Consider the following 144,179-nt stretch of genomic DNA (forward strand, 5'->3'; position numbering starts at 1 on the left):
ATTGTAAAGTAATTAGCCTCCAACTAATAAAAAAAAAATAAACTTTTTATATCTGAACCCCTGAAAAATACTGTATGTTTGAGAAATTAAACCATTCAATAAGTAGTCAGCCTTGATCAAGAAAAAAAAAAAAAAAGAATCAGCCTTGGATATACATGTATTCCCCATCCCGATCCCCCCTCCCACCTCCCTCTCTACCCAATCCCTCTGGGTCTTCCCAGTGCACCAGGTCCGAGCACTTGTCTCATGCATCCAACCTGGGCTGGTGATCTGTTTCACCCTAGATAATATACATGTTTCGATGCTATTCTCTCGAAACATCCCACCCTCGCCTTCTCCCACAGAGTCCAAAAGTCTGTTCTATATATCTGTGTCTTTTTTTCTGTTTTGCATATAGGGTTATCATTACTATCTTTCTAAATTCCATATACATGTGTTAGTATACCGTAATGGTCTTTATCTTTCTGGCTTACTTCACTCTATATAATGGGCTCCAGTTTCATCCATCTCATTAGAACTGATTCAAATGAATTCTTTTTAATGGCTGAGTAATATTCCATGGTGTATATGTACCACAGCTTCCTTATCCATTCGTCTGCTGATGGGCATCTAGGTTGCTTCCATGTCCTGGCTATTATAAACAGTGCTGCGATGAACATTGGGGTGCACGTGTCTCTTTCAGATCTGGTTTCCTCGGTGTGTATGCCCAGAAGTGGGATTGCTGGGTCATATGGCAGTTCTATTTCCAGTTTTTTAAGAAATCTCCACACTGTTTTCCATAGTGGCTGTACTAGTTTGCTTTCCCACCAACAGTGTAAGAGGGTTCCCTTTTCTCCACACCCTCTCCAGCATTTATTGCTTGTAGACTTTTGGATAGCAGCCATCCTGACTGGCGTGTAATGGTACCTCATTGTGGTTTTGATTTGCATTTCTCTGATAATGAGTGATGTTGAGCATCTTTTCATGTGTATTTTAGCCATCTGTATGTCTTCCTTGGAGAAATGTCTGTTGAGTTCTTTGGCCCATTTTTTGATTGGGTCATTTATTTTTCTGGAGTTGAGCTGGAGGACTTGCTTGTATATTTTTGAGATTAATCCTTTGTCTGTTGCTTCGTTTGCTATTATTTTCTCCCAATCTGAGGGCTGTCTTTTCACCTTGCTTATAGTTTCCTTTGTTGTGCAAAAGCTTTTAAGTTTCATTAGGTCCCATTTGTTTATTTTTGCTTTTATTTCTAAAATTCTGGGATGTGGGTCATAGAGGATCCTGCTGTGATTTATGTCGGAGAGGGTTTTGCCTATGTTCTCCTCTAGGAGTTTTATAGTTTCTGGTCTTACATTTAGATCTTTAATTCATTTTGAGTTTATTTTTGTGTATGGTGTTAGAAAGTGTTCTAGTTTCATTCTTTTACAGGTGGTTGACCAGTTTTCCCAGCACCACTTGTTAAAGAGGTTGTCTTTTTTCCATTGTATATCCTTGCCTCCTTTGTCGAAGATAAGGTGACCATAGGTTCGTGGATTTATCTCTGGGCTTTCTATTCTGTTCCATTGATCTATATTTCTGTCTTTGTGCCAATACCATACTGTCTTGATGACTGTGGCTTTGTAGTATAGTCTGAAGTCAGGCAGCTTGATTCCTCCAGTTCCATTCTTCTTTCTCAAGATTACTTTGGCTATTCGAGGTTTTTTGTATTTCCATACAAATTGTGAAATTATTTGTTCTAGTTCTGTGAAAAATACCGTTAGTAGCTTGATAGGGATTGTGTTGAATCTATAGATTGCTTTGGGTTGTATAGCCATTTTGACAATATTGACTCTTCCAATCCATGAACATGGTATATTTCTCCATCTGTTTGTGTCCTCTTTGATTTCTTTCATCGGTGTTTTATAGTTTTCTATGTATAGGTCTTTTGTTTCTTCAGGTAGATATACTCCTAAGTATTTTATTCTTTTTGTTGCAATGGTGAATGGTATTGTTTCCTTAATTTCTCTTTCTGTTTTCTCATTGTTAGTGTATAGGAATGCAAGAGATTTCTGTGTGTTAATTTTATATCCTGCAACTTTACTGTATTTGTTGATTAGCTCTAGTAATTTTCTGGTAGAGTCTTTAGGGTTTTCTATGTAGAGGATCATGTCATCTGCAAACAGAGAGAGTTTCACTTCTTATCTGGATTCCTTTTACTTCTTTTTCTGCCCTGATTGCTGTGGCCAACACTTCCAAAACTATGTTGAATAGTAGTGGTGAGAGTGGGCACCCTTGTCTTGTTCCTGATTTTAGGGGAAATGCTTTCAATTTTTCACCATTGAGGGTGATGCTTGCTGTGGGTTTGTCATATATAGCTTTTATTATGTTGAGGTATGTTCCTTCTATTCCTGCTTTCTGGAGAGTTTTAATCATAAATGGATGTTGAATTTTGTCAAAGGCTTTTTCTGCATCTATTGAGATAATCATATGGTTTTTATCTTTCAATTTGTTAATGTGGTGTATCACATTGATTGATTTGTGAATATTAAAGAATCCTTGCATTCCTGGGATAAAGCCCACTTGGTCATGGTGTATGATTTTTTTAATATGTTGTTGGATTCTGTTTGCTAGAATTTTGTTAAGGATTTTTGCATCTATGTTCATCAGTGATATTGGCCTGTAGTTTTCTTTTTTTGTGGCATCTTTGTCTGGTATTGGAATTAGGGTGATGGTGGCCTCATAGAATGAGTTTGGAAGTTTACCTTCTTCTGCAATTTTCTGGAAGAGTTTGAGTAAGATAGGTGTTAGCTCTTCTCTAAATTTTTGGTAGAATTCAGCTGTGAAGCCATCTGGTCCTGGGCTTTTGTTTGCTGGAAGATTTCTGATCACAGTTTTGATTTCCTTGCTTGTGATGGGTTTGTTAAGATCTTCTATTTCTTCCTGGTTCAGTTTTGGAAAGTTATACTTCTCTAAGAACTTGTCCATTTCTTCCAAGTTGTCCATTTTATTGGCATAGAGCTGCTGGTAGTAGTCTCTTATGATCCTTTGTATTTCAGTGTTGTCTGTTGTGATCTCTCCATTTTCATTTCTAATTTTGTTAATTTGGTTCTTCTCCCTTTGTTTCTTAATGAGCCTTGCTAACGGTTTGTCAATTTTGATTACTTTTTCAAAAAAACAGCTTTTAGCTTTGTTGATTTTTGCTATGGTCTCTTTAGTTTCTTTTTCATTTATTTCTGCCCTAATTTTTAAGATTTCTTTCCTTCTACTAACCCTGGGGTTCTTCATTTCTTCCTTCTCTAGTTGCTTTAGGTGTAGAGTTAGGTTATCTATTTGACTTTTTTCTTGTTTCTTGAGGTAGGCCTGTAATGCTATCAATCTTCCCCTTAGCACTGCTTTTACAGTGTCCCATAGGTTTTGGGTTGTTGTGTTTTCATTTTCATTCATTTCTATGCATATTTTGATTTCTTTTTTTATTTCTTCTATGATTTGTTGGTTATTCAGAAGCATGTTGTTTAGCCTCCATATGTTTGAATTTTTAATAATTTTTTTCCTGTAATTGAGATCTAATCTTACTGCACTGTGGTCAGAAAAGATGACTGGAATGATTTCAATTTTTTTGAATTTACCAAGACTAGATTTATGGCCCAGGATGTGATCTATTCTGGAGAAGGTTCCGTGTGCACTTGAGAAAAAGGTGAAGTTGATTGTTTGGGGGTGAAACGTCCTATAGATGTCAATTAGGTCTAGCTGGTCCATTGTGTCCTTTAAAGTTTGTGTTTCCTTGTTAATTTCCTGTTTAGTTGATCTATCCATAGTTGTGAGTGGGGTATTAAAGTCTCCTACTATTATTGTGTTACTATTAATTTCCTCTTTCATACTCATTAGCATTTGCCTTACATATTGCGGTGCTCCTATGTTGGGTGCATATATATTTATAATTGTTATATCTTCTTCTTGGATTGATCCTTTGATCATTATGTAGTGTCCTTCTTTGTCTCTTTTCACAGCCTTTATTTGAAAGTCTATTTTATCTGATATGAGTATTGCGACTCCTGCTTTCTTTTGGTCTCCGTTTGCGTGGAATATTTTTTTCCAGCCCTTCACTTTTAGTCTGTATGTGTCCCTTGCTTTGAGGTGGGTCTCTTGTAGACAGCATATATAGGGGTCTTGCTTTTGTATCCATTCAGCCAGCCTTTGTCTTTTGGTTGGGGCATTCAACCCATTTACATTTAAGGTAATTATTGATAGGTATGGTCCCGTTGCCATTTACTTTGTTGTTTGGGGTTCACGTTTATACAACCTTTCTGTGTTTCCTGTCTAGAGAAGATCCTTTAGCATTTGTTGAAGAGCTGGTTTGGTGGTGCTGAATTCTCTCAGCTTTTGCTTCTCTGTAAAGCTTTTGAGTTCTCCTTCATATCTGAATGAGATCCTTGCTGGGTAGAGTAATCTAGGTTGTAGGTTATTCTCTTCCATTACTCTAAGTATGTCCTGCCATTCCCTTCTGGCCTGAAGGGTTTCTATTGATAGATCAGCTGTTATCCTTGTGGGAATCCCTTTGTGTGTTATTTGTTGTTTCTCCCTTGCTGCTTTTAATATTTGTTCTTTGTGTTTGATCTTTGTTAATTTGATTAATATGTGTCTTGGGGTGTTTCGCCTTGGGTTTATCCTGTTTGGGACTCTCCGGGTTTCTTGGACTTGGGTGGCTACTTCCTTCCCCATTTTAGGGAAGTTTTCAGCTATTATCTCCTCGAGTAACTTCTCATGGCCTTTCTTTTTGTCTTCTTCTTCTGGGACTCCTATGATTCGAATGTTGGGGCGTTTCACATTGTCCCAGAGGTCCCTGAGGTTGTCCTCATTTCTTTTGGTTCTTTTTTCTTTTTTCCTCTCTGCTTCATTTATTTCCACCATTTTATCTTCTACCTCACTTATTCTCCATTATTCTACTCATGGTTCCCTCCAAAGTGTTTTTGATCTCATTTATTGCATTATTCATTTTTAATTGACTCTTTTTTTATTTCTTCTAGGTCTTTGTTGAACAGTTCTTGTATCTTCTCAATCTTTGTCTCCAGGCTATTTATTTGTAACTCCATTTTGTTTTCAAGATTTTGGATCATTTTTATTATCATTATTCTAAATTCTTTTTCAGGTAGATTCCCTATCTCCTCCTCTTTTGTTTGACTTGGTGGGCATTTTTCATGTTCCTTTACCTGTTGGGTATTTCTCTGCCTTTTCATCTTGTTTAGATTGCTGTGTCTGGAGTGGGCTTTCTGTATTCTGGTGGTCTGTGGTTCCTTTTTATTGTGGAGATTTTACCCAATGGGTGGGGTTGGACGATTGGTTTGTCAAGGTTTCTTGGCTAGGGACGCTTGTGTCAGTGTTCTGGTGTGTGGAAATGGATTTCTTCTCTCTGGAGTGCAATGGAGTGTTCAGTAATGAGTTTTGCGATGGGTCTATGTGTTAGGTGTGACTTTGGGCAGCCTGTATGTTGATGCTTAGGTCTATGTTCCTGCGTTGCTAAAGAGTTTGAGTGGTATGTCTTGTTCTGGAGCTTATTGGCTCTTGGGTGGTGGTTGGTTTTAGTGTAGGTATGGAGGCTTTTGGATGGTCTCTTATTCCTTAATGTTCCGTGTAGTCAGGAGTTTTCTGGTTTTCTCAGGTTTGGGGCTTAAGTCTCCTGCCTCTGGATTTCAGTTTTATTCTTCCAATAGTCTCAAGGCTTCTCCAGCTATACAGCACTGATAATGAAACTTCTAGGTTAATGGTGAAAAGATTCTCCACCGTGAGGGACAACCAAAGAGGTTCACAGAGTTACATGAAGAATAGGAGAGGGAGGAAGGAGATAGAGGTGAGCAGGAGGAAAGAAAGGGAGACTCAAGAGGAGAGAGACAGATCTACGCAGTTATCTGTTCCCAAAGTGTTCTCCATAGCCCAGACACCCACAAAGATTCACAGAATTGGACTGGGAAGAGAAGGGGAAAGGAGGAAATAGAGGTGTTCTGAGGTAGAAAACAGAGAGTCAAAAGTGGGAGAAAGTAATCACCACACTCCTGAATAGAAATGGGAACTGAATATTGGATTCTTAAATGTCCAAAATTTATATCACATACTGAAAAACAAAGATTAAAAATCTAGTGTAGAGGTTAGACTCTTTGAAATACAATATTTAAAAACAAAAACACAAAAAAAAATTCAGAAATATATATGAAGTTCAGTTTAAAAATAGGGCTTCACTCTCTTTTTTTTTTTGCAAGGTTATAGTGAAATGAAAATGAAAATTAAGGAATAATAGAGGAGTATTATAGGACTTTAAAAGGAAATAGGAGAGAAAAACAAGAAAAAGAAAAAAAAAGAAAGAAGAAAGAAAAAAAAGAAAAAAAATTTTCCCTAATTAAAAAAAATCATAAAAATATATGAAAATGAAAGTTGAGGAGTAATGGGGGAGTAATAGGGAATTTTAAAAGAAAAGAAAAAAGAAAAAATTTTAAAAAAGGAAAGGAAAAAAATTTTTTTAATTTAACAAAAAATATATATCTAGGAATTTCTTCGGAGCTGTTGCGGTCAGTGTAGATTCAGTTCAATTTCAGATAACTCCTCTTTCCAGCTTACACTTCTCGATATCTATAGGCCCCTTCCGGTGTAGTTGACGTTACCTTCAGGGATTTTAATCTGTTGCACTGGTCCTTTCTGAAGCAGTTCCCTTTGTTGATTTGGCTTCTGTTTGCCGTCTCTTCGGTGTCTAATTTCCACCCTGACACAGGCGGGTGGAGGTGATCTCTTATTTAGGTTCGCTAGTTCAGTTCAGTCCTGCTACGGGGAGGGCAGGGCGCTGCAGACAGACACCGCTCTGTGTGGATAGCACTCACCGTGTTCCGGCCACACTGGGTTTGCCCCGTACAGGGGTGTCTGTGCTTTCTCCGTCTACACTGCACAGGCTCCCGGCTGCTCTATATGGAGCGGGCCCTGCGTTGAGTGCAGTTCCAGTTTTCGGGTACTCCACAAAAGCGCGGATTCGGTTGCGCCTGCATTTTGTGCCTTCCCCGGCCTGAGCGGCTTCAGGCAGCCAGGGGCTTGGGCGCACTCTCCCCGGATGTGGAGCGCCTTTTCCCTCTGCGGCCCCAGCGCGCACCGCTGGTTGGGTGCCTGCGGCTTGGTTTATTCTCAGGAGCTGGCCTCTAGCGCGACCCTCCCGGCAGCTGATGTCGACCATCCAGAATCTCAGGAATTCTTTAGACAGAAACTGGAGGCCTGTTTGCAGTGTGGGAGGGGGCGGCTTCTCTGGGGCTGAGTTTGCCCCTTTCCCCTCCCCCCTGCCTCCTACCTCCAGCGGGGATGGGCCGGCTCTTCTCTGGAGTTTCTCAGTCCTTTGTTTTGCGAACCACCGGCAGTGTGTTCGGGCCGGTTAATTTTCTCCCTTGCTATCCCACAGTTTAAAAGAGCTCCCTCCGATTGCTCTCAGGGCCTTCAGGCCGGTCCTTACCCTAAGCAATGCCGCCCGCTCCTCTCCGTTCTGCCCCTACTTGTTGGTGGCGGGTGCGGGCATCTGGGGTACTTTTCTGCTGGGAGTTGCTTTTAGGCACATAATCTGTGGGCCTTATTTAATTTTTCCTCCCAGTTAGGTTGCCCTCCAAGATTTGAAAACTTCCCCCAGACCCGCCAGTGCAAGGGTTTCCTGGTAATTGGAAACTTCCTCTATTAAGACTCCCTTCCCGGGACGGGTCTCCATCCCTAGCTCTTTTGTCTCCCTTTTTATCTTTTATATTTTGTCCTACCTCCCTTCGAAGACAATGGGTTGCTTTTCTGGGCGCCTGATGTCCTCTGCTAGCGATCAGAAGTTGTTTTGTGAAATTTGTTCAGCGTTCAATTGTTCTTTCGATGAATTTGTAGGAGAGAAAGTGGTCTCCCCATCCTAGTCCTCTGCCATCTTGGCTCCTCCCTGTCTCTGCTTTTTAATATGCTTTTTAATAGGTTGTTTAGAGCTTTTCTTCCAAGGAGAAGCGTCTTTTTATTTCATGACTTCAGTCACCATCTGCAGTGATTTTGGAGCCCAGAAAAATAGTCTCTCACTGTTTCCATTGTTTTTCCATCTATTTGCCATGAAGTGATGGGACCGGATGCCACAATCTTAGTTTTCTGAATGTTGAGTTTTAATCCAACTTTTTCACTCTCCTCTTTCACTTTCATCAGGACGCTCTTTAGTTCACTTTCTGCCATAAGTGTGGTGTCATCTGCATATCTGAGGTTATTGATATTTCTCCCAGCAATCTCGATTCCAGTTTGTGCTTCATCCAGCCTGGCACTTCACATGATGTACTCTGCATACAAGTTAAATTAGCAGGGTGACAATATACAGCCTTTACGTATTCCTTTCCCAATTTGAAACCAGTCTGTAGTTCAATGTCCAGTTCTAATTGTTGCTTCTTGACCTGCATACAGATTTCTCAGGAGGCAGGTAAGGTGGTCTGGTATTCCCATCTCTTGAAGAATTTTCCATAGTTTGTTGTGATCCACACAATCAAAGGCTTTGGAGTAGTCAATAAAGCAGAAGTAGATGTTTCTCTGGGACTCTCTTGCTTTTTCGGTGATCCAACAGATGTTGGCAATTTGATCTCTGGCTGCTCTGCCTTTTCTAAATCCAGCTTGAACATCTGGTTCACATACTGTGAATCCTGGCCTGGAGGATTTTGAGCATTACTTCACTAGCATGTGAGATGAGTGCAATTGTGCAGTAGTTTGAGCATTCTTTGGCATTGCCTTTCTTTGGGATTGGAATAAAGACTGAACTTTTTCAGTCCTGTGGCCACTGCTGAGTTTTCCAAATTTGCTGGCATATTGAGTGTAGCACTTTCACAGCATCATCTTTTAGGATCTGAAATAGCTCAGCTGGAATTCCATCACCTCCACTAGCTTTGTTCATAGTGATGCTTCCTAAGGCCCACTTGACTTCACATTCCAGGATGTCAGACTCTAGATGAGTGATCACACCATCGTGATTATCTGGGTCATGAAGATCTTTTTTGTATAGTTCTTCTGTGTCTTCTTGCTACCTCTTCTTAATATCTTCTGCTTCTGTTAGGCCCATACCACTTCTGTCCCTTATTGTGCCCATCTTTGCATGAAATATTCCCTTGGTATCTCTAATTTTCTTGAAGAGATCTCTAGTCTTTCCCATTCTATTGTTTTCCTCTGTTTCTTTGCATTGATTACTGAGAAAGGCTTTCTTATCTCTCCTTGCTATTCTTTGAACTCTGCATTCAAATGGGAGTATCTTTCCTTTTCTCCTTTACCTTTCACTTTTCTTCTTTTCTCAGTTATTGTAAGGCCTCTTCAGACAACCATTTTGCCTTTTTGCATTTCTTTTTCTTGGGGATGGTCTTGATCACTGCCTCCTGTATAATGTCACAAACTTCCATTCATAGTTCTTCAAGCACTCTGTCTATCAGATCTAATCCCTTGAATCTATTTCTCACTTCCACTGTATAATTAAATGATTTAGGTCAAACCTGAATGGTCTAGTCATTTTCCCTATTTTCTTCAATTTAAGTTTGAATCTGGCTATAAGGAGTTCATGATCTGAGCCACAGTCAGCTCCCAGTCTTGTTTTTGCTGACTGTATAGAACTTCTCCATCTTTGGCTGCAAAGAATATAATCAATCTGACATTGGTATTGACCATCTTGTAATGTCCATGTGTAGAGTCGTCTGTTGTTGGAAGAGGGTGTTTGCAATGTCCAGTGTGTTCTCTTGGCAAACCTCTATTAGCCTTTGCCCTGCTTCATTTTGTACTCCAAGGCCAAATTTGCCTGTTACTCCAGGTATCTCTTGACTTCCTACTTTTGCATTCCAGTCCCCGATAATGAAAAGGACATCTTGTTTGGGTGTTAGTTCTAGAAGGTCTTGTAAGTCTTCATAGAACCATTCAACTTCAGCTTCTTCAGCATTACTGGTTTGGGGGCATAGACTTGGATTACTGTGATATTGAATGGTTTGCCTTGGAAATGAACAGAGATCATTCTGTCGTTTTTGAGATTGCATCCAAGCACTGCATTTCGGACTCTTTTGTTGACTATGATGGCTACTCCACTTCTTCTAAGGGATTCCTGCCCACAGTAGCAGATATAATGGTCATCTGAGTTAAAATTGCCCATTCCACATCCTTGTCTAACTCAATGAAACTATGAACCATGATGTGCAGGGCCACCCAAGATGGACAAGTCATGGTGGAGGGTTCTGATAAAACATTGTGCACTGGAGAAGGGAATGCAAACCACTTCAGTATTCTTGCCTTAGAATCCCATGAACAGCATGAAAAGGCAAAAAGATAGGACACTGAAAGATGAACTCCCTGAGTTGGAAGATACCCAATATGCTACTGCAGAAGAGTGGAGAAATAACTCCAGAAAGAATGAAGAGACGGACCCAAAGCAAAAACAATGCCCAGCTGAGGATGTGACTGGTGATGGAAGTCAAGCCCAATGCTATAAAGAACAATATTGCATAGGAACCTGGAATGTTAGGTCCATGAATCAAGGTAAATTGGAAGTGGTCAAACAGGAGATGACAAGAGTGAACATCGACATTTTAGGAATCAGTGAACTAAAATGGACTGGAATGGGCTAATTTAACTCAGATGGTGTAACACTTTCCCCCAAAAGCCCTCCCATGCTCTTAAAACTAAGCATTAAATACACAGGAATCAGCACACACATATTTGCAACACTATCTGCAACACTAACATAAACGAGCTACAGCCTCGCAGCATTCCTTTTCTGCAGGGACCTTCTAGTCCTCCACGCTCCCTGTGTTTCTCATCAGTTGGGCTGCAGCTGCAATATAATTCCCTCTGCAGCTGTGCCTGGTAGCCTGCTTTCCTACCAGCAGATCGGGGTTGGTGGTTAAGGGTAAAGTCCTCAGCACCGGGCTAAGTCATCCTTCCCAAGTAATCTGCTTCTGGAGATATCTGGAAATACATTCAGAAGCCCAGGCAGTCAAGTAAAGCGAATACTCCATGGGATAAATGACAGGCACCTCCATCAAAAGGGGAGAGGGAGGCGGAGGCCATGCTGCCTGTTCACCGCGCACGAATGAACTCAAAGGTGCAGGGAGCCTTTGGGCACCTCCCAGCTCCCACTAGGTGAGGGTCACCTTTCCACAGTGACAGCTATAGACTTGGGGGAAGTTCAGCCTCTGCCTAGGCCAGTCTGGCTGTGACAGGGGTCCCTGGTAAGCTCCCAGGTCAGAACAGAAGGATGTTTTACCAGCTTCTGGCCTCCTAGGTGTACGGGAACACCTCCAGTTAGCTCTGAGAGCGAGCTCGTTCCTTCCCATCCGCCCAGCCCACCTCCCCCACCCCACCTACATCCCAGTCTTGACCACCAGCGCCGTCTCCTGGCAGTGTGCTTGCATGGCCAGTGAGTAGTTGAGCGCCTTTTCCACCAGCTCCTTCTACCCAGGGCCTGTGGGACATGCACAGATGTGGGGGAGCGACTGACTGAGCTGAAGCACAGGACGCCCCAGGAGGGGCCTGCTTTCTGTCGCCAGAGCCAGGGTTAGCCGAGGCTCCAGCCTTCCCTGGAGGAACAGGCACTTCAAGTACTGAGTCCTTCCCAAGGGCCCAGAATAGCACCTGAGTGCACCCAGATCCCGCCCAATCAGGGAGCAGGTCCCGGCTGCCCCAAGACTAGCCCGGAGGAGTGGGACGGCCAACCCGGAAGTGGAAAACTGGAGAAACGTGGACCGCAGGCCGTGAGGTTCTGCTCCGGGCCAGGAGAGGGCGCCTTCCTGGGAAGCGGCGGCTGTTCTCTGCGCAAAAGGCCCTTCTGCTCCGGACCTGCACATCTCAGGCTGCAGTCGCCCATTTTCAATGTGATGACCAACCAGGAAGAGACACTTTCTCCCAAAATTCCCACACAGAGACCGGACGGGCCCGGCTCTGTCCTCCCCACAGGCCGCGTGGCTTGGCGACCTCATTCTGAACACAGCACCAGCTGTCCCTTGCAGGCAGTGCAGGCTAAGAGGGTGGCTCCCCACCCTTCCTGCAAAGACAGGGCAAGGGCCTCGGGGGACAGTGCCTGGTGCAGAACTCTGACCTGGGGAAGCGCTACAGCCCCCAGGGCCTCCCCCAGTGGGCCACGTCATCACCTGCTGCCGTGAGGTTTGACTGTCTTGCTCTCAGACTTCAATACATGGGACGGAGCCCAGGGGAGGGAAATGCAGGTGGTCATAGAGGACTTGAACTCAAGGTTTTTACTTCTACGTTTTCCATCCTCTGCTCCTCCAACAGGACTTCCTGCCGTGGTGCAATGTCCCCTGGAGGACTGTGAGATCTGCTTTGCTCACAGGAGGTGGTTGGACATGCAGAGCGAGATGGAGATCTCTGGCCTGGCTCCCCCACAGTCTGTTGATGGTAACTCTCAAGTTCATGCACCTCCACTGCCCTGGCCAAAGCTACCAACATCTCTTGCTTGGAAAACTGCAGCAGCCTCTTTGGAAGTCAAATAATAAATAAAAACATGTGTTCTGTTTACCTCACAGAGTCACAGTGAAGATGAAATGAAGTAGTACTTGTGAAAATATGTATTCCCATACCTGGCACATTCTAGATGCTCAAAAATGTGGTTTTTATTTAAAAGAGAAGTAATACCAAAGATTTGTTAAGCTGCAATATTAATAAATGCAACACAAATTTTCAAAAGGAAACCTGCAGCTGTCTCCCAACTAGTCCATCCATGTACTCTGGTCCCCAGTTCCTTCCACATACAGCAGCTGGAACCAGATTTTCTAAAGCACAAATCTGACCATGTCCAACCTTCGTATTCAACAGAAGTGGATTCGCTGCAGTACAAATGCCACCTGCTGCCTGAACCAGTTGAGGGTCTCCACTGGCCCTTTGTCTTTGGGAATGGTACGTGAGGCTTGTTCCATGAATGGTCCTATATCCAGCCACTGAGAAGACTCTATTTGCATGATGCATATAAAGTTAGCCGAATCCGTCCTCCCTGCTATTACTGCATCTGTGCCTCCCAACCCTGACTTAGAGAGCTGGGACTTCACTGAGTACATGGCTATATTGACTTGAGCTGCTTTCTAATCAACGAGTGTTTAATACACTCAATGTTGGGCAGAATTTGATCTGAGTCCATAGAATAGTATCCACCTCCACCTACTGTTGCCTACCATAATCTACCAAAAAATAATCTAATCCCCGTGCATGACCACATAAAAGGTCATGTTTTCAACATAAGAAGAAAGATACAGGTGGAGGCTGAGGGGAGGTGGAACATCCCCAAGGAAACCCTGGTGCTCAGACACCTACAGTTCCTGGAGAGAAGTTCTACCTGGCAAGAAGTATCCACTATTTGAAGTTTCCAGGACTCCAGAAAAAATTCACAGAGTTGAGGGGCAGCGAAGATGCTCAAGCACATGGACGAAGGGCAAATCGACGGCCGGCGTATCACGGCCACAGCCGTGCTGGCCCCCCAGCCTCAGCCACCCCCCAGGCGACTGAGCCCTCCCCGGCGAATGCAGCATTCCCCGGTCATGGTGGAAGTGCTCCTAGAGGTATTCTCCTGGGGCAACACAGGTTCTTACCACAGGGCTGGGACATGTCCAGTCTGCATTCATCTCTGAGATCTCTCTCATCTGCCTCAGCTATAGAAAATCTGACTGAAGCAACCCAGTCTGATGGAGAAAACCGAGAAATCCGTTGCTTTGAAGAGGCAAAAGAGAGAAGCCGAACAAATTAATAAACTCTTTATTGGTGTTTTGAACTTTGAAACTGCAGAAGAAAGTCGGAGGAACTGTTACCAGCAGTGGGGAGAACTTACAGACTGTGTGGTCCTGAGGGATCCTTCCAGCCAAAGATCAAGGCAGTGCGGTTTTCTCACCTTTTCATCCATGACCGAGGTGGATGAAATGTCCACTGGATCCCATTCCGTTGACGGCAGAGTGCTTGAACCCAAACATGTGTCCCAAGAGCAGCATCTGGACAGTGGGGTGTCCTTTGGACACTGAAGAAGCTGTTTGTTTGTATTCAACAAGATACTGAGGAACATCATCTTAGAGATTACTTCGAGAAATATGGAAAAATGGTACCATTGAGATCATTACTGATAGGCAGTCTGGCAAGAAAAGAGGCTCTGGATTTGTGACTTTTGATGACCTTGATTCTGTGGACAAGACTGTGTTGCCGAAAAACCATGCCATCAGTGGTCATCATGTAGAAGTCGCAAAGGCTTTGTTAACATGGGAACTGCAGCAAGTTTAAGGTTCTAGAAGTGGAGGAGAAGGTCCCTTTGGTTTGGGGGTTTATCCTGGTGGTGGTAGCGATTTGGGACTAGCATCAGGATGAGAAAGTAACTTCTGGGGAGGACCTGATGCATATGGAAATGGTCCTAGATTTAGGGGTGCTTATCACGGGGCTGGAGAAGGGAGAGACAGAGGGTCTGTCTGGCAGATGTGCTGAAAGCCCCACATCTGGCAACCATGATTGGGGCTGCAGAGGTGGTCATGGCAACTATGGAGGAGGAAATTGTAGAAGTGGAATTAACAATGACTTTGGAAATTATCAGCAGCAATCTAATTACAGTCGATGAGGAATGGAAACTTTGGTAGCAGGAACTTGAGGGCTCAATATGGTGAAGGAAATTCTGCTCCAGGAGGCAGTGGGGGATGTGGGGGTTGGGAGGGTGAAGCCAAAACTGAGCTTCTTCCTCTTTGCCCTGGGCTTCGCTGTCTAAATAGCAGAGGATGAGAGCCCAGAGGTAACTGGGCAGCTTCAGGTTATGAGTAAACATGCAGGGATGTGGCAGAAAACAGAGAGCAGGTGCAGAGAGCCATTTGTGAATGAATTGAATTATTTAAGAACATTGCCTTCCTGCAGAGGAAAAACTATGGAAAATGCCTTTGAGGCAGTTTCTTAGCTTAATTGTTTTTTTCTAGTGATCTTTGTCAGAGTGTAGAAGCATCACATCTTTGATAATGTTAAATTTTGTTTAACATTAAACATTTTGTTAAATGTTTGTAAATTGTTAATGTTTCTTTGTAAAATGTTACATTTTAAAAAGTCTTTTGCAAGATTTTTCTGTTTTTGAAAAGCTTTTAGAAGTATGCTGTAATGAAACATATTAATAACATTATTCCTTAAATTTTAGCATGTAGAATTATCATATGAAGCAGTTGTACATTTATGATTTAATAAAATAATTCTAAAGGAAAAAAAATCCACAGTTTTACCCATGCTTTTTGAACTCTTAAAAACTCTCCTGGATGTGTTTCATGTGAAAATGATGCTGTCTCCCTATGTCTCTAGTTCATTCATCCAACATACACATATGGAGTCCCTACAATGTGCCAGGCACATGTCTAAGACCTGAGGATTCAAAAAAGCAGACCAACTTCTGCCCTCAAGAAGCTTATAATCTGAAGAATTCTGCAGGTTTGGTCCCAGTTATAGTCTCCTAATTGCACTGCTGGACAATTCTGATTAAAGCACAGGGTGGTCAGATGAATGATGGACAATATTGGTGCCCCTCCCAGACCCCTTAGGGCCCTCTGTTAATAAATCCGACACAATGACATGATGCAGAACCTTCCCTCCCCCAGTCCTCAACTCTTTATGCCTTCTACTCTCTCCCAATGAAATGTTTTAACCTGCTTATCTGTGTCCCTTCCAGCCCATCCATCCTCCTTGGCCCTTCTTCCTCTGTCATCCAGGAGAACTAAATCCCTGCTTCTAAAGTACACCCAGCATCCTGATCCATTCCCAGGAAGGATGTATTAATATTTCTCCCAAAGTGGAGAAAGCAAGAAGCCTTCATGTAGGAAGACACATCCAGCATAGATTTCTATATAGACTCACAGGGAAAAGGCCGTCCCGGTGAGGAGAAGCCAGAAGCAGGAAAGGAAAGGGGAGCAGAGGCAGGGATTTCATCTCAGAGGACACAGGGGGTGAGGGGAGGAGGAATGGGGAGGACTGAGAGCAGGAGTGGGGCCACAGTGTGTCAGACCTGGAGTGCCAGGATCAGAAAGATGACTCCGTCAGGGGTGATGAGGGGTGGGCAGTCTGCTTTACACTTCCTATTAAGATATTAATCTCAATTTGAATTGAGTGAGGCCATCTGAATTTGTACTCCAGGCCTATCATTTATAAGGCTTGGCCTTTGGCAACCCAACCTCACTAAGCCTTCATTTCCTTATCTTTAAAGTGGGGATGATAACAGTAGTTATTACTCATTGGGCAACTACCCAATTAAGTAACAGTTAAATGGTACACTAAGGTTAAAGCCCTTAGTTCCGTGTTGGTGTGTTCGACAGTCCTCAGTGATCAGCGAATATTATACTGAGTTTCCCATCATAGTCACACAGAAAGCCATGCATGAAACAGGACTCTCTACATTTTTCAGAGCTGTAAGTTTCATTGCCGACACCATGAAAGAGAAAACAGTGTCTTTAAATAAAGGATTTCCTCTTTAATTCTTCAAGTGGATTTCATTTTGGATAAGGGGAAAAAAAAAATGCTCCGTGGGAGTTCTCCAGTGTTTTCCACATCACAAGCTCTGCTTAGACAAATGATAAACCTCCCTGTAAGATGAAGTTTCCTCATCTGTAAAGCAGAGGTTTAACCAATGCTTTCCAAGGACCACGTCAGAATACTAATGCTGCAGTCCAGCCTGGCTTAGGATGACTTTTTTCCTCCTCTTACCCCAGTCTCCCTGAGATGCTCCAGCTAAAACAGTCTTCCCAATAACAAAATTAAAAACAAAATTTCATAAGATGATATTCTATCTTGAGTCTTACTGCAGTGATTCTCAGCCAAGGGATTTTGCCTCTAAGGAGACATTTGGCAATGTCTGGCAACATTTCTGGTTGTCTCAAGGTGGGGCAGCGGAGGTGCCACTGCCATCCAGAGGAGAGAGGCCAGGGATGCTGCCAGCGTTCTCCAAGGCACAGGATGGACCCCACACCGCAGAATTATCCAGCCCGAGAGTCACTAGTGCTGGGGTTGAGAAAGTCTGGTTTCTCTTAAAGCACAGTTCCTGTGGCTGACTGAATTGCCTTGGTGTTGAGACCCAGGGATGTGGGCATAAAGGGACTACCTGCTTTGCGTCGTGTCCTGCTCTCGATCTGGGATTTCCTGCCAACTCTGAGAGCCCTGTGATCCGTGACATTATTGGCTACTTGAAACCCTCACAAAGCTTAACCTATGCTCCAGCTGCGTAAATTTTTTCTTATGTAAGATCTGATTAAGCTATTTCTAAAACCTAAAACCAGAAACACTTTGTGGATTTGGTTAAGTCATACCAAATCCACAGACCTTCAACCTCAGTGGAACTTTTTACGTGGGACAACTTTATCTGATAAATAATTAGCAGCTGCTGGGGGTTGGCAGCTGGAACAACTTTAAACTGTGATTAACAGATTCTCACTCCATCACACTTACACTTTCTGACTTTGGAGAAAGCATAACAAACACACCTAATGAGGCTTTTAAAGTCCAGAGTTCTTTTCGGCTGACTGCCTCTTTTCTGCTCCCTAATCCCGCTGTTCTCAGGACCTTACCAGAATCACAAGTGCTCTAAAACTCTTTCCTGAACTGTTTTTTTAACCAGCTTCCAAGCAACACTGTCCCTTTCGCCCCACACTGAGCAACAACAAAGGACAGAGTTTATTCTCTCGGACATTATTCTGTCCGACATTTATTCTCTCGGACATTACTCGCTTCTTCAGCGACGCACTTAAACCCATCAGGGAATCCTTCATGAAGAAGACATCTGACACCCAGGGTGTGTGAAATAATCTCGCCCTCATATGAGCTCTTCCAGTCCAGGCAGAGAGAACAGAGAGAATCTTGTGTATTTAGAAGGAGGAAGAGATTCCTGTGTCCCTCCACATGGTACAACACTGTCAATTCCCTGGGAAGATGTGATAACAGAGTGCCCACTAGAGGATGCCAGAAGGATTCTCTAATTCCCCTCCTCTGACCGACCTCTGGAGAAGGAAATGGCAACCAAAAACAAATCACAATTTTGAATCATGCTTTCCACTTTTTATTTGTACTGATCATCTCATCAATCGCAGCTGCATAGAGCACTGCCCTTGCCTTACAGAAAAGGGAAGTTTCAGGGCCTTGCCCCGAGGTCACGTGGCCGTGTGGCAGGAGAGCGGGGGCCCTCTTCTCCTGGCTGGCTGGGACGGACAGAATTCCAGGAATGTAAACTAAGAGAATCTCAGACATGCCAGAAAGAATTGTACCACCTTTTCACCAACAAAAACATTTTTTCTGGTATCTAACAAGCCGGTAAACATTTTTGCTGGTATCTAACATTTTTGCTTGCAATCTGATAAGCTGGTATCTAACATTTTTGCTTGGTATCTAATAAGCTGGTACCTAACAAGCACAAGGGGATGATAGAGGATGAGGTAGTTGGATGGTGTCACTGACTCAGTGGACGTGAGTTTGGGCACCTCCGGGAGTTGGTGATGGACAGGGAAGCCTGTCATGCTGCAGTTCATGGGGTCGCAAAGAGCCGGACATGACTGAGCAACTGAACTGAACTAAACCGCACAAGTGTTCCTGATAAAATGTATTCTTGTCTTGTCTTCAGTGATAATATAGGCAAAGAATTAGTTCTTTTACAAGTTATTAAATTCTTAAATTTAAGATTTGCTAAGCCGTATACTCTTGCCTGGAAAATCCCATGGACGGAGGAGCCTGGTGGGCTGCAGTCCATGGGGTCGCTAAGAGTCGGACACGACTGAGCGACTTCACTTTCACTTTTCACTTTCAAGCATTGGAGAAGGAAATGGAAACCCACTCCAGTGTTCTCGCCTGGAGAATCCCAGGGACGGGGGAGCCTGGCGGGCTGCCGTCTATGGGGTCGCAGAGTCGGACACGACTGAAGCAACTTAGCAGCAGCAGCAGCAAGCCTTATACATATGACCAAGGGCTTCCCAGGTGGTGCTAGTGGTAAAGAAAGTCACTCAGTAGTGTCAGACTCTTTGTGACCCCATGAACTGTAGCTTGCCAGGCTCCTTTGTCCATGGAATTCTCCAGGTCAGAATACCGGAATGGGTAGCTTTTCCCTTCTCCAGGGGATGTTCCCAACCCAATAATCGAACCCAGGTGTCCCACGTTGCAGGCAGATTATTTACCGTCTGAGCCCAGTGGTAAAGAACCTGCCTGTTAATAAAGGAGACTTAAGAGATGAAGGTTCGATCCTTGGGTGGGGAAGATCCCCTGGAGAAGGGCATGGCAATCCACTCCAGTATTCTTGCCTGCGGAGTCCCATGGACAGAGGGGCCTGGCGGGCTACAGTCCATGTGGTTGCAAAGAATCGTACGTGCTTGAAGCGACTTAACACACACACGCATTTAACCATGAAGGTAGAAGGTATAATACCCCTTTTACAAGTAAGGAAACTAAGGTCTAGAGACAGTGACCTGTCTAAGTCAAGAGCTAAGGATTCAGACCCAGATTTACCTGAGCCCAGAGCCCGGTCTCTTAACCTGTACACTGTACTGCCCTTTATTAATTTTATAATTGCAACATAACATCCATACAGCACACACATTTTTACACGTCACCACCACCCGGATGAAGAAACAGAACATTTCCATGATTCCAAAGCCCCTTAAGCTTCCTCCCTGGGCAGGCACTCTCCCGACTCTCTGCTGTATTATCTCTTCAGGAGAGCTGGAAGTGCGTGAGCGGACACACAGTCTGCATTAAGACCACACACTCCTTCAAGAAACCACTACAAAGACGGAAGCCGTGACTGATCTTTTTGCCACAGTTATAGCTGTGCCCAAGTGCGGTCAAAGCCATGAACAACATACCCAGCATATCATACTTGAGCAACTGGACATCCACCCACTAAAAAAGGAATCTAGACATAAAGGTTCACCAAAATTAATTCAAAGCAGATCCCAGACCTAAATGTAAAACACAACACTACAAAACTCCTGCAAGATGACCTTGGGTTTGGCAATGACTTTTTAGGTATGACACCAAAGGTATGATCCATGAAAGAAAGAATTGATAAGCTGGACTTCATTAAAATTAAATTTTCCTGCACTATGGCAGACTCTGTAAAAAAAAAAATGAAAAGATAAGCCACAGACTGGGAGGTAATATTTTCAAAAGACATATCTGATAAAGGAATATTATCTAAAATATTCAAAGAACTCTTGAAACTCAAAAATAAGAAGACAAATAACTGGTTTAAAAAAACCGACCAAAGACCTTAGCAGACACCTCACCTAAAAGGATCTATAGATGGCAAATAAGCACATGAAATGATGCTCTATATCACAGGTCATAGAGAAATGCATATGAAAATAATGAGATACCTCTAGACAACTATTAAATGGTAAAATTTCAGAACACTGAAAGCATCAAATATTGGTCAGATGTAGAGCAAGAGGAAATGCAAAATGATACAGCCACTTTGGCAATTTCTTACAAAACTGAACGTATTCATACCAAATGATCAAGTAATCACATTCCTTGGTATTGACTCAAAGGGGTTTAAAAACACGTCGACATAAAAACCTGCACAGGGATGTTTACTGCAGCTTTATTCTTAATTGCCAAAACGTGGATGTGGCCAAGATGCACTTTACTCAGTGAATGAATAAATAAATTTTAGTCCATTCAGAAAATGGAATATTATTCAGCATTTTAAAAAATTGAGATATCAAGCCACGAAAAGACTTTAAATGCACAGTAAAAGCCATGAAAGAACCTTAAATGCATATTACTAAGTGAAAGAGAGCTCCCCAGGTGGTTCAGTGGGTAAAGAATCTGCCTGCAATGCAGGAGACACAAGTTCGATCCCTGGGTCGGGAAGATCCCCTGGAGGAGGGCTTGGCAACTCCCTCCAGTATTCTTGCCTGGAGAATTTGATGGTCAGAGGCGCCTAGTGGGCTACAGTCCACTGGGTCTCAAAGAGTCCAACATGACTAAAGCGACTGAGCAAGTGAAAGAAGCCAATCTGAAAAGATTACATACTGCATGAATACAATTATATGAATTCTAGAAAAGGCAAAACTATGGAGACAGAAAAGATCAGTGGTTGCCAGGGGTGGGCAGGGAGGAAGGAATGAACAGACAGAGCACAGAGGAATTTTAGGGCCATGAAACTGCTCTGTACGATACTATAATGGTGGATACATGTTAATATACATCTGTCCAAGCTCATAGAATGTGAGTAGTTTACACTACTGTAATTTACACTACTGTAAACTGTGGACTCTTGGTGATAATGATGTGCCAATGTAGGTTCATCCGTTGTAACAGATGCACCACTCTGTCGGGAAAGGTTGATAATGGGGAAGGCTGTGCATATGTTGGGACACAAAGGAATGTATGGGAAATCTCCGTACTTCCACTCAGTTTTGATATGAATGTAATACTGTTCTAAAAATTAAAATCTGTTTTTTTAAAAAGCCACCTCCTCCCCCAGAAACTGTTGCCCTGGGGGTTCCCTCATCCCTCAACAATTACTCCTCTGAAAACCTTATTTGAAAACCACTGGCTTCTTGTGAACAAGCATTTGCCATTTAATGGCTCTGTGACCCTGTAATCTTGGGCAAATTATTTCACCTCTGGTTTCAGTGTATTACCCATAAAATGGGGATAATCACTTCCTTATGGAATTCTGGGAGGGATTAAATGAGGAATCAATGTAGAAAACCTGTACTTGCAATTCCTTTCCGGTTCCCTAAGGAGTTTGGGCTTTGATCTGAAGACAATTAGGGTCTCACCTAAGAATTTTAAGGAGGGGAGTGATGTGATTAGCTTTGTTTAGAAGTATCACTGATCTAAAATATCATTTAGTCAGCAATGTGATTAGGGATGGAGGAGGAAGAGGGCAGGCTTGAGGCCCCAGGGAAGTGATCAGACTGTGTCCGGTAGCCGCTCAAGGTGAGAGATAGGAGCAGAGACAGTGGAGGAGGGCCCTAGCCTGGATTCTTACCTTCCCTTCACTGTCCACGTCTGCTCCAATAGCGGGTCCTACCTTCTCCACCAGGGTAACCAGACCCTTCGCCTCTCTCACCTCTGCGGTTCCTACTGCCATCTTGGCTTCTTGGTCCCTAGTCCTGGACTCCTTACGATGGGCTCCCAGCATATTTCCTGCCTGCAACCCCAATTCATTCTCTGATTTAAATCAAATCTTATCCACTCCCCACCTTAAAATCCTCTAGTAGTTTCTCTGTCACATTGAATAAGATAAAATTCCTTAGGCCAGCATTAGGATCTGGCTGATTTCCTTTCCCACTTCACTGCCAATCTCCCCTCCCCCTCTAAAGCATCACTGACTCAATGGATATGAACTTGGGCAAACTCCAGGAGATAGTGAGGGACAGGGAGGCCTGGCCTGCTGCAGGCCATGGGGTCGCAAAGAGTACAACATTACTTAGCAACTAAACAGCAGCTATAGTTGATTTACGTTATGTTAGTTTCAACAAAGTTATTTGGCTATACATGTATGTATATCTATTCATCTTCAGATTCTTTTCCCATATAAATTATTACAGAATATTGCATAGCATTCCCTGTGCCACCATAGTACTTTTAACTGCTGTTATAGCATATGGTAAACCTTATTGGGTTACCTCTTTGTGAATCAGCCTTTCCCATTCTTTTTTGGCATAGGAATAATTTTTATTTTCTTTGCATGCCCAACATCTTGTTCAGTACCTAAACCAGTATGTGTTCAACACATATTTGTACAATGAATGAATATAATGCTTCTCAGTTAAGGTTCTTATTGAGCCAACTTTTATTTCTCACATAATCACTTCCTGAATAATCCTTTCTGGCATTGATTTACAACCTTTCCCTTCTCATACTTGTAATCAAGACTTGCTCACGTTCAACATTCAATTGTCCTCTTATTAGACTGGAAAGGAGATGCTCTCTAACCATAGCTCCCCAAACTTCTCTTTTTCACTGCATAATTTCTCTGAATTAGCTCATCTCCTCCTCTTCCACTCTTGCACAGTGAAAAACTCCCCAGGTGTCCCCTACCCCCTATACCCCTCTGAGACAACACCTCTCCAGGGATAACCAATCTTAAGTTGATCAATTGTTCGAAATACACATTGCTGTGTCCCACCTCAACCTGATAGACTCTCCAGAGTTGAGGCCTGGGAATATGCATTTTTAACCTTCCAGATGGGACTGAAGAAATCAGAATATGTCACCCTAAATATGTCACCCTCTTTAAAAAAAATTATTTTGAACTGATAGCAATTAAGCATCAGTAAATTCAGAAAGGCATGCCCTTTCCTGCCTAAAGGCAAGAAATAAATTCTCCTTTGACTAGAGACAAACACTTATCAGCCCAGACAGCAACCAGAAGGATCTGCAACAATCCTTGCTAACTTTTATCTTCCTAGTTAAGGAAGAGAAGGACTAACTAGCACTAGCTGGATTAGTCCCTAGCCCAAACCCATTTGCTTGTCAATTCTTCACAGATTTATTGTTCCCTTGTCTAAAAGACATAAAACTTTCCTGCTCTGGTCATTTCTTCACATCTTCATTCTTTAATGAACTTATAAAAATCCAATAAAATGTGTTTTCTCCTGTTAATCTGTCTTTGTCAGTTTAATTTTCAGACCCAGCAAGGAACCCTAAGAAGGCTGAGGAAAACTTTTTCCTCCCTCATAATTCTCAAGCACATCAATGTTTAAAACTGCTAGTAAGCTATTTTTGGTTATTTTAATAGTTAATATTCTTACAATGCAAAAAGTTCAAAAAGTGCAATAAGATTTTGGCAGCTGGCTACACCTAATATAGAATTCCTACTATTAATAAAATGCTAGCAACCCAACAGAAAAAGGGGTAAGAGTCGTGAACAGACATTTTTCAGAATTGCCAACAAGCATATGAAGTGAAAGTCACCCAGTCGTGTCTGATTCTTTGCAACCCCATGGACTATACAGTCCATGAAATTCTCTAGGCCAGAATACTGAAATAGTCAGCCTTTCCCTTCTCCAGGGGATCTTCCCAACCCAGGGATCAAACCCAAGTCTCCTGCATGGCAGGCGGGTTCTTTACCAGCTGAGATACAAGGGAAGCTAGTAAGCATATAAAAAAGATGCACTATCTTGACAAATTGAGCACACATCAGGCTGTTTCTTAAATACATATACCCTAAGCATTCTTGCACTTGGGCACCAAAACATACTCAAGTTCCCAGACCAGAGATCGAACTTGGGGTCCCTGCATTGGGAGCACTGAATCACCAAGGAAGTCCCAGTAACTGATGATTGTTGAAAAACAAAATTCGACTGAGTAAATTTTAAAGATCTTATTGGCTTTATTCACTGGTTCATGAATCAGCAGCATCTCACCTAGCAAATAGAAAGGAGCTTTGAATAGCTTAGAAAATAAAAGTTTTGTAGGCAGAAGGGGGCAGGACAAGGAAGCTACTAGCAAAGAGGGGATTGTTTCAGGCAAGGTTATGTGTTTATCCAGCACTATGCCCTAAATAAACCAAATTTTCCCCATTGATTGGATGATACGCCATCTTTTTTGTATAATAAATTCCTATTTGTATCCGGCTTTGATGAATCCGTTCTTTCTCATTTGTGGTCAAAGATAACCTGTAGCTTTGGAAGACAAAGCAAAAAATAAAAAAATAAATAATCTGCCCACTTTATTCAACATTAGCTCTTTAATGGCTTTGCTAAGACAACTGGTTTTGACTAGCTAAGACAGCTAGTTAGAAGTGTTTGGAATGTAAATGCAAAATCCACCTAAAGATGGTCAATGAAGATCAGAAAGCCCTTCCCAGTTGCGTTTCAATAATGCCCAGCACAGTGTTGGAGCCCAGGGCAGACCACCCCCAAATATGCCTCATGGCATATTCCTTGTTTTGAAGGAGGAGAAGGGGACAACAGAAGACGAGATGGTTGAATGGCATCATCGACTTGATGGACATGAGTTTCGGCAAGGTACAGGAGTTGGTGATGGACAGGGAAGCCTGGCCTGCTGCAGTCCATAGGGTCACAAAGAATCAGACACGACTAAATGACTGAACTGAACTGAAAGTTACTTAAAAGATGTTATATATATATATATATATATAAAATACTGCTCAATCATAAAAAAAGAATGAAAGTTTGCCATTCACAGCAACATGGATGGACTTGGAGAGTGCTATGCTAAGTGAAGGTCTTCCCTGGTGGGAATCTGCCTGCAGTGCAGGAAATCCGGGTTCTGATCTCTGGGTAGGGAAGATACCTTGAAGAAAGGAATGGCTACCCACTCCAGTATTCTTGCCTGAAGAATCCCATGGACAGGGGTCTGGTGGACTACAGTTCATGGGGTCGCACAGAGTTGGACACAACTGAGTGACTATCACACACGGCGCACACATACACTCTAAGTGAAATAAACCAGACAGAGAAAGACCCATACTATATGATATCACTTATATGTAGAATCAAAAAAACACGACAAACTAGTAAACATAACAAAAAAGCAGACTCACAGATATAGAGAACAAACTAGTGGTAACCAGTGGAGAAGGAGAGAGGGGCAACAAGCGGTGAGCAGAGTGGGGGGTACACAGTATTGAGTATAAGACAGGCTCAAGGACGTACTGTACAACACAGGAAACACAGCCAATGGTTTGTAATAACTGTAAATGGAAAGTAGCCTTTTAAAACTTCATTAAAAAATAGCTACCTAACAAACAGCTGATGCAAGAAAGACACTTTGACCGTCCTCTCTGTTCCCTGAAAGCAGAAAATAAACCTCCATGTGAAAGATGCCCTCCCTACATCTAGAAGTAGAGGACACCCTTATCTTCAGAGATGGGGAATTTGAACTGGGAGGCTTTTTCAAACAAACCTGGCTACATCTTTAATTTACTACCTCAAGCCCAAACTCTGTTTCATTTCTTCACTAAGAACCCAAAGCCAAAATGTCTTGTTCCATCAATTCCTCACAAATGTATTGGTTCTTTGCCTAAAAAGTACAAAAGTTGCCTGCCCTGACCACTTCTTAGGTTCATTTTCCACCAGAACACCACACAAATTAATTAAAATAAGTTTTCCTCCTGTTACTCTGTCTTGTGCCAGTTTTATTAGTTCAGCCACGAGAAGACCAGAAAAAGGTGGAGAGAGATGTTTCCCCCTCCAGGACAACAGCTTGATGCTGAATTAACAAAGCACATCCTCTCTAGGCAGTCAATTTGCTTCAGTTTGCCAGCATGAGCAACAATTTAATCTATAAATGGGGTTTTTGTCTCAACCCCGTGAAAACAGGACTTCATGGAGCAAAGCACTTGGCTTTGAACCCAATGTGAGAGGATGCCTTTTTTAGGCACCTCCACCCACAGGAGCGTTTCCTGCTTCCTTGACCTCAAGAGCTAATCTGAAAAAAAAAAAAAAAACACCTTTTTCAGATTTCCTTGGCAAATTTTGCTTTCAGTTCACTTCTTCCACAAATCTTATTAAAATGCTCTTCTCCTCTATTGAAGGATGTGAAAAACCTTGAGAATTCTAAGTGTGAAGGTTAGGCTTTCTAAGTACTGTTCCATCACCCAGTTAGTGCACCCCTGCTGTGTAAAAGGGGCTGTGCCAGGAATTATAAAGAATATAAAGACAAATGCGATATTATCCCATTCCTGAAGATTACAGCCCACTGGATAAACAAACAGCCACAGTACAAGTCATAACATGATCAGAACCATTCTGCCAAAGGGCAAGGGGCTTGGCTGGAGTGTATTTCTATATCAACTTAAGCATGTAACTCAGTTTTTCTGGGTTTCCCTTTTCTCATCTGGAAAACAGAGGAAAATCCATACCAACCTCATGTAAGTATGAGAGCATTTCTCCTAATGAGGGAAATAAATGAAACATGCACACAGAGAGTATGCTACGGTGCCTGGTAGACAGAGGGTACCAGATACAGGAACCATTCCTATTTCGAAGAGCTCCAGGAGTCTGCTTAATGGGCCATTCTTAATATCTTGGGCCTTTGAGAACAAATAGTTTTCACAAAATTGGACACTTAGAATCCAGATAAAGGCTACAATTTGGGGACCAGACTGAGGCCAGTTAGGGTAATGCCAAGGTACCTGAAGGGTGTGCTCTGTTTTCTGAGGACTGTCTGCAGAGGCAGCAGAGATCAAGAGGAGACCAAGAAGGATGAAATTAGTATTGGGAAAAATAAAAAGTTACCTGCCTTTCCAGTCTTACCTGCCTTTCCAGTCTAAAAGGATCAAGCTGTTAGCTACTGCGGTTGCCCAGAACAGTGTACCCTGAGGGGAACTCAGGATGGGAAGAAAAAAAAAAAAATCAGGAAGCAATCTGTGCTTTAAATATACTGGCCCCTAGATAGTTAAGATGCATACCTAAGGGAAATTTTCAAATGACTCCAATTTCTTGCATCTTCCCATACATAGAAAAGCACAAGAATGATTAACCTGAGATGTCTGGGTTTTGTAATTAGCAGTAATCATTTGATGCTTGACTATATGCTTTTTCTAGCTACTAGCCACCTGTGCTTTATTGACCCTTAAAGTACGGTTAACCTGACCAAGGAAGTGAATTTTTAATTGTATTTCACTTTCATTAACTTTAAATCTAAACAGCCTTTAGGTAACTAAAGTCTACCACATTGGACAGCAAAGCTCCGTAATATTGTCATACCTGCCTTGAGCACACTCTTCATGGAAGATGGTGGTCAGATCATTTCAAAGGAGAGAGCTGGGACTTCATAAAGATGCCAAGACAAGTTGTACAAACTGTATTTATGGCAGCTTGCTAGTGACTGCTCATTTTATAGATTGAGAAGAAGAGAGAAACAAACAAAAACTTCAATCAGATATGTTCAGAGAAGTTTTCTTTAAGAAATGGCCTTACTATTTTTGCACTTGTTCATCCAGTCACTTTCCATCCACACTGTAATCAGAATCCTGCAGGTTGTTTCTTACACATACACATGCACACAAACACATAAATGGGACCCAAAAAAAAGATGAACATGGACTTTTTTGAGATTTGTCAGACCTTTTTCTTAGAAATGAATCTAAACTGTTTTATCTAGTCTTGCAAAAAGTCTGCACTCCAAAACAATGAAACTACGATCTAGTCTTTCACCTTTTATCAAAATAATCTTTCAATAATATATTCAAATAATTATGTCAGACTATCCTAAGTATAAAAACAGCATCTTGGATACAGAGTCTTGAGTCTAACTCCTCCAGAGATAGAAACTGATGAAAGGGTCCATTTCCAGCAGTTGTCCTGGAACCTTGAAACAGCAAATAGTGTCAAGCAGAGTTGGAAGCAGGTCAATAGAACAATGAATCAAGTCTAAACAGGTATTATAACAATCCTCATAATGTGGATGAGACAAAACTGAGATCTAAAAAAGGTTAAATGACATCTCCAGAACAGGAAAATCACATCTGTAAAATGAACTTGGTCTTCTGACTCCAGATCCAGGGTTGCTGCTATTTTTATTTTTAGGCAGAGGATGGAAACAAGGGAATTTATCTTTATGATTGGTTTTTTGGAATGTGTACCCTCTTGCATCCTTGATAACTCAACTGAAACCATAGAAATCTAAAATGGGATTATCATAACATCCAATTATGACACTTATAAATGGGATTATGGTGACATACAACATATAAAAGGAATATTGTATTGATTTTATTATTATACATATTATATAATTAGGCTATGAAAAAGTAATTTTTTAAATCCGGGATGGTGCTAGGTTTCAAATTTTGATCTGTGCCAGGACTTGTGCTGTTTGTTTATTTATTATTTTTGCTCACACCAAGCAGTTTGAGGGATCTTAGTTCCAAACCCTGTGCCCTCAATAGTGAAAGCGTGGGATCCTAACTACTGGACTGCCAGGGAATTCCCACTCGCACCATTTATTTTAAAACACAGTGGGACATGAGTACCCTGACCACCCATTCTGACTCAGAATGTCTGGGGTGAGGCCATTCATCTCTTTTTTTTCATTCTTAACAAAACACTCAGTTCTATATAGCCCCAAACTTGAGGATTATTATATAAGGTATAGGTAACTGAGAAAGAGTAGTAAGGTAGGAGGGAACCCAGGAAAGTGACGAGTCATAGAAGTCAGAAGAAAATCGTTCAAAAAGTAAAATGGAGATTGGGAGATAAAGAAGAGACGCAGAGGACGTAGCCACTGGCAATGTGAAGATAGTGGGCATTTTGACAAGAGCGGCTTTGGATAAGTGAGAACATCAGCATGTGCTTGGCATGCAATGAGAATGAGGGAGGCGGAGGAAGCAAGGTGACAACAAATTTTGGGGAAAAGCTGAGCTGAAAGGGGGCAGAGAAATATGATCCTGCCCAGAAGCGGAGCAGGTTCCAGTAGCTTGCTTGGTTCGATCATCTTCAGCCATCTCCTGTTCACCTTGATGAGGCTGTTACCTCGTGAGCAGTGCACCTGGGCCATGGCAGTCGTCTTGAGTCCGAAGACTCACACGGACTGCAGAGGGCCTTTAGTCTGCATGGCCGTGGGCAGAGACAAGCACTCCAAATCTACAGAGAAGCAGCTGGAAAAGGCTGAATATTTCCTTCATGAACAAAGGGATGTAAGTACAATAATATTGCAGTACCTGTGGCTTTGCCATCAACAGAAACCGCAAACATTTTCATATTACAATTATTCCAGATATCTAAAGATATTGATTCCTTTTCTATTACTTGGAGGTCATAGTTGTTAATTTCTCAGGTCTCAAATGATTAACAGATTTACCAACTAGATCTGTTATTTAATATATTATAATAATGAGAAATGCTGGGCTGGAAGAAGTACAAGCTGGAATCAAGATTGCTGGGAGAAATATCAATAACCTCAGATATACAGATGATACCACCCTTATGGCAGAAAGTGAAAAGGAACAAAAGAGCCTCTTGATGAAAGTGAAAGAGGAGAGTGAAAAAGTTGGCTTAAAGCTCAACATTCAGAAAACTAAGATCATGGCATCTGGTCCCATCACTTCATGGGAAATAGATGGGGAGACAGTGGAAGCAGTGTCAGACTTTATTTTGGGGGGCTCCAAAATCACTGCAAATGGTGATTGCAGCCATGAAATTAAAAGACGCTTACTCCTTGGAAGGAAAGTTATGATCAACTTAGATAGCATATTAAAAAGCAGAGACATCACTTTGCCAACAAAGGTCCGTCTGGTCAAGGCTATGGTTTTTCCAGTGGTCATGTATGGATGTGAGAGTTGGACTGTGAAGAAAGCTGAGTGCCGAAAAATTGATGCTTTTGAACTATGGTGTTGGAGAAGGCTCTTGAGAATCCCTTGAACTGCAAGGAGATCCCTCCAGTCCATCCTAAAGGAGATGAGTCCTGGGTGTTCATTGGAAGGACTGATGTTGAAGCTGAAACTCCAATACATTGGCCACCTGATGCGAAGAGTTGACTCATTGGAAAAGACCCCAATGCTGGGAGGGGTTGGGGGCAGGAGGAGAAGGGGATGACAGAGGATGAGATGGTTGGATGGCATCACTGACTCAATGGGCATGAGTTTGAGTAAACTCCAGGAGTTGGTGATGGACAGGGAGGCCTGGTGTGCTGCGATTCATGGGGTCGCAGAGTAGGACATGACTGAGCGACTGAACTGAACTGAACTGAATAACACAGAAACATATAAAATGACCCTAGTAATTTCACCAGACTGTCAGAGGGACTCTCGGCAGAAAGCTAATCACACCCGATTTAAATGAAGGTAAGTTCTAAATTTCTATCTTCAACTCTGACTCTGCCCCTAGCTCCAACCTTGTAAATTCAGTTGCTTCCATGACTCCTCCACGTGGGTATCTAGTAGGCATCTCAATATGAACAATACAGACACAGCTTTGGGGCTGTGTTCTTTGGCTTCACACTCGCTCCTCTCCCTCGCCTCAGAGCTCTTCCCATATCCTCCCAGTTGTTAAAGCCCATTTTATTTTATTTTATTTATTTTTTGGCTGCTGCATGGCTTGCAGAATCTTAATTCCCCACCAGGGATTCAACCCCTGCCCCAGCAGTGAAAGCACCTATTCCTAACCACTGGACCACCAGGGAATCCCCCTAAAGCCCAAATTCTAACACCAAGTTAGTGTACTCTGCCTTCACTTACCTTCAGAACATCTGAAATTCTCTAGTCAATAAGCTTTAGTAACAAAATAAGGGGACAGAGGACAAGATGTTTGGATGGCATCACTGACTCAATGGACATGAGTTTGAGCAAACTCCGGGAGATGGTGAAGGACAGGGAAGCCTGGTGTGCTGCAGTCCATGTCCTCGCAAAGAATTGGACACGACTGAGTGGCTGAAAAACAACAACACAAAACGGTGATAAGCCAGATCTCCCCCGGAAAAATGCAAATGCATGCATGCTTAGTCAGTCGTGTCTAACTCTGCAACCCCATGGACTGCACCAGGCTCCTTAGTCCATGGGGATTCTCCAGGCAAGAATGGGTGTGTTGCCATGCCCTCCTCCAGGGGATCTTCCCCACCCTAGGATCAAACCCAGGTCTCCCTCATTGCAGGCAGATTCTTTACCATCTGAGTCACCAGGGAAGGCTAGAAAAGCAAACGGATTCTTATAATTGAAGAAAGGGGCATAACAGGATTGAATGGCTAGGATGAACTTCTTCAGCAAATTTCCAAACCAGAAATTTCCCCTAGTAGTTACTCCAAATGATTTTTTTTTTCCAGAGTTGAAAATCTCCTGTGGTCTGTCCTTTTGAGATCTACCCTAGGACCTAGGGTGAGACAGATCAAGGTGGGGCAGAGTGGAAGAGGAAACAGATTCTTTAAAATGGGTTTATGCACGCCCAGTCAGCAGGAGTCGTTAAGGCACTCTCCTAGGTGAGCAGGGGAAAGAACTTGGTGTCTGGCCCTTCACTGGGGGAAGAAGCACCAGAGATCATCTGCGGTTCCCATGGTAGGTACAGAGATCACAATTTCCTTTTCCTTTTCTGAAATCTTTATGTTTGCATAACTCAACAAGTGTGCAATGGCTGTTGCTCTGAATTAGCCCTGTGACCCTATTTGCAGGTTTATTCTTAGAGGTCGATCTGTTTTTTAAAAGATAATAATTATTGTTTATCTCTTTTTGGTTACACTGTATCTTGGTTGCTCCACTCAGGCTTTCTCTAAATGCAGTGAGGGGGCTACTCTCTCACTGTGGTACACGGGCTTCTCATCGCGGAGGCTTCTCTTGTTGCAGACCACAGGCTCTGGGTGCCCGGGCTTTAGTAGTTCCAACACACCAGCTCAGTAGCATGCAGGCTCTAGGGCTCGCAGCTTTCAGTTGTGGCCCATAGGCTTGAGTTGCCCAAGGTATATGGAATCTTCCCAGATCAGAGATCTAACTCATGTTCCCTGCCTTGGCAGGCAGATTCCTATCCACTGTGAGTGCCTGCTAAGTCACTTCAGTTGTGTCCGACACTTTGCGACCCTATGGACTATAGCCCGCCAGGCTCCTATGTCCATGGGATTCTCCAGGCAAGAATGCTGGAGTGGGTTGCCATGACTTCCTCCAGGGGATCCTCCCGACCCACGGATCTAACCCACATCTCATGTCTCCTGCATTGGCAGGCAGATTCTTTACCACTGATGCCACCTGGAAAGTTCAACCAGGAAAGTCCTAAAAGGTCAGTTTTGTTTGGCATTAATTGTTGACAATCAGTTCATTTAAAAAGTGTTTCTTGGGAATTCCCTGGCAGTATTAAATTGGCCGTGGGTCCCAATTTGATCCCTTGCCCAGGGAAGATCTGCAAGTGGTGCAGAGTGGCCCCCCAAAAAAACTGTTTCTTGAGAAAAAAGAACAAGTAAAAAAAGAAAGAAATATAAAAAACAAAACAAAAATAAATAAATAAAAACAAAAAGTGTTTCTTGAGAGGAAGGAAATTAACACTTAGTGAGTGCCTACTCTGTTCCACCCATCATGGGATTTTAAGTATGTCATTCACTTAATCCTCATAATGAAATGTCAGAGCTCTTGGAATTATCCTTGATCCGTTTTCATCCTCCTCACTCTGCATGTCCATATACAGTCAACTCAGGTTTCTATCTCCAGCTTGACTTGAAGGCCACCATCAGAACTCACTCAACTTTCCTCCACTTCTCCACATCCATATGACCCATGGAAAATCTCAGATATTTCCAAGACCCTCCTGCCCATCCCACCTCACCTCAACCATTAAACTCTAATATGGTCTATCTCAGTAAATGACAGTGAAATCAACTTCAAGGCTCTGTATCTTTTTTTTCAAATTGTTACTCCCCATACCTTCTTCTTTAATGAAACTCTCCCAGTAGCTTCCATGGTTCTGAGACTAGAATACAGATGCCTAAAGGGGACACTTCCAAGACTTTTGCTTTGTTTTCTCCCATCCTAGCCTCAAAGACCTTGAAATTCTAGATTCCTTCCCAATCCAGGAACTTTATCACCTCCAGCCCCATAGAGATTCAACATGAGATTAGTCTTTAAGTTTTTTCCAGCTTAATACTTTAAAATGAGGCATTAACATTCATTCCTAGGCTCTAATATATGTCATAGCTTAGAGATATATATATGTCTAATATATCTCATACCTTTGTCTCAAAGACATTTTAGTATGATGTCCCTTATTTGGGGAATCTAAAAAGAAATGAAAAAAAAATAAAAATAAAAATAAATGATACAAATGAACTTATTTACAAAACATAAGCAGACTGACAGACTTAAGAGAATGAACTTATGGTTGCCAGGGCAAAGGATTATGGGAAGGGATAGTTAGGGAGTTTGGGATTGACATGTATACACTGCTATATTTGAAACTGGTAACCAACAAGGACCTACTGTCTAGCACAGGGAACTCTGCTCAACATTATGTGGCAGGCTGGATGGGAGGGGAGTTAAGGAAGAATGGATACATTTACATGTATGGCTGAGTTCCTTTGGTGTCTACCTGAAACTATCACAACATTGGTAATTGGCTATACTTCAATGCAAAATAGAAATTGGGTTTAAAAAAAATAATGTATAAAAGTGTTTCCAAAGGTTCCCCCCCAAAAAAATAAAAAATAAAAAAAGACATTTTGAGTATTCTGATTTAAGCCTTGATTTATTCTCATATGCATGCTTCCTCCCAAACACATCCACAAATAGGATAATAGTACAAATATAAAGTTCTGCAACTCACTTTTTTTTTCACCATACTCTGCAGAATACTTTTATATCATAAGTCCTTATAAACATGCCTTATTCTAACTTCTACTTATTCTCTCATGGTATGAAATACCAGAATTCACCATTTGTCCTATAAACAATTCTAATGTTTTTCTCTTAATAAGTCATAATGAATATATTTGACCATCTGTCCTTTAAAATTTGTGTATTTCTGTAAGACAGATTCTTATACATGTAATGTTGGATCATATGAAATGTGCATTTTTAAGATGTTTATCTGTTCTGTTTGGCTGCCCCAAACCAAAGTCTAGAGTTGGAAGAAGTATTAGAGGGCATGGGGCCCATTATACTTTATAACAGAGGAGGAATCTTGGAAGAGAAAGGTGACACATGGAGATCAGAACAGGGTTAGGATGACAGCACAAGTTAGAGATACTGATTTGGAAAGTGTCACAAAGGTAGGGGCAGAGGGGAACTGGGAATCTAGAGAAAGATGACATCTAAAGAAGCAATGACTCCCACCCCAGGGGAGGCGGGGGGCCAGTAGCAATTGGAATGAAGAGAATCAGGCTGGAGAGAAGGTCAAGAAAAGCATGGCACCATCAACAGAGCCAGGGACCAGAGAAATTAAGGAGAATGAGACTTATGGAAAGACTCTTGGGTTTGGCCAGGAGGATTTTTTTTTGTTTTTTTTTGGAAGAGTGGTTTGGTTGGATATTTATCAACGATGTGTTCAAGATTTCAACACAGAAACAAGTACCACTTATTGCCTATGTTCTTTTAAAGCCCTCTAACCTACCCAAGACAGAGGGTAAGGAGCCAAGGTCACACAGCTGGTGAGGGGCTGAAGCCTGTTTTCCACACTGCCATGTTCCCCTGCCTCCCGCACCACAGGAAATTCTATGTCTCTCCTGAATCATTTCCAAGGATCTGACCTGCAAACATGTTGAGTCCACAAGTCTCTCCCTACCCCCTTCTAAGGGCTTATGGGGTGTCCAAAAAAACTCACTAAACGCCCTGGTACCACCCACCCAGCCTGCTACACAGACCATGCCCAGCAGGACATACCCACTCTGGACAACACCCACTCTGGGCCACATTCACAGCCTCCAGCAGACCTGTGAGCCAGTCTGACCTGGAGCCCCTAACTGGCTCACTGCTTGTATCTAGTGCCTGCTAGACACCTTGCTTACTAAAAGCATAATGAATGATCTCTATAAGAATTATTAGAAAATGTCTCCTTTCTGGTTCATTATTTTGCACATTCATTCAAAAAACTCACTCAATTCTTAATAGCAAGAGGCAGTCCCACCTCCCAATGATGAAGAACTTGTGGAGCTCTCTGCCTACTGCTACGCTCAGAGGAGAAACATGTGAAAAGACACGCGTTATCATCCAAGGATTTCAGAGACTAGCAAAAGATTTAAGAAAAGTAGATAATAACTGCAAAGTGTATTTAGCTCTGGATACAATACCACTTTGCTAATCTTGTTTAATCCTCACAGCCTCAAATAAATCTTAATATGTAACAGGTATCAGTGGTACAAATGAAATTAAGCAAACTCCACATGTGAGTTTTACAATTCTCCATATAGCCCCTTCACTCCTTTTTTTATGTTAAAAAATACTTATTTGACTGTGTCAGGTCTTAAATTGTGGCAGGCAGGATCTTTGTTGTGTCGTGTGGGATCTTTCATTGTAGCACATGACTCTCCAGCTGCGGCCTGTGGGCTTAGCTGCTCTATAGCATGCAGGATCTTAGTTCCCTGACCAGGGATTGAACCTGTGTCCACTGCACTGGCAGGTGAATTCTTAACCATTGGACCACCTTTTACTCCCTTTTTGCTTAGAATGATTCGTTGCCCAGATCTCTGCATCTAAACTTTTCTTCCTTCCATTGATCTTGCTTTGGTTCTCTATACATAGAGCAAGTATGCTGCCTGGTGCAAATCATTAATGATGCCGAAAGTCAACGCAGTATAAAATGAAAGTGAAAGAGGGGTGTGAAAGTTGGAGGTGGGTAACTAGGTAGGTGTACCTGAGAGTAGGTGGATCCCAGAAGCCTGGCCCATGTCACCTGGGGAAGCCAAAAAGGCATCACAAAGGAGGAGGCCCTTGAGAGGGAGAGGCTTGAAGTTCGGGGTGAGTTTTGCCTGGTGGATTACAAGTGGACAGTAAAGGAGGAAGTGAGGGTGTGGGGGTGATGTTCCATACAGAGAAATCACATGTGCAAAGCTTGAACTCAAGGGATCTGTGGCATGACCTAAAGGAGTTCAGCCTGGCTGATCACATTTTTGTCGAGAGATGAAAGATAATGCCTTCTTGGCGGGGAGGTGGGGGGTGCGGGTGGCAAAGACCAAGACTTTACCTATTTGGCTTAGGTGCTTTATTTCCCCTGTGAGCAATGGGGAGCCATTGTGGAATACTGGATGAAATGTCACATGTGAAATACTTCTTGGACAGTCACATGAAGATAAACTATTGTAGAAAAGAACTAGAGACAAGAAGGTGGCAAAAATTTATGGCTATACTTTAGATGAAAGGAGGTGATTGTCTGAACTGGGCAGGTACTAAAGGTGATTGAGTGTAAGATGTGAGAATAAATTAATAACTTAAACTTTCCCCCAAAGTTCTGACTTGGGAAGCAGGGTGAATGGCAGTGCCACATACAGATAGATGAAAGGAGATAGGAATGGGAACCTGTTTGGGTGGCTGGTTTCAGGGTTGGTCACACTGAGTTGGTAGTGCCTATGAGACAGCCAAGTGGAGATGTTTCCAAACATGGGTGCGGAGCATCTGCCTGCTGCAAATTTGGACTTCCTTTCCTTCCTTTGGGGGTTTCACAGGTTGCACTAGTGGTAATGAACCTGCCTGCCAATGCAAGAGATATAAGAGATGCAGGTTCTTCGTATCCTCCTTCTCTCTCTCCAGTAGTTCTTATAGGATTATGGATCTTTAAGAATGATGCTGAAAGCTCAAGATACTTTCTCCAGAACCACATGTCCACATGGATGTGTGCATAAGCAAAATCCTCCTGTGTTTTTCCTTGATTCTCACACAAGTACCATTCTCATAACACTTCTGACACCAGCTGGGTGTCCTACAGTTTAACTCAACTCTGACACTGTCTACCTGGAGATGGCATCAAATCCCACAGGTTAAGGGCTCAGTCCTTCAAAACCTCCCACCCTCCCATTTCAGATGCCAATCACAAGTCCATGATGTCACCTGTGCTTCTGATCAGTACAGGTTCCCACGGTACTTTTATCAGGTTGGATTAATCAGAAAAATCCCGAGTCTCCATGGCTTGATCTTGCTGGTGACCAGCCTCCATCCTGGAGCCATCCAGGAGCCCACCCAAAGTTGCCTCCATAGAACAAAAATTGCTCTTCATGCTTAAGAATTTACAAGAGTTTCAGGAGCTCTGTGCCAGGAAAGGGGAAGGAAGACCAAATATGTATGTGTTACTATCAATCGCCATATCACAACTTGCATGCAGAATGTTTGGATGACTTCTAGAGATTCCATTCGGAGAAAGTCTGTAAATCAGTAAATCATACGTCTGTGGCAGAAGGCCTGGGGACACTAACACCCCACGGGTGGGTGGAGGAAGAGAAGTGACTAAGGCAACTAAGAGGGAGTGGCCAAGGGAGGAGGAGGACCAGGAAAGGGCAGCGGAAGTGCAGGGTAACTGCAACCAAAGTGGGCCAAGATTCAGCATCACACTAAGGATTGCCCAGGTCTTATGGATTTGCAGTGAGAAGGAGTCACTGGTGACCTCAGTGGATGAGGCTCCTATAGTGTGATCAGGCTTAAGATGTGGAGAAGTGACCTGCAGAGGAAGTGGATTTAAGGAGTGTAACCATTTCTTTTGTTAAAGGTCTGTTCAGATCTGAGGTCATTGTCCACAGATTGGCACTGAGTGCCCTGCACATCTGAAATGCTTCCACCAGTGACAAACAACCAGTAGCCTAGATATTTATTTAAACAGTTCAAGTCTCTTGAGAAATGAAATTCGGGCTTAAGAATAGAACACTGTAAGGAAAGAGTGAGGAGATCTGAGAGGGCAGTGAGCAGAGAAGAAAAATAAAATGAACAAAGAGAATTTTGAGTTGGTCTATGTGGATTGTTGGAGGATGGAGAGAATGAAAAGAGCCCACCTAACTGGAAGGGTATCTTGAAACCATATAATCAGTGATAAGTTTATTACAGGGTAACCCCCAGGGCGGGGTTGGGTGGACCATGACCTAGAAGCATTCACAGATGCACTCCACACCCCCAGGGGCTATTGAGACAATTTTATAGTTAACCTCGGGTAGGGGGGCAAGTGGGTTTCCCTGGTGGCTTAGTGGTAATGAATCTACCTGCCAGTGCAGGAGATGCAGGAGATACGGGTTCAATCCTTGGGTCAGGAAGATACCCTGGAGGAGGAGGAAATGGCAACCTGCTCCAGTATTCTTGACTGGGAAATACCATGGACAGAGGAGCATGCTCTAGTCTGTGGGGTCACCAAAGGGTCAGACACGATTTAGTGACTAAACGACAACAATGGGGGTAAGGGCTTGGAAACAGGGTGTGTTCTTGAGTCAGGATGACTGAATGGGTAACTAGTCTAGGTGCCAGGAATACGTTCTCAAGGGTCTTCATCCTTGTTAAGGGACTAAGAGAACATAAAAGCCACCTGGTCCTGATGATTAATAAATAATATCTTTTATCTACAAAGCCATTGACAACAGAGATGTGATTCACTGCACGGCACCTTCCTGGGTGGGGTCAGCAGAAAGACAGGGAGAACTATATGGGCCCAGGATGATGTCCATTACACTAACAGCCACACATGGCTTCACAATTTTTTTTTCCTTTAGAGACTAAAATTTGAGTTATTTTCTATTTTACACATGAAGTCAGAAATTAATAAACTTGTTGAGTAAAGTCATTTCACTTAGAGGCAATAGACACGTAAGATATGACAGTTTACTGTCAGCAAAGAGAGCAGAAATGTGTTTGGTTTATAAGCTAATTAAAGGATAAGAAAATAATTACTTAGCTTTAAAAATATACATGCATTTAAATAACCCACATCTGCAGTGAGGCTAATCCACTGCACATGGAGGTTGTAATTGGAAAATGGATGAAAGAGCAGCAGGAAACATTTTTTTTTTTAAGAAAAAGAAAAAACCTTATTGTACAGAAGAGTGTAAAAAAACAGCCTTGTACCTTGGTTCTTAGAATTAATGCTTCCTGTTTATGAATTACTAATTCTTGGAACCACAGGGAAAGGTCGTCTTTTACTGGATGTCACTGTGTAGACTCAAACAAATGCCTAAATGCCCACACTTCAGAGTTTGTCTCCACTTCTTACTCATGATCTGGATCTCCTGATCCACCCCATATTATCAGGCTCACTTCACAGGAGTCATGGGGCCTTATCAGGCTCACTTCACAGGAGTCATGGGGCCTTAGCAGAACTTCTTTGATCACGATTGTAAACTTTTGATGCACTTAGAAAATCCTATGTATCATTTTTATTGATCAATTCATAATTATTTATATCTATATTCTTAGCTATAAGAACAGTACAGTTAATGCTTTTACGATAGTTCTGATTATGTGCCAACAATTAGTTGAAATGCTTTCCATACCAATTCACTCAATCTTTATAACATATGAATAAAGAAAGACGGGCTGAGTCAATAAGTGACAGAGGTAGAAATGAACCCAGATAATCTGGTTGTTAACCACAACCACCTTGTTCTAACCTATATACTCACCACCCAGAAAGTGCAAGAGTAGAATAAAAAACAACCATGTTCCCACCAGGTAAAACTGACAACTTTCAATCCAATTTGCTTTATAACATTTCTTTGTTAAAGAATCCAAATAATGCACACAGATGGCCAACTCTGTTGTCAAGGGACCCCATGGCCATGACCCAGCCTTCCTTGTCTTGCTCTGAGACGATCACTGTCATAAATTTAATTACTATTCTTCCAATCTGATCTGTAGTGATGCCACAGGCACTTTCAAGTAAACCAGTGCCCTCTATTATTACCTATTTGCTACCTGTTTAAGGAACTCTAGACTTCAAAACCTCCCCACTAAAAAACCCAACACTTGTTTACTTTTGCTTAAATTACCATTCTTGAATCAAGGATTGAGATAAAGCCTACACAGAGCTACAAGGACTAATAAGGCTCCATCTGGAGAAGTTTTAATGCTGAGGCCAGATTGTTATTGTTGTTTAGTCCCTAAGTCATGTCTGACTCTTTTCAATCCTGTGAGCTGCAGCACGCCAGGCATCCATGTCCTCACTATCTCTCAGAGTTTGCTCAAATTCATGTCCACTGGGTTGATGATGCCATCTAACCATCTCATCCTCTGTTGCCCGCTACTCCTCTTGCCCTCTTTTCCAGTGAGTCGGCTCTTCATATCAGGTGGCCAAAGTATTGGCACTTCAGCTTCAGCAACAGTCATCCCAATGAATATTCAGGACTAATTTCCTTTAGGATTGACTAGTTTGATCTCCTTGCAGTCCAAGGAGTCTTCTCAAGAGTCTTCTCCAACACCACAATTCAAAAGTATCAATTCTTCGGTGCTCAGTCTTCTTTCCAGTCTAACTTTCACATCCAGATTATGTGCAGAATATTCAGATTGGATGGGGGGGAAGCAAAGAGCGCCTTTACAGAAGTAGGCTTCTGTCTCTGCCCCTAAGGCAAGAGCTCAAGGCAAAATTCTTGGCTTGGTCTCTGGGTCCTTCTCTTGCTTTCATGCCCCACAGATTAAGACACTGACCTTTGTTTTGTTCACTGATAGCCCCTAAATGTCTAGAATAGTATCTGGTTCATGACTGGCTCTCAATAAATGTTTAGGAAGTGGAGATACCAAAAGCAGAAGAGGAACGGCAGAGAAAACTCAAGTCTTCAAGGCAGACAGCCTAGATTGATTTGTCTGGCTCCAGCAGATTCTAGCTCTGTGACCTGGGGCATGGTGTTTAACTTCTGAGGTCGTTGTGACTCTATAGGCCTGGACAGGGAAGGTGTTCCACCATGGTTCACTGTGGGGACAAAGCAATTCTACCAGGGGCACCCATTGCCCTGTCTCTGCTGTCTGCCAAGGCTGTAAGTATTCAGTCTCCACTCCCTGATCACCTCCTTACCCAACTCTGGAACACGGAGACCTCAGCACTGACAGGCTCCTTTGTAATCAGCTGCCCTCATTTAGGAGGAACAAAGAGAGGCGGGGATTGGAATGTGAATTCCTACTTACTTCCTGTGACTACCCTGTACTGGGAGAGTTATGGGGAAAACCAGTCTGCTCTGGCAAGTGACACACACCGCCCATATTTACAAAGTCCGTACTCAATTTTGACGTTTCCCTGACTCAAATCAACCTTGAATGGAGACAAGTAAATGCAGCCTTTTCACAGGACCTGAGCCCCATATTTTACAGAAACATTTGATATCCATGCTGATAACTTTGTAAGGAATTTCGAACAATTAAACTAATATTTATCAAATATTTACTATATGTGAGTCACTGTTATAGGTCCTGGACTTGCATCAATGAACAAAAACTAAGGTCTCTGCTATAACAGAGCTTATGATCTATCAGGCAAGCAGGTGATTAGCGTGGTCAATAAGTACACTTTACTGTTTTGTTAAGTGACAGTGCTATGGAATTTTTATTCTGGAACAAGAATTATGATCATAGCAGATTTAAAAGATTTAGTGAACAAATATTTGTTCACTAAATCCTGAAAGGAGTAGAATCAGGGCAGCCCTCAGTTTTATTTTAGAAGATGTTAAGAAAAATAAGACCAGTGTCCTGCCCACTGACTGGGAAACATCACTTTTATCTGACATGCATGTGTCCTAGGTTTTAAAACACAATCGTGCTGAAGAACATCTTAATATCCTGTTTTGTGTCATCTTTCTTCCCCACATGGCACACAGTTAAGGTCCCCTTCACCCTGCCCACCTCTCTTCCCAGGCTCACAGTGAGGAAATTGAAGGTCAGAGTCTTTGAGCAACTGACTCACTCGGGTTCTACAAGGAGGTTATTAATGGAAAAGTCTGGAACTTGGGTCCTGACACTTTAATGGGTTCTAAAGTTACCCAACTGGAAGTCTAGAATCTCATGGACTGGACTGGGATGAGGGCAGGAGAGGGGAGATTATATACAGACATATACAGCAAATAAAACATTAATAGCTAATTTATTGAGTCTTGAAAGTGTCAGGCTCTGGTCCAACAATTTCACAAATATTCTTATTAGGTCCTCAAAAAAACCCAAAGAGGTGTAGGAAACTGAGGCTCTGAGAGACAGCATACTCTGCTAAGAACTCAGCCTTGAAGAGGGAAATTTGGGTTCGAACCAGGTAATCTAACTTCAGGGCTTCCCAGGTGGCTCCATGGTGAAGACTCTGCCTCCCAATGCAGGAGACACAGGTTCAATCCCTGGGTGGGGAAGATCCCCTGGAGTGGGGAATGGCAACGCACTGCAGTATTCTCGCCAGGGAAATCCCATGGACAGACGAGTCTGGCAGGCCACAGTCCGTGGGGTGGCAGAAGAGTCGGTTTCTGTTTTAGTGACTAAACAACAATCTCACTTTAGAGCTTTTAAGAAAAAAGACACCAAGACATCCATATGCAAAAGCAGAAGTGTTGTATACTTCACGTTGTCCCACTGTAGAAGCTCATAATATCTGATGGACCCACTTGCGATTGGCCTGATCTCTATTCTGCTGCTTCACTGGGCCCCATGCCAGCGTGTCACTTGTGTCCCACAAACGTGGCTCCATAGAGTATCCAGCATCCCACCTACTGTCCACTTACTTATTTAAGACCAACTGATCGTCTTTGCTCAAGAAGTCTCCGAATAAGGCTTTTCAAATCCTGTCATTCCTTTTATACTTGCATTGTATAAAATGTTGCTTCTCATCAACTGGGGCTATTTCGTTACCTTGAAATCCTGTTCCTATTGGATGATACAAATGCTTACTTTTCTCCATAACTTTCACAGTAAGGAGTTAAATTTGCCTACTGGTGATAAGCATGAGGGGATTTTTCTAGAGTTTTCTTTTTTAAGAATGGTTATGGTCTCATTAATTTTTGTAGACTTGATATGTTTCCACTGTAGTAAACATTGTCTTTTGGATGTTAGAATCGTCTTAACTTTGATTACTTTTGAAGCCCTTTTCAGATCACGTTTAGATGCAACCTCAGGTTTAAAAATGTCCTTGTTTCTAGAAGTCACAGGTGCATCTGTCTGGTTCTTTTCAGGGGGATGCTATTTATAAGCCTTCAGAGCCCCCATATAGCTCTGTGCCTCTGCACACCCTCCAGGCCAGGCCCTATGCCTTGAGATACCCAATACAGTCAGCGCCTTCAAGAAGACTGGATGGTCCCAGGCAGCTCGCCTGAGGAGCTGAGAGTCGAACTGTGAGAATGAAGCAGTCCAGGCTCCAAGTTCAAGTGGAAAATGCTCCAAAGCCAGAACAGAGCCGCAAGGCCCTGGAAGATTTGTGAGCAAGGATGAGAGTAGAACAAAATGAGGCAGGCAAGAGCCAGGCAATCTCCCGGGTTCCTCCACTGGCAGAGCAGTGATGAACAGTAGCTCATTACCTGCAATTCTCACTAGAGACACTGAGAATAAGATTTCTTTTTTTTTCTCTTCATAATTAAAATTTGTATTGAGTGAATGAGTGAAAGCTACCCAGAATGACTGGTTTTGATGACTGTTAAATCAGGCTAATGAATGCTAATAAAGCAATTGGTAAGTAAGAAACTAAAGTTAACAAAAAAAACTCAGAAACAGAGGTTTTCTTGCTTACTTTTACATAGTTTTCTGTGTTTGTGATTGTTACACTACACATGGAGGACATTGTCCTTTCCTGCACAGTAGATTGAACAGACTTAAATACCAATATTTCCCTGTGTTCCCAAATAATGCTGCAACTTCCAGATGTTCTACCAACTGCTGTCAGAGCCCTGACACTATCTCAGGCTTCTGCCAAAATGTGAAATAACCGGGTAATGATGGATGAGGCTGAAAATATGAGCTCAAGGTGTGTTTTAAACAATTACTTTTAGAATTAGAGCAACTTTTAAGGGCCACTTACAACTTTGGGGGTACATCCTCAAATTTTTAAAATTCAATATCACTGACAATTACTTGGGGCATCTCTATTATTTTAAGTCACATAACTTGACCTAGAAATGACAAGTTTTACTGGTTCAAGGATATATTATGTAAGAGGAAACCCCTGTTCCAAAAACCTTAACCTTTTTAAGTAGCAGAATCTTTGTTGTTATTAATACGTCCATCCCAACTCTGAACGTAAATAGTAAAATATGTATGGAATCTGTGTTTAACCAGATGGGGAAAAATACATGGGGTAACATAGTTTCATTCATTCAGTCACTCAGTCATGTCTGACTCTTTGTGACCTCATGAACCGCAGCTCGCCAGGCCTCCCTGTCCATCACCAACTCCCAGAGTCCACCCAAACCCATGTCCATTGAGTCGGTGATGCCATCCATTCATCTCATCCTCGGTTATCCCCTTCTCCTTCTGCCCTCAATCTTTCCCAGCATCAGCGTCTTTTCAAATGAGTCAGCTATTTGCATCAGGTGGCCAAAGTATTGGAGTGTCAACTTCAACATCAGTCCTTCCAATGACCACCCAAGACTGATCTCCTTTAGGCTGGACTGGTTGGATCTCCTTGCAGTCCAAGGGACTCTCAAGAGTCTTCTCCAACACCACAGTTCAAAAGCATCAATTCTTTGGCACTCAACTTTCTTTATAGTCCAACTCTCACATCCATACATGACCACTGGAAAAACCATAGCCTCAGAGACATAAAAAATATAAATTAGGGTTTCTGAGGAGTTCTCTGGATGTCCAGTTGTTAGGACTGCATGTTTTCACTGCTGAGGATGTAGGTTCAATCCCTGATCAAGGAACTAAGATCCTGCAAAGCCGTGTGGCACAGCCAAATAAACATGAGTTTCTGGGGTAGGAAGCAGCCAGGCCAGGGTGGGAGTTTGGGGGGGAGGGGGTTGCACTGTGTGTTCTGGTGACACCTGGTTGTCTGCTGGCCCCAGTCCCACAGGTCTACTTTCTCAAAGGGGGATATGAGACCTTGTAATTGAAATATCCTGAGCATTGCATGGACATAACACTCATTTCACAAGACAAGGTTGAAGCTAAGAGAGCCCTCAATAGACAGAGTGGGAACCAGTGCTCATATCAGCTATCGGCCAGCTTTTGAACAAGGCAGCCCCGTTACAGTCCTTCTGTTCCTCAACCTTGGAAATGCCTACCATGCATCCAAGTGTGTGATCCTCACCAATCTGCATTTCACAGCCCCGCTGAATGTCTCCTACAGATGTCCGAGGCCTGCCCAGCCCGTCTACACGACAAACGGGTCCCTGCAGAAGACAGTCCCAAGTCTGACATTAGCTCTCACTTTCAAGAAGCCATAGGCTTCACAGAATGTCAGGGGGAGGAAGGAGAAGCCGTGGTCCACCAGGAAACTGGACTCCCCGTTCACCCACCATCTGCAAGGTTAACCTCACAAAGACCAAGCAGCTCTGCCTGAAGGAGGCCTTCAGTCCCATCAGGGAGAGGAGGGGTGGGAGCCCAGGGCTCCCACTGCACGTGCCCTAGCTCCATGCTGGTGCCAGCGCCTGACCCTCCTTAGGGTCTCAGAGCTCGGCGGGAGCCCGCAGTCGCAGCATTGTCCTGCTGAGACTGGGATGGGGGACCAGCCCAGCCAGGAAGAACTGTGGTTTTGTTTTCTAAACTCACGGGTATTTCAGACCCGTGCAACACCGAAAACCTCAGGCTGCCATGGTGTCCCCGTGGAACAGCGAGTGGTCACCAGGCTTGCAAAGGAGCTTTACTGACCTCAGGGATAGGTTCTCAGGATCGAAGGCGGGCCCAGCCGTTATGAGAACACAGTGTATGTAGCTCCTGGGCCTCCAGATGTCCTGCCCTCAGGACTGCCCAGCCCTTGATCTTCAAAGTTCACCTCTTCATTGCCTGAAGCATAAAGCAATAAGTACCTGCAGGAACAGAGGGTGGGGAGCCACGAGGGGAAAGCTGTTGTTAGACTAGAAGAAAAGGAAGCTATGAAGCCAATTCATTTTCCAGCTTATTTAACTCTGGAAATCTCTGTCTGTGCTTCTTCAGGACATAAGCTGTCACCATCTGGTCAGAAAAGTGACCCTACAGAGTTTGTAAGGACACCATATATATGCTGATTTGAACTCTCCCTCAAATGGTGGCTGAAGCAGCAAGACATCAGCTGTCTGACTTTGCTTTCTACTGTGGGTTCTTTCTGGGACCTAGGCCTTTAGAGTGATTCTTATTGTTCTGGAAACGTTCTTGTTGTATGTTTCCTCAAAGCAACTCCTGTGTCATTTGAAGTCATTCTTCAGACTACAGACCTAAAAGAATCCTTTCAAGTGAAGGAGGGAAAGTGTAACTACTGTGTGTTCTGAGTCAGTGGCATTGGAAACGTTCATTTCCCCAGCTTGCTGTCCTTATGCCTGCCTCTTCTCTCAGGACACTTGTTTTCCTCCCTGCCCCCGAGGGTAGGTTTCACACTATTGACTTCTGAGGTTCACAGATTTCACAATTTGTTACTATTTGTTTCATCTATAAGCTATTTCTCCAGGACAAAAAGCAATTTCTTAAAATCATACAGATGTGAAGAAAAACAGTATGGTATTGATTGTTGTTGCTTTTACTGTGCAAAATAAAAAAGTAAAAGGGAAACATGTATATACAAATTAATTTCCCTGTCCACATACATGACACAGAGGTTAAATTTATAGTTAGCACATATGAATAATTCACAAAACATCTTTTTGTATCTTTTTTATTTGATAACACCTCATTAGCTTTATATAACACCTCAATAGCTCTCATATACATTTGTGTGTTGTTTTGCTCTGAACCACTTAGGAATAAATTATAGACATCATACCCCTTTATTCCTCCATATTCCAAAGTCTATTTCCTGAGGTCATTCTCTAACATAACCACAGTATCATTATCAATATGAGGAAATTTAAGATTATACCTTACTATAACCAAAATTCAAATGAGCTCCATTGTTCCTATGTTGGTCTTTATAACAAACCTTCCCCTTGGTACAGGACTCCTTCCAGGATGATGTGCTGCATTTATCTGTCAGATATGTTTGGTATTCTGTAATCTGGGGTGGACTCTCTGTCTTCTTTGTTTTCTACAACCATAACAATTTTGAGAAATATAGTCCAGTTATTTTGTAAAACATCCCCCAATTGGCCCTAATTAGACTCAGGTTATGCATTTGGGACAATAATTCCACAAAAGTGATGGGGTGTCCCGCTCAATGCTCATATCAGGAGGCACAGAATGTCACTTTCCCCCATTTCTGGTGACTTATTTGGTAAGGTGGTGTCCTCCAGATTTCCCCACTGTAAAGTTTCTCTTACTTTTTCTTTGATTAATATGTACTTTCTGGGGAGACACTAAGAAACACATAATTGTCCTTCTCATCAAATTCTGCCAGCCACTAACTTTAGCATCCATTCATACTTCTTGCCATCACAGTTGCAAAATGGTGAAGAAAACACATTTGGGTGGTCTCTTCTCCACAGATGGCAATATTTTTTCCTAGTAGCAGCCTTATTTTGCTGACCACCCAAAACCACCTACCGTGGCCTCGCAAACTGTGTCTTGCTTTCTCATGCATTGAAAAGGAACAGAGAGTGTTTCCCCTGGGTTGCCTTTTGGGGCAGCTGCTGGCAGATTTGCCCTGGAATCTTGAGTGTGTGCCTTCTTCCTACAATGCACCAGACACTTTCCATGTCGTACCCATCAAACTCTCCCAGTAGGCCTGTTAGAAGGTAGGCATGACTCCGAACCTCATTTTACAGGTAACAACAGATGTTTAGAGAGTTTCTGGTGAGTAACTTGCCTGAGGTTCCAGCTAGTTAGCGTAAGTAAGAAGCAGAGCCTGGGCTGGCAACTAGACTGAGCCCAGAGCCTACATGCTTAACTGCTACCTGCACTGATCCAAAACAGTCTCAGGGCTTGTTCACGGCAGGACCAGGAGCAGGGTGATCTGGGTGAGGGGTCTGGGGTACAAAATTTAAGAAGACTCTGACCCTGTACTCACTGAGAGTGAGTGGCCCCTGAAAATGTGCACCCTCGATTCTGCTTACTTCACCCTCCTCCCAGTGCTGACTCTTGGGCAGGGCCAGCCATGGGAGCTAACCCCCCCACAGGTCATTACACAGTTCACACAGATTCCTGGGACAATGGGAATGCAGGGGTTTCCAGTTTCCTCCTTTGGTCAATAGATAAGCTATTCAGTCTTCAGTTCAGTTCAGTTCAGTTCAACCGCTCAGTCGTGTCCGACTCTTTGCCATCCCATGAATCGCAGCACGCCAGGCCTCCCTGTCCATCACCAACTCCTGGAGTTTACTCAAACCCGTGTCCGTTGAGTTGGTGATGCCATCCAGCCATCTCATCCTCTGTCGCCCCCTTCTCCTCCTGCCCCCAACCCCTCCCAGCATCGGGGTCTTTTCCAATGAGTCAACTCTTCGCATGAGGTGGCCAAAGTACTGGAGTTTCAGCTTCAGCATCAGTCCTTCCAATGAACACCCAGGACTCATCTCCTTTAGGATGGACTGGTTGGATCTCCTTGCAGTCCAAGGGACTCTGAAGAGTCTTCTCCAAGACCACAGTTCAAAAGCATCAATTTTTTGGCACTCAGCTTTCTTCATAGTCCAGATTTCACATCCATACATGACCACTGGAAAAACCATAGCCTTGACCAGATGGACCTTTGTTGGCAAAGTGATGTCTCTGCTTTTTAATATGCTATCTAGGTTGGTCATCACTTTCCTTCCAAGGAGTAAGCGTCTTTTAATTTCATGGCTGCAGCCACCATCTGCAGTGATTTTGGAGCCCAAAAAAACAAAGTCTGACACTGTTTCCACTGTCTCCCCATCTATTTGCCATGAAGTGATGGGACCAGATGCCATAATCTTAGTTTCCTGAATGTTGAGCTTTAAGCCAACTTTTTCACTCTCCGTTTTCACTTTCATCAAGAGGCTTTTTAGTTCCTCTTCACTCTCTGCCATAAGGTGTCATCTGCATATCTGAGGTTATTGATATTTCTCCCAGCAATCTTGATTTCAGCTTGTGCTTCTTCCAGCCCAGCGTTTCTCATGATGTACTCTGCATATAAGTTAAATAAGCAGGGTGACAATATACAGCCTTGACATACTCCTTTTCCTATTTGGAACCAGTCTGTTGTTCCATGTCCAGATCTAACTGTTGCTTCCTGACCTGCATATAGGTTTCTCAAGAGGCAGGTCAGGTGGTCTGGTACTCCCATCTCTTTCAGAATTTTCCACAGTTTATTGTGATCCACACAGTCGAAGGCTTTGGTATAGTCAATAAAGCAGAAATAGATGTTTTTCTGGAGCTCTCTTGCCTTTTTGATGATCCAGCAGATGTTGGCAATTTGAACTCTGGTTCCTCTGGTTTTTCTAAAACCAGCTTGAACTTCTGGTTCACATATTGCTGAAGCCTGGCTTGGAGAATTTTAAGCATTACTTTACTAGCGTGTGAGATGAGTGCAATTGTGTGGTAGTTTGAACATTCTTTGGGATTGTCTTTCTAAGGGCTTGGAATGATACTACACTTGATCTTAGCCAAAAGGCCGAGAAGCGATTAAGGGCTTGGAATGAAAACTGACCTTTTCCAGTCCTGTGGCCACTGCTGAGTTTTCCAAATTTGCTGGCATATTGAGTGCAGCACTTTCACAGCATCATCTTACAGGATTTGAAATAGCTTAACTGGAATTCTATCACCTCCACTACCTTTGTTCATAGTGATGCTTTCTAAGGCCCACCTGACTTCACATTCCAGGATGTCTGGCTCTAGGTGAGTGATCACACTACTGTGCTTATCTGGGCCGTGAAGATCTTTTTTGTACAGTTCTTCTGTGTATTCTGGCCACCTCTTCTTAATATCTTCTGCTTCTGTTAGTTCCATACCATTTCTGTCCTTTATAACCCATCTTTTCATGAATTGTTCCCTTGGTATCTCTAATTTTCTTGAAGATATCTCTAGTCTTTCCCATTCTGTTGTTTTCCTCTATTTCTTTGCACTGATTGCTGAGGAAGGCTTTCTTATCTCTCCTGGTTATTCTTTGGAACTCTGCATTCAAATGGGAATATCTTTCCTTTTCTCCTTTGCTTTTCACTTCTCTTCTTTTCACAGCTATTTGTAAGGCCTCCTCAGACAACCATTTTGCCTTTTTGCATTTCTTTTCCATGGGGATGGTCTTGATCCCTGTCTCCTATACAATGTCACGAACCTCCGTCCATAGTTCATCAGGCTCTCTGTCTATCAGATCTAGTCCCTTAAATCTATTTCTCACTTCCACTTTATAGTCATAAGGGATTTGATTTAGGTCATACCTGAATGGTCTAGTGGTTTTTCCTACCTTCTTCAGTTTAAGTCTGAATTTGGCAATAAGGAGTTCATGATCTGAGCCACAGTCAGCTCCCAGTCTTGTTTTTGCTGACTGTATAGAGCTTCTCCATCTTTGGCTGAAAAGAATATAATCAATCTGATTTCAGTGTTGACCATCTGGTGATGTCCATGTGTAGAGTCTCCTGTTGTGTTGTTGGAAGAGGGTGTTTGCTATGACCAGTGTGTTCTCTTGGCAAAACTCTATTAGCCTTTGCCCTGCTTCGTTCCGTACTCCAAGGCCAAATTTGCCTGTTACTCCAGGTGTTTCTTGACTTCTTACTTTTGCATTCCAGTCCCCTATAATGAAAAGGACATCTTTTTGGGGTGTTAGTTCTAAAAGGTCTTATAGGTCTTCATAGAAGTGTTCAACTTCAGCTGCTTCAGCATTACTGGTTGGGGCATAGGTTTGGATTACTGTGATATTGAATGGTTTGCCTTGGAAACGAACATAGATCTCTGCTCTAAGTGATGCTAAATACAGAGACTAAGGTGGGTACCATCCCTGCCCTCCTGTCACTGGCAGGTCCAAGCATATACTTCCAGTGGAATCAGATATGACAGGTCAACTCCTGGGGCTTCTTAGAAATTGCCTCAGTGAAGCGCTGGCACATCTTTTGGGGATTTTGAAGTATGCAGATGGATTAAACTCTGCTGTCCTGACAACCTCTTTGTTTTTCCATTTTACTAAGCTTTTCCCATTCATCTTGCTTGTAGTTTGCTTTTCCCACTAATGGGCTGAACACTTTTGGGTGTTAACTCATTTGTGCTTCTCTTGGACTTTATTTCCTTCCAGAACTTAGCTCTTGACAGGTCTACATTTCAGATGCTAGGGCTCAAATCACAATGTTGCCACTTACTAGTTACGTTCTTGGAAAAGTCACTGCCACCCCTGAGCCTCCAGTGTTTCATCTGTGAAATGGGGCTATTAACACCTCATTTGTAGGATTGTTGCAAAGATGAAATGGAAACACTGTAAGTACCTAAACCGGGCATGGCAATGATCAATAGATGCTAGTTCGCTTCCCTTTTGCTTTACTGGTCCACCCTTGCACCAAGATCATCTGTCTAAGGATTATAACTTAAGTGATCCAGAAGGCCAAGTAATCATAAATCATGGGTAGGCATTATCCAGGCAGCAGATTCTACACCTGCCCTTTCCTAGTATCAGCTCTATAGCGGGGGTGTTGAAAAGCAAAATCTTCAACTAAAGGTGATTTTGTTGGAGAAACATCTCAAAGTATTTTCTATTTCAAACACACATTATTGCTTTTTTTTCCCCTCACTCTTGGATTCTCCCTTAATCTAACTACCCAACTCAAAAATTCAAATTGGTTAGATTAAGGTTTATAGCCACCACAGGATTACATTTTTAATTTACTAAACTACTTCAAGATGTCTTTTTAAAAAAAAAGTCAGTCTGTAGTATGTGAAATGTCCTTCCAGGGATGACAGCAGGAGCAGATAAAAATCATGCTGAAACATGTAATACATTATTCTCAACATGGGAGAAATGTTGTGGACAATTTTTTTACATTCATTTTACTCTTTTTGGAAATATGTCACCAAAAGGAAAAGAATGACCTTCCTATAGAACTACATATTTGAATCAAGATCTACTATCATATGTTTATAATTTTTTACTTGCATATTTTTAATAAATTTGAAGGGGGTTGGGAGGTTTTTTGTTTTTCTTTAATATTTGAGTTTGTATATACAGTCCATGGTTTTTGGTCTCAAAGCCAGCTTTTATGGAATGGAATAGAACATAGATCCCTTGATTAAAAAGTCTAGTGATTTGATTGCTATGCAGTGGTTTCAAAGTTTAAAATTGAGTTTGAGGAACCCTGCAATGAAAATAGTTGATGCAGGGAGTTAAGAGACCGTTTCCCAGGCCTTGGCACAAATTATTCCTTCCAAATAATGATTCTGTGTAACTGAGGAATGATTTAATATGCAGTCTTGGAAAGTTGCAAGGGTCTTTCACCTCATTTTCTCATCAGAATGTCTATATCCAAATTGTTTAAAATGAGCCATAGCTTCTACCAAGGTACCATCAAGTGATAGTCCCATGATTAGTCCCAAGGTAATTCTTGTGCTGCCAAGAAAGTCAGAATTTTCATTACTTCTAAAAGCTCTTAACCAAAAGTTTCAGATAGATAGCATTTTAAGTTAAAACTTCTCTGGAAGTGACTATCTATTTTTGCAGTTTAGCATCCTACTTGTACATGCAATTTGCCCTAAGTAGCTCTCAAGTTTTCCTTTTAGCTGGTATTGCCTTAGAATGAAATGAGCAGTTTATTGTGTCTTTCAGTCAGCACTGTAGTGTGATCTTGCTTGTACTGTGGCCTGCTCTCAAATATGCTTGTATCTTTTCAAACATGCTGTCTACAGCCTAGGGGCAGAGAAAATACTGGGTTGTTGCCTTTTAAAAGGTTCATATAACAATACCCGCAAGAATGTCAAGACATTTGAATCACATTTCTGCAATTACAACCATAAACAGAAGAATGAAGGTTTTTCTTTTTCTTTGGAGAATAAGGATCCTCTCCAACTATAAACTAGATTGAGTCTTGAGCAGCCATAGACAATACATAAATGAATGGGCATGTTTGTGTGCAAACAAAATTTTATTTATGGACACTGGGATTTGAATTTCATATAGTCTATGTATGTCATGAAATATTCATCCTTTCCATTTTTTCAACTGTTTTAAGATCTAGAAACCATTCTTAGCTCTGGGGCTGCCTAAGGACAGGCAGAAGCCTGGGTTTAGATCTTGAGCTGAGTTGTAGTTCACTATAGTGAGTAGCAGAGCCAGGATTTGAACCCAGGCAGTATAGGTCCAATGAGCTCTTAACATACACACAGGCACACACATGTGTGTATATATGTTCAGATCATCATATTGTATATATGTATACATGTATACATGTATATATGTTCATATATACACATTTGTGTGTATACATATATTCAGTATGATGATAATGATAGTAAATCACACTCTTTATAGAAAATTTAGCAAAGGATGAAAGAGAAAATAGCAACCACCCATAAAACCACAACCCAGGACTTCCCTGGTAGTGGTGGTACAGTGGATAAGAGTCTGCCTGCCAATGTAGGAGTCACATGTTCGATCCCTGGTCCAGGAAGACCCCACGTGCCCTGGAACAACTAAGCCCGTGCACCATACCTACTTAGACTGAACTCCAGAGCCTGGGAGCCGCAACTACTGAGCCCATGGGCTGCAATTACTGAAGCCCACACACCAAGAGCCTGCGCTCTGCAACAAGAGAAGCCACCGCAATGAGAGGCCCATGCACCACAAGGAAGAGTATCCCCCATTCACCACAATTAGAGAAAATCGGAAAGCAGCAATGTAGACCCAGCGCAATCCCAGTAACTAAATAAAATAAAACATGCAGAGGATTTAAAGAAAAAAACACAACCCAGAAATAAACACTAGTAGAATTTGATATCTTCTTCCATTTTTTGTCTACTGTACACAGCATTCAATTTATACATTTTAGTTTTTCACTTAACATGAACATTTTTCACATTTCCATACAGACCTCACAATTATAATAATTAATAGATGCACGACAGTTCATTTTAAATGTACTAGGAGAAATTGCGGTTTTGAAAACAAAAAAAAAATCCCACAGCTAAAAATTTCATAGAGGAAAGAATCTTTTAAGTTGGTCGCTTTTCATTTACCTGATACATCTTTCCATTTCTAAGAGTTGGATTTATTTTTAAGATATTTTGATCTGGACCATTTTTAAAGTCTTAGAAGTCTTAAACACTAGACCACCAGGGAAGTCCCTCTGGGAGTTGGATTTTTTGAAGCAACCCTGTTTGCTGGCAGGGATAGAGTAAGAAGGCTTTGGAATCCACCAGACCTGAATTTACTTTTCACTGTCCATTCATTAGCCAAGTGGCCCTGAGCAAACCATTAACTTTTGTTACTCTGCGATTAACTGAGGTGATGTTCATGGACACCTCAGTTTTCCCTTGTTTCAAAATAAATCAAGACCACCATCTGAAATGTGTAGAACACAGACCTAGCACAGAATCCTGGTCACTCGGTAATAGCCAGCCCTTATTTTTCCTGCCACTCACCACCCCCAGTGCCCAACACTGGCACAGGAATTGGATTCTTTCACTCAAGACTGTAGAGAAAAAAATGTCCTTTTCTGTTTTGAGCAGCACAGGAGTCTTCTTCCCCGAGTGAAAATGGACCGGCAGGAATGGGGATAATGAGAAGGATTAATGAGGTAGGTGGACCTGACCTGAAAGCGTCCACCCCACCCCTCGCCACTCCTGCCCCACCCCAACCAGGAGATTTAGATCAAAGTTCCCCAAGTGAATCGATGGCCTGGTGCCTATGACAGCAGGTGGCATTCTGACTTCCGCAGAGGCTGTGCTTGATTTCACAGATACAGCGGCTCCCCAGCCCAGACATCTGAAAAGACTCCAGAGCGCAAACCCATGATCAGCAAAAGCTCTGTGGAGCTGCAGAGGGTGGCGGCCCTCCCCACCCAGGGTGGCAGCAACAGTGCCTTTCAGGTGAGCAGGTCTTTTGTTTCACGTTTAAGACCGAGTAAGTAATGTTCTTTCCTGGCCTTTCTGGCAAGTTTCTTCACTAAAGAAAATGGATTATTGTAATGCAATAAGGTTCTTAATGGTTCTCTTTAAGCCTATTATTCTTTCCTTCTTGGGTTGACAAACCTGAAAAGTCTCTTAACTGAACTTGTTTTGGTCCCTGACCTGCCCTGTCATTTGAAAACAAGAGTGTCCTCTCCTGCTCTGTTTAGGGCAGGGATATAGTATTTACCTACAGACAGTTTCCCAAAGAACTGGTGAGCAGGGAAGAATGGGGAAGAATCCAGATCCTGAACATAGTCAGCACCTCAGAGTCCCTTCCTCTCTCCCTTCTTTAAGCATACATGTGTATTCTTTTTTTCCCACCAAACTTCAAACTTTTTATTTTGTATTGGGATGTAGTAAATTAACCAGGTTGTGGCAGTTTCAGGTAAACAGCGAAGGGACTCATATACATATATCTATATGTATATGTATATACATATATCCATATGTATACATATGTATATGGATACACATATACATATGTATATACATATACATATGTATATGGACACATATACATGTATATGGATACATACACATGTATATGGATACATATACATGTATCCATTCTCCCTCTCCCACCCAAGCTGGCACATAGCATTGAGCAGTTCCAGTCCTTGTTGGTTATCCATTTTAAATATAGCAGTGTGACTTGACCTTCCCAAATTCCCTAACTATACCTTCCCCCAACAACCATAAGCTCATTTTCTAAATCTGTGAGTCTCTGTGTTTTGTAACTAAGTTCATTTGTATCATTTCTTTTTAGATTCCACATATAAGGGATGTCATACAATATTTCTCCTTCTCTGCCTGACTTACTTCACTCAGAATGGCACTCTCTAGCTTCATCCATATTGCTGCAAACGGCATTATTTCATTCTTTTTAATGGCTAAGTATTACTCCATTGTGTATATGTACCACATCTTCTTTATCTATCCCTCTGTCAGTGGACATTTAGGTTGCTTCCATTTCTTGGCTGTTGTAAATTGTGCTGCAATGAACACTGGGGTGCATGGATACTTTCGGATCATGTTTTTGTTTGAATATATGCCCAGGAGTGAGATTGCAGGGTCATATGGTAGCTCTATTTTTAGTTTTTTAAGGAACCTCCATACTGTTCTCCATAGTGGCTGTACCAATTAACATTTCCACCAACGCTGTAGGAGGGTTCCCTTCTCTCCACACCCCCTCCAGCATTTGCTGTTTGTGGATTTTTTGCTGACCACCATTCTGACTGGTGTGAGGTGATATCACATCACAGTTTTGACCTGCATTTCTCTAATAACTAGCGGTGTTGAATGTCTTTTTTGTGTGCCTGTTGGTCATCTGTATGTCCTCTTTGAAGAAATGTCTATTCAAATCAGAGTTTCTTTTTCTTAAACCAGGTGTTAAATCCTCTGTCAGATCAGGACTGGGTACCTGCCCCACACAGCTGGATTTTGCAAACTGTCTTATGTCATCAACCAAAACTCACTGAGTGAGTCATGCTGCTTAGCCCAGGTCTATATGCCACAGGAGACAGTCACCAGAAAATACCAGGCTTTCTAACTGGGCCTGGGACAGGGATTTTTCAGGGATTTTCCCAAGTATGCTTCCTTTCCTCAGCTGACACTCAACCTGGGAAGCCCATGTGAACAAATGTCAGAAATCCCATAGGCTTCAGCTTCAATACACAAGCAAAACAAATGTTTAAGCAATAGCAAAGAAAGGAACAAGGAAGGTAAAAGGGTTTGACTCAAGCCTGAGTTGCCTTGAGTCTTCCACAAGTTATTGTAACCTCCCTGATCCTGTTTCATCATCTGTGTATTTATCACAGTCATGCTCATCTCACAGGTTATAAGTGTCGGGGAGAGAAAATCTTTCCCTCTACTCTCTTAGATTCAGCTCCTGAGGTCTCTGAATTAAACTAACAAATGGGAAATTAAATAGGAGAAAAGGCATACAAATGTTATTGATATTTTTAATTTTCTGTACACATAAATTTCACAGAAAGAAAGTAAAAATCCCAATGAAGCAGTAAGACTCAGAGGCTTATATACCTTTTTTAAAAGGATGATAAATTGTGGAGAAGTGAATAGACAAAGGAAAGACGGATTGGGCTGTTAGGGTTAATAAATTGTGGGGAAGTGGTGGTAACTAATGGAAGATAAGACTAAGATACCTGTGAGATGTCTCCTCACCATCTCCACCTCCAGTAATACAGATTGTTCAAGCACTGACCAGGTTATCTGTCCAGTGCTAGAACTTCAGTAAGAATTTCCAGAGACACCTATTTACTCAGCACGATTGTTAACTGGCCTCTAGATATGGCCACCACTAGGGAGGGAGCCTTGCCTGGAAAATCCCATGGATGGAGGAGCCTGGTGGGCTGCAGTCCACGGGGTCGCGAAGAGTCAGACCCGACAGAGAGACTTCACTTTCACTTTTCACTTTCATGCATTGGAGAAGGAAATGGCAACCCACTCCAGTGTTCTTGCCTGGAGAATCCCAGGGACGGGGGAGCCTGGTGGGCTGCCGTCTATGGGGTCGCACAGAGTCGGACACGACTGAGCAACTTAGCAGCAGCAGCAGCAGCAGAGAGGAAGCCAATTCAAGACGGAATAACACACTATTCTGTGTCACAGATGTTCAGAGAACATCAGGTGTCGCTTAAGGGTAGGCAAGGATTTCCCAGATAAACAGGGAAGGTTGTGAACAGAGCATCTCAAACAAAGAGAACTGCCTATGCCCTGGCCTGGGGCCTGAAAGAGCCGGTGTGCTCTGGGTAGAGAGGATGTGGAGTTGGGGGGTGAAGGGAGTGGGGGAGGCTGGTGTTAGACCATGTGGCCTCCATGGGTGCTCATCAGATGTTCAAGAAGGAAATGACCAAAATTTATATGGTCAAAGTATTAAAGTACTCTACTACTTAAAGGTGAACAGAAATGGGAAGAGACTTGTGTGTGGCTGAGACACCAGTTAGGTTAATCTGATGGTCAGAACCAGGTTATAGGCAATGGGAACTGATGCAGGGTGACAGTATTAATACTAATTAGAGGCCCCCCTGCAGTGGGATTGGCAGGAGTCAAGGAGAAGAGTAAGAGCTGCCCTGCCTGAGAATATTTTCACGACTTCCTCTGTAATATATGTAAACGATGTATGTACTATATGTTTCTTAAAAAACTGTCTTAATTCACTCAGGCTGCTGTAACAAAATATTGTGTTGGCCAAAAAGTTCATTCAGGCTTTTCCCATAAAATCTTGCAGGAAAACTCAAACAAACTTTTTGGCCAACCCAATATCTCGAACTGGGTGGCTTATAAACAGAAATGTATTTCTCACAGTTCTGGAAGCTGGGAGGTCCAAGACCAAGGCATCAGCAGATTAAATATCTGGTGAGGAGGCCCCCATCCTCACAAAGGCGAAAATACCAGGAAGCTTTCTGAGGTCTCTTTTTATAAAGACACTAACCCCATTCACAAAGGCTCTGCCCTCTTGAGTTAATCACCTCCCAAAGTTTCCGTCTCCTAACATACCACTCAGGGCATGAGATTTTCAAAATAGGAATCTGGAAGAAGGGGCGAGGCATAAGTAGCAAGTGCCTAGCACAATGTGAACATAATAATCGTAGCTCTTGGTACTCAGGTTAAAGAGAACAACACATCCACATTTCTAGCTTAAGATGTCAACTTGGAAGTGATTGCCTTTACAGAGATAGAAAATTTAGGAATCAGGTTGGAGCAAGGAAGAGAATGACTTCATTTTGAGGCCTGTTGTTTGAAATTCAGATGATACCGAACATTCAGATGAAGATGGAGATGAAGCAGGAAGCTTCATGCAGACCTGCGCCAGAGTCTGGAAGGGACACTATACTTTGGGGGGCTGTTAGCAGAGAGGTGGGCAAGGGCATGGGTGAGACCATGGGAAGGGACCCTGGGGAGCGTCAGTGTTTCAGGAACAGGAAAGTCACAGGAAGAGAGGACAGAACCAGGTGAGGGGGAAGGGTCTGGGGAAGCTGAGGGGAAAAGAACTGCAAGGTCGAAAGCAAAGACTCCTCCATGGAGGAGACAAGTTCCTTTGATTTGCTAACTTGGATATCACTGGTCACTGGGGGCAGAGTGGGGGCCAGGGACAATTTTTGTTGTAAGTAGGCCTTAAGAGCCTGGAGAAAATGAGGATAGAAAAGACATTCCTCTGGCAGAGGGGAGAGAGGTGGGCTCAGAAGAGGCAAGATCAGAGTTGTAGGCAGGGTTTTTCCAATAATTGTAAAATGTAACATGCAGAAAAACACATAAAATCAGATAGACAAGGTATTAAAAAATACCAACCAGGTCAAGGAACAGGACATTGTCATCCCTCAGCTCAGACAGTCCCATCCTGCACATTCTGTTCATCTGCCTCCCTCCCTCAGGATAGCAAAATAAGATAGGGAGCTCTAGTCAACATACGGTAATAACCTACAATGAAATAATCTGGAGAAGAATATATAGATAGAACTGAATCACTTCGCTGGACACCTGAAACTACCAAAACATTATATAAATCAACTATATTTCGATTTAAGAAAATGTAGTAATTCTGAAAAACAAGTACCTCCCCCTTTGCCAGAGTTTGTTGGTGTTGCTGGTTGTTGCTGTTGCCGTTATTGTTCCTATTGGTTTGTTTATTGAATTAACTGAATTAATTCTATGGAGTCTGGACTTATTGTCATGTGTAGTCACTAAAGGCTCTGTTCAGTGAGTTTAATAATTAGTAATGGATCTGACATAAATTCCCAAGTGCCTGAAACTAATCGATCTCCCAGTCCACGCCAGGGGCTCTGTGACTGCTGGGGAGATTGTCCGCAGTCCTCCAACAGGCAATGTCCAAGTTTGTGTTTACTTCACTCCCTGCTTCTGTGGAGTTTCAACTTCAGCCAGAGATGAGAATTGTTATTTTTCTCAGGTCTTTCTCAGGCATGTCCCTGGGCTTCTAGTTTCCCTTCTAGTTTCCCTTCTAGTTTCCCTTCTCATTCTCCAACTTTTCCTTTAAATTTTTGTTTATCTTGCTGTTTTCTCCAACTGTCATCACCATCTCAAGCAGCTGCCTCCAGTGGTAAACCATGGCCCTCAAGGAAATAGTATTGGGTGAACGATGACTCAGGAGACACAGGTTTGATCCCTGGGTTGGAAGATCTGCTGGAGGAATGCATGGCAACTCACTCCAGTTTTCTTGCCTGGAGAATCCCATGGACAGAGGAGCCTGGTGGGCTACAGTCCATAGGGTCACAAAGAGTTGGACACGACTGAAGCGACTTTGCATGCATACACATACACAAACGCAGACTCGGATTAAATAAAGACAAACCTTGTGAGTGGGAATTGCAGAAGAACTGCAAGACAGGTCAAATAAGGGCTGTAATCTTGGAACCGGACTTTGGGAAAATGACAGCTGCATTTTGCCTCTTCCTTAGGATGCTAGGCTGCTTAGTTTTCACTGCTATTTCAGTTGTTTTTCAAGGTCATCATGACTCTGGGGAGAGTGGACTATGACTAGAGAATTCAGACACCACAAAGCCTGCAGTTCTGAGATTCAGTCATTTCACTTTGAAAAAATACTCTCTGGATTGTCATAAGTCTTTGGTTAATTTCTAGAGCTCTGAAAAAGTGATTTTGACAATTTTGCCAGTGTTCTTTTTGCTTTTATGAGGGTGAGGAGTTTGAGATGTTCTTACTCCATCATTCCTGGCAATGGTACCAATAACCTTAGTTTTTTTAATATGTTTTTAATTTGGGGGGAGTCTTCTTTTCTGTGTGGGCCTTCTCTCTAGTTGTGGCAAGCAAGGATCATTCTCTAGTTGCAGCTGCCTGACTCTAGAGCATAGGCTCAATAGTTGAGGCACATGGTCCTAGTTGCTCCAAGGTGTAAGAGATCTTCCCAGATCAGGGATTGAACCGGTGTCTCCTGTATTGGCAGGCAGACTCTTCACCACTGACCCACCAAGGAAGCCCAATAACCTGAGATTTAAATAACGAAGTTAGACATGTCATAAAGGAGTGTGTGTGTGATTAAATGACAAATGGTTCTAGCCACATCTGAGGCTTCAGGAGAGTGAGAGTAGCTTTGGGAGGAACGCACCGGATGATCAGTCATGAACACAGCAAGGCCTAAGGTTCTGCGGCTTACAGCCTTCATGGCTGCCTTCTACCAAAACTGGGGAAGAATTCAGGCATCTACTGGTCATAGGAAAAGGAAAGGAGAAGAGGGAGATTAAATGCTTTATTTTCCTACCATGAATATCCCTTCTGATTATAAGAGGGTTCTTTTGAGGTTCTACATGCTGATTGTATGGAGTAAAACCTGATTTGCTATCTATCTCTAGTCCTGATTGTCATGCACATGTCACGACAGTGATGACTGAAAGCCCTTGATCAGTCATGGGAACACCAATTGAAACTGGCTCACAGGGCATTGTGTGCTGTCAACACAGCCCAAACCTCCAGACCTCTAAAGGATGGGCTGCCGAGGTTTTCAAGAAAACATTCTTATCGCAGTTAAGACAAATCCAAGACTGGTTACCAGGCTTCCTCTCTCTCTGTTTTACTCTGTTTTACTACTGATTATAAAACTTCCACTCCATAAGCTCTTAATTTAAAAGGAAGATAGTGGTGCTTGCAGACCCATTTTATCGAGACACTGTTGATGTTGATGACAAACTAGGCCCCAGATGCTAACTGAACTGTTATTTGTCAAAAAATATCAAAGGTGGGAGAATTTGAAATTTTATATAGAACAGATTATTGGGAGCATGAACCCCAAATCTATATCATGCCACAGAAATTTGGAATTTTGTCTTCATATTGCAGATTTAGGCAGACGTAGAACAGCATGATTTTCACTCAAAGCCAGGCTCTGGAGTTGGAGGCATCTAAATCCGCTCCACACATGGGTTAAGACCTTTGGCCCAGAAGCCATTTATAGCCTTCACATGCCTGGTCATACTTTCTTTTTCTTTTGAAAATCAGAAAGAAAGAGAAGATAAAAATGTCTTGTATCCTTTGACAGTAAATAGAGGTTTTTAATGAAAATCCTGGGAGTCACAAGGTTTAGAAACCTCTCATGGGTTTTCAGGAACAAAGGAGATGATTACCGGGAATGATTGTCAGGATATATACCTAAAGACATCTTGGTGTTCCTTCCAGTCTCCTGGTTTTATAAATTCAACCCTTTGTTTGTTTCATTCCTTCCAAGAGCCAAAACTCTTTCAACATAAAGCATTACGTTTATTGATTCAACAAAAATTTTATTGAGTTCTGACCTCATGCCAGACATTATACTAGGAACTGAAAACAGGGAGCTTCTGTTAGGTTAAATTAGGTAATGATGGCAAAGTAGCACAACACAGTATGTAAAAAGTGCTATTCATGATATAAGAAGGTGATCTCCCCTAGACTGGGAGTTGGAGAATACTTCCTAAATGTTCAAAATGAATATTCCCAGGCTTTCATTCCTTCATTAACTCATTCTACAAATATCTTTTGAGCACCTACTCTGAGTTTTTGCTGTTTGTTGTTCAGTCTCTATGTTGGGTTCGACCCTTTGCAACCCGTGGACACCAGGTTTCCCTGTCCTTCACTATCTCCCAGAGTTTACTCAAACTCATGTCCATTGAGTAGATGATGCTATCGAAGCAACTCATCCTCTGTTGCCCTCTTCTGCTACTGCCTTCAGTTTTTCCCAGCATCAGGGTCTTTTCCAATGAGTTGGCTCTTCGCATCAGGAGGCCAAAGTACATGGAGCGTCAGCTTCAGCATCAATCCTTTCAGTGAATATTCAGGGTTGATTTCCTTTAGAATTGACTAGTTTGATTTCCTTGCAGTCCAAGGGAGCTCAAACATCTTCTCCAGCACCACAATTTGAAAGCATCACTTCTTTGGTGCTCAGCCTTCTTTATGGCCCAATGCTCACATCCATACATGACTACTGGAAAAACCATAGTTTTGACTACACAGACCTTTGAGCTGAGTGGAAAGAAAATACTCATGAGGGCCCAAAGGGTATAATTCCCCAGGCCATCGTGTCAAGAACTATTTTTCTCATATGACATTATACGGAGAAGTCAATGATTGAAAAGATATGAGAGACATGAACAGGAAGATGGGGGGGCGGCGGAGGGGGTGGTAAAGAGAGGCATACAGGAATAGAGGACAGTTCTTATTTACCTCATGGCTCTTTGCTAATTTCAAAATCTTGGTCCCAAGAATCTAAAACCAATATGTTTACATTTAAAACTGAATTTCTATACTCTGTGGACTTAGGAACATTCTAGAATAAGTTAGCCAGCCAGATTATAAGAGGTTGCAACTAAAGTCATGGTATAAATTCCTCCATGAAAGGGAGGGATAAATTAGGATTACATATACACACTACTGGGCTTCCCTTGTGGCTCAGCTGGTAAAGAATCTGCCTGCAGTGTGGGAGACCTGGATTCAATCCCTGGGTTGGGAAGATCCCCTGGAGAAGGGAAAGGCTACCCACTCCAGTATTTTGGCCTGGAGAATTTCATGAACAAAGTCCATGGGGTCTCAAAGAGTTGGATAGAACTAAGCGACTTTCACTTTTATCTTCACTATACAGACTACTATATATAAAATAGATAAACAACAAAGACCTACTGTATAGCATAGGGAACTGTAGTCAAAATCTTGTAATTATATGAATCATTTTGCTATACTCCTGAAACTAACATGTGTTATAAATCAACTATACATCAATTAAATATATATGTATATTCCTCCATGAAACATGATCAGAAAGTAACCCATTAATATGAGACAAGGCTCTTTGCATCATGAGAAAGAGTCAGTCATAGTCTAAAAGGGGCCAAAACAGGCATTAACAGCTCCCCTTCTGGACCACCCAGTTACCTCACTCTGCTGACCTGCTCAGCTTTGGAAATATACTGATCATCCTACCCTGTCATCCATATTACTTTATAACTTTGCTAGCTTTTAAAGAATCTTTATTTTTCTGATTCTAGTTATTGCATTCTGAGTTTCTCATCCGCTCAAGACTAAAGGCTCAGGAACTTTTACAAGGAGGAAGTTGGTTAGAGTACTGGTCTGACTTGTGCAGCCAGCGAGGTTTGAAACAGCGTATTTGCTTAATTACTACGGATGCAGGCAAGCAAAGCAGGAGAGAAGCAAAGGTCTAGAAACAGGGTATGTTGGGTCCAGCACAGGGGGGCAGAGTCAACAAAGGACATTTCCCGGAGACCGCATATGTGTGGCTTTCTGTTGCTCCACACGGCCACTTCCTTGTTCCTTGCAGAGGTCTTTCAATCAAGGAAGAGGGAAGAAAGACGTAGGAAAGGAAGAATTCAGAAAAGCACAGGTGGGAGTAAGAAGTAGTCTGCAATGTTCCAAGCACTGGCCATAGCGTATGTGACTTTGACCTTGGCTGGAGATGGCAAAGGGCCTCTCCTTAAGGAAGAAGTAGGAGAGAGAAAGGGGGTGAACTCTTGAAAAAGGCCAGACTGTTGGGTGTTAGGGAAAGTGAGGATAACAGGACACAGACACTGAGGTTGAAAGTTACATATTAAATTATTCTGAGGAGGGCAAAACCCCTGGGATTGAAGCTTCAGAACTAGATTACTAGTTCTGTGATTTGGGCACACTACACAACTTCTTCTTTCTTTCTTTCTTTCTTTTTTTTTTTTTTTTTTTTGGTGCACTGAGTCTTCACTGCAGTGTCGTCTTCTCTAGTTGCTGCTCACAGGCTTTAGAGCGTGGGCCCAAGACGTTGAGGTGTATGGATTTAATTACCCCACAACATGTGAGATCTTAGTTCCCCAACCACAGATTGAACATGCATCCCCTGCTTTGAAAGTCAGATTCTTAACCACAGGACCAGCAAGGAACTCCCAAGTTACATAACTTCTATACCTATTTTCTCATCCAAAAATAGTTACTGATGGCTTTCATCATAAGACTTTTGTGAAATTAATGTAAAGCATTGCTGCTGCTGCTAAGTCACTTCAGTCGTGTCCGCCTCTGTGTGACCCCATAGATGGCAGCCTACCAGGCTCCTCTGTCCCTGGGATTCTCCAGGCAAGAATACTGGAGTGGGTTGCCATTTCCTTCTTCAATGAATGCATGCATGCTAAGTCGCTTCAGTTGTGTCCGACTCTGTGCAACCCTATGGACAGCAGCCCACCAGGCTCCTCTGTTCACAGGATTCTCTAGGCAAGAATACCTGAGTTGGTTGCCATTTCCTTCTCCAAATGTAAAGCACTGGTACCTAACAAATGCTCACGTATTTATTACTAATGCTCAGGCAGCTATTATTTAAACCATTTAGGTGGGGAGGCTATTTTGGTGCATGTGAAACCAAATTTTGAACTCTAAGTGTGAAGTCTGTCTCTTCTTATAGCAAATCTTGGAATCCACTCATGGAAAAACTGTGAGAGATGCCAGCAAACAGATCTGAATTGTTACCATGTCAACTGAACGTAAAATCTTATGTCTCTGAGGTCCCCAGCACACTGGAGAGCGCAGTTCTCAATACCTGGGGCTCTTCACAGCACTTTAAAAAGTGATTTACAAATATTTGGGTTTATTCTGGGGCTTCACCAGTGGCTCAGCAGTAGAGAATCCACCTGCAATGCAGGAGTTGCAGAAGACACAGGCTTGATCCCTGGGTCAGGAAGATCCCCCTGGAGTAGGAAATAGCAACCCACTCCAGTATTCTTGCCTGGAAAATTTCATGGAGAGGAGGAGTCTGGGGGGCTGCAATCCATGGGGTCACAAAGAGTCAGACATGACTGAGCACGTGCAGGCACTACAGATATTTTGGTTCATTTTGATTCATGTTCTATTTGGTCAAATGAATTTCTTTTTAAAATTTTTTGTATACTGTAAGTTTCTAGCACTTAATTAGCACTCTGTGGAAAGAAGTGCTTAATGGCTAAGGTCATTTTGAAGCGAAGTGAAGTGAAAGTCGCTCAGTCATGTTCAACTCTTTGCAACCCCATGGACTATACAGTCCACAGAATTCTCCAGGCCAGAATACTGGAGTGGGTAGCCGTTCCCTTGTCTAGGGGATCTTCCCAACCCAGGGAGTGAACCTAGGTCTCCTGCACTGCAGGCAGATGCTTTATCAGCTGAGCTACCAGGGAAGCCAAAACCCAAAATTTTTCCAGTTGTGGGCAAATTCAAATGCCTACCACATAATGATATGCTCTCCACCAGCATAAAATACTGCAGTTCTAAGTAAGGACAATATTTAGAAGTAAATGACCATCAGCTCAGTTCAGTTGCTCAGTCGTGTCCGACTCTTTGCGACCCCATGGACTGAAGCACACCCGGTCCCTGTCCATCACCAACTCCTGGAGTTTACTCAAGCTCATGCCCATCGAGTTGGTGATGCCATCCAGCCATCTCATCCTCTGTTTCCCCCTTCTCCTCCTGCCCCCAATCCCTCCCAGCATCAGGGTCTTTTCCAATGAGTCAACTCTTTGCATGAGGTGGCCAAAGTACTGGAGTTTCAGCTTCAGCATCAGTCCTTCCAATGAACACCCAGGACTGATCTCCTTTAGGATGGACTGGTTGGATCTCCTTGCAGTCCAAGGGACTCTCAAGAGTCTTCTCCAACACCGTATTTCAAAAGCATCAATTTTTTGGCACTCAGCTTTCTTCACAGTCCAGCTCTCACATCCATACATGACCACAGGAAAAACTGTAGCCTTGACTAGATGGACCTTTGTTTGGAATGTCTCTGCTTTTTAAAATGCTGTCTAGGTTGGTCATAACTTTCCTTCCAAGGAGTAAGTGTCTTTTAATTTCATGGCTGCAGTCACCATCTGCAGTGATTTTGGAGCCCCCCAAAATAAAGTCTGACACTGTTTCCAGTGTCTCCCCATTTATTTCCCATGAAGCGATGGGACCAGATGCCATGATCTTAGCTTTCTGAATGTTAAGCTTTAAGCCAACTTTTTCACTCTCCTCTTTCACTTTCATCAAGAAGCTTTTTAGTTCCTCTTCCCTCTCTGCCATAAGGGTGGTGTCATCTGCATATCTGAGGTTATTGATATTTCTCCAGCAATCTTGATTCCAGCTTGTGCTTCCTCCAGCCCAGTGTTTCTCATGATGTCCTCTGCATATCAGTTAAATAAGCAGGGTGACAATATACAGCCTTGAAGTACCCCTTTTCCTATTTGGAGCCAGTCTGTTGTTCCATGTCCAGTTCTAACTGTTGCCTCCTGACCTGCATACAGGTTTCTCAAGAAGCAGGTCAGGTGGTCTGGTATTCCCATCTCTTTCAGAATTTTCCACGTTTATTTTGATTCACACAGTCGAAGGCTTTGGTATAGTCAATAAAGCAGAAATAGATGTTTTTCTGAAACTCTCTTGCTTTTTTGATGATCCAGCGGATATTGGCAATTTGATCTCTGCTTCCTCTGCCTTTTCTAAGTGACCATAACTCCCCACAATAACTCAAGAATCATGCATGACTGACCCAGACCTTATCCTGCAGGTGATTCGGGCTTTGGCATGAAACAACCTATCTTGTTTTTTTTCCCATACCACATAGCTTGTGGGATCTTAGTTCCCTGACCAGGGATTGAATCTGGGCCCCCTGCAGTGGAAGCTCAGAGTCCTAACCACTGGACCGATAGGGAAGTCCCTGAAAACACATCTTTATATGAAGAGGGCTGGAGAGTGGCTGAAGCAAGAACCAAAAGTAGACTTGGGGTTGATTTCACTGAACTTGCAGGAAGGTCCCAAGTTGTAACACCCACTATATAAACCAAAGGTTGCAAAGACAAAGCAAGATTTTGAATAGCTTACGGGCTACTCAAGGTATACAAGATGAAGTTACAAAATGAAGGTATCATTAGTGATATCCAATGTCTCTTGATACCTCCTGCATCTCTTCTTCCCTCTTTCCCTTTTCTTCCTTCTTACTCTGTCTTTCTCCAATAATAGACATTAACGAAGAGCTGAAGCTATGTTTTCTGCCATTAATTTTAGCAACGAAATTAAGAAATTAATTGAAAGAATAAAGTCATTTAGGATTTGTCTGGCCAAATTGCTTCACAGACAAGTGTTATATTCTTCACAGTTTTTGTATAAGTATTAGACCATACTTAATTTTAATTTTTCTATGTGTGTGATTAACAGGTCTTTTATTGGTAGTAAACAATCAGAATAGTACATATGCAGTATTTAGTACACACAACAAAAGTAAAAAAATTCAAAGCCTGTGTAAAGCAAAACACTGGAGAAAAAAAATCAGACAGCTCAAGAGATGCAGTGGGACAGGTCCTCACCATCGTTTGATTGCACCTTGCACTCTGTACCCAACACAACTTACCATACTTACCAAAATAAGAAATACAGATTTTTTAGTACTGAGTGTATTTAAGAGGATTGAACACATTTCCTAAGAATTTCACAATGACAGGTAAGTGATCCTTTTGCTGGTAACACAGACTTAAGTGGGAAAAGGAAATTAACTTGTATTCTGTCACCATTTTAAATAATTTCTCATTTTTCAAACTACTTTTATAGCAGACATACTTGACACTTGCCCAATATTAATTACTTTGTTGTACATGAAAGCCTGGGGTAGGCTGATTACACTATAAGACTACAAACAACCAGGGGTACTTTTCTGATGTCAGAAGAGTACACGAGACTGAAATATCTCCAAAAGCACATTAAAAACTCATCTGCATTAACATCAAAGTACATTAAAAATATAATCAGGAAAAAAACACAATTGCTAAAATGTGCTTTAGAGCAGAGCCACTGTCTGCCCATGGCTTCACGTGGCAATTAGCATTCATAGCAAGTTTAGATGCCTTTACATTTTTCCAGTGGTCATGTATGGATGTGAGAGTTGGACTATAAAGAAAGCTGAGCGCCGAAGAATTGATGTTTTTGAACTATGGTGTTGGAGAAGACTCTTGAGAGTCCCTTGGACTGCAAGGAGATCCAACCAGTCCATCCTAAAGGAGATCAGTCCTGGGTATTCATTGGAAGGACTGATGTTGAAGCTGAAACTCCAATACGTTGGCCACCTGATGCGAAGAGCTGACTCATTTGAAAAGACCCTGATGCTGGGAAAGATTGAGGGCAGGAGGAGAAGGGGACGACAGAGGATGAGATGGTTGGATGGCATCACCGACTCCATGGACATAAGTTTGGGCGGACTCTGAGAGTTGGTGATGAGCAGGGAGGCCTGGCGTGCTGCGGTTCATGGGGTCGCAAAGAGTCGGACACGACTGAGCGACTGAACTGAACAGGACCCCTCTCCTGTACTGACTTAGGCACCCTTTTAAAATGTACTTTACAGAGCCCGAAATTTCATGAAGAGGTTCTGATGTTGTTACTAAATGAGACACTCTTACTCCTTACATCAGCTTTGTCACCAATTGAAAATGCCACCTTGTTAATAGCCACAGCTCTGAATGTGTGGGGCTTTGTTATACTTGGATATCTGTGTGGGTTCTGTTTATTAAAGTGGGGAGGGGGTGTTTATCCTTTTGTTTGGTGTTTGGATGCCATAAGGCATAGGAAATGTGTAACAAATTACCTCTTAGAATGTGAATCATTCTAAAATTGAAACTGTCTAGATAGGGAGAAGAGGGAACCAAGAAGGTCCAGAACTCTAAGAGAAGAAGGTTAACAACAAAAATAACAACAAGAACAACAACAAACCCTCGAAGTCTGGGTGGCAGGTAATAACAGAGACAGAACAATGTTCTTAGGCAATGTATATAAATAATACAAACCCCAAATTTCAAAGAATTATGTAATTCCAACTTGGATTCTAATACCAGAACCAACCAACCACTTGTACTTCAACATTGATGGAACTCTTGATGGAGTCACAATCTTGTTACAGTTGGGATAAGGAGAAAGTGATTTTATTTTTCTGCCTTCTATTAAAGCTATCATTCCAGGTTTTGATCAAAGATCCAAGAATATTTGTCCTACCAGGCTGTAGTGATGTGGTTTAGAAGTTCAAGGTACATTTAAAAGTTGCAACAAAATATAGATAGCCAACATCTCTTAATCTTTTGATCTTTGAGAATCAGGAGCCCTACAGAAAGATCACCAGCAGCCTCATAGCACAAGGCAAAAGCATTTTTATAAACAAAACACAATCTGCAATCACCTCGCCACCTCAATTTTGATCCCTTCAGACAGACTAGAGATTTACCTAGTGAATCAGTTCAGAGAAGGAAATGAGAGTAAGAAGAACCTTAATTTCAACTGAGAAATTCAAAAGGATTTTATTCTTGTTTATTAATTTTTCCCTCAAATGTGAGAAGATGTTTTGCTTATAAGAGCATTTCTGGTTCCCCCTGTGATTAAATGGGTTGAATCTTTGGAATTTCAGACACAGCCACGTTTATTCCAGTTAACCTGTTGAAGTGGTACCTTGAACTTTCCAATAGTCCTTATACCAACTACTGGGCTTCTCAAGTGGATCTAGTGATAAAGAATCCACCCACCAATGTAGGAGACACATTTGATCCCTGGGTCAGGAAGATCCTCTGGAGGAGGAAATGGCAACCCACCCCAGCATTCTTGCCTGGATAACCCCATGGACAGAGGAGCCCGGCAGGCTACAGTCCACAGGGTCGCAAAGAGTCAGACATGGCTGAGTGGCTAGCACTGTCACTAGCTAGCATACTGACTATAATGAAATGATCAGTTAGGTAGTTTATGGTTGGCAGCTTTCCCTCTAAAGTTCCTGAGAAGGGGGACTGTATATGCAATGCCGAGTAACTAATACAGTGTCTCTGCCATAGTAGGTGCACAGTAAGTATTTGTTAAAGGAGTAAATAAGAGCGCTTGGGAAGGAGCCCCAGGGAATTGTGATAACAGTTAAGGGCTGGGTGAAAAGAGAAGCCCCAATGGTAGGAGAGAACTAACAAAATGTGATCACAGAAGTCAGGGACAAGAATATTTCAATGAGTACCTGGTCCATTGTGTACAATGAAAACTGCATTTAGGGAAATGGAAACCATTGATTTACTTTAGCAAGGGTAATTTCTAGCATGGTATGAATGAAAGCCAGTTCGGCATGGGTTAAAGAATGAATATGAGGCAAAAAATAGAACCAGTATCTTATCTGATCAGGCTGCTGTAACAAAATACCACAGGCTCAGTAGCTTAAAGATAACAGAAATTTATATCTGGAGACTGGAAGCCCAAGATCAAGGTGTCAGCATGGTCATGGTTCTAGTGTGAGCCTTCTTCCTGTTTTATAGTCAGCACCCTTGAAATCCCTGTGTCCTCATGTGGTGGAAGGGGTAGGGACCCATGTGGGCTTACTTTCACAAGGGCACTAATTATTCCCAATCATTAGAGCTCCACCCTCACGGCTCAAGCAACTCTTGAAGCCCCCACTTCTTAATACCATCTTTGGGGGTTAGAATTCCAACATGATGAGTTTTGAGGAGATGCAAACATTCAGACCATAGCAACCAGTAAGTGCAGATAGAAAACTGGTTTATAATGGAAGAAGAATTCTCGACTTCACGTAACAAAAAAATTAATGAAGATGCAAATGCTAGAAAATCAAGGGCAAAGGGGGTTGAGTAAGGTAGTTCATGGGAAAGCACAGAGCCCTGTGCCTGACCCAGAATAAGAAGTATAGAAGTTGTCATATTATTGTTCTTAGGATTAGCTTCTCTGTGGGTGTCTTGAGACCTTTCCCTCTTAAGTATATCTTAGGAGTCCTCTTGGGAGTGGACTCAAATATTTAAACAATCAACTTAAGTCAAAGAAAAGCAAAAGGAACAATAACAGGAAATTGGAACCAGGCTGAAATAATCACACATTATCAAGTACAGGTACCAAAAACTAAGATAAGAGGGAAAGGCAGCTCAGCAGAGGGCAGTGATGTCTAGGAAAGTACAATTCTACATGTATATGACTTTTAGCAAGTTCCAGGATCTAGAAACCATATGTGAAAAAAGGAAAACATACACATATGTGTGCTAGAGAAACTTAACTCATCTATTAGGATAACTTGGTAGACTATTCCATTATGAAGTTACATTTTTCTCTTTCTAATTAGTAAGTGATCTGAGCAGGGATTCTTCAGGTCCCCAGTATATTTCACCCCATGGTTTTTGCATCCATTGATGACATTTTTCTCGATCAATTATTACCTTAGGAGTTGGCAAAATGTTGACTTTCATTTTGTCAACATTCCTTACCCTATTCTTTTCTTTTGAAAAGAATGAACTTCCCTTTTTTTTTCTCTTTTTGAATATCACTGTGGACTAACATTCCTTTTTATTCATCATCTTATAATTAATTACCAACATTATATTATGAAATTTTTCAAACATACATTCGTAGTGAACACATCACCTACAATCTATATTTTACTGCAATTTATCACATATTTCTTCATCTATGCTGTCCTTTATCCATCTGTCATTCCACCTTATTTTTTGACGTAAGTTACAGATTTGATTCATAATTTTTACTTTTTGGTATTCAATTTGTCCCAGATTCGGTCAGTGATCTCAGAATGCTTTTTACCAATGACTGGATTTATTTGTTAGATATAATCACCCTAGACAGGATATTAAGTAAGCATTCAGAGTATATAAAAATGAGGTCATAGTAATGGTTTTTACCAGGTTCCAGCCTCCAGACTGCCAGAATCAGAGGGGGCCCTTGGGTTGGCCTTCGTGGCGCCTTTATCTAGCAGCAGTAGGGGAGTGGCGCCACCAAGTGGACGTTGCATGCAACAACCACTCTCCAGTCTACTTTGAGCTTGGTCTGGTAGGGTTCCAGAATTACACTGGAAAATAATCTGCATTTCATATTTTAAATATAACCAGGACTCTGATGATTTCTGATAGAAAAGAAGTCATTTAGAAAAATCATATGATGTCAGCCTCAGACAATTAAGCAGGAAGCTTAACCAACCACTCATTTTCTCCTTATTTCAAGAATCTTTAAGAATCAAATGCAAGGTTCTTTATTCCTGGGCATTATGTGATTTATCTCACTAGTAGATTTACTGGATGTTTATGTGAATAGAATCAGATGTAAAACCAGGACCTCCAGGGACAAATAAGATTATTTTTTTTTTAAGTCCATATTCTCCCAGATGTATGCATTTATGGTGGCTTCATAATTAGGAGATACATCAGCTGGAGAATGGGCAGTGAAATCTTCCCAATGGGCCTGATGAGAAAGGAGCACATTCCACTCCATAGACCAAGGGGAGGTCGAACCGCATGTTTGAAATGTATGTGACTGGAGCCTCACTACATTGAGTTAATAAATACAAGTAGAAAAAAGAATTCGATCTGTTGCATAATTTGCAGCCATGGCATTGAAATTAATGTGGTTATTGGAACTTGCCACTGAACCTTGTTGGGCTTTTTTTCCTGTTTTATAATGTGTTAATAGAGATGCATATATGTTATCCTATCACAAATTAATTTCAATATTTAATAACTGGTATTTCAATATAATTGGCTTCCTTTTAATCCTATATATTTAATTTTATGTTTTTAAAAACATTCTGAAAGGCTCTGTCAGCTCCACCCACTGTCCTTTCCTAGAACAGCTCCCAGAAGTTGCACATAGCTTCGATCACAAATGCAGACTTCGTCATAACTGCTGGAGGTTAAGAAACATGCCCTTTTCTGGGAAATCATAGGTCCTGCTAAAATTCAGAGTTGTATTTCTAAAGGAAATGGGGAAGAATAGGTTTTATGGACCACCAGCCATCTTGGCTACAATATACTTTTTTATTGGAGTTCAAGAGATGTTAGATTTCTATTCTTTGTTGTTATTTTGGTTTTCCTTTATCCTTACTTTCCCATTTGATTTGTCATAGACTGAAAGAGTTCTCTCAACCTCTTTCTAAACATGGCTAAATTTTTCTCCCTGTTTCCCTTATTAATCCATGCCACTTGTATATAGATGGCAATACATTAAAGAGTGTGAGTATACCCTGACCACTGGTATTTTTTTGGACATAGTCGTTGAATTTTTTGTGCTCTATTCAGCTTGGATTGATTAAGATGATGACCACTGAGTCATTTTCAGTATATGGTTGTGTTCTGTTATTCTATCTGACTTAAACTGATTTGCTTGCCCTTAGCTCCTCTCCCTGATAGCTCAGTTGGTAAAGAATCCTCCTGCAATGCAGGAGACCCCAGTTCAATTCCTGGGTCGAGAAGATCTGCTGGAGAAGGGATAGGCTACCCACTCCAGTATACTTGGTTTTTCCTTGTGGCTCAACTGGTAAAGAATCCACCAGCAATGTGGGAGACCTGGGTTCAATCCCTGGGTTGGGAAGATCCCCTGGAAAAGAAAAAGGCTATCCACTCCAGTATTCTGACCTGGAGAATTCCATGGACTGTATATTGTCACAAAGAGTCAGACACAACTGAGTGACTTTCAAAAAAAAAGCTCCTCTCATCATATTTCAGGTTGTAATTTTTTTTTAATCTTTTCATTGTTTGGTTTGATTTATTTTTGTTTGGTTTCTTCTGAAGATGTATTTTTTGTTTATTTTAATGGTTCCTTTTATAACCAACTTAAAATTGTGAACAATCACAAAATTTGTATATTTTCTACTTTCCATTATTTTATTTCCTTCTCTTCCATCACTTGATTTTAGCTGACTATATACATTTTAGCATTTACCTTTCTACTTTAAACACTGCTACTTAAAATCCCTTCCAGTTCCAGAAATTAAAAGTTGAAGAAACAGGCCTACTTAGCCTACCATAGATCTTTTTATTTCCTCCTCCCTCAAGCAGTGCTCTGATCATTTTTTCTACATTAGTAGGGGTTATAATGTTTATAATTTGTTCTGGAATCTTAATCCGTAAATTGTTTTGGATTTTGATTCATTAAAAAATGATTCAAAAAAAAAGATTCAAAACATACTATTACTTATTTTGCCAATATTTCTCCATTTGGCTATTTTTTCCTTGAGAAGTTTGCTCAACAAAGCCCACCAGGGATTTCCCTGGTGGTCCAGTGGTTAAGACTTCGCCTTCCAATGTACCGGATATAAGTTCGTCCCCTGGCTAGGGAGTTAAGATCCCACATATATCTCATGGCCAAAAAACTAATTTCATGTCAATGAATGGCAAAAACCACCACAATATTGTAAAGTAATTAGCTTCCAACTAAAATAAATAAATTAATTTTTTAAAAAAGAAAAATAAACCACATAAAGCAGAAGCAATTTTGTAATATATTCCATACAGACATTAAAAATGGTCCACGTCAAAAAAAAAAATTCTTAGAAAGTTCACAGAAGTCATAGTCCATGAGTATTTTCATGTTTAAATGAAAATACTTTTTTCATTTAAAAATTAAAAAAAAAATTCTTTTTAAGCCAACAAATAAAACCTTCCTCTAACTTTTCTCCTCCAGGTGATGAACTCTGCCTCTTTCTACTTTTCCTTATATTTCTATCTTTAGAGGTTCCCCTTGCCTCTGGCTCACAAAGATCACGAGGGGAGAATGTCATCAGTGTTCCACAGGCCTGACTCCCTGCACCCAGCTCAGAGCTCCCACTAGAGCATTCAGAGGTAACATGGGATTGTGCCAGAGCAGGGTGACAATGAGCCCCAGGCTGGACAGGTGCTTTCCTCCCACGATACTGCACCCAACCTGTCGACCCACACAGGCTTGGCAGGAAAAACTGAAACGTTCCACAGAGGAGCGGTCTAGCCAGTGCCCATCACCTCACACGAAGGATTACGTAAACCCAAGACTTGAGCCAGAGGTTGAGTGAGTCAACAGGTCAGGAGTGACAGGTACAGTCTAGAGGCTTCTGGAATACTGCCTTTGAAAATGCAACTGTTCCAAGGCAATGCTCATGCAACTTGGAAGAAAATATTGGAAAGTAATGGCCTTTTTAAATTTTTGTTTTATTTTGGCTGCACCTCAAAGCATATGGGATCTTAGCTCTCCAAACCAGGATCAAACCCATGCTCCTGGCCTTGGAAGGCAGTGTCTTAACCACTGGTCCACCAGCGAAGTCCCAGGAATAGTCTTAAAATAGTTGACATTTGTAGATTTTTTAAATAGATGATGGCTAGATAGATAGGTGGATAAGTGGTGGGGGGGTAGATAATGGTAATTTGAAGAAATTAGATTCACAAAACAGATGTTGACTTTTACAAGCCAGATTTTGATAAGAGGACAAAGTGACTAAATGCCCCAGAACAAGCAAGCAAGTAGCAAACTAAACCACAAAATTAACATAAAAAAAAAGTCGATAAGTACTTATTATGAGTGGCACCAGACTGGTCACACGGCCCCCCAGTTAGGTAAAGAATGCTGCATTCCCATGTAATAGAGTATGAGGCCTCAAGAAATTAAGGCTGGATTTGAACCCAAGTGTGACTATGGAACTCACGCTTTTTAATCATAATGCAGCCACAATTCATATAGATAATTTATCAATATCCCAAGAAGCAGTTGCCTGAGATTTATGCTGAGTCATTGCCTATGATCTACTTGTATTGCATTTTGGAATTTTAAGTTACTATTTGAGTTAGTTGCTCTAATCTAGTCCTAATCCATGATCAGAGAAATGGATACAGAAAGGTTAGATCACTTGAAAAAAACTCAGAAAAGCAGCCGAAATTGGAGATGTATTACTGACACCTTCACTTAGACACTTAAGGCTAAGAATATCAGAACAGAAGATGACCTTTGTAAGGAAGGAGAGAGAGCAGTCTTGTGCCAGCCCCCACCACTGGTAGTGTTAGTCACTCAGTTGTGTCTGATTCTTTGCGACCCCATGGACTGTAGCCCACCAGGCTCCTCTGTCCATGGGATTCTCCAGGCAAGAATACTGGAGTGGGTTGCCATGCCCTCCTCCAGGGGATCTTCTTGACCCAGGGATGAAACCCCGGTCTCCTGCATTGCAGGTTGATTCTTTACCATCTGAGTCACTTCAAGTGGATTGCCACTCACAGAGACACTGATTTCTCTATCAGTGTAAGATTCTTAAACAGTCATTGAGCACTTCCGTGCTTGGCACTGTGCTGGGCATTCGGTACTCATCAGAGAAGAAAGGACAGAGTATCTGGCTTCTCGGCTCAGAGTCCAGGCGCTAAAATACAGATTTACCCAGTCCCGAGTCCTAATGACATCACATTCCCATTTTCGTTGCAGGCATTGGGACTTCAACATCCGTGGCCATCTTTAAGGTGTCCCTGACTCTCAGAATGTACCACGTTGTTGCTTCTGTTACCAAATCAGACACAAGGCCACCCCTCCTGGGGCTTTAGTCAAACTGAAGCACTCCTGGCTAGGTCAGGGAGTTCTTTGCTGCCCAGCTTTATGCTGCCAATAATGAAGCTGAGTTTGGTGCAAGCAAGACCTTTTATTCAACTGCCAGAGGATAGAGAAGGGGAGCTCACATTCTAAAGGCACCTTCTTCCCAGAGGGAGAGCAGTCAGGGAATTCCCGGGATCAGGAGGCAGACAGGTCATCGGGCTCTAGGAAAGGGGTGGGGATCTCCAGGGGCAACCGGGGCATGCTCCATCTCCCACCCTCCTTTGCACATGGCACCAATTACACCTAGCGGAGCACAAATCCCCGCTTTGGGTGATGAAGCAAAGGTAACCCTTGGAGACCTCCAGGCTTCATCCTCGCAGGTGCCTTCCTGTGGTCACGTCAGAGCCAGCTCTGGGTGGTTGACCACTGTTTATCTCTCCAGGCATATATCTCCCCTAGCACAGCTGCAGAGCATTTCTGCCAAACACCAGGTACTTTGGAAAGAAACTCAGAGATAAATCAGGCAAATGTCCCTCAGCTCTCAGGGGTTGGTATAGAAACAGAGGGAGTAAATCAAGGCAAGGAGACCCGCAGTCTGCTTTGTCCACTATCTGGTTTTGCTGCGGGCCTTCGTGGTATCATGTTGAGCAAATACAACTAGCCTATACAGCTGAAAACCAATTTCTATGCCTAGTGCCTGGGCTGCATAGCATGAATGAAACTTTTTTGCATTAAAGGTGGACAGAGATTTGGAAATAGATACACACATATTGGAGAAGGAAATGGCAACCCACTCCAGTATTCTTGCCTGGGAAATTTCCATGGACAGAGGAGCCTGGTGGGTTACAGTCCCTGGGGTTATAAGAGTCAGACAGAATTTAGCGACTAAACCACCACTACCACCACACTCTTATATACACTTTAAATACATGGTAAATAAAATAAGCAACTTAGATCACCAATCTAATCTGTATCGGCAATATAAAACCCTCCACCCAAGATATATTATCAAATACCTCCTAAAACCTGCTATGTAATGCCAAGCCCTAGAACAAATTAAGGAACTTCACAGCAACTCCTGGAGGTCCTTGTCAACATCACTTTGCCTGCAGGGAAATCTCATCTTTGATAAACCTATATGCTCTATGTCCAGCCAAAGATTAGGATCAAAGTCTCCTTGGAGGAAGTTTCCCATTCTTGCTCCAGGTCTCAAAGCCAAGCTGTGCCCCCCCGCCCCCCCCAGCAAGGCCAGTCCCCCAGTCAGAGCACGTGGGGCCAGAGCAGTTTGTATAAGGAGGGTGGAAAGAAAGGCCCTCCTGGCATAGTGATCCTGAGTCTCGGTGGAGACACTGCAGCTGAGAAATGGAAGCCATGTTGGTTCAGTCAGGGCCACAGCGGGGGAGAGAGACCAAGTGAGCGGAGCAGGCATGGTTAGAAGAAGAAAGAATCTCACACTCGTCACGGAGACATATGCTATGCAGCGCTTAGCCGCCCAGTCATGTCCTACTCTTTGCGACCCCATGGACTGTAGCCCACCAGGCTCCTCTGTCCATGGAAATTTCCCAGGCAAGAATACTGGAGTGGGTTGCCATTTCCTTCTCCAGGGGAATCTTCCTGACCTGGGGATTGAATCTGAGTCTCCCACATGGCAGGCAGATTTTTTAGCATCCAAGCCACCAGGGAAGCCCCCCATGGAGACATGACCTGCCCACACACGCAGGAGTGCCCACTCATGTTATTTAAAGGGCAAAGTTGACTTAGAATCTGTCTAAGGTCGGAAGGCCATCATGCTGGCATAAGAAATGACCACCAGAACCTAAAACAAGTTTAAAGGTGACCCCAGCCTTTCTGGAATCTTAAGTATCTCTGTCATTTCTACTCTAATCAAATGTTAATAGCTAGAGTCCAAATCAGGCATTCTTAATTGAAAGGGGATTCAATCTGTAGGTACACTACTATGTCTTTAGACATTTCCGAGGCCAAAAGGCCTTGGCCCACTGGCTAAACTCTATGAGTACATTAGGGCCTGAGACTGGAAAGTCTTAACTCAGATTCCATCTCCTGTACTTCTGGTTGTACAACCTGGGTCAGGGAATTTACTTATCTTTGCCTTAGTTTCCTCACCTGTAAAAGGGGTGAGCCCAATAGTCACCACACAGGCCTCTATAGATCTAATGCAAAATGCTGTAAAGGTTTCATGCAGTGTTTTGAACCCACTAAATATTATGTAAGCTCAGGTGTACATAAAAGCAAAAACCAAAAGTAAGAAGGGAGAAGTGTGTTTCCTGCAGGTAAGTCAGGAGATGGGTTGTGCAGAGGCAGAGTGGGAGCTCAAGGTTTCCAGGGGCCCAAGGCCCCTCTAGTTCACCACTTTGACATCACAAGGATGGGGCCTTTGTGTTCGTGACCCAGCTGGAACTATCCACACACCAGGCAGCAGCACAGAAGAAAGGCTAGAAGGAATAAAAAGGACCTGCCAGCCAGCTCTTAAGGAGCATCCCCAAGTTGCCCGACTCAGGGCTCCATTTCTGTTTACATTTTATTGACCAGAATCTAGTTAAAAGGGAAGCTTGCAATCGTCACCTTTATTTTGGGTGGCGATGTGTTCAGCTAAGATTCTACAGGAGACCCCTCCCACCCACAAATAGATGCCAGGGGGGAGGAGGATGATTTCAGTTTTCAGGACTATGTTCTAGAAGTTGTGTGGTTTAGAAACTGAATGAAAGGAAGAAATTAAAAGGCTTCTGTCCATCTGTACTCCCTGGAACACAGACTGTGGATCTATAGTTGCTTGAATCACATAGAAATGCAAGATTAAAAAGACAAGGAAGGAGAACAAGCACAAACACCACGTACTCCTGGCTCAAGGATCTGCCTCCAGCGGGGGCCCAATCCGAGATCATCCCCTTAGGACACACAGCCACTACGGTTAAGTAGAGAAGTTATAAGTGCTGTGCTGTCAATTGCTTAGAAGTACTCATACACCGCCCCCACAACGTTGTTACCCATTCAGGGAGCAGGTATGCCCTCAATCCGAATTGCTAAGTAGATGGGGGAAAAAAACAGTGGGCTAAGAAGTAATTATGGGACACCTGTTATAGCCCGTAGGACTCCAATTTAAAAAGAAGCAGATAAACAGATATTTTAAGGGTCACTTTTCAGGCACCAGTTAACACCCATAAACACCTCCTTTGTTTCTGTTGGAAATCCCCAGCCGGGAGATATTGCTCTTCTGAACAACGCTGGAAAGCCAAAGCATGTACTATAGTGGGGGTAAAACAATCCCATTACACGTCCAGAGGTGCCCGCTTCACCCCTCCCTTAACCCGTACACTGCCGTCCCCACCCCTCTCCCCTTGCGTTAACCCTACAAAGGTCAGCTCCATCCTGCGCCCAGCTGCTCAAGGACGTCTCCAATTCTGCCACTAGGTGGCAGGAGTGATCAGCACCTAGAAGCAGACGCTCTTGGAGCCAGAAAATGATAGGAGCTGGAAAGGAACCAGGAGAAGACCAAGTCGAAACCGTCGTGGAGATGGATGGACAGAGTGGTAAAAGATGTGACCTGCCCGGCGTCACCTGTGTATTTAGGGACCCAAAGGGCCAATCCCCCTCAGTTACCTAGGTCCTGTTTTTCCAACTCCTGTTGGGTTTTATTTTTAGCTTTTTATTAAGCAAATTTTCAGCATTCATGAATGTTATAAGCAAGGAGCTGGGCTAAAGTAAGGTGTAAGCATTTGTAACACACACAAAAAAAAGCAGTTTGGCCACAAGACTTTTATGCATAAATCAGGTAATGCTGGAAGTTAAACTTTATTCAAGTTTATACAGTCCTGTGTTTCAATAGGGGATTCCCAGATGGTTCAGAGGCAAAGAATCTGCATTCCAAGCAGGAGTTGCAGGTTTGGAACATACATTACAAGTTGGAATTGTATTTTTTTTCCCTAGATCTGTGGGGCCAGCCAAAGATCTAAAGTTAAAATGAAACTCTCAGAGGGACTTGCCTGGTGGTGCAGTGGAGCACGGGTTCCATCCCTGGTGGAAGATCCTACATGAGACACTTCAAGGCTAAAAATAATAATCAAACTCATACACTTGTTTCTTTTTCAAATCAAGGTCATAGCTGACAGGGCTAGCAGGAAACATTTCTTGAAAAGATAAAAGCACCTATCTGACACTGTTTATCTATCTGCGGCCTTACTTGGAATGAAGTGCCATCTAAAAAGGCTAGTTGGGGAAGAGATGGGAGAAAGATTGGACCCATCCCAAAAAGGTAAAGGAAAAATGAGCCAACTGTTTGTCACATTTGGGAAAAGCAGCTAGAGGTCAAGACACACCTCCAAGAGCAAACTCTACTCAGTTTGTGAAAGAAAAATCAGAAAAAGTTAAAGCCAAATTGGTCTCAGAGAAGAAGGCATTTTTTATCATGCTCATTACTACCAGAGAATGCTCTAAACCAAACAAAACACATTTTAGCATCTCACAAATCCAATGTCTAAGAATAAAATTATCCAGCCCACAGTTAACTATATTTTGTTTCATTTTATAATTTGAAAGTCTGTGTGAAGTGTTGAAAAGGAGGTTGGAAAGCTGCACTCTCATCTCAGCTCTGCTTGTTGGAAGGCTACATAGCCTAGTCCCAGCAACCTTCTTCCTTCAGTCTTCTTCAAGTTGGACCACACCAATCTTTTCCATCATAACAACACCAACAAAAATCATGCATGTTTCAAATATAAGTAATGACTTTCAGTACAACACATGCATTTTTCAGATCATCATCTTTGGTAGTTGAACCATGTTTTATCTTTAAATCTTGTTTAGAAGGAACTGCTAGTATTTTATAGGATGTTTTGCAGGATAGAGAGCATATGGCAAACACAAGGCAGGAGAACTTAATCTGGGCCTGGAGAAGGGCACATAGTTCATGGTGCCTGCAAAGCGAGCGGAGTAAAACGAATGAACAGGATCGAGCAACCCTGAACTGTGCCGAGGAATGTGCAATTGACTCCAGAGGCCAGGAGTCTCATTTTATGATGTAGAAAGAATAGCATAGAAAGAATTTATATACAGATCTGAAGGAAAGAAAGATTACAAGCAGAGAAACTGATCAGGAACATGTATAATCAAAGAAGTGGAAAAATGCAAAACATTTAAGCTTTTGTTAGTCTTGTACTTACAGCATTCATATCTTTCAGGAAAAAAAATATGTGAAAAATAAGCCATCCAAATTTTTAACTAAAACATATTTTTGTACCAGCAACTATATGTACCTAGATTATATTAGAAAACAAAAGGATTTAGAGAACTCCCTGGCTGTCCAGTAGTTAGGGCTGTGTGCTTCCATTGCAAGGGGCTTGGGTTCAATCCTTGGTCAGGGAACTAAGATTTCACAGCCAAAAAAAAGGAAAGAAAACAAAAGGATTTACATTTCTGGATTGAGATCATCTTTTTCCTTATGTGGCTTTTACAGACAGTAAATTTTCAAATTTTTTGATAATCATTTCTGTTTCTTTAAGTACTAAGATTCATTGTTTCTTTCTTTAATCAGCTGACTCATCTAAACACTTCGTCTTTGTTGTCCCATCCCTCAGAAGTCTTTGGGTATCACTCATTGAAAGAACATTTGTTTTTTGGCTCTGAAATTTTATTTTTGCAATCCTGTACTTTTTCTTAGAATGATGAAGATGGCTTTGAAAACCAGAACACATCAGGAAATGACCACTCGCTAAGGAACAGAATTGTGCAAAACAGAGAGCATGAAAATGGCAAACAGGTATGACTGGGAAAGAGCGAGTGAGTCCGTCACCATGGCAACTGCCGGCCTCGGCTACTGAAGTCTGGCACTCAGAGGAACAAGTTAAAGGGTAATTAGAGTGGGCATGGCAGGGTCATGAGGAAAACACATATGCGCAAAGATTTTGTGTTTGTACACCTGTCCTCTCCGATGGAGAGAGCACCCAGGCTTGCTCTGACACTTCCTGATTGCACATTCCAAATTCCATCCCAAGACAGAAAGCACTGACTTCAACAAAAACATCTCAATTTTAAAGTGAATGAGGCAGACAAGAGGAAGGTTCTAAGACACGGTTCTAAAACTGTGTTTGTGACACCCTAGGGCTCCTCGATGATATCTAAGTGTACACAGCAAGTTTAGGTGCTCTGTGACAAAGCCTCTGATTTCTTTTATATACTGAATTTTGGGTACGATCTTATTTTTTTTGTTTGTTTGTTTGCCTGAAAATATCTGTATTATGTCTTTATTTTTGAAGGGTATTTTCACTGATTATAGATTTTTTAATTAACTTCTTATGAAGTATAGTTAATATGCAGTATTATATAAGCTACAGGTGTAAGGATCTCATTTGAAAAAAACCTGCTGCTAAAAAGGGAGCAAATTACCCATGTATATCATCCTTTAAAAAGTAATTTTGTTTGGGTGCCATATTTTAGGGGGAGTTTGCTCATGATAAATGAATAACTTATTTGAAGTAGAAAATTTGAAATATTATTGCAGCAAAATTTGAAAGACAAATAATGAATTGTAATTCCAGAAAAAAAATCAGCTTCTAACATATTAGAATATAGCTTGTTTCAATCCAACTTACATATACATCTATGTGCATGTCAGGTATATTGGGACTGTGCTTTCATATTATTTGGTAATTATCTATTTCATTTAACATATTCTAAAGTGTTCATATCGGTAAGTGTTCTTCAACCAAAAAAAAAGAGAGAGAGAGAGAAGACAATAGTTCTTTTCAGACAAAAGCCTGCACATGGATGGTTATACAAGCTTGATTCATAATTGCCAAAACCTAAAAGCAACCAAAATATCCTTCAGTAGGTGAATGGATAAATGAATGGTGGTCCCTCCAGACAATGAAATATTATTCAGCACTAAAAACAAATTAGCTATCAAGACATCAAAAGAAATGGGGGACTATTACATGTGTATGACTAATTAACAGAAGCAATCTGAGAAGACTCCATACTGTGTGGTTCCAACTATATGACATTCTGGAAAAGGCAAACTATGGGAACAGTAAAAAGATCACTGGCTGCCAAGATGGGAGGGCAGATGAGAGGGAGAGAAGGACGAACAGGCACAGGGGATCCTTAGGATGGTGAACATACTCTGTATGATATTATAATGGTTGATACCTGTTATTAAACATTTGACCAAGCCCATAGGATGTACAACATCAAGAGTGAGGCCTGATGTAAACTATAGACTTCATGGGTCCATCAGTTGTAACAAATGTACCGCTTTGGTGGAGAAGTCAGTAACGGGAAAGGCTGCCTGCGGTAGGGGCAAAAATAAATGAGAAACTCTACCTTCCTCTCAATTTTGCTATGAACCTAAATAAATATGCTCTTAAAAGTCTTGGTTTAAAAATTGTTTCACAAAAGAAGTCAAAAACAAAAATTAAGTATTATTGTAAATAGAAATATGAAGACTGAGGAGTGACTACTGGTTTGGTCACAGTGGTCCTTAGGTGGCCTTGGCAGTGACCTTAGCAGAGGCCACATCAGCAACAGTTTGGTCACGGTGTGTTGAGAAGTGAACAGGATATGGAGTGTCCCTGGACGCAAGGAAGTTGTTTCAAGTGGTTTGACTGTGAAGGGAAGGAGAGAGGCTAGATGTCCCATGACTGTGGGCTGTGGGGTCAGGAAGGTTTTGTTGTTTTGTTTTGTTTCAAAGATGAAAAGGGGTTGGAAAAACAAAAAAGAAAACAAAGAAATGCTAGACATTCCATGTGGTAGGTAACTTGGGACAATTTTACTCAAAGAAAATAATGATGAAGATCCTTTAAGTGAAAATTTTACCAGACTTTTTCTCTTGGCCAAGCTTGGTGTTAGGTGGGGGGAAATGAGAAGGGCTTCTCGGAACCCCTGACCTTGGCAGCCGCAACCTGGACTCAGCTGGTCTCTATTACAACCATCCCTGTGCGTGAGGCCCAGCCCACAACATGAAGGCAGCCTAAGTCAGGAACATAATGGGAGTTTGGCCTCAAAGGACAAGATAATCTTTGAGGATCCTTTCAGAGACAAGCTAATAACTAATTTCCATGGGTTTTGTTGTTAAAGAGAAATGAAAGCCTCATGGGATCGGACAACAAACTAAGCCTGAGATTTGGCATTATACCTCTTGAGCATGTTCAAAACTGCTTAAAAGCTCCCTACTCCCTCCCAACCTTCCTTTGCCTTTGCTTACAATAGCTGGACCTGTTTGAGACATTATCACAGAATGACGGGAGGTAGGAAATCCTTCCCACCATCGCAGGAATAGAATGGGTCATGGATGCTTAAGAGCTCCAACAGCACTTGTGAAGATTGTCCATAAAAGATAGCCCAGGTTGGAACTTCCCAGCAGGACAGTGCAGTGGTTAAGGTTCTATGCTTCCAATGCAGGGGGCATGGGTTCCATCTCTAGTTGGGAAACTAAGATCCCACATGCTGCACCACCCCCCACCCCCCACAAAGAAAAAGATAGCACAGGTACGAAAAAGAAAAGGTGAAAGTTGCTCGGTCGTGTCTGACTCTTTGTGACCCATGGACTGTAGCCCACCAGGCGCATCTGTCCATGGAAATCTCCAGGCAAGAATACTGGAGTGGATAGCCATTCCCTTCTTCAGGGGATCTTCCTGATCCGGGGATTGAATCCAGGTCTCCTGAGTTGCAGGCAGATTCTTTACTGTCTGAGCCACCAGAAAAGCCCAGGCATATACATCACTCAATAACTAGAACAAGGGCTAATTGAGTGAGGAAATATTTCCCCTTAACCCAGTTGATAGAAGAACCCTAGTTCCTGAGGGTAGTTTAACAGCTTTGGAAGATACTGAGCTACGGTTCATATCAGAAGACCAATCCTTGGCTGCCAGGGAAATAAAAACAGCCTTAGTCTCAGTTCTCTGGAAACGGGGGCTGCCAGAATATAAAGAGAGATTTATGTAGCCTCTGGTATTAACTTCATTTAGCACTCGTCTGAAAACAGAGCGGAAATTTAAGTAAAGGGAGAAATGAATGAAACTAGATTTTTTTGTGACAAGGTGAAAAATCTCTGAGCAGTTGATAATTGGAGACATCATCTTGCATAATAATTTTAAAGTAATTTAAATAATTTGGAAATTTTTCCTTGCCAAAATTCTGAGCAAAAGAGATCAGAGTCCATTATGCTCAGCATTCTCCTCATTCCATCTCTGTCCCTATGTCTGATTTCCAGGTAGAAGAGCACATCACCATCGAGCAGGATTCTCTAAGAAAGGATGAAGAAGAGGAGGATGATCAAGAAACACATCGAAAAGGGTACAGGTTCAAACCATAGACATTCTTGGGCTTCTCTGGTGGCTCAGACAGGAAAGAATCCACCTGCAATTTGGGAGACCTGGATTGCATCTCTGGGTTGGGAAAATCCCTTGGAAGAGAGGATGGCAACCCACACTAGTATTCTTGCCTGGAGAATCCCCAGGAACAGAGGAGTCTGGCGGGTTACCGTCCGTGGAGTAAGTGACTAAGCACAGCACAGCACCTCCTAAGCGAAGTGGCTTTGCCACTTTTTTATTCTCATCTAATTTTTAACATTAATTATGATTTATCAGAGATAGTCACCGCCAATCTCCCCTACCTACTACCCACCTAACAGCATTTTCAGAAAAATTAATTAAGCTCTAGTATAATCAATGTGGTAATTTCAAATTGCTGATGTCCTAGGAACCCAATATCCAGGACAATCTTCTAATTAAAGCTGTAAATTGCCAACTAATTGCTCCAATCCATGCGAAAGTAGTTAATTCATCTTCTCAATGTTCAATCAATGAGCAATTGATTTCACAAAACCCAATTCACTTTAAGTCCCAACAAACTTGCTCTTACCTCGTGGTATCATGAAAATATTCCAAGTCCTTATCACTCATTAGCAGGAGAGGCAAATTATTATTTTTAGTTTTTGGATCAGAAAAATGAAGCTCAGACTTAGGCAAGGGTTTGTCAGCTGGAAAAAAGCTAATTTAAATTTCAGCTTCTGATTCCTAGTCCAAGATTGTCTCTATCATAACACTGAAGTATTTGTAAATTTTCTAAATTCCTATTTAAATTTGGTGTTAATTCCTGAGTCTCTGAGGAACTTTTTGTGTATCAGAAGATAGAGCTGGTCAAAATTCAGATTGAAAGGCCTCATCACATATACATCAGAAAGAATTTTCACCACCATGAGGACTTACTGTATAGCGCTCTGTGGTGACTTCAATGGGAAGGAAATCCAAAAAAGAGTGGTTATGTACACACATAGGTGATTCACTTTCCTGGACAGCAGAAACTAACGCAACCTTATAAAGCAGCTTATACGCCAATAAAAATTTTCTTCTTACAAAGAATTTTTACCATGCTGGAAAGCTGAATTTGGTTTCATCCTCATTTGAGTTCAAGAATCTCTGACCCTTGGGGCCAAGAGATTCTCTTGGGTGGTCAGAGGTACTCAGGTTTCATCAGTGTTAATGGATGGAAAAATCACCACCAAGAGATTTGGAGTCATTCAGCCTGGATAACCAAATGGCCAAAGCGACTATTTTCAGCCACTTCCTTTTTTTTCGCAGTGTCAGGTTGCTGTAATGGACTATACACACTCCCTGCAATTAAACAATCTGATAAATTTGACCTAGAGTAGATGGATGTGCTCTATTGAATGTTGCTGTCTGACTCTGCTGCTTTATAACACTATATCCACAACTGAGGACAATGTATCAGCAGCCTGTCCTAAATTAGACCATGAAAAATTTAGTCTTTATTGTTATTTATATTCCCTCAACATGTTCCAGAACAATGTCACTAATTCTCAGTACACCTATTCATACACATACGTAAGACAAAATTTCCATGAAATAATGCCTGTTATCACTATGTGTGATACACTCTTAGAGGTCCTATTCTCTTGTTTAAGGACAGGTATCCTACACTGTATGACAAACTTCATAACTCATGAATGGGTCCACAGCTATAAAATATTGTTCCAGAAAAGCAATAAGAACTCCCATTTCATTTATCTAAGAATTCAGCAAAGGCCTGTCAAGCACTCAGTGTCCAAGCTGCTGATGCTGGGCTCAGACATCTATTCTCCATGAAGTTACAGTCAGTCAAGGCTTCGTAACAAAACATAATCAAAGGAGATAGTAGGAATAGGTTGCAGAGGACTAGCTCTGAGGAAATGCAAGAAGGCTTTGCAGAAGCGAAGGGCTTGAGCAGTGCCCTGAACCGTGAAGGGGACTGTGACATGGACATGTGGGCATGACTGCTGGAGGGACGGGAACTGGAGAATGTTTACCAAGGGCATGGGCGGTCCCAGCTGGGGGCTGAGTCCTTTGAGCTCCTGGAGATTGTGAATCTTCTATACGGGAGAAAGGGTTATTTTAGAAACCCTGTCCAATGGCCGAAAGTGGTCATGATTAAATGTGCAAGTAAATTCCTTCCATTTAGCCTCAAGCAGGAGAGGAGAGGCCTGCATTGGGAGGCACACTGTGGGAAAAGGTGTAGGCAGGGAAGCCAGGGTTCAAAGGAAGCACGGGGGACCGGGAACATCCGGGAGAAGGGAGGACAGTTGTTGTGGGTACCACCTGTGACCTCTCCGGACTCCCTTACTGGTGTACAACATCTTCCTTGGAAGAAGTGATCAGATGCACACATGGCTTGCACACTCCACACCACCCTGTAACAAAACTCTGAGCAGAAACAAAGACATCAACAATTCCAGAACCTTCTGAGAAAGCTATATCACAACCCATTGGTTGACAGCCCTCAAATCCCCCAAATCCTACGTCACTTTTCAAGCATCTTGTGAAGACAGTCACCCTTCCACTAGAGAGGGGGTGATCTAGCCTAGTGAGAAACAGTCTCATCCTATGATTCATTCTCAGCTTTTGGTTGGTTATCCTGTCCCCTGCTTTATTTCTGGGAGCACATTTTCTGCATCTCCATAATCCTTCATGGCTTGGCACATCCATGCAGCAAAGGTTGAGCCAAACCATGGCTGATTTTGGTCTAAAATGAAAGGAATTTCTTATTTTTATTTTGTATGACACAAACCTCATGAATTTGTTTGCCTGATGATTTACAAAGCCTAATCTGCTATAGCTTTAGCATGCCAGGATATGTCGTGTATGTGGTGTTTACATCTTCCTGCTTCTTGCTTTGTCTTGTTACAGGTGCCTGGGAAGGATGTGTGGGAGGATGTCTGATTTTTGTAGGGAACACAAAACAACCCTTCGGTACATCATCTGGGGCATTTTAATAGCAGGTAAGTAGCAAAAGGGATGAGATACTAGTGTCTCTTTTCCAGGTTCTCTCAAATATCAGTTTTCTGTAGAAAACAAATAAGTATTTCCTTCCCTGAATCATCTCTGAGTCATCCAGAGAGGAAAGAATTTCACCAGAAAGCTCCTGAGTGGTGGGTCTCGGCTTGAAATGCCCATGTAGATAGCTGTTCTGCGTGCTAAGTCACTTCAGTTGTGTCCAACTCTTTGTGACCCTATAGACTGTATAGGGTCCAGGAATTTAGACTGCCGGGATCCTCTGTCCATGGGATTCTCCAGGCAAGAATTCTGGAGGGGGCTGCCATGCCCTCCTCCAGGACATCTTCCCGACCCAGGGATTGAAGCCAGGTCTCTTGCACTGCAGGCAGATTCTTTGCCCCCTGAGCCACCAGGGGGAAGCCCCATGTCCTGTTTAGGCAGCCAGCAGCTGATTTTTTAAGATTACCTATTCCCATGGTCTTTGTTATTATGGTATGGATTTGAGGGTTGGATAATGCAAATTCAGGCAACTGGAAAAACGGTGATAATCACAAGGCAGCAACCTAATTGAAATGGTGATATAACCAATCAATTAATGCTTTATATGAAAACAAAACAAGGATGAGCCTAGGGTCACACAGCCCTCTCCTCCTACCTGAAAGCAAGACCAAGGTGTCTTCACAAATGAGCAGGTGTCCTGCTTTGACTCCCTCCAAACAAAGGGCTCCAGGGCCCATTTCAAAGAACATTACTGTCTATGAAATGTGAGCCCTCCCACCCGAGTCCATGGACATTAGTCCAAGATGGCTGACCCCAAGAGGTCAGTGGTTTTCCGGTCTCACACTGCCAGAACAGAGAGCATCAGGGTTGAAAGCTTGCTTGCTTGCTTTCTACCAGCCCAAGTAGTATTTTGCAGACCATACTCAAAACCACACAGCTATGCCATTGTAGTACAAAGTAAGCAGATGGTGTGGCCATGTGCCAAGGCAACTTTATTTGTAGACTACAAATACAAATATACAAATACAACTGTACTTGCCACCTACAAAAACAAGTGGCAGGCCAAATTTAACTTGCAAACAAAGCCGTGTTTGCCAGCTTTTAATGGAAAACCTTGTGTTCTTATCCCAGAATCTTCTCTTCCAAAGCTATCAGCCTGGTCATCACCCACCTCTTTCTTTTAGAGATTCTGTAGCATATCAGTGTTGTGGTACTCAGAGAATTTCCTACTCAAGTTTACGCCAAATCTGGGCCACAAACCAGGAAACTCAATAATTTTTGCCAGTGGTTGCTTTGGTGCCTGGCCTTTCTCTGTAGAAGCTCATCTGCTGAGTCTGGGTATCAGAAAAAGTAGTCAGTACTAAGCAAGAGGCTTCCCTAGTGGTTCAGATGGTAAAGAATCTGCCTACAGTGCAGAAGACCCGGGTTGGATCAATAGGTTGGGAAGATCCCCTGGAGAAGGGCATGGCAGCCCGCTCCAGTATTCTTGCCTGGAGAATTCTGTGGACAGAAAAGCTGGGGAGCTGTAGCCTATAGCATCGCACAGAGTTGGACTTAGCACTAAAGTGACTTAGCATGCACGCACTAAGCAAGAGCCCCAGTGATCAAGCAACAAGATTCAGGAATTCACAAGTTTCCTTAAGAAAAAAACCTGGCACCCTATCCTTCTAGCATTCTTGGGAGACTATTTTTTTTTTTAAATAAAGGAATTTAACCCAAAATACAACCCTTATCATCAGAAGGGCCAATAGCTATGTCAAGAGCACCCCTGTGTTCAATGATTTCCTGGTGGGCCCTGCCCTTGGCTGAGCCAGATCAGTGCTGAAGTCTGGTCTCCAGCTGACTGGTGATGTTCACTGTCTGTGTTTGCTTCCTGCACAGGTTACCTGGCCCTGGTGATTGCAGCCTGTGTGATGAACTTTCACAGAGCCCTTCCTCTTTTCGTGATCACCGTGGTTGCCATCTTCTTTGTGGTCTGGGATCACTTCATGGCCAAATATGAGTCTCAGATAGCTCGGTTCCTGTCTCCAGGCCAAAGGCTACTGAACAGCCATTGGTTCTGGCTGAAGTGGTAAATACATTCAGTTCTGTTGTGGTTGAGAGAGATGTTAGTCTTTTCCAACACTGTTCCATAGATTTATTCTGAAATTGCTTCATCACTGATGGGATACTGAAGCTAGAAACAACCTAGGGAATAATCCATTAAAAAAATTTTTTTTTAACCTTCATTTTACAAGCAGGACATGAAGGCCTAGATCAGGCAGTGATTCATGCAAGATGTACTCAAATGCCCCTACAAACTGCCTTCATTTCAAGTGCCACTAAATGATAAAATGTTGTCCAAAAGTTGGGATGGTTCTGACTTGAAGGGGTGACTTTCTCTCTGGGCATGAAGCTGGCTTCTTTAGGAGGAAAGGTCTGTGAATTAGTAAAATCAACTCTCTCTTATAAGACCCCTGTCCGGCAGGTGACTGTTCAGGGCTTTTCTTTCAGCCTGTCTCTTTGAGAGCCCCTCTGTCTCCAGGTGGCCCTACAGGGTAGCACCCAGAACCTATTCTCCCCAGGATGGCCAACATGGGATCTACCAAGAAAGTTCACACATTCTTGGCCTAAGGACCAGGGTTTACAATCCCAACAGAGCATCCTCTCCAGAGTATCCTCTCCGGCTCTGCCATCTACTGAATCACTCTTGTTGTGTCCACTGGGTTCTCCAGGGAGTCAGAACCAGGTCTAAAGTCTAACTTAGCTCTCCGAGGCTTGGGTGGGTCCCCCAGTGCAGAGGACACACTTCAGGTTCTTCCTTGAAAGGAAGAAGGTAATGCTTCACCCATCTCCCTAAATGGAGGAGAGAATGCCCAACAGCTCTCAGGAAGAAATCACCAGACTTCCTCTCCAGGCATCTTTTCTCCTCTCTGATCCCTTTATGAATACTGCCCCAGCAAAGAGTCCAAGAGTTGTGGAGTACTGGCGATACATTGTTTCATTTTTTGACTACTTGCCTTTCTAGCTACACCCAAAGAGAGTCTCTTGCAATTTCTAGAAGCATAATGTCCAAGTGCCAGGATGTGTTACTCAATATGTGTTGTTTGTACATTTAAGCCTGATTAAGATTTCCAAGGTAGCACAAAAAATGATGCCAAAGCATCCTCCCTGGTTTTCTTAGGGTGATATGGGGCTGCCTGATCCTGGCAGTTATTCTCTGGCTGGTCTTTGACACTGTTAAACTGGGCCAACAGCAGCTGGTGTCTTTTGGAGGACTCATAATGTACACTTCCCTGACATTTCTATTTTCCAAGCACCCAACCAAAGTAAGTATGAAATCAATCTTTTTTTTCCCCTTTTTTTCCCTCATGTGTAAATTGCTCAAAGTAATGAGTATGAAAGAATTGAACTGCTACTCCATATTTTTCTTACCTCCTATGATATTTTAAATGGCTAAGGTGCCCTTTTCCTGAATGTTAATAGTTCTATTACTCTACAGTCTTCATTCTCAGTAATTTTCCAGTTGTTCAACCAGTGAGATATTCTCTTCTGTCAAGTCTGATTTCTACTTCTGTGCCGCCATCCCCCCCATTAAACACACATACAAAGAAAACTCATCCATTTTGATCCAAATTTCTTCAGGCCAGTAAATAACAATATTCTACCATTGGATTCTGCAGTTTATCAAATTTCTATTTGCCATTGAGGCTATTTTACTCCAAAAATTTGTCCTTAAGCAGTTTTGTTTACACTGAATTCAATTCTCATCCTTGTTTTATAATCCTGGAACCCCCTAAATTGGCAAGAATTTTGAGATAGTAAAACTTTCACATATAATTCACAACAGCAAACTTTACTAGCTGAAAGTCTGAAGACTTTACTGGCTGAATAATTGATCCAAAAAAAAAAGAGCATTAATCAAAGACCAAAGCCACTTGATAAGATCCAAATTGCTTTCCCTGCTTAGGTGAACATCTCCGCTGTTTTCTGTGCCTCCAGTCCCATAGTTCTTTGCAGAACACTCATCTCTGCACAAAAAAGGAAAGCACTTGAATGTCCATTTACATGCTGCTCTCCCTTGGACTGCATTAGAGTTAATTGGTTCCTTTTACAGTGAAATGAAAGCCCCTCCACAGGGTGGAATTTCACTTAATTCATTTACAAATTGTCAGGTCAACAAACCTTGGACACACAGAGAAGTCATGTTCAGCCTTTCCATTTTCCAGATGGGAAAATATTTATATGTATCTAAGATTTACCACATGACCGGAAGACCAGATCCTTCCTCCTTCATTGACTCTACTAAAACTACTCTTCATGTCTAAGTGATTTTATCATGACAAAATGGTTACATACGTTTCCAGGACTGAAGGCTTAAACTCAGGTTTAAGAAGAAGTAGTACAATTCTGAAATTTTTAGTATAATTCTAAGGAGGGATTCTTTGCTCACAGCTGCTTTGACCTCTGAAAGAAGGTGGGTCACAAGCCATATCTGAGAAGCTTCCAAGAAAATAGTGATCCTCTGGTAATTTATGCTGAGTTCAACATTCATTTTCTAATAAAACGTCTCTTCTTTTTTCTGTATAGGTTTACTGGAGGCCTGTCTTTTGGGGAATTGGGTTACAGTTTCTTCTTGGGCTTTTGATACTAAGGACAGAACCTGGATTTATGGCTTTTGATTGGTTGGGCAAACAAGTTCAGGTAAGTTCGGTTCAAAGTATTACCTTGTTTTTTATAGTGCTTTTAACATTTGAATATAATCCTTAAGATATGTCAGAAGTAAATTTATTTATCTGCATTCAGTTCAGTTCAGTCACTCAGTCGTGTCCGACTCTTTACCACCCTGTGGACTGCAGCACACCAGGCCTCCCTGTCCATCACCAACTCCTGGAGTTCACCCAAACTCATGTCCATTGAGTCGGTGATGCCATCCAACCATCTCATCCTCTGTCGTCCCCTTTTCCTCCTGCCCTCAATCTTTCCCAGCATCAGCGTCTTTTCAAATGAGTCAGCTCTTCGCATCAGGTGGCCAAAGTATTGGAGTTTCAGCTTCAACATCGGTCCTTCCAATGAACACCCAGGACTGATCTTCTTTAGGATGGACTGGTTGGCTCTCCTTGCAGTCCAAGGGCCTCTCAAAAGTCTTCTCCAACACCACAGTTCAAAAGCATCAATTCTTCAGTGCTCAGCTTTCTTTATAGTCCAACTCTCATATCCATACATGACTACTGGAAAAACTGTAGCTTTGACTAGATGGACCTTTGTTGGCAAAGTAATGTCTCTACTTTTCAATATGCTGTCTAAGTTGGTCATAACTTTCCTTCCAAGGAGTAAGCATCTTTTAATTTCATGGCTGCAGTCACCATCTGCAGTGATTTTTGAGCACAGGAAAATAAAGTCAGCCACTGTTTCCACTGTTTCCCCATCTATTTGTCATGAAGTGATGGGACCAGATGCCATGATCTTAGCTTTCTGAATGTTGAGTTTTAGCCAACTTTTTCACTCCCCTCTTTCACTTTCATCAAGAGGCTCTTTAGTTCTTCACTTTCTGCCATAAGGGTGGTGTCATCTGCATATCTGAGCTTATTGATATTTCTCCCAGCAATCTTGATTCCAGCTTGTGCTTCCTCCAGCCCAGCATTTCTCATGATGTACTCTGCATTTAAGTTAAATAAACACAGTTACAATATACAGCCTCGACGTACTCCTTTTCCTATTTGGTTGATTCAAATTTTAATTTCATAGCATGAGTTAGACAAATAATTTTGTTTATGTGGAATATGTTATTCTGCCAAGTTCATTATTATTTTGGTTGTCTCTTACCCATATCATGGGCTTCCCTGCAGGAGACCTGGGTTCAATCCCTGGGCTGGAAAAATCCCCTGGAGGAGGGCATGGCAACCCACTCCAATGTTCTAGTCTGGAGAATCCCCATGGACAAAGGAGCCTGGCAGGCTACAGTCCATGGGGTCGCAAAGAGTCGGACACAACTGAGTGACTAAGTATCCATGACATCACTTCTCTATCTCATTTGACCCCTGCATCCTGTCCCAGGGGCCACTCTTCTAAGATGCTTCCCCAAACAGGGAAACAAACTTCTATACATCCAGTAGTAACTAGTACGTCCCATGTACCATCTATGTCTTCTGGAGCAAATTATCACACCCAGCTTATTCTTTAGCACCCTGGAGTCATAGTGAATGTCAGAAATGCCAGGAAATCTGTATGCAGCTACAGTCCTAAAATATATTTCCCGGCCATCTGCTGGAGGGGGGAGGTTGAGAAAATTAGCTCTCCAAGTCTCTCCACAAGTTCTCTGGGTCCTCACCTTCTGCAGAGCCTGGTTGGTCTTGTGGAAGGTAAAAACTGTTTCAGTGTTTGTAATGATCTGCTCTTTTCCTTTCTGTAATTCAGACGTTCCTGGGGTACACTGATGCTGGTGCTTCATTTGTCTTTGGTGAGAAATATACAGACCACTTTTTTGCATTCAAGGTAAAACCAAACACTTTTTTTCTGTGTAGACATTTCCTTTTCAGTGACTTCTCCATCTGCAGATGTTCAGATAGACCCTAGCTGACCAGAACCCAGGCATGTCACAGGGGCACAGCACAGCACCATCCTTTCTCTTTTACAATTTACCTGAAGTCAATGGGCTGAAAACATATTATTTTGTTATTATAACATTAAGGAAGACTTCCCTAGTGGTCCAATGGCTAAGACACTGAGCTCCCAATGCAGGGGACCTGGGTTCAATGGTCAGGGAGCTAGATCCCACATGTCACAACTAAGATTATGCATGCCACAATGAAGATCAAATATCCTGCCTGCCACAGCTAAGCCACGATGCAGCCAAATAAATAAATAATTTTTTAAACATTAAAGAGAACACATAGAGGAAATCAGAAATATCGAAACATAGGCAAATCTCAGAGATGTTGCAAGTTCAGTTCCAGACCACCACAGTAAAGTGAATGTCATGATAAAGTGATCACACAAATTTTTTGGTTTCCCAGTGCACGTAAAAATTATGTTTACAACTCTACTGTCATCTACTAAGTGTGACATAGCAGTATGTCTAAAAGAAGTACATAATTTAAAATCACTTTATTGCTAAAAAAAAACCCAAAACAATCACAACAGTAACATCAAAGATCACTGATTACCATAACCAACATAGTAATAATGAAAAAGTTTGAAATCTTGTGAGCATTACCAACATGTGACCCAAAGACAAAGTGAGCAAATGCTGTTGGAAAAATGGCACCGATAGACTTGCTCAATGAAGGAGTGTCACAGTTCTTCAATCTGTGAAAAACACAACATGCAGAAAGCACAATAAAACAAGCTATGCCTGTACTTTGGGGAGTTGCGTGACATTTGCTGATATACTTATGAAAGCTCATATGGAGTAATAGGATCTGAGATTTCAGGGGAAAGAACATGAGGTACCTGGCAATGAATAGACAAATGGCTGCTAATGCCTTCCTGGTCCAGGCTCAGTGACAGCTCTGCACTCAGGAAACTCCTTAATCCCAGACAAACTGGGACAGCTGGTCACCCACACCAACCTCTGTTCTTGCAGAACCATCCCCGAGCTAAACCTTCCCCTCCTTCCTTCAGCACCGCCTTCACCTTGGCAGGCCTGCAGGCCGGGCCTTCTCCCAACCACAGGAAGGATGTTATTTTACAGGGGAAAGGCAACTTGGCGACTTAGCCCCAAGGTCAGGCCTAATCAATTCTCTCCCAGGCCTCCCACAGCCCCCGGAAGCTCACCTTCCTCTGGGAAGTCCCTACAAATCCTGTTGATGAGTCAGAAAAAGCATTCGGCTTTTTCTTCAGATTTCTTTTTTTATGGTATGCTATTGTTCCTACACTTTTTTATTGTTTTCTCACTCGTGGACTCCATTTACCTCCAAGTTTCCTCGGCCAACTGCTATGCTGAATCTTTTTTTTAAACTACTGATTTGATACTTTGGTGCTGAAATAACTAAGCTGCCGGGGTCCAGCCCCAGCAGGATCCAGGGGAACCCTCAGGATGAACCGCGTCGGGGAGAGAGACACGTAGGACCGGCCTTGATAGGGCCAAGTCTGCTAGGGAGAGAGAGAGAGAGAAAGAAAGAGACCAGACCAGGATGTGCAGCAGAGTCTGGCAGTTGCTTTATTTTTCACCACAGCCTTTATACCCTAAGTTGGTACATTTCTAAGGGGCAGATAAGCACACAGACTTAGTTTAACATTACATCAGCTTGTCCTTCACGAAGCCAGGTGTGCTGTGTATATTTTTTGTTTACGAGACTCTTTTCCCATAGATTTTTTGCACATTATCTTCTGGCCTTGAGGTTAGCAGAAAACAGAAAAGTGGCAGTCTCATGATACAGCAAATTGCAACATAATAGAAATACAATCCTGTTAACATAAAAGGCAGTCTTTTTGCAGAAATTCTCAGCTAAATTTATCTAAAAAGTTTAACACACAAAGACTCTGCGGCTCTGGCGAGGGAGCCCCTGTTTAGCACTCCTGGTTAAAATTAACAATTATCTTATTGTTTTTACACTAGGGCTAAACTCTTATTTTTCTAGATCTCCAACTATATTAACAATAGTTTCCACTGCACAACCTCAGCACATTAACATCAATCAAACGTTGATCCAATAACCACTTTTAAAACAATATGTTTTATATTTTTTAATAGGGCTTCTTCACCCCCCAAAGGGCTCTGTGCCTATTAGGGCCTTTTTTATGGTTAATCTCTATGTATAATATCTTTTGGCTTTCAGGCCTGTTGACAATTTATGGCTTGCACCTGGTGCAACTTTTAAGCAACTTTAGCAGCCGACCCTGTCTTTTTTGTGGTTAATCTATTTTCTTTCATTAGGTGTCATCTCCAAGGGAATTAGATAGGATTACATTTTCACAGAACAGAAATGCAAAGGATTGCAAAAACAGCAGATATGGCACAAAACAGGCTCTTAGTCCAAAAGTTAATTACCTGCAAGAAGTCACCAGCTAATCTCTATCTAAACTATTTTCTATTAGGCGTATATGCGGCTATAATATTTGTGGGGCTTTTCTCACCCCGCGGAGGGACCTGTGCTTAATAGTTTCTTTTGTTAGGAATGTTTAAAACATTCCTGTGCCTAGGATGTTTAGAACAATCATGAGCATTTTTTGCAATGAGAGCACACATTTATCAAACAAGCCAGAATGCCAGCAAAAGGGTTTGAATTGAAGCATTTCCTTCATCCCTGGCCCCTTCATAGGGTACCAGCGTCCAGGAGATTTATTAGTTAGGGTTTTAAGTTGGTCCTCATTCAGTGAAAGAGGAGCAGGAGAGATCTCCGCAGGCAACACTAGAATCCGCAGCAGGGCAAACAAGAACAGCAGCAGAAAAGGCGGAGGATACAGGGTGGGGTAGAGGCCGAGGCCAACCTGGAGGGTCCCTTATCCTAGACGGCCTTGCCTGCCAGGTTTTTTCCTCGTGACCTCGTCATGGATTGGGGTCCTGGACGGCCTTGCCTGCCCGGTATTTTCTTCATGACCTCGTCACAGGCGGGACCTCCCATAATGGCTCCCGGCACTAAGCCATCTTTGAAAGGTCCAGTGTTTACAAATTGAGATAGAAATATGTTCCTATCATAAATTGAATCCAGAATTATAAAAAATAAAATCACAAAAAAGGAGGAACTTGCTGTTCAGGTTGTACCACTGTCTTCAGACCTCCCCACCACCACCACCAACAAGGACAGCACCTGTCCTCTCCCCCAGAGCATCCTTTCTGCCAAAATAGATTCCCTGTGGGAACGTTAGTGAGATGAGCCCCTTCAACTCCCTGAAGCTTTCAGGAAGACTCTGCCTGCCCATTAAAGCCAATAAAAGCACATAAATGAGTGCATTCTGAATAAGGGCACAAAAAGCCTTTTGCTATGTATTATTAATAGATTTTTCTAAATTAGATCCTGTACAAATTGTCCTCGGCCATTCTGTGTCTCTGGTGGCAGCTTGTTCCTGGCCATTTAGCTGGGAACAGAGGGGAAGGGAACAATGGAGAAGTGGTGGTGAGAGATCCAGACTACAACCCATTGTGGTCCATGCAGGGTAGAAACTGCCTCCTGTAGAAACACAACCTGCACGGAAGGCATCCAAAGAGCATTAGGAAAAGAAGATCTAGAAACAGACAACCTTCATTAACACAGAAGTAGACTAGTCCCAAAGTCTAATCTTTGTATAATGATTCAAAAATCTATAAGTAAAATATTCATTATTCTAAAAACTAAATGCATGAATGCTTGCTCTATAGGAGGCATTATTTAAGTAGCTACTGTGTCACTACTATGAATAAAGACCTGAGGTTGCTCGCAGTTAACCTTGATCCAGGTTGCTCTGATCATAAGTAGTGAATCCTATGTCTGTTGAATATCAGAATGACAAGGATATCTGCCAGTGGTTTTCAGTTTCTTGATCTAATTATTATAAATTTCCTCCCCAAAATGTCACTGTTCTCTAGAAACTGAAGTAAGGAAAGCCCATCATAGTAGGATTTTTTTTTAAGTTTCCTATGAAATACACTCAAGTTTATCCTGAACAAATTAGAAGAGACTGTATGTAGATGAGGAAGTTGCCTGATAAAAGTGTTGTTTATTCAAGAGAAGTTTCCAGTATTTTGATGACATTTCAGAGGGGAAAAAGGAGGCAGAAGGGAGGAGATTGATCTGAAACCTACTAGTACCGCTGGATCAGTGTTAACCTGTGGCCACTCTTGTCCTCCACCCACCCCCAGGTCCTGCCCATTGTGATTTTCTTCAGCACTGTGATGTCCATGTTGTACTACCTCGGATTGATGCAGTGGATCATTAGAAAGGTACCAGGACTACAAGGAAGTGGGTGACAGAGGTAGAGCTGATTATCTCAGGGTCAAAGTCTTGAATATCTTTTATCTAGATTTTTCCAAAATGTCTTTCCCTTCGTACCGAGATCCATTCCTACCCCAAGGTATTAGATTCAAACCCAAAATCCTCCATGGATCCACAGAGCGTATTTTATCTCCAGGACTTCTAATAACACTGTGACTTGAGATTCCCTGGACATCTTCATGAAACCTCAGCAGCTACTACTTTAGCCAAAGAATTGACTTCAAGAAGTCAGCACCAGATAGTCCTTTCATCTTAACTATCCACCCATGCCTTACACAGAGTCACTGCTTACCCTCAGATAATAACCCAAATGGATTCTCCTTGTCTAGCAGTTGCTAGAGAAACAAAGGAAGAAAGGAAAGCTGCTCTTCTCTCATGAGGGGGTTTTGTCAGCATGCAAAAATTATTTTTTAGGTCTGAAAAGTTCATCTCAGTCCAGCTGCCCCCAACAACTGTCAGTCCTACATCATGTTATATCACAAAACTCAGTAATTTGTAAGTTAGTTTAAATGCAGTCGAGAACAAGGCAGCATGTAGAGGTTTTGGGCACAGCCACAACCCTCCTTTGATCCCTGTATATAAATAAAATGGGGAGACAGCCAGAATACCATCAGGATTAAAGGTTTCAGCAAGAGTGCCAGAAGGCATACTTTTCTGACTGTCAATTTAAACACTTAGTATTCCTGTATTTCATGTCGAAGCAGGAAGGAAGGAGAGCGGATGCAACAGAAAGTCCCCATCCCCAGGTTGGCACTACAGCCTCTGGTTGGAAGAACTACTACAAAAGTGGGACTGTCAACCATGTTTGAGACTCAGGTAGAAAAGGCCAAACCTCAACTACCCCCCATTACTTATTAACTAAGCAATCTCTGACAGAACAACTTAACTGTTCTGTGCCTCGGTTTCCTCTTCTGTAAAATGTGTCTAAATATAGGACCTCCCTGAGAGGGTTATTATAAGGATTAAATTCATCACTAGAACAAGGGCTTAAAATAGTCCTTGGAGTGCTGTGAAGACTGGCATGACTGTTAGAAAATATTATGACTTATTACCCGAAAAAAAAATCAAGACATTACTTATACAAAATAGACATATCAAGAGACATTCATTGTACAGTGTTCAAGGAATATACAACGACTCAGACTTCAGTTCAGTTCTGTTCACTCAGTCTTGTCCGACTCTTTGAGAGCCCATGGACTGCAGCACACCAGGCCTCCCTGTCCATCACCAACTCCTGGAGCTTGCTCAAACTCATGTCCATCGAGTTAGTGATGCCATCCAAATATCTCATCCTCTGTCAACCCCTTCTCCTCCCGCCTTCAATCTTTCCCAGCATCAGGGTCTTTTCCAATGAGTCAGTTCTTCATATCAGGTGGCCAAAATATTGGAGTTTCAGCTTCCACATCAATCGTTCCAATGAATATTCAGGACTAATTCCCTTTAGGATAGACTGGTTGGATCTCCTTGCAGTCCAAGGGACTTTCAAGAGTCTTCTCCAACACTACAGTTCAAAAGCATCAATTCTTTGGTGCTCAGCTTTCTTTACTGTTCAACTCTCACATCCATACTGGAAAAATCATAGCTTTGACTAGATGGACCTTTGTTGGCAAAGTAATGTCTCTGCTTTTTAGTATGCTGTCTAGGTTGATCATAACTTTCCTTCCAAGGAGCAAGTGTCTTTTAATTTCATGGCTGCAGTCACCATCTGCAGTGATTCTGGAGCCCAATAAGGAAAGTCTGTCACTGTTTCCATTGTTTCCCCATCTATTTGCCATGAAGTGATGGGACTGGATGCCATGATCTTAGTTTTCTGAATGTTGAGCTTTAACCAACTTTTTCACTCTCCTCTTTCACTTTCATCAAGAGGCTCTTTAGTTCTTTGCTTTCTGCTGTAAGTGTGGTGTTATCTGCCTATTTGAGGTTATTGATATTTCTCCCGGCAATCTTGATTCTGGCTTGTGCTTCATCCAGCCCGGCATTTCTCATGATGTGCTCTGCATATAAGTTAAATAAGTTTAATAAGTTAAATAAATGACAATACACAGCCTTGACATACTCCTTTCCCAATTTGGAACCAGTCTGTTATTCCATATCTAGTTCTAAGTATTGCTTCTTGACCTGCATACAGATTTCTCAAGAGGCAGGTCAGGAGGTCTGGTATTCCCATCTCTTGAAGAATTTTCCAGTTTGTTGTGATCCATACAGTCAAAGGCTTTGGAGTAGGCAATAAAGCAGAAGTAGATGCTTTTGGAACTCTCTTTCTTTTTCAATGATCCAACGGATGTTGGCAATCTGATCTTTGATTCCTCTAGCTTTTCTGAATCCAACTTGAACATCTGGAAGCTCACGGTTCATATACGGTTGAAGCCTGGCTAGAGAATTTGGAGCATTACTTTGCTAGCGTGTGAAATGAGTGCAATTGTGCAGTAGTTTGAGCATTCTTTGGCATTGCCTTTCTTTGGAATTGAAATGAAAACTGACCTTTTCCAGTCCTGTGGCCACTGCTGAGTTTTCAAATTTGCTGACATATTGACTCAGACTTACCGTTCAAATAAGATTTGATCAGCCTGCTTTATACACTATATAATGAAAACGCTAGGTGGCGTTTTAAGGGACACCAAGGAGCTCCAGTCCTTTCTCAGTGCAGAAAGAATTCAGCGAAAGGCATTATTTATTAGAATCAGACACTTATGAGTTTTACAAGCAGACAGGCAAGAAGGCGCCACGCCCTGAGAAACTAGTGGGCTACAGTCTTATAAGCAAAGGAAAAGTGCAGAGAGGGAAAAGACCATGTTCTTCCTCATTCTTGAGTAGACGCCATGCTTCCATCATCAGCTCCTCCTCCATGCTTGACAGAGGAGTTTTCTGTCCCCACCGGGTCAAGCCAAGACTGTCATGGCACTACGGAAAATTATTTCAGATCTCAGTACAATGAGGGTCTTTCACTTTGAAGTGTCACCTTTTCCCAAATGATTGTTTTTATGTGTGCAGAGAGCATGTTACTGAACTCACTGGGCAGGATGTGGGTCTCATGCCACCATTGTTTTATTTTGGGGGTCATGACTTGTACTTCTGTTACAGGACTTGTTGCTAAGCAAGCTTGCTTGGTTTCATGCTTAAGCAAATCTGCTTTCCTGAGTAATCATTAACTTACAGGAGTCTCCCTTTTTTTTTTTCCTATTTGCAATTCCTTAGTGTGATTTGCTATTTAATCACCTACTTTGTCCCTTTATTCTGTCCCTATCAATAAGGTATATATATTCAAGTTTAGTACAATTGTTGAAGTCCTCAGTATTTTCCTCCATTTTAAAGATTTTTATCCCTACTTTGAAGTTCTGTGTGTACAAACAGTTCTTTACTGAGTTTATCCTTTTTTGCCTTTTAGGTTGGATGGGTAATGCTAGTGACTATGGGAACATCTCCTATTGAATCTGTAGTTGCTTCTGGCAATATATTTGTTGGACAGGTAAGTTGTAATATCAAAAAACAAAACATCTGCTAAAATAGATACTCTTTCCAGAAAAAGAAAAAAAATTTTTAATGACAGTGTTATTTCCTTTACTGTAGGAGGAAGGTATCAAGATAAGGAACCCTCAATATTAATAATGTGCAGACTCCAAGGGGGAGAGAGAGAGAGACAGAGAGAGAGAGCTCTTCTGAGAGAGTCCATGCCCTAGTGTGGAATTTGGGTTCTTGGAAGTTTATGGAGAGGAAGAAAAACTGAATCATTTTATCAAAGCACAGGGCTTCTCATGTACAGATTCTCAACAAATCTTTTCTGAGTTAACTGAGTTGTTGAGGTTTCTGACCCACCCGTCAAAGGCTAGCAGCTCATCTACTCAGAAGGAGTTCACCATTCGTCTTGAAGCTGAAAATATGTAACAAGCAGCCTCTCATTCTCTAGTATTAATATAAAGCTTGTGGCAATGAAAGAGACCAAGAAAGGCTTTCCCCCAAGAACCATGCAGCCATATCAGTACTTAAGCTCATTCTCAACTTATCTGAACTGTCCAACAGTCTCTTTGCTGAGCCTAAAGAAAAATACTGATGAGCAAAAGCATTTTCACCTTCCTTATCCATCACATGCATTTTTGCCCAAAGTCCATTTAAGCAAAGAAATATGTTGCCAAGGGGCATCTCTCAAAATGGCAGCATTCCTAAGGGGTATATAAGTAAGAAATCCTCATCACTTAGGATACATAATTTCAGGCAGAATGGAATCACACAGCAAGGAAACCAGGTATGAATACTTGCTAGAGTGGCTGTGCAAGGAAACTGAATTTGAAGCAAAAATCAAGTCACCCCGAAAAACACATGGCCCCAAATTAAAAGGCTTAACAATTGCTCCAGGCAGCTCAGCCTACTGATTGGTAAGCCTAGCTTACTAGCCTAGAGCAGAGTCTTTAGGCTCATACTTCTTTCCCTAGTAGTTGAAATTATTATAATTATAGCCATAAAATCCCTCAGGACTAATTAGGGCACCATCTTGAGTTGATTACTCCTACCTGCAGGGTAAGAGGGCTCAGGTACTGAGTTTCTATTTAGTCCATAAATTGAAGCTCAACACACTCAGTCTTATAGAACAATTAGAAATAATGAGGGGAAAATTGTAAAATTGCACATATGCTCCTGTGGTGCTCAATTTGATACTTGGTATGTACTTTAATATGCTAAAAGTATGGCTATTATTTATGGAGAGTCCCACACCATAGGCCACCTGCCCTCCTTAATGGAACTCAAGCCTTTACAACTATACTCTAATAGATGCCTTTCCATGCAAGTAGGGGTGGTTCTCTGATTTTCAATTGGAGAAGGGCCCTGTCCTTGTTATTGCTGGTAATTTTTAATACTTGTGTCTTTGTTTCCCTATGATATCAGCAAAGAGGTTAGGGTATGCTGAGATGAAGCTGGGAGATGGAAAGTCACAGAGGTTTGGGAATCATAGTTCCTAAGGCCAGGCCACTGGATAGAGTTACTTGGCCCATGGTTGTCCAACCTTAGAAAAGAGTACCAAGTCATCAGAGTCCAATCCTAGGGTAGGCAGGAGCCCTACATACACTGGCCTTGCGAACTTCATACATGACTCTGTATATACACTGCCCTAGAGTCCAAAAGACCCAGACATTGATGGTATAGGGTTTTGGGGGGGTTTTTTTTGTTTTTTGTTTTTTTTTATGGTATAGGTTTTTAAACGTGAACACTCATCAGAACCACCAGCAAGTTTGTTATAACACTGCTGCTGGACCCAGCCCTAGAGTTTTCCATTTAGTAATTCTGAGAACTTGTGGGTCTAACAAGTTCCTGGGTCAAGCGGATGGAACTGGCCTGAAGTCCACTCTTAGTAATCCTGCTGTAGGGAAGGGAATTTTGAGTAGTAGCCTCTCCTCCTCAGGGAAGGTTTAATCTGGTCACTTTGTATTTCCAGACCGAGTCTCCTCTGCTGGTCCGACCGTATTTACCATATGTCACCAAGTCTGAACTCCACGCGATCATGACCGCTGGGTTCTCTACCATTGCTGGAAGTGTCTTAGGTGCATACATCTCTTTTGGGGTAAGAATGTTTCGGGCTTAACTTATGGGAAAATTCAATCTTTTTTTTTCTTTGCTATTGTTATTTCAATTCTTTCCTTTACTACTGCTGCCAGATGTCAAGGTCACAGTTTCATAAGATGTGACCATAAGATGGTCACAGTTCTTTTGGCATTTGAATAGAGTGACCCCAGGGAGCTTTGGTGTTTCACCTTCATATCCCAGCCACCTAAACATGAACTATATCCAACCATACCAGAATGAAATCTGGTATTTCAATCATAACCTCATATTATGAGGTTACTTCGGGTGAAAATTTAAATATGTAAAAAAAAAAATTGAACTATTACAGACACTAGTTATAGGCCATCTAGGTCATGGATTAGCAAACTGTGGCCCAGGGGCAAATTTAGATCTCATTGTTGTTGTTTTTTTAATAACTACAGTTTAATTGGAAGCCAGCTATTCCTGTTCCTTATCTAAGCAGCTTTTATGATACAGAGTTGAGTAGTTGTGGCCCCAAAAGCAAAAACTATTTACCCTTTACAAAAAGCTTTTTCTGACTCCTGGCTTACAGCAGAGATTCTCAAAACCTACTTCACATTGGAATCACCTGGGAGCTTCTAAAAGCCCTAATGCCCAGGCGCGTACCCCAGAGTAATTCATCCAGAATCTCTTGGGATGAGACCCAGGCATCAGTATTATTTCTCGGTCCTCAGATTTCATTGTATAGCCCAGTTTGAGAGCAGTTGGTCTCTGGGATGGGGCTGAAGAATGTTATGGTAACTGGTGCACGTGCCCCGAGCACAGAGCTTACAACCTCCAGTGGAGAAATGGAATAACACAGCAGTTGCGTGGTCCAGGTGATGAGGGATTCTTATAAGATACGCAAGTTTCGATGCAGGACTTCATCCAAATCTTACAGAGCCAATCAGTGAGAAGAGGAAAGACAAAAAGGGTGGAGACCTCAGGAAGAGGGGTTTGACTCATGCCCCTGATGCCCTGATGGATTGGTGTAGGAATTCTGCCTACAAAACTGTGCTAGGTGGAATGGGGGTGGGGAGAGAGGAGCAGATTCTATAATTCTGGAAACACAGGGAAGAGAATCCAGAAACAAGGTGAGGTTGTGGGAGGGAAAGGGAAAGAGTTTAAGCAGAACTGCAGCGAGGAAAACAAAAACAACTTCAGATTAATGGGACTCTGAATAAATAGATATTATGTAGAGGCACAAAGGAAGATGGAGAGGGGTGTATCCATGCCTGCACCCCAAATACCCTTCACCTGAATTGATGACATAATGAAACAGCTTTAGGGGCTATTTGAACATTCGAAAGAACAACAGAGATGTAGATTTATCTTCTTTGAAAGTTCCTGCAACACAGGATTAATTCTCTTCTCAAATGGTCAAATTTTGGTTTGTGCTTCTCCAAGAGGATGTGGTCAATTGATGCCATGTCCTCCCTTCTCTCAAGTTGATGCCCAGGATATGACTAATTGAGCTTTTCCAAGCCTTCAAAGAAACACTGATTTCTGGCACAGAAACAGTGCCTGCCCATCTCCTCCCTTGTAAGGCGTTTGGATCATTCATTCTAAACACAACAGAAAAGCTAAACCTTAAACTGGTCTTTCTCTTGAAATCACAGGTTTCATCCTCTCACTTGTTAACTGCTTCAGTTATGTCTGCACCTGCAGCATTGGCTATTTCTAAACTTTTTTGGCCTGAGACGGAAACACCTAAAATAAACCTCAAGAATGCCATGAAAATGGAAAATGGGTAAGTAGGACAAGTTCACCTAGTTAATAGTTAATTACTACCCAAGTAGGAGGCTGGGGGTGGAGGAGGAGAGGTTTGCTCCAGTCCAAATTCAATGTGCAGCAAAAATTTTATTATCGGAGAACACAGTGAATTAAAGTGAATTTAATTTCCCATAACGATGTAGACTTCATCCAAAATATCTTCTTTCAACACTCAAGGAAATATCTTTTAACTACCAGTACCTAAATGTCAATACATTTCCTTGAATATCCAGTGTAGGTATTTCATTTAATTAACTTTTTTTTAGATTGAAGTATAGTTGGTTTGTGATATTATAATAGGTTCAGGTGAATAGATAGTTAATTTTAAATATAATATATAGAGTTCACTGTGCCTCCCCTGGTAGCTCAGCTGTAAAGAATCCACCTACAATGCAGGAGACACAGGAGACATGGGTTTGATCCCTGGGTCAGGAAGATCCCCTGGAGAAGGAAATGGCAACCCACCCCAGTATTCTTGCCAGGAAAATCCCATGGACAGAGGAGCCTGGCAGGCTGCAGTCCACAGGGTCACAAAGAGTCAGACACAACTGAGCAACTGAACCCACACATAGGCTTCATTGGGCCATGATTCAAGACTGTTGGAAAATCATAGGATCACCATTTCCAGAAGTTTCTTATATAATAGGGATGATGAGATGTGATATTAGTATTCCTAACCCCTCTTAGGTTCATTTACTTTTTGCTCTTTTTGAAAGAAAGAGAAAGGGGTGGGAAAAAAAATAAGGAATTTAGAGTGTTCAAAAGTTTATCATTATATAACAGAATTCATCAACCAATATGTTTCTGAGATTCATCCATTGTTTGTATATAGAGAATCATAACCATGAGTGGAAAAGCAAGTTGCCAAAGTACATATACGGAATATGTGGATTTCACTTATAAAGCTAGCACATGTGTAAACTAACACAATATATTATTCAGGGGTAAAGAAAATTAAAAAGAAAGGGAATCTTAAGCAAATCCTAGTGGGCCAAGTACCTCTGAGGTTAGAGAGAGGAAGATATGATTAATGAGGGAGTGCTCAAAGCTGATGTGACATTCCATTTCTTAAATGAGATGATGGATGCATACACAGACCTTCCTTGAATTGTTAGTTCTTATACTGTGAATATTTTATAAATATTCTCTGGAATCCACTTTTAATCAAATATATTTGTTTAAACCTGTTTTATTCTTTCCAAATTTTTATTATAAATTATTTCCCCAAATTAAAAGAGTGGTATAACACTTAGACACTCATATGCCCATCACCTTCGCTCAAAAACTAAATCCTTTCAGGATTTCATGGAATTCAGGTGAGTATTTCAGCCAGGACATGGGTCTGAGAGTTTGTCTCTCCATTCGAATGAGCTCCGATTATGCCATTTCTACACCTATGATGTCCATCCACTGACAATCCTTCAGTAATTCTGGAATTGCTATTTTTTGATAAAGTGATTCAAGGAATCTTCTAGAAGCTGCAACACAGGGAGCATCCTCATCCATCTCCCTGGTGGCGAACATTGCCGTTAATTTGATTGCCTTCCTGGCCCTGCTGTCTTTTATGAATTCAGCCCTGTCCTGGTTGGGAAACATGTTTGACTACCCACAACTGAGTTTTGAGGTACAATTCTATCATATTCCTCCTCCTTTTCGTTTCTGCCAATCTTTGTTAAAAACAAAACTGGTTTATGAACTGTCTATAATATACTCTAACTGGCTATAGTGCACTCTTCTATCATGTACAGACTGACCAGGAACCCCCCAACTTCCCACCCCTCTCTCCTCCTTCCCCCAACACAGAATCATTCATTCCTGACTCCTTCCCCCAAATACTTCCTTACTTCAAATGACCAGTTTCAACCTTTACTCCTAAAGGATAAAGAGAGGCTAGAGGAGGCACAGGGATTTCTGTGCCTAAGGACACAGAGGGGATGGGAACAATCTGGTCTCAGGCATGAGGCCCAAGAACTGGAAGCAAATCACTGCTCTAATGAAGTCTTCTTTTTTGTGTGTGTGTAGGTAATATGCTCCTACATCTTCATGCCCTTTGCCTTCATGATGGGAGTCGACTGGCAAGATAGCTTTATGGTTGCCAAACTCATAGGTTATAAGACATTCTTCAATGAATTTGTGGCTTATCAGCAACTCTCAAAATTGATCCATTTAAGGCAAGCGGGTGGACCCAAATTTGTGGATGGTGTGCAACAATATATGTCAGTGAGTACATTTCCTTCCTGATATACTTCAGAACATACATACATTCATCAAATAGCTGCTGGTGCCTCTGTGTGTCAGGTACCATGCCAGGTATTTGGGGTACATCAGAGAAGAAAACAGGCCCCAAATCTTTGACTTCACAATTGGGTTATGTTGAGTTAATCACAGGGTATGCATGTACACATGTGTGTATGTGATTGTGTGTAGAAGAAAACACAGCTAATCTTTACCACTGTGATCATTTACTTTTGAGCCACTATCAGTGCAAATCCGTGAGCTGGGATTAGAACAAGTAGCTCAACTGGTAAAGAATCCATCTGCAATGCAGGAGACCCTGGTTCGATTTCTGGGTTGGGAAGATCTGCTTCAGAAGGGATAGGCTACCCACTCAAGTATTTTTGGACTTCCCTGGTAGTTCAGCTGGCAAAGAATCTGCCTGCAATGCAGGAGACCTGGGTTTGATCTCTGGGTTGGGAAGATCCCCTGGGAAAAGGGAATGGCTACACACTCCAGTATTCTGGCCTGGAGAATTCATGGACTTCCATGGAGAAGTCCATGGGATCGCAAAGAGTCAGACACAACTAAGTGACTTTCACTTTCACTTCACTTTCACATCAGGTATTTGTGGAATGTCTTCGAGCGCTGTGCTATGGATGCCTGCCACAGTGTTAAATGAGTGATAAAGCCTCTGTTCTCATGGGACTCATCATCTAATGATCATGAAGTTCTCTTTCTTCCTGTTTAAGAAACTGTTTGATCTCTGAGAAACTGCCTAAGTGCTGCCTAGTGCCTGGACATATTAAAGAGGCAGTGAGACACAACAACTATCCTCCAAGTGAATGTAGGAAGAAAAAACTCAGGCCCTATAATTATGTCAGGATTTCAGGTCCATAGCCTGCAAGGAGGTGCTCATGTCTACCTGGCCTTGAATGGGATGAGGGAATCTGGGTGAGGCTGTTATTTAAGCCATATTTGCAGCTGAGTCTCCAGCTTCTACTTTTCTGAAGAACAGAATTGTCACACATGGAAACTGAGGGAAATGGTGAACATTTCCTACCACCAGCATTACTCATCAAAACAAGCTGCTTGGAATTAATGTCCTAGGCACGTATTTGGCTTTAAAGGGAAAGGGGAGGAAAAGCATACTGTTCAAGGTTCTGAGACTGCCCACCTCTGACCATCTCTCCCAGTCTCCCAAACACCAAACACGCAGATTACTCCCACATCTTACACAAATATAACAGCATACTCCAGGGGAGTATGGATTTGTATTTATGGTCAGGGGCATTTTGACCCACACATCTGAGATGAACAATAGCTCTGCAGGTCTCCTGTTTCTCAAATGTTCATTCTTCAACTGACCACGCAATGGAGCTTGGCCAAACGTCCTCACCGTTTGGATGCCGCCACAAACTAGCTGGCTTCCCTGCCAAAAGTAAAGAATAGGCTAAATTAAGTGCAATGTTTTCCATCCCCTACTGCTGGTTGCCTGGAAAAAGTAGTTTTGTTATTAAGCAAAGTGAGCTCTCAGTTCTGGCTGTACTAAGCAGGTTTGTGAACAGGTTATTAAGAGGATAGAAATAGAACAGTAGAGCTGATTTGGGTTGGGAGTGAGCCCAACCAGGGGCAGACTCACAGGAGAATATTTGGAGATAGGAACTCAATGGCTTTGCTATTGTTGAGTCACAAAGGGGAAAGCATTTTGTTTTTCCAAATGTCTTATTTCCAATCAACTAAATGGGGATGAGTTCTTACAATTTCTGTTTACCAACCAACAAGTGGTAGGAGTGTCCCACCATCTCCTGGAAAAGGTACAATGTGACTAAAGCATACAACCTGGGCCCATAAGGCAAAAACCCAGTGTTATCCATTGAATTATGCACCCTGATGACCTTCAGAATGCATATGTACAGATGGCCAACTGACACATGGAAAGATGCCCATCACTCATTATTAGAGAAATGAAAATCAAAACTGCAATGAGCACAACCGCACACCAGTCAGAAGGACCATCATTAAAAAGTCTACAAGTAACAAATGCTGGAGAGGGTATGGAGAAAAGGGAGCCCTCCTACACCGTTGGTTGGAATGTAAATTGGTACAGTCACTATGGAAAATAGTATGGAGGTTCCTCGATAGCTAAGTTGGTAAAGAATCCACCTGCAATGCAGGAGACCTGGGTTCGATCCCTAGGTTGGGAAGATCCCCTGGAGAAGGGAGAGGCTACCCACTCCAGTATTCTGGCCTGGAGAATTCCATGGACTGTATAGTCCATGGGGTCACAAAGAGTCAGACATGACTGAGAGACTTTCACTTTCACTTTTCCTCAAAAAACTAAAACTAGAGTGACCATATGATCCAACAGTCCCACTCCTGGGAATATACTCAGAGAAAAGCGTAATATGAAAAGATACATGCACCCCAGTGTTCATAGCAGCACTATTTACAATAACCAAGACATGGAAGCAACCTAAATGTCCATCAATGGATGAATGGAAAGAAGATATGATACATATACACAATAGAACACTGCTTAGCCATAAAAAGTAAGAAAATAATGTCATTTTGCAGCTACGTGGATGAACCTAGCTATTATCATACTAAGTAAGTCAGAAAGAGAAAGACAAATACCATATGATGTCACTTATATCTAAGCAAAATCTAAAATATAACACAAATGAAATTATTTATGAAGCAGACACAGACTCACAGACATGGAAAACAAACTTGCAGTTACCAAAGGGGAAAGAGAAAAGAAGGGATAAATTCGGTTTGGTATTGGCAGATAAAAACTACTATACATAAATAGATAAACAATAAGGTCCTACTGTATAGAACAGCAAACTAAATTTATACCCTGTAATAAACCATAATGGAAAAGAATACATATCTGTATATAATAAATATATATCTATAGATCTGAATTATTTTGCTGAGCAGCAGAAACTAACAAAACAGTGTAAATCAAATATACTTCTGTTTTAAAAAAAAAAGAGGAATGCATATGTAGCATGTTACCCCCAGAATGAGCTCTTTATCACTCCACCATTTTCACCATCTTCTTTTTCTTAGAATAAAGATAATACTTTGCATGTTTGTTTGTTTACACATAAAACGCACCATGGTACAGAACTCGAAAGGTACAAGAGGTGTACAGGACAAGGAAGTCATCCTCCCTATTTCTCTACCATTCAGCTCCTCTCCACATTTCACATCATGCTCTCTGTTGTCAGCAATGCTCTTTGCCCCTGGTAACATATCTTGGATGCCTGTGACACAATATGAGCACATCATAACTTATTTTAACCAGTCCCTTGTTGATGAACACATTACAATTTTTTAGCTATTAGAAGCAATGCTACATTGACTTTCCTTGTTCCTGTGGCATCTTTGATCCAGTACAAGGAAAACTGAAAGTATTATTAATTTCCTAGTACAGTGCAGCCCTTTCTATCACATAACCCTTCAGCAAAGGCTAAGTGGAGTCATCCCAGCCTCCTTGTCCTCTTATTATAAGACGCTACATGGCCACATCTGTGTCCCTTCTTCCCCTAGATCCTCAGAAATGAGAAGGGAATCTTAAGCACTTTTTGCCATCTCCTTCCCCATGGTCTCTTAACAAGCTTGCCTATTTTTGAAGCCAATTGAACTAAATGAAAAAGCTGTAGACAGAGCAGGGGACAAGAATGAGCTTTTCCACAAACAGTGGACTGCCCAAATACTTGAAATTTTTTTTTTCCTGTCTGCATGATGATTGAGAATATCAACAAAGGAGTTCTCAGAAATTGTGAAAGAGAAGAGGAGCTTTATAATCAACAAAAAAACCTTACCATTCCCACTTGAATCTTGAATGTGAGCTTTTAAAAATTCAGTTAGTGGGGGGAAAAAAGTTAGAGAAAAAAAAAAGGCACCGCTACTTTTGATAGAGCATTAGCCTGGTTTGTTCTTCAAACGAAATCTTAGATTTTTCAGGATTTTGGTAAAGAAGATTATTGCCTTGGTCATGTGGGTGCCTTTGCCAGATGAGCTGTGCCTCTGGTGAACAACTGAGCCCAGTGAATCATCCAAGCCTCCCACAGTCAGCGGCTCAACCTGAGGAAGATTGTCTGGGCTGAGCAGCATGTCTTGTCCATTGGAACAGAAGAGGAGGGTCACGCTCATGCTTCCAAGAGTCCACCTGCCATCTTCTCATCTTTCCCTGTGAAAAGACTGTTCACTCTCCTGGTACCTAATGTTCCTATAATCTGGTCAGAGCTGAGGAAGAAAGAAAGGCAAGCACATACCACGGATAGCTGAAAGGAGCCTCTCTGATATCTGTGAACTTCCTTTTTACTCAGATAATTTCTTTTCACTGAAGTATAATTTACATACCCAAAAAGGCCTATATTTTGATAAATCTGTCACCTTTGTAACCACGCCCACAATCAAGATAATGAACATTTCCACCACACTTAGAAAACTTCCCTTGGCCAGTTGTCAACAACACCTCATCCCACCCCAACCCAGTCCCAGGAAACCAGTGATCTTTCTCTCACTACAGATCATTTTTGCTTGTTCTAGAACTTCATATAAATGGATTCAGGATTCATGTTGTTGCATGTGTTAGCTTTTTCCTTTCTATTGCAGAGAAGTATCCTATTTTATGGATAGCCACACTTTATTTATCTATCTATTTATCTATTTATCTATCTATCTATTTATCATTTGGCTATTGAAGGACATTTGAGTTGTTTCCAGCTTGGGGCTATTTTGAATAAAGCTGCTTTAAATACTCATGTACAATCTCGTTGTAGGCATACGGTTTTATTTCTCCTGGGAACATTCATAGGACTGGTATTAGTGATCATACAGGCTGTTAATTCAATTACAAAAAAAACTGCTAGGTATGTTCATATTTTATGAATAGGCTGTGTCACTTTACATTCCCACTAACAGTGTATAAGAATTCCAATTGTTCCACATCCTTGCCCACACTTCCTGTTGTCCATCTTTTTTTGCCATTTTAATGGATGTGCAGTGATAGTTTATTGTTTCCATTTAGTTTTCATTTTCCTGGTGGCAATTGATGTCAAACATCTTCTCATGTGCTTATTTTGGCCACTTGCATATCTTTCATGAAATCTTTTTATCTGTTTTTTTATTGGGTGCTTGTCTCCTTGATGAGTTATAGCATTTCTTTATGCATTCTGAATAAGTCCTCTGTCAAATAAATGTGATGTGAGTATTTTCTGGAACCAATTTTGTATCATCAGCAGCTAATACTTTGCCTGACATAATATAAAAGTTATCATTGAGCAGAAAATAGCATTTGTAGAGGCCAAGACTACCAATCTAAGAACTTCATGAAGTCTCTGAACTTACACAGCCCCTTTTCCTTCCTCGAAATTCAAGGGGAGATGGAAAAAACAATGGGTGTTTGACACCATACACTGTACGTTTATCTGTCGATAGTGATTTCATAGTCAGAATTGGAAGCCCAGTTAGGATATCAGATTTACTAAACTAGATCACATCATGTATACATCTGTGTGTTTATGCTTATTTCCAGATGCGTTCTGAGGCAATCTCCACTTATGCTCTCTGTGGCTTTGCCAATTTTGGTTCCCTCGGAATAGTGATCGGTGGACTCAGTAAGTGAAAAGAATATTCTTCACCAACAGATATAGTGTAAACATGCTTCTGATCTCCCTGTTGCTCTGTACCATTATTTGTGTTAGAAAAAGAGACACTGCAACGGTGGTAAATTCTTTGGGGTCTATTTTTCCCCCACTCTGCAATGTAGTTTTCCCATGTGCGTCCTGGCTAACATCAGGAAGAATTGGCTCAAATGAACAGATATTATTACTCCACTCAAATATGACAAATACATTTCACTTTGCATGCCAATTCCAATAGATTTTTAATGACCACCTGGAGAAGGATTCTGAGGACCAGTGGAAGTTCAATGGAAAAATGCTGTGATTAATTAATTCTTTGCCACCATAGGCAAAGAAGGGGACGGTGAGAGATGAGTTGCAGATATTTGGATCCCTCCTTGCAACCCATTTGCCTTGCCATGCCCTCAACACACTGTGAGGTCTCCTACACCAGAGAAACTTCTCTGGATGTGGAGCTCATCACTTAGCTCTTGAATCTTGAATTTTCCCACTCAGTTTAAAAAAGGAAAAGAAAAGTCAGCTGACCGGAGACTCCAGCCCTAGAACTCTCAGAGGCAGGGAATTTGGAAGTTAAATCAATATCTTCAACATTAACCTTTCATACTTTCTTCCACGTTCCCCAGGTTCCATGGCTCCTTCAAGAAAGCGTGACATCACCACAGGAGCAATGAGAGCGCTGATTGCGGGGACCATCGCCTGCTTCCTGACGGCCTGCATCGCAGGTATTATGTTCTGTTGTTTGTGTCCTGTCTCCCTGCGCTCACGGGGTGGCATCGGGGGACAGTGCCCACCTCCTACATACACAGCATACGCTGCTCTAGAGAGCCGAGAGGCAGAGCTGCTCTTAAGCACACTGTGGCGTGAAATGTGTGGAGCATGGTGCAGAAGTCAAGAATAGAAGAAGAGTTCAGTGACATCGTTAATTAAATAAATGGCACTCTGTTCCGCTTCTAGGTATACTTACCAACACCCCTGTAGACATCAACTGCCACCACATTTTGGAGAATGCCTTCAACTCCAGCTTAGTTAGAAATGCAACCAACGTCGTATCTTGTTGCCAGCGTCTACTGAGCAGGTATTGTACTTTTGATGATAACTTCTTTATAGGCATCATTAATGATAAAAAAAAGACCATCCACTTATTATAACTTCATCACTCTTAAGACCTTGTGTGGCAGTTCTAAGCACCTTTCATCTTTTCATTTATTTATGACTATACTGGTTCTTTGTTGCTGAGTGTGGGCTTTCTCCAGGTGCAGCCAGCAGGGGCCATTCTTTGTTGTGGCATTGTGGTGCATGGGCATGTGCATTGTGCTTCTCACTGCAGTGACTTCTCACTGTGGATCATGGGCTTTAGGTACCTAGGCTTCTGCAGTTGAGGCACACTCGATTCTAGAGTGCAGGCTCAGTAGTTGTGGCATACAGGCTTAGTTGCTCCACAGCATGTGGAATCTTCCTGGACTAGGGACCGAACCCATGTCCCATATGTTGGTACGTGGATTCTAAACCACTGACCACCAGGGGATCCCAAAACACCTTTCATCTTGACTTTGCTCAATGAAGACTAGAAACCATAACACTAACCAATGCTGCTCAAACATTTTAATATGCCCCCAGCTGTGTATGAGGCGCTTTGTATGAATTAGCTCAGTTAAACCTTGCAACCACCGTGTAAGTTGAGCACTATTGTTTTTTTAAACATGAGATAAAATCAGGGCTTGGAAAAACTATGTCACTTAATGAAGCAAAATGACTACAAGCAAGAGTAAGATAGAAATAGCCAAGAAAATTTGAGTCTTTCTGCCCACAGAGCCCAGACCCTTATCTAAGACCCTAGTACTAGTTACTAGGTACTGCCTCCCTTTCAAGAGTATCGAGCAATGCAGGCTACCCTGACAGCATGATGGTGATGAGCCTCAATGGATGAGGGGCCATCAGTGTCTCATGCCAGCCCCCCAATCCTGTACAGTTTCTATCTTCAAAATCAGTATCACCGCTCCATCTGCCCTTCTTAAGGTGCAAGTTTTGGGGTTTTTTTAAAAACATAATTTCATTTATTTATTTATTTTTGACTGTGCTGGACTTTGGCTGTGGAGTGGGCCTTTCTCTAGTTGCAGTGAGCAGGGGAGACTCTCCAGGTGCAGTGCATGGGCTTCTTATTTCAGTGGCCTCTCTTATTGCAGAGCATCAGTTCTAGGGCACGTGGGCTTCAGTAGTTGAGGCTACCAGGCTCTAGAGCACAGACTCAGTAGTTGCGGTGTATGGGGTTAGCTGGTCCGCAGCATGCAGGATTCTCCGAGTCCAGGGATCAAACTTATGTCTCCTCTTTGGCAGGAGGATTCCTTTCCACTGAGCCACCAGGGAAGCCCCATGTGCAAGTGTTCTATAAAGATTGATTCTATCCTTTATTTGTTTACTCTGGAGGAAATAAGAGGAGTCTTTCAGGCCAAACAGGATTTAAGAGTAAAAACTACTTTGTCCTTAACCCACCCTAACCAGAATGTTAGGCTTCCCTGGTGGCTTAGATGGTAAAGAATCTGCCTGCAATGGGGCAGACCCAGGTTCGATCCCTGGGTTGGAAAGATTTCCTGGAAAAGGGCATCACAATTCACTCCAGTGTCCTTGCCTGCAGAACTCCATAGACAGAGGAGCTGGTGGGCTACAGTCCATGGGGTTACAGAGTCGGACACGACTGAGTGACGAACAGTATTACTAACTGGAATGTGAGGGAAGTCAGCTGCCTACCCTGTGCTATTTCTCATATGTCATCTTCCGCTTATCTTCTATTTCTGTCTTTGAAGTCTCGACTAATCGTTTTATTCTCCCTTGCTCCAGCACTGTTGTCAAGGGTCCTGGTGAGGTCATCCCAACCGGAAACCATAGCCTATATTCTTTGAAGAACTGCTGCAACTTGTTGAATCCACCAACATTGAACTGCAGTTGGATTCCTAATGTACTCTGAGTCCAGCCACTCCTCCAACAGAACTCTAAGTACAGGTGCTGAATTTTCTACTTTGAGGAGAGGGGGGAGAAACAAGCTATTTCCACAGATGGATACTTCTGTCATGGAGTTTCAGCTTTAAAGAAGAAAAACAGGAGTGAATGCTTCAGATCTATAGCATCTTCCTCCTCCCCTTTCTTCTCCTCCTCACCACTGAGAATTACTCATCTTGGTATCCCAAAGTGACATGTTGTCTCCAAAAATGTTTCCTATCTCAGAAGGAGATTCTGGAGACGATGCAAAGATGCTTTTTAGTGAAACGTTCATCACCAATGATCTTAATGGCATAAAGACCACATTATATGAGGAAACACAAACACTAATGACTGGATTAAAGGGGCTTCACCCAAAAGAAAGAATGTGAGAACGGTTTTGGAATACCTTAAGTAGTTTATTTGTGTTTTCATTTTTGTCCATACACAAGAGTAATTTTTTTAAATCCATGTGTAAATAGTTGATTTGTATGTGTGGGGTGTGTGCATGTGTGGTGGTGATGAAGTGGGAACATCAATGGTATTCACGTGTCCTTCCCCTCTGTTCTTTATGTTCTGGTGTCAGCCTTCATAAAAGCCTAGGCACAGTGTGTGAGGGATGCCAGTTATTCATATGTTGGTTCTCCTCTGTTTACTATGACTATTATTCTTCTCTCTCACTCTTTTATCTCTTTTTAACTCTTTGCATTTTTCTACTCTGTTTCATTCCTGAGAGTTAGTTTTCCCCTTTTCAAATTCAAGAATTAATATTCATTTTTAGTAAAAAGTGGCAATATTACACACATACCCCTTTCTCTCCATCCTATTCACTCCAGTCTCTTTCCAGTACCACACTATGAAGTTATTGTTAATGGACTAGAACTGAAGGAGGGAGATATTATTTCTGAGTCATGTGATGAGAATAGATAGTAAGGGTGTAAGGATCAGGCAAATGAGCTGCTGAGCACTTGAGGCTTGCTGCCTCCAGAAATCTTATCAATACTCTGTGAACTTTGTGAGTGGCTCTGGGAGAGGTGAGAGTTTCCCTTTTCCCAGTAAAGCCACTCAGTTGCAGGTTTTGGTGGACAGTGATGTCTTCACTCTTCTTTGGGAGACATAGATGCTAGAGGACTCTTTATTGCTCATAGTATATCCTCCGCCCACCCATAGTCTTCTGAAATGGCAAAGATGGAGTGTCCTGTGTTTCCTTGGCTGCCGCCTAAGGCCACCCAGTGCTCACAGAACGTTGCTGTCAGTCTGTGCACTCTGACCTTGCTTCAAGCCAAGGCTGTGAAATGAAGAATTCTGCATTCTGTCTTATCTCTGCCTGGAATCTGAAGTTTCCACCCTTCTTTCTGAGTCTATCTTCACACTGATATAGTTTTCATTAACCTGAAAGTCCTTTCTCAAATGCAGTATTATGAGTCCAGATATGAATATTTCCTAATCTCAGTAAAGAGGGACATTCACTGCTTCTTTATTCTCCTTATTATTTTCCATTGGTTTGCAAACAGAGAAGAGGTCAGAAGTGGCATTTCTCTCTCCGATCCAGAAGCTGTGGTTACAAACAAATTCTCTGACACCACAGAAGCCTTAGTCTCATAGCTAAGAATAGACTAGAGTCACGAAATATGGAAATTTTTCTTTTATTTTTCTTTCCACTGATAAAATCAGCACATCCAAGCAGTTAGGTCTGAGTAAGGTCGCTGTAACTACACAGATTACTAACATGCATTGATTTTGCAAACACCCCCACCGAATTGTTCTCATGTTTCTGTAGTTTAATTAGGCTGGTGGGCCATTGTGAGGAGCTTAAGACATGCACATGCCCAGTGAGGCTGACTTCCAATTACAGAACAATTCCAAAATCAGGAATGATTGTAAAGAAGGTATTGAAGGACAGCAGTGTTGCAGGAAGGATTAAACTACACTGAAGCTACTGGAGCAGGGGAAGCAGAAGCAATCACTCACATTTTAAAGAGGCAGGAGCACGGGATTAAAGAAGACATGCTTGGTACAGGTGCACCATATGGTGCTAATTGTCCTAAAAATAACTTACCTTTTTACAACCTGTGTGCGCACCTGTGTGCTCAGTTGTGTCTCTTTGCAACCCCGTGGATTGTAGCTCACCAGGCTCCTCTGTCCCTGGAATTTTCCAAGTAAGAATATGGGAGTAGGTTGCCATTTCCTTCTCCAGGGGGTCTTTCCAACTCAGGGATCAAAGCATTGCTTGCATCTCCTGTATTGGTAGGTGGATTATTTACCGCTTGTGCCACGTTTTACAATCTGTTAATAAAAAGAACTTTTCATTTAAACTAAAGCAGGAAGAAAAGTGTACCATTGTCCATTCTTCTTCTGACTCTAAAGACAACAGGCGTTCATGATGATGAGTGTGTTTTCCTTTATATGACAAAGGCCCTGTGACTGCCCCCGGACATAGAGTTCTTCTACCCTGGTCATTAGTGGGCCACTTGGCATTTCTATTTCAAGAGACTCTAGAAAGTAAACAATAGATCTGCATCAAGCCAGCTCCCCTACTCACTCTGCCTTTAGCAAAATAGGAAGACAGTGACTGAAATAAGGGATACATCCCATAGCCATGGAATAGAGAAAAGCACTCAAATAACAATCTTGCAGTTTAGTTCTCTGGCAACTGCCAACCACTCTTTTTCTTCTTTTTTCGATCATATCCTGTGGCTTGCAGGATCTTTGTTCCCTGACCAGGGATTGAACCCAGGTCCACTGCAGTGAAAGCATGGAGATCTAACCACTGGACAACCAGGGAATTCCCCAACCACATTAGTATGAGAAACCAAGATTAGGAAAAAAACCAATGTCTTGCAAGTCAAGTTTACATGCAGAATCAGCTCCGTATCTTCCATGTACTGGGCATGCTTCCAATAATACTCACAAAATAGGAGGACTGTAGAATCCTAAGTCACTCAGAAAAGTCTCATTTCCTTGCATGCCCCAGCCCACCCCCACCTTGAAGTCATGTAGAGATTACTATAGCTAATAGGGGCTTCCCAGGTGGTTCAGTGGTAAAGATTCCATCTGCCACTGCAGAAGACACAAGAGACGCAGGTTCAATCCCTGGGTCACAAAGATCCCCTGGAGTAGGAATGGCAATCCACTCCAGTATTCCTGCCTGGAAAATTCCATGAACAGAGGAGCCTGGTGGGCTACAGTCCACGGGGTCACAAAAAGTCGTACACGACTGAGCGACTAAACAAAGGCACATAGCTAAAAGGAGAATTGGGGCAATGTTCCCTGGTCTGATCTAAGCTCCTTCAACTTCAGAGTATGCACCTCGTTTCATAATTATTCACTCATATGTCTGTCTGACCCACTAGATAAACTACTAATTCCTAGATATCTCCAGTACTAGTACCTGGAGTCTAGTAGACAGTCAGTACATGTTTTTTCAATGTATGATTAATGCAAAAGGACTAACCTTCACAGAAGCAGGGATAGTTAATTCAACCACTGTTAAAAAAAAAACTTTTTAAAATAGCTCATCCAGAATGCATACTTAGAACAAAAATTGCAAATGATATGCCAGTATATAACCGAGAAATTAGAAATCTTCCTCCTACCTCAGTCTCATTCCCCACAGTCAGCTACAGTGAACACTGGTGTCACTTCATTTTTCTCAGCATATAATAACCTATACAGTAAGTTATAACTATCAAACTGGGGTGAATGAGTCTTCTTTCAAATCTTCTTGCCAGAGTTACTTTCACCTTCTATTTCTTGGCAACATCAAGCACATGGTTTTGCATATCTTATAATAAACTGTACTAGACAATGATTAGAGAACAAAGTTCAGGCAACTGGTCTTCATGATAATTGGCAAGGCCAGTCTACAATTCAGGTGTTGTCTCCCGTGAAGCTAAATGGAATCATTAAAACACCCCAAAGCCCAATGTGAATAGGTGTACTTAAGTCACCAGATTCTTTCTGCTTATATGAGCAAATTTGAAAAACTGTTATAGGAAACGGGGAATAACAAGCTGGTTGCCACTGCTGGCAAGTATGAAATATGATTCAGCAGATAAGCGTTCACCTCTGGATCCGAACTATCACTGTTCAGATCTGTTCAAATCCTGCCCCTAGTTCAAATCCCAGCTCCATTACCTTAGATATTTATGTAACCACTCTGTGCCTCGGTTTCCCCATTTGTAAAGTGCAAATAAACATATATTCTCCTGTATAGTTTTGTGATAATAAAGTTAAATCATGTAAAGCACTTAGAAAAATGCCCTCACAGAGAAAGCCTATAAAATACACTTATTCTTCATCAAGGTATAATTTATAGGCAATAAATGTATAGATTTTAAGTGAATGTTTTGACGAATACATACACCCATGTGACTATCACCCCAATCAAGATGGAGCACATTTTCATCATTTCAGAAAGCTCCCCGGTCCACTCTGCCTCACCCCCATGCTCACATATCCCCAGGCAAACCTGACAGATTTTCTTTTCACTAGAGATCAGTTCAGATAAACAGTTCAGCTAGAACCTCATATAAATGGATTTATACAGCACATGCTGTTTTGTCTCTTGCTGTTCTCATTCAGCATAATGAATTTAAGTTTTGTCTGTCATTCTGTTTTTATCACTGTTCCCCCATTGTATAACTACACCACCATTTATATGTCCCTTCTACTCTTGATTGGCATTTAGGTTGTTTTAGTTTTTGTAGAATATTTGTTTTTCAGAGAAATTTCTATTTGTTGCACACTCTTAAGGAGTTTCAGGATATCTTAAGCTTCGGATATATAAATTGGAATGTGAAGAATGCATGGTTTACCCACATGGAGGTTTGCTCCTTTTTTTTCTCTCTCTCTTCTTTTTTTTTTGTCCATGCCACTTGGCTTGCAGTATCTTAATTCTTTAACCAGAGTTCAAACCTGGGCACTGGGCAGTGAAAACATGGAGTCCTAACCACTGAACCACCAAGAATTCCTGGAATTTTGCTCCTTATCATCCTTCCTCTCCCTCATAATCTTGCTGAATCTTTTTACTTATATGTCATTCTTCATGGGGACTTTCAAGATGATTGCCTTCAGGTCACAAACTGAAAGGCTACAGCTCCATGACATGGTCACTCTTGGTTGAATAGAGTGTTGATTAGCTGCTCCTACGCAGCACGTAAGAGTACTCTCACTCTGTTGCACTCTGAGAAAAATCATTTGGTTTTCCTAAGTCTCCAATGAAAGTAAGAGTTATGTTAACATTTAACCTCATAGAATTCTAAAGTGAGAACATGAATTTAAAATATATAAGAAATATAAGAAACACTTTGTAGTTTGCAAGTATTATAGGAAAGCGCCATGCATCTTCGAGGTGAGCTTTGGTTAAACATAACAGATTTAGGCTCCAGTAGTTTGCAAGGTACAGAAGCATCCATCATCTGAAAATGTTACTTAGGAGCCATGATAAACTTAATCCCATTTATGGGACAGGTTGGCCAGTCCTTCAAAGCATCTGTGCAAAACAAAGGCTCAAATTCTCATTAGAATTCACCCATCAAAATTCCACCTGCCCTTTTCTGAGATGGGCATCTCAAATAGTTGAGAATGTTTTGCTCTCTTTGACCATCCACTCATCAAGGTCTGGCCATAGAAAACAGGCTATGCAGAAAGTGAGAGTTTCTGCATCTACTTAAACCAAAAGGAACCAAACAGAAGGAAACAATATGTTCCTGGGGACTCAGGAGAGGTCCTCCTGTTGCAGGCTGACTTGAGTATTGCTTCCATAGCAACGGACTTCAGCGTTCGCAAACAAGAGCCAAGCGCACACAGGAGGCTGCAGCTGGACACTCGAAAAAGTTTTTTCTCAAAAGCTACGAAAGTACTCAAAAAGAATTCAATTAAAATTCCATCTAAAATTGGCAGGGGGGGGTGGTCGTCTAGATGATCTGAAGATAAAGTTAATTTCTTAAATATTCTCTTTTCCCTCTTCCCATTAATACAGGAATATGTTTCAGGAGAATTTCATTCAGGTTACAGTTTTTCACAAGTGCCTCTGGCCAAAAAGGACAGGCATTGTCCAGATATCAATAGCAAGGAGCAGGTCAGAGACCAAGAGAAATGTCCCAGCAAGCTGGCCAGAGCCTGGGGCGCCCTGAGAGGATGAGGTGAGATTTGGGGCTCCAGAAGTGACTTCCTAAGTTGGCCTGCTGCAACTGTATAGGGAAAAGAGTTTATTTCTCTACCCCTTCTTATAATAAGCTTTTATAAATGCCTGATTGAAGAAGTAATCAGCTGCATTTTTGTAGAAAAATATTCATAACCTGAAGAAGAAAATAAAAACATCCATATCCCATCACAAAGTATAACAGGTACTAATAATCTGTGGGATATAGTCATTCAATGTGTGTGTGTGTGTGTGTGTGTGGGTGGGTGTGTGTGTAAGACTTTTAAAATGAGACCACTACTAGGATTTATTCTGAGGCCAGCTTTTCCCTCTTAATATATCATGAACACTTTTTAAAAAATATTTATTTGGCTGCGCTAGGTCTTAGTTGCAGCACATGGGATCTTCGATCTTCACTGAGGCACATGGGATCTTTTTTAGTTGGGGTATGCAAGATCTTTAATTGCAGCATGTAAACTCTTAGTTGTGGCATGTGGGATCTAGTTTCCTGATCAGGGATGGCACCCCGGCCCCCTGCATTGGAAGCATGGAGCCTTATCCAATGGACCACCAGGGAAGTCGCTATTATAAACACTTTTGATTGTTAAGTATTCTCCTACATCATCATTTGTAAGTGGCTGCCGTATATCCCACTGTATCACTGTACCAGAATCTAACCAATCTCTTACGGTTGACTATTCCAGATATTTCCCATTTTTCTTGATTATCAGCAATACACATTCTTGTATTCAACTCTGCACAAACTCATAATTAGTTCCTTGTAACACATACAAAAATGCTAGAGACACATAGAGATTTTAACTCCCAGCATGTTTCCTATTTAATGCTAAGACTCAGGACAAAGCCAAATGATCAAACTATGAGTAGACAATGTATTTCTAGTACAAATCAGCCTACTAGTTCAATCGCTGGCAATCAAGAAGGTCACTGAAATGTAATAGCAAGTCAGGACTTGTGTGGGATTTTATACACTACTGGTATCCACTTTGTGAAAACCCTGGGTAAATGACACACCAGGTTATCCTCATCCAATTAAAGATTAATTTTCTAGTTCCTTATTTGAAAGTGAAAATGATTTCTCTATTTTTTTTAATGGGTTTTTGTACTGCAAACACAGATTAACTGGGTATGAATAAGACAAAAGGAAGTTTGAGTGCTAATTCCTGACCCCACTTACAGCTAGTCCAAGAGGAAAGAAGTCCTAGTTCGTGGAGAATCAAAAAGTATGGTTCCCACTGGTACTGTTGGATACAGGGCATGCTGATGGCAGAGACGGGTGAGCACCGCTAGGTCCTGGGGCCTGGGTCTGTTCTTCCAGTTGGGGGAGGATCACCAGTTTCACCAGCAAAAGCGGGATCCAGAATTGTGTCCTCTCTTCTCAGGATGCACAGGAGAGCAGCCATGGTGCCTTGTCTGCAGGGAGAGGGAGTCAACTCCCGATACCAGAGGTTCACAAACAACCACACTATACACCGGTTCTGTCCTTAGCTCTTGGCCACTCCTTTGCAGGATTAGCCATCCAGAGAACCCAAGAGGTAGAGGAAAGGATCCTCTCCTACCCCCACAATCTCTAAACTGGAGATTATAACCGCTACCCCAAAGAATTAGCTTCAAGTATTAAATAAATGTGTGGTGTTTGGCCCATGGAAGAAGTCAATAAAAAAAAAAAATTCAATAAATTTCAGCAGTGATGATAAAGAGAAGGAAAATATTTCCTAGCTCACTCCTCTGCGAAGAAACGCAGATACCCAGTGGGTTCACAATAATGATGGTTCAAAGATTAGTCTTTCTATTACACTCTGAACCAAAGATTTCTCTACATGCAGAAAGTGACATTAGCAATTGTCTTGATAGTGATTTTACTGAACTTCTCACTAACCCAGTTTGAAAGGAGATTTCTAGGACTGTCAGTCTCCTGAAACTGGTCTGCCAAAGTGAAAATGGTAAGACCAGGTTTGGATTCTAGTTTAGCCACTTCATCTCCGAGACTCTATTAGAAGAGAGATAACTGTACCTCCTCATTCTGACAAATGATGAGATAGTAAGATAAGAAATGACCAACCTAGACAGCATATTAAAAAGCAGAAACATTACTTTGCCAACAAAGGTCCATCTAGTCAAGGCTATGGTTTTTCCAGTGGTCGTGTATGGATGTGAGAGGTGGACTATAAAGAAAGCTGGAAGAAAAAAAAAAGGCTGAGCGTCAAAAAATTGATGCTTCTGAACTGTGGTGTTGGAGAAGGCTCTTGAGAGTCCCTTGGACTGCAAGGAGATCCAACCAGTCCATCCTAAAGGAGATCAGTCTTAGGTGTTCATTGGAGGGACTGATGCGGAAGCTGAAACTCCAATACTTTGGCCACCTCATGCGAAGAGTTGACTCATTGGAAAAGACCCTGATGCTGGGAGGGATTGGGGGCAGGAGGAGAAGGGGACGACAGAGGATGAGATGGCTGGATGGCATCACCGACTCAATGGACATGAGTTTGAGTAAACTCCGGGAGTTGGTGATGGACAGGGAGGCCTGGCGTGCTGTGATTCATGGGGTCGCAAAGAGTTGGACACGACTGAGCGACTGAACTGAACTAAGATAAGGAAAGTGGCTAGTACTGTTTGTCATATACCATATGTTCAATCCAAGGGCTACTTTTGTAGTTATCATCGTCATGTTCTTTGTCATAATCATTAAAGATGATGGCTTTCTGTGAATGAGGACCAAAAAGGAGGGTAATAAGCACCAGAGCTGGAAGGAAAGAAAGGACACATGATCAGAATATTAAGTTTTTAAAAGCAGAAAGTGTTGATGGAGAATAGAGTGATACATGTGAGTAATATGTGATAAAATCGGTAAAATCAAATAATACTAGAATCTAAGTAGTACAAAATTATTTTAAGTTTGCTGTGTGTTTGAAAAAAAACTGTTTTTACTGTAAAATGTTTGGAAAAGTTCAAGGCTACCATTTCTCTCTCCTTCTCATCCTAACTTTTCTGTAAACCTTGCATCATTCCCATTGCCCCCACCTCTACCCACCCACCCCCTCTGCCCCACCCCACACACACAAATACTTAAAGGCAAGGATGATTGATTTTTCCTTGTGCCTTGATATTTCACATAGAGTGAAGAACTTGTAATTCACTTCCTGGCCTAAATTGCAAGCTATTTTTATTAAAGTGGTTCCCTCCCTTCCCCCCGAAGTCATACTTTTTATTTCCTTCTGGTTCAGCTGATAGCTCCAATTTGTCCACGTCAGCAATCAATGTCTCTTACATCCCAGAATCCTCCCTTGCACCCTGTTGTTCTCAGGCCCCCAACTTCTGGAGTCAAATAGTTTCTCACCAGGAAACTACAGAGCAGAATCAGATGGGGCCTGGGACTGAAACCCTGTTTCCAGAGCACTTGAAATGTCAAAGTCAACCGTAGTTTTCTCTCGTTGCTATGGCACAGGTGACCCTGGAGAGTTGCCAGCCTGGAAACTGACAGACACAGATCAGCGTGCACTGGTTGCCATGGTGAGGAAGAACCTAAGCATGCTTCCTCCATACCCATTGGTACCTGGCATGTCAGGAGCCCAGAGCTGCAAGAGAGTGCTAAAAGCCCTCATCAAATCGTTAACATTTAGGCAGGAATTCAATTGTGCTCAATTGTATGAGGGTAATGCTTCACTAAAGAGATTGTCACAGGGAGGAGAAATGCTGGACCCTTCAGAATCCTGGAAAACAAAGTATCAAAAGCCAATTCCATGGTTTTTTAACTGACTTGTTCTTGATCTTTTTCAAAAGAAAGTTTAATTAACTCCATAAAGAAATGTTCAATCTTTGGCAATCAACTTCCTTTCATCTAATATTTGTTGAAATGCTGTCCCCAAGCTAACAAATCAGAAACAAAGATTATGGCATCCGGTCCCATCACTTCATGGCAAATAGATGGAGAAACAATGGAAACAGTAACAGACTTTATTCTCTTGGTCTCCAAAATCACTGCAGATGGTGACTGCAGCCATGAAATTAAAAGACGCTTGCTCCTTGGAAGAAAAGCTATAACCAACCTAGACAGCATATTAAAAATCAGAGACATTACTTTGCCAACAAAGGCATAGTCAAAGCTATGCTTTTTCCAGGAGTCTGGTATGGTTGTGAGAGTTGGACCATAAAGAAGGCTGAGTGCCAAAAAATTGATGCTTTTGAACTGTGGTGTTGGAGAAGACTCTTGAGAGTCCTTTGGACTGCAAGGAGATCCAACCAGTCCATCCTAAAGGACTGTCTGTATATTTATTGTAAGGACTGATGCTGAAGCTGAAACTCCAATACTTTGGCCACCTGATGTGAAGAACTGACTCATTGGAAAAGACCCTGATGCTGGGAAAGATTGAAGGCAGGAGGAGAAGGGGATAACAGAGGATGAGATGGTTGAATGGTATCACCAACTCTATGGACATGAGTTTGAGCAAACTCCAGCAGTTGGTGATGGACAGGGAAGCCTAGCACGCTGCAGTCCATGGGGTCACAAAGAGTCGGACACGACTGAGTGACTGAACTAAAGCTAACAAATCAGAATCTGTGAGGATGGGGCCCAGGCACAGCAGTTGTAACGATGTCCCTAAGGTTTTAGGTGCACTGATGTTTGAAAAATACTGCTCTAGTATAGTTATATAACTTTAAAGTCTCATAACAAAACAACAATTCCTATCATTAGCACCAAAACATGGGCTTTCCAGGTAGCGCAGTGGTGAAAAACCTGCCTGCCAATGCAGAAGCTCCTGGAGACACAGGTTTGATCCCCGGATCTGGAAGATCCCCTGGAATAGGAAATGGCAAGCCACTCCAGTATTCTTGCCTGGGAAATTCCGTGGACAGAGGAGCCTGGCGGACTACAGTCCGTGGGGTCACAAAGGGCAGAACTCGACTGAGCGTGTAGCATGAGCACCAGTGAGAACCAAAACATCTCCCCATTCTGGATCCTTTTTGTCATGTCCTTACAACACCATGGCTCCCTAAGAGCTGCACTCTTTTAAAGATATTTGTCCACCAAACAAATTGCATGTACAGTCAGCCCTCGGTATCCTTGGACTCCGCATCCACAGATTCAACCCGTCCTGGTCTCAGGCAGTTGACTCAGTGGGTGTGAAACCCATAGATACAGGGCTGACAGTACTGTGTCATTTTCTAGAAGGAACTTGAGCATTAGACTCAAGGCAGACTCAAGACTTAGGTGTCCGCCTTAGGTTCACTTAGGTGAACCGCCTGGTTCAGAGGACCCAAAACCAATCTCCACGGATACCGAGGGATGACTATATTGAATGATAGTGATTTCCCCTTTTTATCAAATACTCATGTAACCCCCTTCAGCTCAGGTGAATGCATATTGCTCACTAGACTTTCAGAGATCAACAGCAATCATTCAAGCTCTTCAGTCCTACCTTCACTGACCCCTAGTGATCTGAACATCCCAAGTGGAGATTATAGAAACTGCTGAAGAACTCCATCAGAGATTCTGACTCATGTTAAACAGAAGCAATAACAAGATCTGTCCTTCTTCTAAGGAATGTAGACTTATTTATTCTTTCATTACTTATAACCATCCCTGTCCCAGTGTGGATAGAATTTAAAGTAATTCACAAAGATTCATAAAATAAGCTAAATTGGAACAACCTTCTACTCATTTCCTAATAGCTCATCTCCCTTTCCTTTACCGTATTACTACTCCTCATTTTTCGCTGAAACACATGGCTACCCACATTTCTCAGCTGTCCTTACAGCTGTTGCTAAGTTACTTCAGTTGTGTCCTACTCTATGCGACCCTATAGACGGCAGCCCAGCAGGCTCCCTCGTCCCTGGGATTCTCCAGGCAAGAATACTGGAGTGGGTTGCCATTTCCTTCTCCAATGCATGAGAGTGAAAAGTGAAAGTGAAGTCGCTCAGTCATGTCCGACTGTTAGCGACCCCATGGACTGCAGCCCACCAGGCTCCTCAGTCCATGGGATTTTCCAGGCAAGAGGACTGGAGTGGGGTGCCATTGCCTTCTCCGGTCCTCATAGCTAGGTGTACCCAAATGCCTAAGGTCTGGTCTCTCTGTGTGTGTAGGTGTGTGCTCGGTCATGTCTGACTCTTTGTGACCCCACGGACTGTAACCCACCAGGTTCCCCTGTCCTTGGAAATTCCCAGGCAAGAATACTGGAGCAGGTTGTCATTTCCTTCTCCAGGGGCTCTTCCTGAAGGCCTGGTCAATGGGATGTAAATGAAAGCTGTTCGCACAACTTCTAGGAAGTATCCTTAAAAGGGAGGATTGATGTGTCCTTTCCTGATGATTAACTGTGGACATGATGGTAAGAGTAGCCTTCTTGGATCATGCGTTGGAAGCTGTGTGTTGAAGATGACAGAGCAGCACATTGGAAGTCTGGGCTCCTAAAGACCGTGAAACTGCCCTTCCAGACTTGGACTACTTACCCAGAATTTTACCTGAGAAAAAATGAAGCTTGTATGGTGGCTCAGACTGTAAAGAAACTGCCTGCAATGCAGGAGACCTGGGTTTGATCCCTGAGTAGGGAAGATCCCCCGAGAAGGGAATGGCAACACACTCTAGTATCCTTGCCTGAAGAATTCTATGGCCAGAGGAACCTGGTGGGCTACTATCCATGGGGTTGCAAAGAGTTAGACAGGAATGAGCACCTAACACTTTTACTTCCACTTCATCTAGATTAAGCCACTGGCATTCTGAGTTTTTCATTCCACAGGCAAACCTAATCCTTACCACTAAGGCAAATGAGGGAAAAAAGATTTTAAAACATACAATAAAGACAGAAATAAACTTAGAACAAAAATAAATACCATAAAGTCTTCTGTATTTGCTGTGAATGAGTTGCAACTTTAGCTTCAAGCTTTCTAATGGTCAGTGCAACAACAAGACCTTTAAGGACACATCTCAGTGTCATAATGTTTTTTTTTTTTTTTTCTTTTCATTGCTCAGGAGAAAAACAACTGTTCCTGATGCTAAGAGCAAATTAATTTATCTTAAGAGTCTCCATAAGGAGGGCATCCACCCCATAATATAATAACAGCAACTAACACAACTTCCTTATGGTAGAAACAATTGTTTCACAATGTTCTTCAATACAGGCCAGGAGAATCAAGTTTAGGTAATTTGACATTGCCCTGTCCACAGGTTTACATAGTGTGCTAGATTGATGGCCCTCCTATCTCTCGCAACCACTAGCTAGGTAGGACTTAAAGAGGTAACAGGTGAGAGGATAAAAAGTGGTTTAAGAAGCCAAATTCTTATACACTCAACCCATCTCCAACTTGTCTACCACTCGTATCACCACCATCAACGAGAAATGGGCAGAGTTGATATATCTTCTCTTTTATATTCCCCAAGCTTTCTTTTTATGACATTTTCTCCTTAAAAAAAAAAACCTTGAAGCTATTTTCATTTAAATTTTATAGATTATTTTAAACCTGTTAAAATTTGTGTGTGTGTGTCTGTGTGCACTGGAGGAGGAATTCAGGGTGTAATTTTTCCATTTCTAATCCCTACATATCTCTGAATTGTACAACACAGGTAGATAATGAGTAAAATTCAAGTACGTAAGGCAATCATTTACCAAGAAAGAAAAAAGGCCATAGGGACTAACAATTTAACTTATGGGTCATGTATCCTAACTATGGATACAAAGTGGCAAACATTAGCAGTTTATATCCCATGAAACAAACCAAAATGTTTTCCAACACAACATTCTTTTGCTAGGGGCAGAAAAGTCACAGAGACACAATTTCAAATTTTCTAGTGAGATGCCTTCTGATGGAATCTCATGCCGGCTCCATTGATGCTCCAGCATTTCAAGCAGGATTTTGCCCTCCAAAGACCTGCTGCTATTTTTGCCTGGGTTTCTTTCTGACTTTGTCCTGTTGAATGAATGATTTGTGAGAGTGTGTGAGGGAAGTGAGTGGTGAACATGTGCTGCCTAGACCATTTGGTTACATCCTTCACATCCAGTGTGGTCCCTTTATATACTTTGGCTAGGTTTTGTTAAGACATGCTTTCCTATCACCCAATATTAGATTTGAGAATAGAAGGATACATTGTTTTTTGTTTGGTGGTTTTTACCCTGAGCATTACTTGTTTTCATGATGCAGATATTGTTCTTAGTTTGGTAGAGAGCTGAGAAGTCTATCTGCAATCATTCCAAGGAACTCAAGTCCCAGAGAAACAACACAAAATGAATTCCTCTTGACCCCTCAAAGAGGATGATGGAACATCTCTTTTCCCCCATTTAATTTAAATTAACTGTCCAATTCCCCTAGGCAGCTACAGGCAAACATCTCAAAACTTTTATCACACTGGTCTAGTTGCTATCCCCCCATGGTTCAAAGCCACCTTTTCATTTATACATGGAATTCACAAAGAAATTCATTTCCCACAAACTATCTCTAATTAGGATCAGCTTAGTCTGAAACTGTGCAGCAAATAGGAAAATGAGAGGATTAGAGAATATCCTTTATAGCAGCTACAAATAACTTTTTAATCAATCTGGATATTCCTATCTGAGAAATCACTTTTCTCTTCCATTGAGGAAATACGCAAATTTTGCCTGTCATTAGCAACAATCTCAGCATCATGCATAATAAAAGTAATAGTGATAATTTTTTAAAATGCCAACTAACATCTGGATAGATTTTTCTCATTTAAAACAGCTTTTATTTGCATTATCATCTCCTGTGATCTTACATCTGCTTTGTGTGCTAGTAAAGTGGGTGTTTTTATTTCATTTCACAGGGACAAGGCAAAGGGGTTCACTGTGAAAACTCATGTTACTGTGGTTTGTCTGATCAACCTTAGACAAGCTGATGATGATGTCTCTGATTTTCAGTAAATATATAAAATGAGGATAAAAATAGTACCTACCACAAACAGGTGCTGTGATGTGCAGTAACAGACATGCAGTAACCCTATAAAGCTTTGTAACTGCTGGTTGAGGATGGAGGGGTGAGTTGGTCTTCCCAAGGACAGATAGTTGAATCTGCAGAACCAGGAAGAACCTGGCCTCTCAACTCCAGACCTGGGGCTTCCCTGAAGCAAGCATCTATTAAGGAGTGAAACTGGGGCTTCCCTGGTGGCTCAGTAGTAAAGAATCTGCCTGCCAATGCAGGAGACATGGGTTCAGTCCCTGATTCAGAAGATCTCATGTGTCACAGAGCAACCAAGCCTGTGTACCCCAACTACTGGGCCCACGCTCTAGAGCCACGGAGCCACAACTACCGAGCTCTCATGCCATAACTACCGAAGCCCACACGCCCTACAGCCTGTGCTCCACAAGAAAAGCCACCACGATGAGAAGCCCACGCATCGCAACTAGAGAGCAGCCCCACTCACCACAAGTAGAGAAAAAAATCCAGAGCCATGAAAATCCAGCACAGCCAAAAATAAATTAAAAAAAAATTTTTTTTTTAAAGGAGCAAAACCAAGGTCAGATCAGACATTTACAACATTTACACCTCTCTTTCTGCCATCCCACCAGCTATGTGAGCTAATGTGAGCTTAAAGAATGAAAGGATTAGATAACTGACTCTTCTTTGGGGCTGGAAGGCCTCACAAACATTTGATGATCAATGGAAGAGTCTGTACATAATAAACAGAACTCACAGAATGGTGCGTGGAATCCTAAAGCCTGGAAAATCTGTCCGATCCAGGACACAGGGAAAACGCACAATGCTGAAGTCCACAGCTGGCCACAAGGTGGCAGAATGTCACCAGCAAGGACACTCAAGCCCACACTTCACGATGGAGCAAATCAGGCCAGGGCGCTGACTGGTGTCTGACACCCGAGATGACAAAAGAAATAGTCCAATTAACATCAGCCCTAAACTAGAGTTAGTGCCAAACATTCTGCAAATGCTGTTCTTCTGCCTAAACGCTCAGCTCTTATTCCAGACAGTAACACAGGCACCTCATCAATCTTCAACCATAAAAAGGAACCTTGAGGTGACCATGACCATTCCACACATATGACTACTTCTATTTATATTAATCCCAACTTTTAGACATATAACTTTAGGTGTTGGGAGCCATCCTCCAGAATCCCCAGAGCCCTCTTATATAATATTTTCTTATAAAGGTGAAGATATCTAAAAAATTGAGTTGGAAAGTCAGTTCAGAACTGAGACCTGAACTATTGTCATCTGACTTTCAGGATTAGTCGCCCAGTCGTGTCTGACTCTTGGGACCCCACAGACTGCAGCATGCCAGGCATCCCTGTCCCTCACCATCTCCTGGAGTTTTCCCAAGTTCATGTTCATTTCATTAATGATGCCGTCCTGCCATCTCATCCCCTATCGCCCTCTTCTCTTTCTGCCCTCAATCTTTCCCAGCATCAGGGACTTTCAGGATAGTTTGGACTAATTTTGATCTTTTATTTAACTATGTCAGAAAATTCATGATTGTCCTTTACCTTATAGAATAAAAAGTCACTTGCAACAAGAGAAAATACCAGTCCAGTATCATGTCATGTATTCTAGCAGTTCAGCTGGTTCTGTGATAGAAATGCAACAGCAGTTAAGACAAAATCTGAGAAGTTTCATGATTACTACAATGATAAAGATCCCTCCACAAAAAAAGAAAAAATTAAAACCCTAACAGATAATCTAGGAGTGAGTCTCTCTAGGGCTTGAAAAAGAACCTACCAGATCACAGCCACTCCACTGAAATATGAGATTGAATAAAATTCAGGCAGAAGGAACAAAATGCCTCTCCAGGGACTCTAGAGACCCAGAGCCTGTCTCAGAAGGTGTGATTATAAAGTAATGGGCCTGATTTTAAAAGAAACACAACCAGTGCTTACCCATCTAAGTGAGCAGTCACCTTGGGAAGCTTCGTATTTGTGCCAGAAATGTTGCAGCCACTTAAACACTAACTCTTCTTTGGGACTTGCCTTCAGAATTTCACCATATTCTGCCAAATCACTGCCATGGGCATAAATCTTGGTTGTGTGAGGGTGGATTTGTTTCTGGAAAACCTCCAGTCTTCTCTTGGAAGTAAGATGGGTGGTCAAGGCAGACAGTAATATTTTGGGATAAAACTGAGTTGCATATAGTCATTGGGTCAATTCCCCCTGTGGTTTATAAATTTGACCAGACGGTTCATCTAAGGGAAAGAGTCACCTATTGAGGGGAGTCAGGGAAAAAAATTAAGGTATTACTAATATATGCATTACTGATTTCAAAATAAAGGCTTCTTAATTCCAGTTCTTAATCATTTTGCATCCACTGATGAGTTACTCTTTGTCTCTCCACTCACATCTTAGTTCCTCTAAGGGAAAAGGCCAATTATTAGATTAAACAACATGAAATTGCACCATTCAGCCATATTTGATCTACAAAAATCATACAATTCAAGCACATACATTTGACATCATAATCTTTAGCAAAGCAGCAAAACGGAGTTCAACAGTGTGAAGCGATATCACCATGTTGAGATGGGTGTCAACAATGAATCACCAAAAAATGCTGCTGAACAACCCCAAGAGAGGTAAACATCAGTTTCCTCCCTCCATAGTTCTACTTTTTATATATTTAGGGGATTTTTCACTCTAATTTAAACTGCATATTCGAGGGTGAAAATGCCAGCCATGCCCGCCAGCAAACAGCCTCTCACAAACAGGACTGTTCGCAGTCTCAGTCTGAGTCATAACCGACTCATCATGGCCATATTCCACACATTTGGAGGCAGATTTGCCAACCTGGTCTCTCTAGGTCCTGGGACTCAACTAGATAGGCCAGATGATTCAATTTGAACTTAACTGATCAGTAAGGAACAGAACGTACACTTGGCCTTTCCACCTTCCTCCCGCAGGGCGGATGGGACCTTGCACATTATGATTGAAGTTATTGTTCTCTGTTGTCTTTCCCTTCTGGTTCTTTCTTTTTCTTTAAGATTACTTTGTTGCAAGAATAATTTTTTTTAGGTATTTGGTTTCATTTTAAGAGTAAAATTTTTGTCCCAGTTTTGAGATATAATCCTCTGGTTTTTCTTCACTTCATTTTTAGTTTTATTTTTCCTTATCCTGTATTTACCATCAAAACAGGATTAAAGAAGCTATTCCACCATCTCTTCATTTGAATATTCAAGAAGTGTCATTCAGTATCACTAACCTGCCTGGAAGAAAATACTAAGGGGTTAAAGCAGAGAACTTCTGGATGTTATTTCAGCTTGTATGTCATTTAATGTTTGAGTGGAAACTGTGTGCCATCCATCTGCCTCCTACAGAATTCTCCTCTCAGGAAAAGCTTTGTCTAAGGGGAAATATCACTGGTAAAACCTGGCCCTGAGGAATTAACCAAGTAATACACAAAGTTATGAAGATCCCATGCTGAAGAGATGCTTCCCATTCAGAACGCAGCATAGCCGGAGAAGACAAAGGCAGACGACAGAGCCCAGCACTTCCCATGAGGCTCACACCCCGAGCCCCCATCCCAACAGCCCATCGCCCTCAAAAATCATTATCAGTGGAAAATCAATCGGCATGTTCAATTGTATTGTGACAAATTTCATGGTTCACCTGTGCCTCAAAATGGAACAAGTGGGGCTACAGGACTGTAGAATTATGATCTCTGCTGGGGACTTCCTGATGAGCCTCAGGGTGGTCTGGAGGCGTTCGCACATCCTTTGTGTTAGCCCAGGAGCAGCCTGACTGGCCTGAATTTCTGTCCCTTTTCATCACTGCTGCCTGGAAATGCATTTCTTGGTTTGTTTTCTTTTTAACAAACTTTTGTGATTACAAAAGCAATATGTTTTCACTGTTAAAAAAAATTAGATCCCATGTGTATTGGATCATCACATTTTACATCTTAAATAATATTATGTGTCAATTATATCTCAATGAAGTTGGAAAAAATGAAAAATGTCAATAAGGAAAAAACAGGAAAATTCAAAACATCATATTCTTATTCCCAAAGGTTACCACAGTTAACACTTATGTGTATAGCATTCCACACTTTCCTTCTATGCATATATATCCATATACATATATAATCATTCATCCTTCCATGTTAATAAATCTTCTTTTAATCCAATACTTTTCAACCCCCCACTCCCATTGTATCCAAAATGTGTTAATGCTAGTTTAGCTAATCCAGCATCCAATCCAGGACCATGCATTAGATCAGATTATTATCTTTAATTTTCTTTTAATCTAGGACTCTCATCTTCTGTTACACATCACGGAGTCCTTGAAGACAGCAGGCCAGGTACCTAGCAGAAGTCCTATCTCTTAAACTTGTCCTCCTATCTTCATATTCCCTGTAAGCTAAAGATTAGGTCCAAAGGATGAGACACGAACACTTCCTGGCTAGGATCCATCAGAGAGCTGTAGTGTACTTCATATTGCCCCACACCAGGAGATAAGTAACACTTAGTTCCTACCATTAGTGACGTTATGATTGACCTCAGGATTAAGGAAGACAAGCTTAATCCACTCAGCCAGGAAGTAATCTGTGGGGTGTTACGTTAGCAAATAATTTTTGAGACTCTAAACCTTTGTAGCTAATATCCTGATCCTATATATATCATAAGTAAACAGAAAAGACCAAGAATGGAGTTAGAGTAAGAGAATGGGAAAGACCAAGACTTGAGGAGTGAGTAGTATTAGGGCATTCATGGTGCCTTTCCCTTTTCAAAGTGATTGACAGACGTGAATGCAGCTTGTTGTAAACTCATGAGCCCCAGAGGCATTGAAGAGACTAAACACCTGATAAAGGCAGCACTGGTATTATGTAATTTTTTTTCCCCCAGAAGAGCTCTTCACAGATTGAGGCCTCTGATTTCTCTTTTCACACTTATTAGTCAAAGTTACAATGCCAGGCTCACGTGTGCAAGTTCTTCAGAAACAAGAGCTGGGTTTAATCCTCCCCAGAGGAGCCTGATCTAAGCCTGATCTGAGTGTGATTGCTTCAGCTGAAATCCCATGTGCTGGGTATTGTCCCAGCCACAAGGCAACAGCAGGATCTGACCCCATCTCCCCACACACTCGCTTTAGTCCCACTCTCCATCGTGGGGGCCACAGCTTTGTGACAATGAGCTCATGCAGTGAGGTCGGTTGTGGAGCTACGGTGACTGAGTTCACTGCTCGACAGGGGACATCAGACGGAGCCCTCTCAGGAGCAGGTAGCATGAGGCACCCCCCGCCCCCCCTCCCAGGGACAAGGACGACTGGTCCTCTTGTTAGTCACGATGGTACATGTTGCACTGCTTCGCTGCTGGCTTTCTGAAGATGAGAGGGGCACACTGTTTCAGACAGCAGGAAAAACCTGAATTTGTCAGGCTTTTCAGCAAGTCTGACTGGAAAGGCTCACAAGAAGATGCCTCTGAATATGCTTGCCTCTGTGCCTCTGAGCAAAACATTTATGTGGTAACTCAGGGTGGCTTGTCTGACTACCAGGATGACCTAATTTCCACAATAATGTGCAACTAACCTGGATAAGGTAAATTGGCCCAAGGTGTGAGAGGAAGAGAACACAAACACCACGTGCCCAGAGAACACACACACACACACACACACACACACACACACACACAGGCAACCAGAATTTGGCCTCGCGCAATATGATACATTTAGACAGTCTAGTTCAAGTGAAACTCTTAGGGCAGCTCCAATAAGTCTTCCTGTCTTTTCAACTACACAGAAAGAAGACTTGAAAGCACTCCTGGGACCACTGCCGAGGTCTTATGAGAGCTCAGAGTTAAAAGGGGTTTCTTGCATGGCTGGTAGATACACAGCCTTTGGCCAAATGGAAACTCGATAACTTCTGACTAAATGATCCAACCAGGTAATCTCCTCCTAATGGCCATCAAGTTGACAATTAAAAGGAGAAATAATGCAATATATAGAAAAATGGGTCCTAGAGGCTGTTCTACCTGCTGCTTCAACTCCTAGAAGGCTCCTCTGGTCTCTGCTTTTAAACCAGTTCAGCTGGAAGCGTGCCAGCCGCCCTGCCAGCCACCCCTCATTGGCCACCTCTGACATGTAGAAAAGCTGTAAATAGAACCTTGAGCCATTTTCTCTGCAACTCAACCCTATAATTCTCTGTCTTTCTAAATATTAACAGCAGCCCCATTATGCCATCATTTTAAAAGTATTTGTCCCTTTTTGTGATTTGGTTTTGGGGTTTTTTGTGGGTTTTTTTTTTGGACAAGCATGACCACTGCACTACTTTTCTTTGGGAAAAAGCTTTTTGTGTAAAGAATGAAGTGCCTTTTTATTTGCTTTTCTCCCTATGTAGCTAGGCATGCATGCTACATTTTTTCTTGATGGCTTTTATACTTGGTTAAAATCACCCAGGAAAAATCAGTAGGGAAGAGTAGAGTATTTCCTTAGTTACCCATTGGCCATAGTAACTGAAGTCCACAGAAATCCATTTCCCATTTCCTATTATAGAATTTTATATGCATTTAAAATAATCACTTGGATGTGCTGTGTTTTCTTTTGAGTTTCTTTTCCAGCTTGAGGTCTAAAGTCTGGTTGATTTCTCTTAGTTGCTTTCTTGTTTAAAACATTTTTTAAATTAATAAATAAACACTCAATTCTGTTCATTAAACCAGTGACCTTTGAGTTTTCTAACAAAGTTCTCCAAACCTGGAGCTAACACTTGACAATGCTTTGGTTGACAGGCACAAACAGATTAAACTGTCTGCCATGGGATATATTTTTCTCCCTGACTTAGAAGGATTCCCTGCATTAAATGCTGGGCTCCTTACAATCGTAACCGCAAGTCACTGCAGCTTGCCCTTTCGTGGCTTAAACCAATACAAATGCCCTTTCTGACACATCAGTGGAATAGAATTTCTCCAGAGCCCCCAGCCCTCACTCTCTAGATCCTTACTTTAGGGGACCTAACCTCAACCAGGCTGAACATTCCTTGCAAATCCCTAGAGGCTCTCAAAGCTCAGACTTATCAAAGATCTGACCTAAAACTAGACTCCCAGGCATTACCTCCCACAGAATCTGACTCACTAGGTCTTACTGGGGTCCATGAATCTGCATTTTTCAACAACCTCCTGTCCCCACCCCCAAGCAAATGGTCCTTGGAACTCACGTTAACAAACACTGCTCCAAGAGTGCTCATCTCAACGCCTTTTGATCAATGCTGTGTTCATCCATTTACCCAACAGTGACCTGCTGTGAGTAGGTTGTCCCTCAAGGGGCAGATAAATTTCACTTGGGCCCTACCCTCAAGAAACTAACTTATGGTCTAGCACGAAAAAGGAGACATGAACATAAATGTCTACTCAAAGGGAATAAGAGATTTGTCATGAGAGAAGAAAAGATTTCAGAAGAGGAAGAGGTAACTTGGAGTTGGAGAGGGCTGGGGAGCTGGAGAGATTTGTGGAGAGGTGAGATAGACACTGAATCTGAAAGAATGCATAGTGTTTGGGCACATGGAGGTAGAATAGAGGCTTTCCTGGTGGCTCAGTGGTAAAGAATATCCACTTACATTACAGGAGACACAGAAGACTCCAGTTCGATCCCTGGGTCGGGAAGATCCCCTGGAGGAGGGCTTGGCAACCCACTCCAATATTCTTGCCTGGAAAATCCCACGGAGAGAGGAGACAGGCAAGCTACAGTCCATAGGGTCGCAAAGAGTCAGACATGACTGAAGTGACTACGCACAAGCATGCAGGTAAAGAACAAAGGAGGCATTCCAGAACACAGCTGGCGTGAGCAATGATCAGAGTGGGTTAGCATGAGGAAGTGGGGGAAAGGAAGTCATTTAACAGGTGTGGCGCACATGGTGCAAGAAAGGGCAGAAGGGCAAGCAAGCTTGGAGAAGAGAAAGTGAAAGTGAAAGCTGCTCAGTCATGTCTGACTCTTTGCAACCCCATGGGCTATACAGTCCATGGAATTCTCCAGGCCAGAATACTGAACTATTCCTTTCTCCAGGGATCAAACCCAGGTCTCCTGCATGGCAGGCGGATTCTTTACCAGCTGAGCCACAAAGGAAGCCCAAAAATACTGGAATGGGTAGCCCAGCCCTTCTCCAGAGGATCTTCCTATCCCAGGAATTGAACCGGGGTCTCCTGCATTACAGGCAGATTCTTTACCAACTGAGCTACCAGGGAAACCCTTGGAGAAGAGAGTTGTGGCCAATCCTGGAGAACTTGGAATGCCAAGTACAAGTTACAAGTTACCTTAGTTACAAGAGTTCAAAGTATACCTGGCCAAGTATGTGAACAGAGTTGCAAGCAGTCCCAAGCTGCCCCCACTGTGTCATCCTAAAATGCCCCCAGCGTGTTGCAACATGGTTGCCCTGGGCATTTGTCCAAGAAGGTGAGAAGAAAGTCTGCTGAGCTCTTCTCCAAAGGATCCCTCAGCCCCACTGTCCAGGAACCTCATACACTATTTCTCAGAATAAGACATCCAGCGTCAGCTCACATTTTGCCTTGCAGGAATCCACTAAAGTAGAAACGGACCAGGGCTTTCAGCAGTGGATTTTACCACCACAGAACCTGTAAATGCTCCTTGAGCTGGAAGGAGGAGAAACCATGTAGAGTGAGAATACTCCATGCTCTCACACTTTTATCCTCTTGAGAACACTGCTACATCTCCATCATAAGCCACACACACACACACACACACACACACACACACATTTAAAACTGATGAGAGACTGAGCTATAATCTGCTGGGAGGTTAAAAATAAGAACATAGCGCTGTTAAGACTAGACTTTCCCTGGCAAAATTTCCCATATTCAGTTTAATGAATAATTTTTATTTGTGTGGATAGCACTTTGTAAACTTGCCCAGGGTTGCAATTTCCCTATCTAGACCATAACCTTGAAATGAATCATTCTTTCTGCAATCTTAATAGCTCCACCCGCACCATACCACCGCCCTCCTCGGATGCAGGTTTTCTCCATTCACGGTTGATCATGCACACATCACAGAATTCTGTGAAAATTCTTAATTAGAAGGCCAGTGCCTCTGAATGCACTTCACAATTACCAATAGCATAGAGTACATGAGCAAATTGTACCAATAAATTCACCTGTTTTTCACCTTAGTCTAATCAGAATTACAAACAACATGTGCCAGAGAGAAATGAATTATAGTCAGAAGCAGAGACCCGGAAGAAGCTGAGGGACATTAGGATTACTCTCCCAGGCGATGGGTCATTTCTCTGGGAAATCTAATCAGAGGCGATAATAACATGTGCTTTTTCAGGGCAGGCGGGTTTTTTCCTCTGCTTGCTTTGCAACAGCAGCTCAACCTTCAGCAAGTGCGGTGTGTCCCTTGTGACATTTTTGCGCATCTAATATTGTAAAGAGCCATTATATGGGGGAGTTAGGTATTCAGGGCCCACTGCTCTCTGTTGGTTTTGCTGACAAGCTGTGCCAACAAACCAGAGAGTAGGTGCCTAGTCCTACAGCCAGACTGGCCCATTCCTTGTGTGACCTGCTTATTGTGGGTCAGGCTCTAGAAGAGGCCACGAAGAATGACCTAAATGCTGATGCTTGCTTGGCATGAATGGGCACCGAACTATCTTCAGTTAGAGCCTCCTGCAACTATCTCTGCCTGTTTCATGCAGGTGCACGAGAAAGCAGATCAAAATGGGGTATGCGACTGGAGTTAACAATACTGTACTGTACCCTGGCAAGTTTCTATGAGAGTAGAGCCTTAATGTTCCCACCATAACAACAATAAAAGGGTGAGGTGAAACGTGTGTTAAGTCACCTTATCCCGGTAAATATTTCATAACACATGAGTCTTTCAGATCACTGTGTGCCTTAAACTCACACAACATTCAATTATACCTCAACACAGCTGGAATAAAAAAAATTTTTTAATTAAAAAATATGGAATGTAGACCTTCCATGAGTCAACATTGGTCTCTGTGGAGACCCAGAAATAGCTGCTGGCCAAGGCCGGCAGGACTGAGAGCAATGATAAAGGATCTTTAGCAGGAGGTCAGTTGGCAGGCTGGTTCCCGCTGGGAGGACAACTGGGACCTGCAAAAACTGTCCCTTTTTTTTCCCTGGGCCATGTGGGAAGTCTGCCAAGGCTGCTGGCCCGGCCCCACCACCCACAGGCACAGCCT

At 42.1% G+C, this 144,179-nt stretch overlaps 1 protein-coding gene and 1 pseudogene across 1 annotated transcript; one reads left to right on the top strand and one right to left on the bottom strand.

The window, feature by feature from the left end:
* The first annotated feature begins 13,367 nt into the window (after positions 1 to 13,367).
* SLC28A3 (solute carrier family 28 member 3) lies at positions 13,368 to 119,350 on the top strand. Its single transcript, XM_070459133.1, has 21 exons — positions 13,368 to 13,517; positions 29,405 to 29,557; positions 45,528 to 45,706; positions 55,123 to 55,252; positions 83,262 to 83,360; positions 86,811 to 86,893; positions 89,782 to 89,873; positions 91,750 to 91,939; positions 93,032 to 93,176; positions 94,438 to 94,551; positions 96,265 to 96,342; positions 100,628 to 100,708; positions 104,146 to 104,226; positions 106,186 to 106,311; positions 107,933 to 108,063; positions 109,542 to 109,710; positions 110,109 to 110,306; positions 115,855 to 115,936; positions 116,587 to 116,685; positions 116,918 to 117,038; positions 118,799 to 119,350. Exons 1-21 carry the CDS (start codon positions 13,368 to 13,370, stop codon positions 118,923 to 118,925), a joined length of 2,628 nt encoding a protein of 875 aa, XP_070315234.1. The 3' UTR covers positions 118,926 to 119,350.
* On the bottom strand, positions 49,785 to 49,877 carry LOC139032495 (U2 spliceosomal RNA; annotated as a pseudogene).
* Positions 119,351 to 144,179: the final 24,829 nt, after the last annotated feature.

Source organism: Odocoileus virginianus, chromosome 31, assembly GCF_023699985.2.
Source record: "Odocoileus virginianus isolate 20LAN1187 ecotype Illinois chromosome 31, Ovbor_1.2, whole genome shotgun sequence".
NCBI classification, from domain to species: Eukaryota; Metazoa; Chordata; class Mammalia; order Artiodactyla; family Cervidae; genus Odocoileus; species Odocoileus virginianus.

Coding starts and splice junctions, on each gene's coding strand:
- SLC28A3 (XM_070459133.1), top strand. CDS start 13,368: ATGCTCAAGCACATGGACGAAGGGCAAATCGACGGCCGGCGTATCACG. Junction 86,894..89,781: donor CAAGAAACACATCGAAAAGG/GTACAGGTTCAA, acceptor GTCTTGTTACAG/GTGCCTGGGAAGGATGTGTG. Junction 117,039..118,798: donor TGCCAGCGTCTACTGAGCAG/GTATTGTACTTT, acceptor CCCTTGCTCCAG/CACTGTTGTCAAGGGTCCTG.